Source organism: Zonotrichia leucophrys, chromosome 1 (assembly GCF_028769735.1).
Source record: "Zonotrichia leucophrys gambelii isolate GWCS_2022_RI chromosome 1, RI_Zleu_2.0, whole genome shotgun sequence".
Lineage (NCBI taxonomy): Eukaryota > Metazoa > Chordata > Aves > Passeriformes > Passerellidae > Zonotrichia > Zonotrichia leucophrys.
In genome coordinates this window covers 95,340,559-95,475,554 of record NC_088169.1, presented here as the reverse complement: position 1 = coordinate 95,475,554, position 134,996 = coordinate 95,340,559, and the positions used below count along the sequence as shown (strand labels likewise).

Genomic DNA, 134,996 nt, shown 5'->3' with positions numbered 1-134,996 from the left:
CGCGCGGTGCGGGGGAGCGGCGGGGCTCAGCCACGGAAACGTGAAACATCCCCCCACGGCTGCTCAGAAACGCGGCTGCCTCCCCTCGCTGGCCAAGTTCATGGCGTCCATGGCCATTTTGGAGAAGCTGCTGTCGGAGGAAGGGCTTTGGGAGGGAAGGCGGGAGCCCGTCGGCTCTGTCAGCCGGCCAGCCCGGCGAGGGGCTAATCCAGCTCCAGCCGCTGCCTGCTGCGGGAGCACGGTCCGCGGAGCGCGGGCTGGGGGCCGAGGAGATGCCACAAGTGCTGCTCCTCCTGCCCCTTTAGCTGCAGAAGGCAGGCAATCGTGGGGGCAAACCTGGAGCTGTGTCTCACAGACATGAACACGGCTATGTGTTTAAATAAGGGAGTGTGCAGATGGGCAAGTTTCACTCTGATGGCCCTCAAGCATAATCCCAAAATATTTCCTCGGCAGGACCTCTCAGCGAGCAGGCTGGATGGTGTGCTCTCCATGGGCTTTTATTCAGCAATTCTCATTGTCCCTTACATGGCTCCGAGCACTATTTACTGTACAGCGTCCAAATTCAGCACTGAATACAGATGTGGTCCTCTCCTCGTGGGGCTTTCAGCAGTGCTATTCACCCCAAGGCTTTAAAATCATTACGAGCAATGTCCCTTCTGAGCTGATGGCTCCCAATGCAAGTGTTCGACTCCCACTTCCCAGGGGTACCCTGTCATTTCGGGGCCTTGCTATTTATCCTGGATGCAGAATTGCTCTCGGTGCCTCTCGTTCCCAAGCCAGCCCCACTGGCATGGAGCACCCTGTTGCACAACATCAGCATGCTTCATGTCTCTGGCTCTCATTCATTCTCACATCCACCCTTCTCCCCAGCCTGCCTCTTTGTCCTGCCTCTTTGTCCTGCCCCTTGCAGGGAGCCTCTGCCCTGCCAGCAGTAATCCTAAAGTGCTGTGGTTCCCTAGGACTCTCTGGTTCCCACACCTGGCATGGGAGATTGAAAAAGCCATGGCTAACGTTTGCAAAAATGCTCACTGGCTTTTGTGTGGTCAGCCCAAAAGATTTCACCATCCTGTTGGAGAGGTGCCGCGTGGAAGAGAGGACCCTGTGGATGCCAAGCACAGGGGTAAGCGTTATCTGCTTCACAAAGTGCCTGGCCAAGCTGAGCCCCAGACAAGAAGACAGAACATTATTATTGCTGTTGAGGTGGTGGCGTTTGCAGTTGTCACGGCTGCTTCAAACTGTCGCCTTTAGGAGCTGACAGCCTTGTGTCCCGAGCTCGCAGTGCGTGTGACCCTTAGAGGCCAGTGATGATTCATGAAGGAGGAAGATCGTGTCAAGATCCTTGTTCTCGAGATGCTAAACAAAATACCCAGATCCCCAAGGTTTGTGGTTTGAGGAAAAGTGTCTGTGGCAGCTACAGTGGTTGGTATTGCTGAGATCTGAATGAGTAACGTGTGACACCAAGTTTATGTAACCACAGTGTCAAGCCCCAAATGGTTTTCATGTCATCATCTTCCATAACCAGGTCAGTTGCTTCAGGTCAAAAGCCTGACTTAAATATTAAATTTATTATCAAGATTTTTAGTGTCATTTGTTATTTCAACAAGTGAAGAGGCAGACTTCAATACCTTATGAAAATCATACTAGGCTTTAGTTTATTCCAAGAAGCCAGCCAAAGATGGCCTGCACTCTTAGTTTATGAAGAGACATCAGAGGTGATTCAAAAGAGAAGCAGGACCAGGGCAACCATTCCTTTTCTCCACTTATAAATGCTCACAGCCCAATTGCTGCTAGGTCAGGCCATACTCTGCTCTGTTTCAGGGTGGTAAGCACAGGTGGGAAATAGACAAGAGAACCACGAATGTTTGTGTGTTTTCGTGCAGCAGGACCAAGGTGGGCGGGCTGCAGAACATGGGAAATAAACTAATCTCACCTTTGAAATCAACAGATTGAAGGGCTTGGCAAAGCAAGAGCATTACAGCTGTGTCTCTTCAGGATGGATATATGACCTGAGAGTCTGTGAGCCAGCCAGGAACCAAACTTCCTCGGGTGTAGCTGGCTCTCCCTTGGATTGGGGAGATAGGACACACCACCTCTCCAGCCACACCATCCCACTGCTTTCCAGTTCTACCAGGGGACAAACAGCTGCCTGCAAAAGGAGAGGCCCTGGCTGGAATGTAGCCTTCTTAGGGAAATGCAGCACAAGAGAGGTGCTGATAGTCCTGTGGGGGAGGGAATGAGATAAGGTAGGTTCTGGAGCTCCTGGCATACAAGGGGAGGTTGAAAGAGCTGTTTCTTTCAGCCTGAAGTAAAGAGAAGTTAGGAGGTCACCAATTACTCTTTGACTTTTTTTTTTTTTCCGCTTTGGTGTGGAGGACTACAGAGAAGTGAGAGCCAAATTCTTCTGACAGATACGCAGTGAAACGCCCATGAAATTTGCAAGTGACTAGATAAAGGGAAAACCTCCTCCCTAAAAGTAGTTCAGCACTGACACAGGTTTCAGGAGGGGCTGGGGAATCTCCTCACCTTGAGATGGTTAGAAACTGCCTGGCCAAGGCCCCAAACAGCTTCATCTAGGTCTAGAGCTAGCCCTGCTGTTAGCAGGGGTTTGAAGTCTAGACCTCCAAACATCTCATCTGGATCTTCCTGTGAAACTCCTACTCTAAAAACACATGGAGCTCCACTGCCCTTTTGACACACAGCATATGGTAGTCTCCTTGATGGAAGGAATAAGGAAGCAAGTTATAGCTGCTTCCACACCCAGATACACCATGCTCTAGTATGCTGATTTTTGCCTACAGAGAGAGCTTCATAATGTCCTCCTGCCAGCCTGTCCAAGCTGTCTGTATTTAGTCTTCCAGCAGCAGAGACAAATACTCTTCTTTTGATTAAGCTGCACAGCACCTCATAGGAATTACCCAGCACCCAAATTTTTGGACTTCTTGTCAGATGTTCATCAAAACAATGTCTCTGACAGCCTCCTGTATGAAAGATATTGGTTTCTCAAGGCTGGACAACATCCCACTGTTCTTAACACAGACTAGAGCATACTAGAGAAATTCGGTAGCTCTTCATCATTAAGTCTTTTCTCTGCACCCTGCAACAAGCCTAATTCAGTGACACCTCCCCTTCCAGCTCATTTATGGGTGCACACACGTATTTAGAAAAAAAATAGAAAAATTCTGCAGCCTTTGGGGGGGGCAGGGGGGAAGAGGCAGCAGCTAATGTTAAATTATCCCTTTAAGAGCTGTACATTGCTCTGCAAATGTAATTTAAACAGAGTATGATTTGAGATGTAAAAGAAAGCAAATCCCACAAATGTTTCCATTCACAGATCGCGTCACGTTGCCGGCCCATCCCCGCGCTGTTACTCGTACTCCGGCTGCATTCACGTTACAGCGGAGCAATCTGATGGAGACATCAGCTCGTACAACAGGAGTGCTCAGGATCAGCCGAGGGCTTGGACATTCCTGCCACAAAGAAACTGCAGCCAGCTCTCTGTCGCTGAGCCAAAGGGAAAGCAGCATATGCATCTTCGGATGCACTGGACGAGGACAATTATTTGCAGTGACCCAAACAAACATGCCAGCATCACGTATTCCTTCTGTACATTGTGCCAGCAGCGACGAACTATTTTGATTTAGAAACGGCACCAAGGTGGGGTATTGCTATGGCGGGATGTGCTCCCGTCCCCTCAGGGCTTCCACGCACCTTCCTGACACAGGGACGTGGTGATGCCTCCCTGGCAGAAACTCTCGCCTGACAAATTCTTCATGTACACTACTTCCCTGCCGTTGCAGCCTGGCTGCATTTAAATGGACAACGCCGGCTACCTTGGGCGCTTAATTGCCTTCCTTGCGCAGAAAAGGACGAATGGGAGGGGCGGGGGGGGAAGGGGAGATGCTCTTGGGAATATGGAACGTAACAAAGTTTTGTTTTTTTTTTTTTTCCCCAAAAACCTGCCCTGATTGCTAAGCAGTAGCCATACTGCTCACAAAACCCCAGTATCTAAAACAAAGGAGCAGTGAGGTGTACAGCGGGAAAAGACAGCCCACTGGCTGTACCCAAAATGCACATTCCTGCAGGAAAACGGCGCTGTCACGCACAGAAGCGCTTTTGCGGGGGGCAGGACGGCGGGGAGGGGGCTGGGGGCCCACAGGAGCCGCGGGGCGGGGGAAGATGGAGCGGAGCCTTCCCGGCGGCACCGGACTACAGCTCCCAGCGAGCAGGGGCGGGAGCCGCGCTGCAGCCGGGCACCGGCAGCTATTCCTGCCGCTGGGATGTGTGCCGTGCGCTGGTGATGCCCTGGAAACCAATCCTGGCTCTAGCCTCGCATTCTCCCTCCCACTCTCTTCTCGGTTCTGGGCATGTGTGCCAAAGTCTTTGTCTTCCCTTCTTGGACTTAGTCCTTCATCTATGCTGTTTCGTAAAGGATCAGCCGTGAAATGCCAGTGGTATGAAGTTTTGGTTTTGGGTTTTAAAGTCTGCGTTAGGACACAGTCCAGGGGGAGTGGGACTTGCTGAGCAACCTCAGAAACAAACTCAGACAAGAGTTAAGCAAGGGTCTGAAAACTTTCTGTAGAGAGGTGGGTCGGAGCTGAGTGTGCCCAAGAACATAGTAGGGCTACTGACGTGAATATAATGGTGGGCAAGGTGCTTTTATCATTTATTCTCTAGTTGTATTTCTCACAGTAGCACCCCCAACCCCCCACCTTCCTTTGAGTCAGTGCAGAACAAAGCTGTTTGTTGAGAAAGCACTGGGATTTGCTGGCACCCAGCCTGCTGGGACACTGCCTGGAGCACGGGCAGCTTTCCCCAAGTAATGCTGAGTTGCCCCTGTGAAAAAAGATAGAGCTGAGAGAGACTACCCATCCCACCTACACCTCCAGTCACTACCCTACAAACCCCCGTTGGGGGAGGACAACCAGCGTTTTTTCTCTCAAAGACTTGCCATTTCTGTCCACCATCTGGGTCCTGCAGACGGCTGGGGGCCCACCCTGAGGCCTTTACATCAGTGCACAGCAGATCTTCATGCAACACGGTTTGGTGAAGATGACAGGGGTAAGTCATCACACACGCCTTCCCTTTGGTGCTTCCCAGCTGGTGGCCAACAGAGCAGTCTGGCTGTGGGACAAAGCTGTGAAAGCAGGTGAGAGTAGCTGGGCCTTCTCTTCCCCTTGCCAGCCCCCTCTGCCTTCTTTTTGTTACCTTTCTGTGTGAGCAGCTCCTGCTCTGGTGGCAAAATGTCCCCACTTCCCCAACACTGGCAACTAGAGATAAACATCAGGCCAAGTCAGGCAACTCAGGTGTGAAACACATTTTAATAGAGTTTAGGGATCTGTAGTTTGTCTGTTGCTCAGCTGAGCAGGGGCTGTCCAGAAGGTGAAGCAGACATCATGGGCAGAGGGGAGGGTGAAGGAGTGCAGGAGGGGAAGGGAACAGAAAGAGAGAAGTCACAAGAAGCAGATGAGAGCGTGGCTTTGTTTACGGATGTGCTTTAATCTATTGCCCCGCAGTTCTGTGTGCTGAGCCAGACACTGACAGCACACACACATACACACACACACACACACACACCAGGGTGGGACAGCAGTGCACAGACTGACAGCACACACACACACACACACACACACACACACACACACATACACAGGGTGGGACAGCAGTGCACAGACTGACAGCACACACACACACACACACCAGGGTGGGACAGCAGTGCCACAGACTGACAGCACACACACCCAAGGTGGGACAGCAGTGCACAGACTGACAGCACACACACACACACACACAGGGTGGGACAGCAGTGCACAGACTGACAGCACACACACACACCCACACACACACACACACACACACCCAGGGTGGGACAGCAGTGCACCTCAACACCAAGCTGCTGGCAAGCACAGCCCAACACAGCACAGCCCAACACGACACTGGCAGGGCTCAGTGCAGACACACGCCTGGGGCACAGGGACGCTGTAGGACACAGGCACACACCCACACACAAGCACAACGAGAGCGAGCACTGGCAGCGCCCGGCTGGACGCGGCCGCAGTGTCCGAGCACACGGATGGTCACTGCACATACTTCAGCACCAGGGACACGCTGGGCATCCACTCCCGTAGTCTTGCATGGAGCAGAGCGGCCCAGGTGAGGCCCTGCACAAACAACAGAGACACACAATGCCTAGGTCCAGGAATGCTTATGAGCCCACAGCAAGGGACAGGGTGTGGGCCGCTCTCTCATCCTTCGCCTGGGTACAGCTAGCCAGGGACACCTGAACTCAAGGGGTTTCGAGGTGAGAGGATACCAGGTGACAGAGTGGGGAGAAAGAGCAAAAAAGGGAGCAGTGGAGGGAAAGGGGGGTTCAGAGTCTGTGAGGTGGGAAAGAGCAGCAGGGTGGCTGTGCCCTGGGGACGATGTTCAAAGAACACTTGGGTTGCGGAAGTTGTGTCCGGCGAAGCGTGCTTCATCGCCAAGCTCTTCCTCAATCCTGCAGGAGAGAGACAGCACACTCAGGCCCTTGCAGTGAGGGAGCATTGCAGGCACCAGGGCCCTGGAGAGGCAGCTCATCAGCAGGAAGCTGACATGTGCCCGAGAGCTCAGCTCCTGCCAGCTGCTGTGACTGCAGGGCTGCACCTCATGCCAAGGAGGAGGAAAGGAGTCTGCCCCAGAGGCCTCCCCGGGATCTTACTGTCATCTCTGTGCCTTGTCTTTGTAACGTTTCACCCACAAGCTCCATCCACCCTCGGGCTTTCAGCTTCTCCCACCCAGCTGGTCACTCCCCTGTTCTCTCTTCTGCATTCCCAGCCCTGGAGCCCCTTACCTCATGAGCTGGTTGTACTTAGCCAGGCGTTCAGACCTGCAGGGTGCACCCGTCTTTATCTGTAAAGCATTCCCCAAAGCAAACACTGTAAGACACTGTTATGACTTGCACCAGTTCCTCATGGCAGGGCAGGGGATTCTGTTTTGACACCCCTTTGCTTTCCTCCAGGCCTGTGCACAGCCTGGGTTTCACCTACCTGCCCAGTGCACAGCCCTACAACCAGATCAGCAATGAAGGTGTCTTCGGTCTCCCCAGACCGGTGGCTCACCATCACACCCCATCCATTCTCCTGGGCCAACTTGCAGCTGCAAGGAGTGAGAAATGCAGTCAGCAGCTCCTACTCCTACATTTACCACCTGCACAGGGCAAGATTCAGGCACACTCTGCTCCCACTCTCAGCATCCTACACTTTGGCAGAGACACAAGTCTGTTCACCCAGTGTATGGTGTGACACCACATGGTGAACCACCATGGCTGTGGTTCATCACCAGCCCATTCACAGGACAACAAGGGCAGTGGGCTGGACTCACGCTTGGATGGCCTCTGTGACAGATCCAATCTGGTTGACTTTGAGCAGGAGGCAGTTGCAGGCTTTCTCTTCAACAGCCCGCTCGATGCGCTTAGGGTTTGTCACTGTCAGGTCATCTCCCACTATCTGAATCCCCACATTGGCAGTGAACTTAGACCAGGCCTCCCAGTCATCCTGGTCAAAGGGATCCTCAATGGAGACCACTGAAAGGACAGCCAAAAAGACACGAGTCACAGCTGCCTCCCTTCCCACCCCTGAAACACAGAGGGTTTGTGCCTGGTCGCTGTGCAGAACCAGTGCTGATCCCCTGCGGCCCGCGCAGCAGCTCACCTGGGTAATCCCGCACAAAGCTTTGGTAGAGGTCTCCCAGCTCATCTCCAGAGATATAGCGGCTTGGGTCATCTGGGGACTTGAAGTCCAGGTCGTATTTGCCATCCCGGTAGAACTCGGAGGCTGCCACATCCATGCCGATGACGATCTTGTCAGTGTAGCCCGCCTTGTCAATGGCTTCCTTGAGCAGCTCCAGAGCTGAGGGGAGAACCACAGTCAGGAGAGTCAGCCCATGCAGAGAGCTCTGCCTCTCGGTGGGAGCCTCCCTTGGGAAGGGCCCCAGAGCCACCGAGAGTCAGGTGGTGTGATGGAGAACTAGAAGGGAGCCCAGAACACAACAGAAATGCCAAGGAGCTGTAGGGGCTGTGTCCAAAGGGACAAGGAGGAATTAAAATGTGATTCCACAGCTCAAAGACAAGTTTGTGGAAAGCTTTGTAAAAACATGCACATCATAAAAGGTTTGTATGGAGAGGCTGTGACAGATCAAGGCCACCCCAAGGAGAGGGAGCTCAGAAACATTCCCTAACACAGGAGGTCAATGACATTTAGGCATCAACTTTTGAATCAGTCCAGGGAATGCTGTGAGCTGGGCATAGGGACCCATAGCATTGCAGGCAGGGGTACCCCATCTCTGTAGGGCTCTCACCTTCGCTATTTTCCAGGATGTTGGGAGCAAAGCCTCCCTCATCACCGACATTGGTAGCATCTTTGCCATACTTCTCCTTGATGACGCTCTTGAGGTTGTGATAGACTTCAGCCCCGATGCGCATGGCATCGCGGAAGCTTTCGGCTCCCACGGGCAGGATCATGAACTCCTGCATGGCCAGTTTGTTGCCTGCGTGGGAACCTCCATTGATCACGTTGAAAGCCTGGAAGAGTCCATGAGAGAGTCACAGCTGAAGGAACCGGTCTTGGCACCCCTGAGAGGTGGCTCTCAGATGTGTCACCATGGCCACACATGCCACATCCCACAGGGTAATATAAGCACATCAGCTTGAAACATCAGACCGAAGACACGTAAGCCTGGAGTCTTCCCTCCGGCAGTGGCTCAAACCACATGGTTAGGGAGGATTTTCCCACCTGTTCCCTTTCAGAGATCTCCTGAGTTATATGTGTTTATCTATGCTCTGTTTATCTGTACCTGTTTATCAACAATGCTGTCAATCTCTCTTCCAGGACTTTTCTTCTTGACCCCGAGAAAATTTTAGCATCCACAGCTCACTTTGGGAAAGAGTTTCTCAAGGCAGGTTCCCCTTGGTGTGAAGACCCATATGCCCTTGTTTTGAACTGTGCCCCAGAGGGTTCACATGATGCCCCCCTCTGCTTCTTGTGCTAAGAATGAGATCATCAGTCAGCCCCCCACCACAACCTCTCCTCTATCCTCCTCAAGCTCCTTTTTTCCCATTGAAACTTGACAAATCTCAGGCCTTGGTTTGCTTCCCTGAAAACTGCAGTGCACTCAGCTGATGTTTCAATCCCATATCCCTTCCTTATCTACCTCCCAACACCTCTGACGTTTCTTTTGGGAACAACACACTTTTGGAGGTTCTGAAGGTGGATGTCAAGGAGGGAGGAGTCTTACTGGCACAGGCAGGATGAGGTCGGAGTTGCCGGCCAGGTCAGCGATGTGCCGGTACAGGGGCACATCCTTCTCTGCAGCTCCCGCCTTGCACACGGCCAGAGAAACTCCCAGGATAGCATTGGCACCAAACTTGGCTGTGGGCGAAGGAGGAGATTGACTTTTCAGGCGGCAACATCCTGCCCAGTGGGTGGGTCCCCTTGCCAGCCCAGCCTTGCTTGGGCAGTGCCCCCCACTCCAGCCCAGCAGCCTCCCATGCCCATAATTTCTCGGCCAAAAAGAAGGATGGATTACATTTGTTCTCTGTGCCGTCCATCTCAAGCATCAGATTGTCTATCTTCTCTTGATCCACAACAGAGAGGCCCTGCAAGAAAGAAACAGCTCCTGAGAAGGGGATGACTGGAAGAGCTGCTGGCTCTGGTGTGCGGGAGAGGAGGCATTGATGGAGAAGCTGGAGGTAAAAGGACTTTTTCAGCTTGTGGGGGAACATATACACACAAAGCTCTGGAAACTGGTGCCGTTGTATTTAGTCAGGTTAGGTAACCCTGCTGGTGTTTCTGCAGTGCAGTGTGGATGTACCCGTGGTGGAGAGGGGGTCAGCTGCAGCCCAGGGAAGGCCACGCATTGCTGGGGACACAGGACACCCTGGGGGGTTTCCCAGCCTTTTGGCAGCTTCCAGGGAGCTTTGTGGTGGTGCTGTGGTCACACAGAAGCTAGGCAGAACAACAGAACATGCTCAACCTCAAGCAAGCGAATGTAGACTGGATGGAGCCATCTCCAGGAGTGAGGTGGAAAGCAAGATTAGACCCAACACAGGCAGCTCTCCACCATGCTGGGTATTTTTCAGGGGCAGAGACAACTGTGCTCTCAGCCAGAGCCAGCCATGGACTACATGGTGTGTAATATGTGGCTTTGGCTCAGCTCTCCTCAAAGCAGGCTCCAGGTCTTCAGGTGTAAACAGGCTGCAGATGTGACACCGCTGCTCTGCAAGCTGTGCCAGACCCTGCACGGTGCAACCATTGCTCATCACACCAGGATGAGGCCACAGACGTGTGGATGTGATTCAGTGCTTGAGGGGGAGCACAGCTGAAGGAGGGGGTGAGCTCTACAGGGAGCACCGAGGGGATGAGTTAGGCTGCACAGATGCTGCAGTGGAGCAGGAAGAGTTAAATCCTTTCCTCCCAGAGAAAAGATTGCTGTGGACACACACAGGCATGGAGAGCGGGAAGGGTGTGCCCAGGTTCACAGAGAGCATCGCTGTGTCTGTTAACCCAGTGAGATGAAGAGAGCAGAGACAGAGATCAGGGGACAGAGATGGACCAGAGTAAGCGTTGGACAAGGGAGAAACAAAGAGAAATCCTTACAGAGCCCACGAGAGCTGGGGCGACAGTGCTGTTGATATGATCCACGGCCTGCAGGACCCCTAAAGAAGGGAAGAGGCAGAGAAAGAAAGAGAGAGAGAGAGAGAGAGAGAGAGTGAGGCAGAGAGAAGAGTGGAAAGAGGGAGGGAGAGGACCGATAGAGAGACAGAGAGAGGGAGACAGCAAGGGAAGATTGAGGCCTGATCTTTCACTTTACACTAGCTCTGTGCCTCTGTGGTCTCCCTGAGGGACACATCCATGTCACACCAGTGGGTGGGCAGTGCCCTCCAGCAGGGCCCCACACACAGGCAGCCCAGCCCTGAGGATGAGCTGTGGAGCAGGCATCTCCCCACCTTTTCCAAGGAAACGTGACTTGTCATTGTCTCGCAGCTCCAGCGCTTCGTAGATACCAGTGGACGCTCCACTGGGGACGGCTGCTCGAAACATGCCTGGGAAACAGCAAAACAAGGGTGTGAGACAAACAGAGGGTGAAGAGGAAAAGCCCTCATGCACCTGCTTCTGCCCTGCTTTCACAGGAAAGGATGCAGCAACTGCTTGTGCAAATGGATGGCCTCGCTGGCTGGCTGCTCACGGCTGGTCTCCCTAGAGGTGGAGCACCTCAGGGGCAGAAATAGATGGCACCCAGGGCTTCCAGGCTGAGGAACTTGGATGTCAGGCACCCAGAGATTCACACTGATCCCAAAACTGTGTGTGATGCATGGAAGTTCCTCAGCCCTCCTCCTAGTTCGAGAAGCAGCCTGACTCACAGCCACCCTCAGCTTCCTCCCCCTCAGACTGAGGTTTCTGCCTCACTGAAGAAGGAAGACAATGGTTGCATGCCTGCTCTGGCCTCTCACGGCTCCTCATCCCTCAGCCCAAGCAGTTTTGGGGATCCATGCAAATGCAGCTCCTCCAGCTGAGCCCCATGCATGGACATAGCTGCGCAGAGACCCCAGGAACAAAGCTTTACCCCTGCCAGGAGCATGGCCATGGATGTGCTACCAAACATCTACCGTGCCCCAGGGCTAAAAGCACAGCTGCAGTAGGGGTACCATGAGAAGATGCAGACATTTATGATAAAAAGGCCTTCATAACAGTCCCTGCTATGGGCAGGCACGTGGCTCAGGTCACACGCAGGACAGCCAGCTGTCTTGTCATGGTTAGCCTGGCACGTGTGCAGAGTTGCTGAGCACAGGCAGAGTTTTGGTCTCTGCCTCTTCCCCTGACTTGTTTGCTGGGGTTCACCCATGAGGAGCCTCCATGCTCTTGGCATGCCAGGCTGCTGCACAGCACCAGCTCTGCCTGAGAGGGCAGGGCCTGCCCTCCATCCCTTATCTCACCCTCATACCTTTGTGTGTGTAGAGGTCCACCTCAACGGTGGGGTTCCCACGGGAGTCCAGGATCTCACGGGCATGGATCCTCTCGACCGCCATGGTGAGTCTGTGGAGAGAACAGGATATGTTCAGCTCTGAGAGGCTCCAGGATGTGGTGCTCACCCCTTCTACGTCTAGACTGACAGAGAGAAGGGAATTCAAGGAAAAGTGACCTTAGAAATTTGGGCTAAAACTATTTGCCCCAGGAAATTTAGAAATCCACCCGGACTACAGGAATCTACAAGCATTTTTCCAGGAACTGGCTATCTATTTGAATTTGCTCTGTCCCTCTGCTGCTGCTGACAAACTAGGGGCACTCTGTCTCTCCCTGCGTCACAGCACAGCGCCCGACACAAGCCTGGACGGCAGGGATGGGGAGGGTGCCACGGCAGCAGAGAGGGAGGGATCAGCTGGCACAGCAGGGAGGTGCCCCTGGCTCTGGTGTCAAGGACGGGGCAGCAGCTCCTGGCATCTCCTGTCCCCTTGCCGGGAGGCGAGGACAGCGCCTGCCAGCCAGACAGCAAGCGGCTGCTGTGTCCCTGTGCGGCACCGGGGAGCCAGCCCAGCGTGATGGGCAGGGCAGGGGCAGCCAGCCAGCGGGGCCCAGCCCCTCTCCAGCCCATGCAGGGGAGCCATCCCAGCCTGGCTGTCCCACACCCCAGCCATGTCCCCCCTGCCATGTGCCTCCTCAGTGTCCCCGTGAGCTGCGGGGTCAGGCTGTGCCAAGGCGGCGGGAGCGTGGAGCCTGGCAGCCTGAGGAGCCATCTTGCTGAGGCCATGGTGCCTCAGACATGGCAAAGAGGGCTCTGAAGGGAGAGGGCACCTGGTCCAGCTGCCAACCCTTCGCTCCGTTCCTGAGGCAGGGAAGCAGATGAGACTGGGCTGGATCTCTGTTGGGTGGAGGGGTGAGGAAGCCTAGCATTTTGGGGCACCTGGTTAAACCTGAAGTAGAACCATTTTGGTTAAACCTGAAGTAGAAAACATGCTGGTGGGTAATGATGGCTGTTTGAAAGAGCTTCTCTTGCTGCAGTTTGCTCTCTGGGGGTTCCAAATCAGCTCCTCATGCCACCTTCTCTTTCCCCTGGCTGTGGGGCCATGCTGAAGGGGTACTGCATTGAGGTGTGTAACTTGTCATTGTCCCCCCATGCTCCCAGCGCTGCCAAGTTTTCCTGCCCTGGCTCCCACGGATGATTGCCTCAGTCCTGAGCAGGGCTGGCAGAGGCCAGAATAGCCATGGAGCCCCAGCCAGGACATCCCCATGGCATGTCTGGGCAAGGGTACAGCCAGCCCAGGCCCTCAGCACCAGGGCAGGGAAAATGAGCTTGAACCAGCACATCCCAGCACTGAGGGGAGCTGAGAAGCAGGATGGAGAAGCCGGAGCCAGCGCCCAATGCCACTGCCCGGGGTGGGTGGAAATCACAAGGGTGTGGGGAATCGTGCTGCTGCTCTGAAGCTTCAGCCAGAGCTTCTCCTGTGGGGAGTTGTGGTCAGCGACTCCAGGGTTTCCTGGAGCCTGCACAGGGCCCTCCACCATGTCCATCTGGGCTGGGATCCCCCATCAGCCGCTTTGGCAGCGTTCCTCACTCCATCTGGCACACGCCACAGGAACTTCCTCCAGAGTGGTGCCGGCGCAGCCAGCCGTGAGCTTCCCTGCAGCAGTGTCCTGGCCGTGCCTCCACAGCCTCCACGGGGTACAGAGGGACAGGACCCCTCTTAAAGCCATCTTTGACAGCACGGCCGTGCCAGATGCTGTGGCTCTCTGCTTATCTGGTCACGTTGCCCCTGGTCACATCCCTGAGGCCACATCCACCTACCCCTCTTGGAGCCAGATCTGAGGAAGCCAAATGACAAGCCCAAATCCAGCCTTGCCTGCCCCTCCCCATCACTTACATGACCTCCTCTCCCTTGTAGTCCTTTAAGCCTTTTCTCCACTTGTGTTGCTGCCCCGTGCCCCCTGCGTTTGCTCTCTTTTGAACAGAAGCACCCTGAAATCCCTGCTATCAGCTGCACTGGTCTGAAAGGAGGTCAGAGGCGGATAAGCTGGGATAAGGGATTGGGATGGAGCCATAGCTGGGAAGCCACAGACCACATCCAGGAAGAGAGAGGAGGCTGTGCAGCCCCCGTGAACAGGGGCTGGGCACCGTACTCTGGGAGGCTGGTGCTGCTGCAATGCCTTTCCATGGAGCGGGCGCTGGCAGCAATTCCCTGTCCCTGCCGGGCCGGCACGGTGGAGACCCTTCCCACCAGTCCCGTGTGCCACTGCCATCCCCCGGGCTGGGCACTGCTCCCGGGAAGCCCGCACTGCTGCAGTGTCGTGACTGATGCAGCTCTTGCTTGCCTGACTGTCACTCCTCTCCGTGCTCTCCCCCTCCCCTGTGGTGTGGGGCTGTGCAAACAGGAAAACATCCCCTTTTCTCCCTCCCTCCCCGCTCTCCCTGAGCGCCCGCGTTTATGTCAGCACCTCGGGAGGCTGGGGGGCCGCTCCGAGGCTGGATCCTTTCCCCAGCCGTGCCCAGACGGAGCGCTGCCTTCTCCCCACTGCCACCCCTCCCCCGGGAAAGCTCCATCCCGCAGCACCTCCCGACAGTGCCCTTGGGAGCAGCACCTATCCTCGCTGGTCGCCCCCCACTCCTGCAATTCCCTGGGCTCACGTCTGAAATGATGATTGCCGGGAGGGGAAAGGGGGGGCTTGGGAAGGAGGGAGTACCTGAAATTAAAATATGAAAGAAAAGTCAGAAGGATGGGGGTGAGGAGACAGAGGTGGGAGGAGCAGGGGAAGGAAGCGAGGGGAGTTGAGTTGTTAATGCCGCTCGCAATGCCGTGGTCCTGCTCGGCAGGGACCCCAAAGTGCGTGTGGGGTTTGGAGGGCACAAGGGGGGCAGCAGAAACACGCACGCAGTGAGGGGTGTGCTGGCCGTGGGGAGACACTTACCTTCCTAGGGCAGGGCTGGACGAAAAATTGAGAAAGTGCTGGTAGAAAGGAGAGAGGACGGAGCTGAGGAGGGATGCAGGACCTCAAGGGGAGATGATGTGTCCTCTAAGCCAACGGTGGCGGCAGCAGCAGGATGGAGACGCCCCTGATAGGGCCGGGACAGCAGCATGTGACCCAGAGCTGCGATGAGTCAGGATTTAGCAAAGCTTTGCAAACAGCACGTAGGGGATGGAGAGACAGAGAGAGGCAGGCAGCAAGGGATAGACGTAGACAGATGAGGGTGAGAGAGCCAGGGAATAGGAGTGGGTGTGCAGGATAAACAATCCCAGTCACTCCAGGCTCATTAATTATTTTTATTCAAATCAGAAAATCTTGCAGGGTTTTTGGTAATCACATTGAACCACAGGACCTGTAACTCTCCCCTTTCCCCTCTCAGGCCTACTGAGAATAGAACACAGTGCAGTGACTGCAAAAACACTGCAGTGCCTCAGGGCAGCTTCCAGGACCAGGGTGGGTAGCACTCCTCTTTTCTCCGGAGGTAAAACGAGGTGAAGCTGGTACCTACAGCTCTCACTTTCTCAGCCTCACAAATGAGGAGAGGCATCACTACATCCTGACAGCCTCTGGGAACAGGTGTTAAAAACGGGTCACTCAGGCACTGTATCCTCAAGAGATTCTTGCATTTCCTGAAGAAGGGAGCAAGGAGAAGTTAATGACTTCATGCCCAATGTTTCTTCCCCGTTCACTGCCCTCTTTTGCTAGTGGGGTCAGGAATGGCAGCAGGGTGGCATGCTGGCAACCACAGCCAGGTTGCAAAGCCTGGCCTCTTTTTCAGCCTCTTGTGCTCTTGAGATTGACATCCCTCACCCTTCTCCTCATGTCATATAGTGGAGCAGAGGCTTTATCAGCATGCTTGGTCCTTTTTCTTTCTCTCCACCTCCTTCTAATCCCTGCACTGCGTTGTTCTCACCTTTTGTTTTTCTTTTTCTTTTTCCTTCCTTGTCTGTCGCATTTTCTCGGCCTCTTCCTGCTCCTCCTCCTCGACGGTTTCCTTGTCGAGGCGCTGCAGCCGTGGCAGCCAGGACAGGACCTGCAGCCGGTAGTCGGGTTCTTGGGCACACGGATTGTCCATCAGCACCAGCGCCTGCAGCATGGGCAGCACCTGCAGCTTTCCCACCTCCTCAAAGCTTTTGATCCCATTGTTCCTGAACAAAAGGAAGCACAGAGAGCAGGGCAAGGAGACCCGTGCGAGTAGTGAAATCCCTTTGGAACAAGAAGTGGATGTGACAGAAAAAGCAAAACTTGGCAGCATGAGGTACCATAGGCATTAGACCACAGAAGTGTCACCTAAGATGCAGATCTGTCTGCAGCTCCCCAGACTGAGGCACAAAAAGGACATCTCCTCTGGATTCCTCTGTGCTCAGCCAGCCTTTGAACCGTGTGACATCACCATGGCAAACACGGGGAACTAAAGGGCATTTGCAGGCAGAACACAGAGAACAGGATTTGAGGGACCCAACTGACTTATGGCAAGGAAGGAAAAACCTGAGGTGGGGTATGAGAAGGACTGGAGAGGCTGATATTTTCTAAGAAGCCCGGGAAAGGCCCTGGCTGTTACAGCCTGGACAGCTGCTGAACACAAGTTAAGGTTGGTAAATATCAAATACCCATCTCAACCAGGTCTTCAGCTTCCAAAACACCCCCAGAAAATCTCAAAGAGCTAAATGGCAGTGCAGTCTGATGAAGGGATCTCTGGTCCCAACACAGAGCAGGGAGGACCCACCGTAGGTTGAGGTACTGCAGGCACTTCATGCTAGCAGAGAATCCATCCAGGGCCTCCAGCTTGTTGTCACGCAGGTGCAGAATCTCCAGCTGCTCCAACTCCTCAAGGCCTTCAAGGCTGCAAATGGTGTTCTTGGCCTGAGCACCAGCGAGGCACGAAGGGAGAAGGGAAATGGGGACATACAGGAGAGGGAACAGCAATTATTTCTGACCTTTAAATCTCTTTCTATCCTTCAGATCCCTACCACTCATAACACAGACTTGTCTGAAGCACAATCAGATAGCTCAGAGTATTGGCCAAATGGGTTCTCAGAATTCGGATTAAAGGACCACAAATTTGCTGAAAAAGTGTTTCCTGAAGCATTGCTTGGTGTCTGAGATAAAACCACCCCATGTGAATTTTCCACTGCCAGCACAGCACCCCTTCCCATGGCAGTGCCAAATCTGAGCCTCAGAAAGCAACAGCATGGAGAGGAAAGCACATCTGAGCCTACAATTAATGTGTTTAAAGGATGAGTAACAGCCCCTCTCAGTCACACAGGCCATGTAGTCCAGGCACCTTCCAGTAGCTGCTTCTCTTGTGGGGAAAATCTATGACCAAGAAGTCCCTTCACAGAATTTCCAGAATGACTAGGTTGGAAGAGACCTTAAAGATCACGAATCCAACCCATGCCCCAACACCTCAACTAAACCATGGCACTGAGTGCCACATCCAGTTTTTCTTAAACACATTCAGGGATGGTGACTCCACCACCTCCCTGGGCAGACCATTCCAGAACTTTATCACCCTTTCTGTAAAAAACTTCTTCCTAATATCCAGCCTATATCTCCCTTGGCTCCCCTTAAGCCTGTGTCCTCTCCTTCTGTCAGCTGCTGCCTGGTGAAAGAGACCAACCCCACCTGACTACAGCCACCTTTCAGAAGTTGTAGGGACTGATAAGGTCACCCCTGAGTCTCCTTTTCTTCAGGCTAAACATCTTTCAGTCATTCCTTACAGGATTTGTGTTCCAAGCCCCTCACCAGCTTTGTTTCCCTCCTCTGGATGTACTCAAGGGTCTCAACATCCTTCCCAAACTGAGGGCCCAGAACTGGACACAGCACTTCCACTCCTCTGGACTGTGTCTTACTTCAGGAAAAATTCCCCATTACTGAATTTCATTCACTTCACTGGGCTGTGCATTAACGAAGCAGGGAAATGGAAGCTCTGAATTTCAGGTACTGGTTTCAGAGCAGGATTTCGGCTGGAAAAGGCCACTAGAGGTCTCCTGCCCGAGCGGAGGCTCCCCGCAGTGCCAGCACCCACGCTCTGCTTTGCTCTGCTCTGCTCTGCTCTGCTCTGCTCTGTCGGGCTGCTCAGCGCCTTGTGCGGCCAAGTTTGGAGCATCCCTGGTAATTGTCGGCTCCCCGCCACGTTCTCCAGCCTGGGGCTGAGCAGGGCTTTCCTTGCCGACGTGCCTCGGGGCTGCAGTCGCTAAGGATGCTGAGATCTGAACGGAAAACGGGGTGAGAGGAGCTCTTGCACACTTTCTTCCCCACAGGCACCCAAGCAATGACCTGGGCAATGCCTGAGACGGAAAAAGGGGCACAGGCTGAACTGGTGGGACAGGAGAACACTTCAGGGCTGAGTCATTCAGGATGCAGACATTTTGTAGTAAAGGAGGATTTTCATAGCAACTGGACAAAGAAGAATCTGGACCAGCTGGGCCAAGTAAAAGGAGTAACACCAGGACAAAAAGAGGAAAGCTGGGTATTTAGTGAAGGCCACATGAGCAGATTTATCAGTCAGGAAGGATTAGGACATTGTACCTCAGTGAAAATCGTGAGCTGGTGTGGGTGGGGAGCTCACTGATCACTGGTTCACAAAAGGCATAATAACCTCCCAACACTCTCACTTTCTTCATCACTTCAGTGTGAACTGTTTTACCCGCTCTAGCCTTGCCAGCACTTGCAGGACAATGCAGAATAAATATTTTTCATAGTTGTTGCATTTTTCTCCCCTAAATCAAACAACATTCTGTCTGACACATCACTACTTTCCCATAGATACCAGTTCTTCACCCAGATGTGATGCCACTGTTCCTTATGGAAAGTTACCACACATTGCCCATGATTTCTTCTCCCCATCCTGCACACTCCATCTTTTTCAGGTTAGCCTTTGCCACCACTGCTGCACCATGAGCGGGAGCCAACACAGCCCCACTGTGACCCTCAAAAATTATGCAAGTGCCACATGGCACATACCCAACTTGTAGTCTTCCAAGCACATGCCACTTTTTACATATGAAATTTCATCTGTGGCTATGCCATACATTAACCAAACGTGGCTCAATTCCTTACATTGAGCCCTTTGTCTTCAACCCTGTCTTGGCACGTGATCCTCAAGGAATCAGCTGCACTTACCCAAGGCTGAAATAACACCAAAGTCTTTACACAGAAACCAAAGCATTACTGGGGGAGATTTCCCTGCAAAACAATTTAATGGGCAGGTAGATATGGGAGACAAATTCAAGCCCCACAAATTCTTGTGAGTCGGCTGTTCTAGTTTTAACAATCATCCCTTGCAACCTTCCTGTTTCACATGGGCAGCTCAGAAACCTCCCAGTCATGCCAGGAACCTTCCTTCAGCAGAGGTGCTCTGTTTGCTTCCCTGCAATAACTCACTAAAGTGTTTGAAATTCTGTATTGTATCTAGTGACTGATCCACTTCATCCATCCTTGGAGCACCTCCAGTCATAAAATCCCAGTTTCCCATCAGAAAATTTCAGGCAAATCTCAGCAAGCAATCTCCTCAGAGTTTTCTGCCAGGGAATCTTGATGAAAAGAAGCCACATAGTTTTTCAAAGCCTTTATCATATTTAATTGCTTTTCAAGAGGTAGTGACTCAAGACATCTGTTTAGTCTTTGCAAGCTGTAGCACAGTGTGATCTATGGGACTAAGCCATACATACTTTCTTCATTTGCATCTCTAGGAATAAATGCTTCCTTGAAGTAATTGTTTATGATATTAAGAAACTGCTTCTCCTATCTTAGTTTCACTGCAATATTGAATCAATTTCTTTTTTGGCAGCTGTAGGTGTGAATCACATAATTGTGCTGGCTTTAAACCAGTGTTTGATTAGGCCCATCAGAGAAGAGAAAGAGGCATTGCCTCCCTTTGTCACCCAAAGGGCAAAGCTGTGGCTTTGCCCATGATCTCCAGAGGTCCCAGGGCACACAGAATACAAAGCCTGCCCAACACTGCCTAAAGGGAAAGCTGCCCTCCTGCAGGAGGGAAGAACCTGATGCACTCAACATGGACTCCTCTGAGATTCCTGGTTCATGGCCACTCCCTTGGTGCTATGTGGGCTGCAGGTGCTGGGATCTGCAGCAGCTCTGTCCCACTCCCCGGGCTGGTGATCCCTTACCAGATAGAGCTTCTTGAGCTTGGAAATACCGAGCCCTGCTGTGGTGCTCATCTTGTTCCCTCGCAGCTCCAGGACTTGCAGGCTGAACAAATGGTCGTGACTCAGGCCCAGAACTGTCTCAATTTTATTATCTGAGTGCCAGAGGAAAAAGAAACAAGAAAGTTAATCCCACCTTTCCAAGAGAGTGTCCCACAAGACAGGTAGCCTGTATCACCTTTCAGGCTGAGGTTGGTTAGGAGGGGGTGAGTAATGCCCTCAAAATCCACGATGCGGTTGCGATCAAAGCTGATGACTTGGAGGTAGGGCAGCTCCTGCATGCTGGCACTGGTAAGCAGATTCCTATCCACCTTCAGCCAAAGCAGCTGGGTTAGGCTGCTCAGGGGGGCCAAATCTTTCAGCTTGTTCTTTGACAAATCCACATACCGCAGGTGAATGAAGTGTTCAAGGAGGCTGATGTCTGTCAGGCCCCTGAGGGAGAGTGAATGTGAATAAAATATCTCACATATTTCCCCATGACCATCTTTTTGGTAGGAGGGCAACCACCTCTCCTACTTCCCTGGTGTCCTAGGAAGCCCTGCTGAGAAAAGAAAGAAAAAGGCAGGTGATAGAGATCGGCCTGTCAGTAAAGATGAATGGTAAGATTGAATCTGCTTTCCTGGCAGAGGGAGTACTTATTCCTATTGAATTCTATCTGTCAGGACAGGGCACAACCAGAGCAGAGAAGGGTAAGTTTTGGGGAGGGGTCTGTTGAACAATAGTGTCAGCACAAAGGACTGTGTGGAAGGACTTTTCTAGTGGAAAAAAACAGTGGTTGAGATACCCTATGAGACTGCTGAAAGAAACAGTCTTAATGGGGCCTTGGTTAGGTGGCTCTGCTGGGGAGGCTGAGACTCCAAACTGTCCCAAGGCCATTGTGGCATGGTACTTACAGCTGTGTGCCTGTGTACTTACAGCTGCCTGCCTTAAAGGTTAGCAGCTGGGAGGACAGATGTCAATGGATATTTCTCAAAGTGCCTGTAGGGAGGTCATTCTGTTCAGCCCCCCTAGGAGAGCACAGTCCAGAGCGATGGGCAGGCTGCCCTCAGCCTTGGGGACACTGATGCTCCCAGCAGTGTGTCTGGCCATGCTGGAGGCAGTGCCCAGCCAGGGCTGAGGATGGACAGGCTGTGCTGAGGCACGGCTGGAATCCAGGTGGCCGGAGAGCAGGGCCTGGCTACGCTCCCTTCCCACATGGCCCGTCACCAGCTTGTGGCACAGCGGCTCCATGGCCATGGAGTGAGGGGCTTCTGCCAGGTCAGGCATTGCACACTCACTTGTCTTTGGCTTCAAACTTCACATAGGCGTGGGCCAGCCCGTTGCCGGTCTTACAGAGGAGAGACAGGCCCTCCTTGAAGTGTTCCTCGGTCAGGGGACAGGGCGGCGGCTCCTGGGAGAGAAGGAGAGAGCACAACGCCAACGCTGGCCCAGCCACAGCCGGGCGGTGCTGAGGGCCTCCCCCTCACCTCTTCTTCCTTCTCCTTCTCCTTCTCCTCCTCCTCCTCCTCCTCCTTCTCCTCGCCCTCTTCCTTCTCCTCACCCTCTTCCCTCTCCTCCTCGTCCTCCATGCTGCCCGGGCAGGCCGCGCTTGCCGCCCCCCGCGGCGGCCGCTGCCCGAGGCCCGGCCGCTGCCATGGGAACGGGGGCGGGCCCGCCGCTGTGCCCAGCGCCGCGGCCCCGGGGCTGGGAAAGCTCCAATCGTGTCCCGCCCTCACCACCGGCGCTCTGCGATTCCACTGCGCCTTCCCGGCTGGGTGACATCTGCGGCTGTTAGCGTATGCAGAGAACCGAAGGATTTTTTTCGGTGGGAAGGACCTGTGTGCGCACCCAGCTCAGAACGGGGCGGGTTCAAAGTCGGGCAGAGCTGCACAGGGTGGTGGGCACTGGGGCGGTGAATGCCTAATGAACTCTTAATTTACCCTCTAGTAAATATTTAATTAACATGTTGAGCAGAATTAGCCTTTGGCTCTGCATGAAGCCTCCCCGAATATGAGCATGTGGATGCCGGGAAGGGAGTTTTGGGGTGCACTGCTCCATTCCCGTCCTCCAGGCTGTGGAGCTGGGAAGGGTTGAGGTTTCCTGTGCCCAGCCGATGCCAACAGCACTGGCTGCTTACCAGCCAGGAATGCTAGTCAGAGCTGATGGTCAGCAGTGGTTTGCAGTTAATCCAAAGTCCAAGGCTCTGCTCCCTTTCCCTTCAGTGCCCTTTGCTCCTTTGCAGTGCCTGGATAAGGTTGGTGCTGGCTAAGTTGGTCCAGGCAGAGCTGCTCGCACAACCATCAGCCATGGCCCTTCCTGCTCAGCACCCTGCGCTCAGAGCTGCACAGCGAGCTGGCCCCTGCCTTGTCCTGCTGGGCTCCCCGGTGCCGAGCCCTTCTCCTGTGCTACACAGCTGAATGTCAATCTGAGCTCACCCCCTGCTCATTATCACACAACCACAGGTTGGTTTGGATCGGAAGGAACCTCAAAAATGTGCTCAACTCAATACCCCTGCCACGGGCAGGGATACCACCCATCAGACCAGGTTGCCGAGGGCTCCATCCAACCCGGCCTTGAACACCTCCAAGGATGGGGCAACCTGTTCCAGTGCCTCACCACCCTCAGAGTAAAGAAATAATCTACATATGAACACTTCCTTTCCTGCCTTTGCTTCCTGCCCTAAACATTCCCTAATTACAGAAGGAAACACAAAGCTTTAAACTAGAGAAATTTTATTTAGATTATATATATCCCAAACCTAATTATATTGATAATAAGGGAGGGTATGTGCTTAAAGCTGGCCCGCACACCCTCAGAGGAGCACAGGGTGAGGATGGCAGGAGAGGGAGCCCCAGCAGCACCCACCAGGCTGCTTCCAGGCCCATCCCAGGAGCATCAGCCCAATAAAGGCCCATTTCGAGGGGCACAGGAGCACAGTAGCGGGTGGGAACCCAGATTAAGGACTCAGTGAAAGGAACACCCTGTCCAGCCCCATCCCGGGAGCCTCAGCCCCAGAGCACCTTTAGGATTAGGGGTGCAGCTGTCTGCAGGGGTGTGGGACACAGGATGAGATGCAGGGGAAGAGCATTTGGGGATTGCACAGGACTCATCAGGGAGTGGTTAGGGCAGGAGCCAGGGGTGATCTAGGGCAGGCAGAGAAACAAATATCGCATACAGGAATAAAAAGGGCCGGTCATGTGTCAGTGGTTTGTGATGATTTGTCCACATCCTGCACCTGATCAGTGCAGCCTGTCGGGTCTCCTCTTTAAACTCCTTTTGCACTTTGCCCTGCGTGAGGAACTCGTGGTCAGAGCACCACAGGGAGCTGCTGCTGGGGGCTGGAGAGGCTGGGATTGAGGGGCAGCCCCTGGGCGCTGCCTGAGCCCAGCTGCTGGAAGGAGACACCCTGTACACGTGTGTAAATACTGCTGTAAATAAATACACAGAGGCTCACTAGGGCACCTCTGTCCTGCTCAGCTGGAGCAGAGAGTGGGATGAGGTTGCCAGTGCTGAGAGTGCTCTGTGTGGTCAGCCATGGCCATGTTTAACTGCAATATATTCAAAGTCACAGAATATTCTGAGTTTAAAGAGATACCCAAAAGGATCATTGAGTCCAACATGTGTGTGTGGTGTCTTCTGGGAATACAAGCTCAGCCTGGCTATTGTTTGGGGCTGAGGATGCAGAGCCATCGCAGCCTCTCTCAGGCTGTCACATCTGGCACAGTGCATTTTTCTCCAACAGCAACCTGTTTAACAGCCAACCACTACAATTTGCTGCAAGGATCTGGCAGTATTTCCACTCCAGAAAGCTGCAGTCCTGCCAGGAAGCAGACATAAAGAAGAGAAACAAGATCTGGCACTCCTGCTGATGTAGAAATTATTTTCCATGAGTTTATTCCTCATTAAATGAATGTTTTCATGCCCCTGCATACTCTCAAAGCAGCAAGATCAATGGCCAGCTCCCATCTGTTTTCTTCTATGTAGGTCACTCTCCTGGGCTCTTGTGCTGTGGGCAGGGCAGACAGGAGCTGACAGCAGAGCTGCAGCCGGTGGCCCAGCCCTGAGTGATTGTACCCAGTCCCTGCAGCCTTAGGAGCACTGTGTGCCCCTGCGGCATCACTGCTGCTCTGGTCTGGGTGACCCAAGAGCCCCAGACTACAGCCACAACCCAGCAGCCTCACAAATACGTGCTCTGGTTGAAGAAAACAGTTTTCAGATTTTTTTTTGCCTTTGAATTATCCTCCTTTCTCCATCACTCCACACACATACAGAGCAGAGAGCTGCCACCTCCTTGCTGCTGTCAGGTTCCTCCTTCTCAGAGCACCTGCTATCCTAGGAAGGAGATCCCTCCCCTGCAGCTGGGCAGCAGGAAGCTCCCCCAGCAGCAGTAGGGCAGGAGCCCCCCACAGCATCAGGCTTTTCCCTCCTTGCCCCTCAGCTCCAGGCCCCTTATCCCTCAGGTGATGCTGGCACTAGCAGCTGGAACACTGCCCATAGGCTCCCAAGGATGCACCGCCTCACAAACAAGCTCCTCCTTGTGAGGCACTGCTTTTTCATCATCCTCAGTACTACCAAAAAAAACCCAGCAGCTGGGAAGTGACATCAAGTCCTGCTTCCTCAACCACCAGCACATGGCTGAAAGCAGGCAGCAAGCACTGCCCCAACACAGGGCCTAAGCAAAATCCTTCCCTGCAGAGACTGAGCTGCTCCACTCTACATGTAATGAGCAAAGTCAATTACCAGTCCTTACAGGGAAAGAGCAGGGATGAGTACATTACTGAGTCTGCCAGGGAAGAGTGACTCCCTGGTGGAGCAGCCAGGTGCTCCAGCAGCCACTGGAACAGACACAGATATATCAGAATCACCACAGGCCCAAAGAAGAGCTGGTATATGACAGAAGCAAGATGCAGGTAGAACCTGTGCAGTGCCTATGGGGGTAACAGTGGGCTCTCAGGGAAATGCCCACAAAACCCTCTCTGCAACCAGCCACCTCCACAAGCATTAAGTTCTTTACACTGCCTGTCCCCGAGATGCTTCCAAATAAGATCCAGGACACACCTTTGCTTTTTCTGTTTTCCATTTATTGTTCAGTACGGGACACAGGTGAGGTAAGACATCTCACAAGGATCTAAGCTGACAGGTTCCTTGCTGATGGAGCTGAGGGATGCAAGACTGTGGTTCCTTTTCCTCCCCGCAGCACCAGCGGCCCCCTCTCCCTGCAGGGCTGCAGGGAAAGGGAGAGATACTGGCCAGGTGGGCTGTGGGCTCTGAACAGGTCAGGGGGAAACTGAGGGTTCAGCTCAGCCAGGAGACTGCCAAGACTCTGCTGAGACAGCTCCTGCTAACAGGACTCTGACGTGGTGGGGGTGGTTAGCAGAACATCTATAACAATGACTGTGGAGGGGGAAAGCCTCGGGGAGGCCTCCGTACTGAGACGTGTGCAATAAAAGGTCCCTTCTTGCTTCCATTTCTTAACCACAAGGGACAGCTCCTCATGGGGTGCTTCAGTGTTTGGCATTGATAATATCCACGAACTCTGGCTTGAGAGAAGCTCCACCAACAAGGAAGCCATCCACATCGTGCTGAGAGGCCAGCTCCTTACAGTTGCTGCCAGTGACAGAGCCTAAGGAGGGAGCAGTGGTTTAAGGTCAGAGGTGCCAGCTCTAGGAAAATGGAGCCAGGGCAAAGGCAGGACTGGCAAGGTACCAGCCACCTCCTGCAGACAGCAAGCCTGTCTCCCATTTATCCAAGCAAGCTACCCAGACAAGCTAGAAGGTGATTCTTTATGCTCTCAAAGTCAAGAGTTTCCTTGCCAGGGATAAATGATGTACAACTGCCGCAACAGGTAGAGAAACTAAGCACTTCCTGCCCTGGAAAGTCGCTCCAGACTCACTTACCTCCATAGATAATCCTAGTTGACTGAGCAACAGCATCAGACACGTGGCTTTTCAGCCACCCCCGCAGCTTCTCATGAACTTCCTGAGCCTGCAATACAACACAGGAGTCACACTGAGGCCTGCGCCACTCTGCACACAGTTCCCTTCCAAAGACAAGGGAACAGATATTCTCTAAGTCACTAAGAATTCTCCAGGAGATTCTCACTAAGAATCTTCAGGAAGGTTTCCTGAGGGGAAGGGTCAGTTGCTCATTTAATCAGCCACCTCTCCACTCATACCTGTTGGGGAGTTGCAGTTTTACCAGTTCCAATAGCCCAGACTGGCTCATAGGCAAGCACCACTTTACCCCAGTCCTTCACATTATCTAGGGAAGAGGGAGAAGGTAGAGGTGAGCACAATACCCCCATACTGGGAAGAGCAGGGCTGGAAAGTGGTTAAAAAAACCCAAACCAACCATTTATTTTTCCTCTTACCAGCAATAGCCTTGGTCTGTTCAAAAACCACCTTCTCTGTTATGCCAGCTTCTCTCTCATCCAGCTTCTCTCCAATACAGGCAATGACTCCAAGGCCCTCAGCCAGAGCATGAGCCACCTTCTGCCCAATCAACTGGGAATGGAAAAGAAACAAGGCATCCAGTAAAACAGGTTGGAGGTCTGTTTTAACTGCTCACTTTGACAGTCTTTGCAGACCCATCTAAGCTGGACCATGTCTCCATTCTATGAGGGCACTCACCTCATCAGACTCTCCAAAAACATGCCTTCGCTCTGAGTGGCCTAGGATCACCCATGCAGCTCCAATATCCTTGATCATTGCTGGGCTGGGGAGAAAGGAGATGACTCACTGGAGGAAATTCACATCCCAGAGGCACCCTGACTTGACTCCGTGGCTCACCTGATCTCTCCTGTGAAAGCTCCCTTTGGTACCTTGTAACAGTTCTGGGCTGCCACGCCAATCTTTGCATCGAGCTTCTGACGGGCAAAGTCTAGGTAGATGGAGGGGGCTCCACAAACCACCTCTGTAAGGCAAAGCACCCTGTTACCCTTGTGCCAGAAGAAGAGAAGAAACTGTACCCGGCCACTGATCCCGGCCCCAAGAGGTCATCCCTTTCTCCTGGGAAGACAGCCCGCCCTCCTCACTGACATTTGGGGGCCCCTCTGCCACAGGACAATCCCTGCTATCCGATAACTCAGCAGCAGGGATGAAAGCCCTTTCCAGGGGCTGGACACGCGATACCGGGCCGACGGCCAGGTCACAGGGGTCCCTTGGAAAGTGCCCACATAAAAGATGGGGCGAGAATCCCACCCTGCAGCCCGGGCCTGGCCGAACCGGGAAGAGCCGGGTTGTGCCTGGGTTCTAACCGGGCACGGTGGCGGGGCAGGGGCAGCGCAGCCCGGCTGCAGCGCGGCGCTGCGAGAGCCCCGCTCCCAGGTGCGGGGGCCAGGCCGAGGGAGGCGCGGGGTCCCGGGCCCCCGGGGTCTGCGGGGATCGGCCGGGGGCGCCCCGGGGGTCGGCCGCACGTGGCGGCCGGGCCTGCGGGAATCCGGATCCCGTTTCGCGGGTATATTTAGCGCCGCTGCCGCGGGGTTATATTTAGGCCCCCGCCGCCCTCTGACATTTGCTGCTCCCCCGCGCGGGCCCGGGCCCGGTCCCCGGCTCCGCAGGGCCGTGTGGGACGTGCGCTACGTGCGGGCCGCGCCCTCACCGGTGTCGGCGGAGAGCTTGGCGCTGTTCAGCGTGTGGATGAGGTCGCCCAGGCTCTTCTTGTCGCCGTTCATCTTCCAGTTGCCCCCCACGAAGAACTTCCTGTGCGCCATGGCGGGAACGAGCGGGAACGGGGCCGGCACCGGAGGAGACGCGAAGGTCAGCAGCGGCAGTGCGAACGGCGACCGGCGCCCCTTTTATAGGCCGGCGGCGGCCGAGGCCCCGCCCCCCACGTGCCCCGCCCCAGACCACGCCCCGCGGCGGAGCCCCGCCCCCTGCCCCACCCGCGCTCCCGCGGCCGGCGGGGTCAGAGCGGAGCCAGGGCGGTATTTCGACTTTTATTTTGTCCCTCGTGTATTTTGGCATGGCAAGGGCACACAAGGGGAAGCGCTGCTCGTGGCCCGCCTTGCTGCCCGCCCCACGCCCCCGCCCGACAGGGCGGGCTGGAGGAACCCCCCCATTCACAAGCCACACGTACACACAAGCCCCCTCCTCTCCTTCCGGACAGCAAGGAGGTGGCATCATCCCACCAAGCAGCGAAGCACTAGGGCTGTGTGTCACGGGGGTGAGGACAGTGAGGACACTTCCTATAGAAAGAGATATTCCCAACCCCCCAAACCCCCTTCACTCATGTCCACAGGGGCTCCAGCCCCCAGCTGATTAGTCAGTGAACTCTTGTCTCCCCATGTCTCCACAGAGAGGCCGTGAAGGGACTGGGGAAAGGAGCAGGGACGAGAAGGACCCTGCTCCCACCCTCACTACCCCCACCCCTTTTCCCCCCCACACCTTCAGCCCACTCTCCCCCCACCACACACAGCAAGAGGATGCTCTAGCTGGGAATCCGCTGGTAGAAGTAGATGTAGCCCAGGTCCTTGGGGGGCTTCTCAGAAGCACAGACTTTCTGGTCATTGTAGATCACCCACCTGCAACAGGCACAAGAGGAGCTCAGGAATGCCATTCCATGGCTAAGACACAACTTGATTGTACTCACCTGCTCTCAGCCCCAACCCCCCCGCCGCCCCCAAGACCTCTAAGGAAATGGGGCAGGATGGGGATTTAAACCAGTCCCTCAGTTTCCTTACACTGTGGAAAAGCTTACCTGCCATCTTTCTTGATGTGACAAACATAATGTCCGCACATAGTTGAAGTGCCCATGTGGCTGATGAAGGCAAACAGCTGATATTCTTGAAAGGAGGAGGGAAGAGAGGATTGTCAGGAAAAGAGGAAAGAGGTCTTACTCCCTAACACCCTGTGCAAGGCCCCCTCTAGAGAAGAATCGCTGAAGGAAGGGTAGTAATGTAGAACTTGATCCCCATCAAGTGTGACTGTGAGTGCTCTCAAGGCCAAGCATACAGGGAAATAGGAGATGCTAACTTCCATTTAGCCTTCTTCCAACTTTTTATTTGGGCCATGGGTGCTGGATGGGTAAGGCAGGGATTTCACCTCCCTACAGCATCCAGCAGCACTGGCACAAATCCTGCTTTTTGCAGTGGGAACCAAAAGGGCAAAAAAAGCCTCCTAGCACCACTGGATAAAAGCAGCATAGCCTCTCCTGTCTTTCACTTGATGGCACTTCCCCAGCCTCTTTCTTACTGGTTTCCATGTAATCCTCATCCAGCCTGAAGGGTCTGGAACACTTTGCCATTCCTTCCCTTTTCCTCCCTGCTTCCACCTCTACAACCAGACCAGCTCTGCAATAGCTGCTGCTGCTAAAACCTGCAGTACTGCATGGATCAGGAACAACAAAAAAATGTTGAGTTTGCACCCCAAAATCCACATTCCTCTGGCTTGGAACTCACTTCCAGGCCCATCGCGCACTTTGGGACCCACGGGGACAGATTCAGAGATGGACTCAGCTGCCGAGCGCCCCTCTGAGATATCCATAGCAGCTTCTGCATCGAGGTCATCAATGTGACTGAAGATCCAATCCACAGCACGCTCCAGACTGTTGTTCTGGAAGGAAAAAGAAGACAGTGAACTTGGGAATTGCTGTTCCTGGGAAAATCCTTGCGCTCTGATGTCGCCCGTGCCTCTCACCGTGGCTCTAAGCGCTTTCATTGCCTGGTCCCGGGAGAAGCCCATGGAGACAATGGTGGCCACACTGTCTTCCGAAGGAGGGTCTGGGCAGGCAATAGTTGACCCTGGCCCACTGGATCCAGGGAGAACTAACGGGTTAGCAAAGTCTGCAGCAGGAAACACAACACAGCTCAGAGTAATCAGATCTCTCCAAGAGGGGACAGCCCAAGTCCAAACTACTTCAGTTTTCCACTGTGGTAGTAGGACACAAGAACAGCCCAGAGGCAGTAAGCCTCACCATGGCCATGGCCTCGTACCTGGATCGTCCATGTGTGACATGACCCAGTTCATGGCCGCCTCAACCCCACTGTTCCCTGTGTAATACACGGCTTTGCGGCAGGCATCCATGGGAAAGCCCATTTCCACTAGCTGGATAATCACCGACTCGTCCAGCATGGGTGCTGTGGGGAGACACACGTTAGAGCCACCCACTCCCACCCATCCCTGCTGGCTCCATTTCATCTCGTGTCACACAGCCTCCAAAGCCACCACCTCCTAGCTTTATTTCACACCAAGTTCTATCTCTTGGCTTTTCTCAGCCACCTTTTTTCTTCAGTCTCACACACAGGCAGAAAACAAAATTATTCAACCTGTGAACTCAGGAGCACTGGCTCTTCCGTAGGCTCTGAACCCAACCTCCTGCTGTGGTTTATAAAAATTAAATACCCCTACCAATTAAATCCTGTATAAATCCCAGCTCTGCCTCCTCTAAATGCAGTGAACATGCCACCCCATCTTGCACAGAACAGGAATCAACAAACCCCCTTGCATAACACCCTTGCATAACAGGCATGCAAGGGAGGCAGCTGGCAATCGCTGACAAAAGGACAGGGAAAGTCTGAGCAAGTGGGAAACTGCTAGCATGGGACACAAGGCAAGGAGAGCAAGGAAATGAGTCAGGCATCAGGAAGAGAGGAGGAGAATCACTAACATGTCGGAGAGGAGAAGTGAGGGGAGCAGAAGGAGTCGTCGTCCTCGTTGCCATAGAACCCCAGGCTACCTTTGGGCTCATCTGGTGTCACCAGTGGGGGTGCGATGTCTGGCATTTCCTCTTCTCCTTCCTGCAGCCCCGTTCCCTGCAGTGCAGAGATATCCAGCTCCTCTGGCATTTCAATGGAAACATCTGCAAGATATGGTCTTACTCAGCCTCCATGCAGAGGCAGAAACAAAGGACTTGGCTGGGAGATCTGGAAGGGTAAGTCCCTGGGGATGCCTGCAGCATCTTTTGGGATAGCTACTTTCCTCCTAGCAGTAATGACCACAATATCCATATGTGACTCCCAGTACCTACATGCTCTGTACTTCTCATCCTCCTTACCGAGCTTTTTGGGCACCCAGTCCAGACCGAAAGTGAACTTCTTGATCTGGATGACCAGATAATCTGGGAAAGAGGCGAACCGCGTCGTTCTGGAAGAGACACGGAGCATTTTTAAACACCTTGTCAGCAGAGACTGAGGGCATCTAGCTGATCCAAGAAATCAGTGAGTAGGACAGAGCCATGTCCTGAGCAAGTTGGGGGATATTCCTGTCTGTGCAGCTTGTCTGTGCTGAGCTTAAAGCTCCTCAAATACAGAACCATTTCTAAGGCAGAAGTCCTAACAAGATGAGATGGGAATGCAAATCTTGGAGGTGAGAAAAAATAGTACCTATTCTCTACCTTCCAATCTTGTATTTTACAAGCCTGGTCAGATTTTGTTTAATTCAAGTCTAACCCTTAAGGAATGTAGTGAAAATAACATCTTTTATTAGACCAACAGATACACCTGCAGGAACTGTCAAGAGCACTTTTTTGGATATGAAACAGAAGCAGTGAATTTTAATAAGTTAACTGAATTTGATTAAATATTATTTAGTTAGACAATTTGAGAGAGAAACTGTCTGGAAGCTACGAAACAGAGGGGAACATTTGTGAAGGAAAAAGCACCTGTAAGTAAGACAGATACTCATTACCAGGTGATAACTGCAATGTACTGTAGAACTAAATTAAGTGACAGTAAAGTGTTTCAATACAACTCAGAAAAAATTAAAACAAAATGTTACTTTTCGGTGTGATGTTTGTTTATAGTAGCTATTGCTTAATAATGGAGTATTTGTTTAATAATTAAATTAATTACTCCATTAATAATGGAGTATAGAAAAGCACTTCCAACTCTTTGATGACTTTCATTGCAAAAGAACACTCAGCATCACAGCAGAAAGCTGCTTACATTTGTAGTCTTGTCACTTCAACTTTGCACTGTTGCATGTGCTACAAGCAGTGAGAAAAATTAAAGCTGTTTTTAAAACCTTGCTACTAGCATTTAAACTAGCATTCTTTCAAAGAACTCATGCATCTGTTACACTCAGTGTTCTGCTCAAATCTTCACAGTTAAAAACTTGAAGAAATTTTAGAGATAGTGCAAGATCAGAGTCATCATACAGTCAGTACAGATTTCAAAGCTAAATTTTAAATTTACAGTAAAAGAGACTATTTTCTGAAATATCACTGTGTTTTCATAGCCTCTCAGCAACTGAAATCTGATGGCTAGGACTTCACTAGCAGTGCTGTTCTGCCTACTGAGGGTAACATCCAGCACTGATGGATTGATCCCCTCTCTGTTTCAGTGTTCTATGGACCCAGGGTGTGGAGGACTACAAAGCTTCAGTAATGTTCTTCCCCCAGGCCACTACAAGAGGTCCCCAGAGATGTAGCTATGGCCAGCTCATCACAGCTTAGCTGGGACACACTTACTTGAGAGCCACAGACTTGGCCTGCAAGGCTGTGCTCCAGAAATCATCCACCTGCTCTGGAGCTCCATAGGCCTCTAGGCAGGAGCTGAAAGGCACCTTGGCTCGCACCAGCTCAGGCAGCGGCTGCTTCTCCTCCTCTGCCTGCCTCTTCTTCTCCTCATACTCCAGCAGTTCATCTGAGAATAAAGCAGAGGAGTCAAGGACCACTTCTAGGTACCTACAAAGTGACTGGTGCAAGCTACAGACAGGGGCAGAGCAGGCCATAGATACAGGCCATGGAGAACGGAGCACAGCTTCCAGAGCACAGTTCTGCTACTGCAGTCACTCCTGTTGTGCTGCTGAATCACAGCCCAGCTTGTGGTGGCTAAGGGAAAGGCTCTACAGGGACATCACTGTGTCACATCACCTCTGAAGATATCAGCCTGATCCCACAAAAGCAGGAGAAGGACCTGGCCTCAGAAATAGCAAAGTCCCTCTTTCATTTAAGGAATTCTGGAAGAATAGCACAATATCCAAACCTAGGGCTTGCTACTGTTGCAGTGTTGGCACATTACTGACCTTTGTTGAGTGCAGCATCCATGGGCACAGGCAGCTGCATAATGTAGTCCACACGCTGGGTATATTTCACCTTTTCTGTGGCCAGGCACTTCAGCTTCTCCTCCACCAGAAAACGGAAGACCTCGTTAGGGTTCTCCGAGCTACGGCAGTTCCTCTGGAGAAGGAGAAATCAGAAGGACAGATGTAATAGCAGAATGGCACAAAAAATGATCTGCAGTAACAGTGATGTCACACAGCACATGGCTGAAGAGTAGTCACTTCTGTACCCAGTACCCTGGAAAAGACAGCAAAGAGGAAACTTAAAGCCAGCTTCTGTGCTCCAGGAAATCATGGCATTCCTGCTCCTAGAGAAGAAACTTTACACCTCCAGCTGTGCCACTCCCAAAAAGGATTTCTCCATGGAATCAGCCCTGAAAATATGGCCAAGCACCTCTCCTTCTCACCCTGGCAGGTGCTAGACAGCCCATTTCCCTGTGTTCTCTCCCTCTCTCTGCTTTGACTGCCAGCTTCTCACCTCTTGCTATGGGAAGAAAATCAAGCTGGACTTTTCCATGATTTGCCAGACAGACTCAACCATTACCTCCACCATGTTGATGAAGTGCAGAAAGAATTCCTGGGCATCCTGCTGTCGGTTAGTGGAAAATTCTGGGTGCCCCTTTCCAATGAGGGACTTGAACATGCGTGGAGCAATGCCATTTTGCATACCCTGCAAAGAACAATGTCGAAGAAGGTGGTCATAATTTGCCAAGCATGTGTCCTGGCATGTAGCACTCTACTCTTAGCCATGCTTTTCTTCAGGTGACAGGCCTTGCAAGAAGCCCCAGCACATGTTTTCAGAAAGAAGACATGTGGCATACACAATACCTCATGCAACACACACAGCAAGAGGATACCATGTCCAAGCCTCACCTTCTGATCAGGCTGCTGCTCCCCATCTGCAGAAGCTGGCCTTGAATACTCCCCAGAAAGCAGTCCATGGCCCAGTTTGGCTCTGGAAGGACAAATGTCAGTATCAATGTTTCTTCAATCTCACATGCTCCAGGAGCCACACCAACCCATCCAGCTTTAACACTGCCATGGGCTGTCAGTCTCACAGATAAAAGCTCTCTCTGCTGCACCAGGCAAGATTATCTTATTGTGGTCTGCTCTCTCTGGCCCCTGGAGACATCACTGGGTGCCCATCTCCACCACTGCTTGCACACTGAGCAGAACAAGAAGGAACAGCTGGTGCTGAGCCACAGAGCAGCTGTGCAAGAGCCAAGCTGAGCTGCAGCCTGACGGGGGAACGGAGCAGTGGCTGACCATGCAGGAGACAACAGGGCACAGAGAAATTGTCTGAGCCAGAAATAGCACTGCTCTGAGCAGACTGGTCACGTTTTCCCAGAGGAAAGATTGATTGCATCAGGCACTTAATGGACAACAGTGTGTGTTCAGTGATTTACTCCTATGCCCAGAGCCTCCTGCTATTCCTTTTCACTCCAGTCCTTCCCCATCACTACTGCCATATTGCCATTTGTCTGGAACCAAACATTACCAATTCCTCCCTTTGCCCAAGCAATCACCTTTCTGGCTGTCTCACCTTACTCCCCTCTCAGTGAACACATCACTCCAGGCTGCCCAAATTTAGAATCCTCCTGTACCACTGAACTCCTTGTCCACAAATGCCACCTTCCATTCCTCCACCCCAAACTTCCACATGCTTGTTTGACAGCAGCTGCAGCACAGACTAGATGTACTTGAAATGCAACCCCCTCCCAAATCTTGTTTTCCTCCTTCTGCATACTCCCCTGCACAGTACCTCTTGAGGGAAGCCTTTTTAGGCATACATAAGTTATCTAGTGAGAATAAAGCTGCCAAAACCTATGTATCCCCTTTACAATCTCCCTCCATTGAAGAGAGCAAGCCCCTTTTAACTGTTATGCAGAGAGAAGCTGCCTCCCAGAAATCCCCCCACACATAATACATTTCAGAGCCTCTCATGAACACAGGGTACACTCTGTCCTCTCCATCTAGGGCATTCAGCTGAACTTCCTTGGCTTAGATCCTCATTGATCACTGAGGATCAGTGTCTCTGGTGACAAGCAAGGAAAGAGAGGTGAGGCTTGAGGGAAAACCCTGGAGCAAAGAGGGGATGCATCCAGGCAGTCTCAGCCTTCTTTCTCTCACCAAAATTCTACGTACACTTGTGTGCTGAAGTCCTGTGTGGGGTCCGAAGGTGCACTTTGGAATATCTTCTCCAGCTTGTCCACATACCTGCAGAGCAAAACACAGCAATCTAAGGGATATGCAGCTTCATCTGGTAAAGATGCAGTTCTGAGCACAATTACTGCCACAGAAGCACCCAGCCCGAGGGGACCTTTGTACTGATCCCAGACTAATGGAAAGGAGTGATTAGGCTCACTTACTTTCTCTGGAAGTCGGGGATACTGAACAGCACCTGCATCACAGAATTGAGGTAGCAACTGTTGCCCAGGTTACGGATACCAGTGTACCCAGGCCCATAGAGGGGCTTGAGCTGAACACCAGACTCCTGGATGAGTTCCCACTCGCCAATGCGCTGGTTCATGTCTATTTCCAGTTCTGTCATCGTCTTGTCTGTCTGCAGAGGGAAAGCACAGGAAAATCCTCAAAGAAGGCTCAAGGCAACATTAGAGGTGTGAAAAGGGCAATGCTGTAGAGAAATAGAGTCAATCCATTCTGGTTTATTCTGTAAGTAGAGAAGGAAGAAACAAGAGTTGTTTCCATATATATGAACACCTGAGACAAAAAGAGGAAGGAAAAGCAATATGGGAGAAATCTGAACCATTCCCTAGAAAGAGGCATGGAAACCACACACTAACAAAAAAAGCTCAGCACCTGAGAGCCTCCCAGCCCACTCTGACACATAACCCCAGGGAAATAATCCTGAGGGACATGAAAGAAAAGCAAAACGGACAATCAAAGAAGAGAGGCAGATCTGTGTGTGAGACAACTCTGTGTGTGACAAAAAACCCCAGCGTTTCTTGATCAGGAATGGTTCTGCATTGCCACAGCAAGCTGGGATCTAGCAAAGACACCTCAGAGCTGCTTCTCTCTCCCTCTGGGCCTATGGAGGACTCCACTTCCTCCTCACCTTCTGCATCTTGAGCATGTCAATCCCGAAGTGTGCCAGGTGTTCTGCCAGGTTGGGATCCAACACCATGTCATCCTCATCATAGGAGTAGACATCTATGCAGGAAAACAGAAAAAAAAGGAACTTATAATGGCCTGTGATCTCAAATTCACAGCTGGATAAAGAAAGCGCTCAGAACTGGGAGTTTTGACAAACTGAGCCATTGGACTTTCTGCCCTTTCTCAGCAGAATAACATTAACAGACAGAATGGTGCTCTAAATCCTCCTAAACATGCGACAAGACAACTTTGTCACTGATCAGGGTACAGAGGTACACTTATGCCAGGAGTAATGAAAGTGAGTTACTGTGCCATATACTCTCCGCTCAGGATTTGAACACACCATTCTTTAATGAACACCCCAACACAGAAAATCAAATGGCAACCTGGATAACTATTCTAAAAGCTCCCAATTACAAGGGAGGGGCAGAGGAAGGCGAGGCTTTTTTATCAGCTCGTTCTTTGCCTCACACAAGCAGCAGGTCAGAGAGGCAAAGTTCACAGTGGGATGACACTGCATGCTCCAGGTCACAAGATGGCCAAAACCACCCTGATACCTGCAGGAGATCTGCGTCAGCCTGGGAGGTGCCTGCCCTCCCTAAGCCTGGGAGGAGCCCCGTTCTCACCAGCCCCATCAGGAGTGATTGTTCCCAGTTTCACAGCCAGAGGGTAGCCGGTTTCTCGGTAGTGCTCGACCGCGTGGTTGTTGCCGCCGCTGCCGTCGAAGTAGCGCCGACCGCAGAGGATGGCTCCGTCGGTCATGTTCAGCCACAGGTTCTCCTTCATGTCACACTTGCTGCACTTCCAGCCACTATTGACAAGGAACACAGAAAAAGAGATCAGAGGGAAAACATCTGGGTTCTACCTCCCAAGCCCTCACCATTGCTGGCCACTGCAATATCCGTAAGTGATCTCATTCCTCTCCTACTACAGAACACTGAGAATCCTGACATACCCTAGTGTGCCATCTCCTCAGAATCTACTGTGACAAAGTGTCAGGACCCAGGACATCCCTCTGGCTGTCCAGAGACCCTGGCACAGAGCCCAAAATGCCTCTGGTTTTGATTATAACTCGTGGAGCAAGTTACCAACCTTAGATGAAGATCTGCAAGCCATGACAAATTAAGCAGAATGACAGTAAATTTATCACGAGGTGAAAAGATAGATTTTGGGGTTTTTTTAGAATGGAGGTTCAGGGGGCAAGATGGAGGAATCTGGGTATGTCCTGCCTTTCTCCTTCTTCTTCCTGGCCTCCATCTTCTGCTGTGATGTTTAGACTGGTTTAGAGTAGAAGCTCACTGTCTAACATAGGTGATAGGTACTGGAAAGTAATTGTAAACATTGTATATGAAGTTTTTAGTATAAAGACATAACACCGGCCCGGGGGCAGGCAGAATACCTCGGACTGTCTTGCTGAGCAGACCTTGGCAGGACAGGAGAGAGAATTTTATAGATAAGATACAATAAACAACCTTGAGAGCGAGAAATGAAGAGCCCTGACTCCTTCTTCAAGCACAGGGCTGGGAAAAGAGATTTTCTACTGTATCTCAGGGTCACTCTGACCAGCTAGAGACCCTAACAACAAGGCACACACACAAGGGCACTCCCAAAAGAAGCCTCATCTGCTGCTGCAGCCCAGCACGGGAGAAAGGCCTGGGACAGAGCGACACAGCAAGTTCCAGCACCATGCTCACCACGGTGGGATGCGGACGTCGTTCTGAAGCTGGTGCAGGGAAAAAGCGTGCTTGGAAACACGGCGAACCTCCCCATCCCAGGCCTGCACCTCCTGCTTCCGTGAGGCTGAGTCTGCTGTCAGGATGGCCTCGATCGCACTGGCAATCTGCAACCAGGACAGCAGGAGAAAACGTGAAGGGCTGGCCTACCATGGTAAAGGCACAAGAAGCTTCCAGTGCCACAGCACTCCACATTTAGGGAAGTTGGCTGGGACTTTTGGGAGCCTCAGCCACACACAAGGCAGAACTCTGTAATATACAGCACTGTGTAAGTGCAGAGCAATCCTGGTGACTGCCGGCTGAGACTTCACAGCAGCTCTGCAGGATGCCCTTTACAGGGCAGTTTCCTTCTCTGTAATGGTACATTTCCTCATCAACAGTAACCACAGCCCTCCAGCCAAACATACCCTGTCTTTGACCATGTCTGGTAGTCCTTCCAGCCCATCACGTGGAATATCCAAATGGTCCGGCAAAATCACTATTTTTACATCTTCATCATATTCAAACTTTTCTTCTGTGATATCAAATCCACCTTCTACACCTACAAGAAGAAAAATCATTGTGGTAACAGGTGAAACCAAAGAGCTTGGAAAGCTTCTTTCCCCACAGCTTACATGAAATAAGACACTATGAATAAGACAACGATCTAAACCAGTGATCCGCAATCTTTCTCCCACTTCTGGATCCCAGAGCTTCTGCTGGTGCTGTGGACTTCACAGGAACAATTACAAGCCTAGTGACAATAGATTTTGGTTTTCCCAGCTCTTTTTACAGATGCTTAAAAACAATCTCCAGGCTCTGGCTACAAGCAGGAAGAAAACCAGACCTCCTCTAGAGAGGCATTGGCAAGAAGAGAGCCAAGATAAAGCATGGGTGTTCAACCTCAACCAGAACACTCAAGAGAACGAATGGAGATGTGCATGAAGAGATCATCTTGTAAGCCAGGGCAAAGGTCAGGTCTCTCAGCATATTTAAGAAGTCTGCCTCTCTTTCTTGCCTTTTCTAGAAAGGACAGTCTAGAATCCTGCATTCAAGCAAGAAGAACCAGGAGCTCCTCTGGAACCAGAACATCCAGAATTGCAGAAAAAGTCTGAGCAAAGATACAGTGATAGTGGTTTCTATGTCCACCTAGCTGTGCTCTCCAGAGGTTGCACCAGAAACTGGAGATCCATACATAAAAGTTTATTTGCCAGTTGTACAGAGCCATCATGGACGCCCACCAAAACATCTGCAATTTCTGCAGATTCCCTCACCTACAGTTTTTGGATTATATAGGTACTCAGAGGAAAAGCTTGGCCTTCTCTGTTCTGCAGATATTCACATCCTACATCCCAAAAGGAAACAGGCAGAAGACACATGGCTTATTATCAGCCTAAACCCCCTGTGTTTTTAAACTGAATTTCATTTATTCCCGGAAAAATTGCACGCTGTGACTGCAATAATCTCTGCAACAAATATCTGAACATCTGCAGCTGCAACAAATCTCTGAAGGGAAGAAAAGCTTTTGCTGCTCAGTGTCTCTGCCTCAAGAATCCTGTGTGCAACACAGTTCTAATAATCACTACTGTATTTCCCTAAAACATTCTTGTCAGAAATATCCAGTCCCATGATATCTCCTGCAACTCCCTCCTTAGATACCTACAATTTTTACACTATGCACAAACTGCTATGTATGAACACAATGATTTGAGAAAGCAGTCACCAGCATCATGCAACAACATACCTAGATAATCCTCTTCTGTGCCTCTCCAGCACAGCCTAGAGATTTCCTATCACCACTTCACAGAGTAAGGCAATACACAACCCTCCAGGGCATTACACAATTTCTGAACCCTAAAAAAACTAAACCAGACTGGTGAGGTCCCCTCGTAGTTTTGTGAGCCTTCTGAGTCTCCAGATGAGGAAGAGGGTCTATAGGCACCAGCTTGCCCTGAGGTACACTGCCTCCCTTTCCATGGTGCTACCTAAGCACCACACACCACAAAAGTCCATCCACAAACGTGCAGGCATAGGAGGCAAGCACTGCAGATCTTTCATTGAGAGGGGGAAGTGAGGCACACAGAGATCAAGGGCTACATTTTGTTCACAAATCTTTCTAGCACTTTAAAAAAATCTCCCATGTCAGAATTAGCTATGCCACCACAGTTCAGTTAAAACAAAGATAAAAAAAACCTTCTCCTGAACTTGAGACCACTGTCTCACAGGGCTAATACTTCCTTTTATTCTCTCCTGCTCCAATCACACTACTAAGCTGTTACCACAGGCAGGTATTTGCCAACTCACTGACAACACTTGGTGAAAGACCTTTGAAGAATTCAGTATGTAGAAAAAACTCATAATGATGACCAGGCCTCATCTCTCCCAAAGCAGCATAATCATACTTATACATAAAAGCACTGGTTATCTGAAGAAACAGAGACTTCACCCTCAATTTTGCTAGGAGTGATCTTTGGGGCTCTATTCAGCTCACCAGCAAAACAGGGAGCAGCTGCCAGTCTTAATAGTGATGTTTGTGCTCTGGCAGTAGACGAGTCACTGGGCGTCTACACCAGGGAAAAAGTGAGCCAAAATCAAGACATCCACAGTCCAGATTCTGGATTTCCCTCTAGTGGTCAGCTTCCAGCAAGCCAAGAACCTGTTACTGCTACAAATGTTCCTGTTCCTTCCTTTATGTGTCTCCATAATGGCTGAGAAATTACCAGCTGAGACTGCTCCAAATAAGCAGCGTCTCCACTGATTGCCACGACAGCCCTCTCAGTCGCTGAAAGACAAGTAATGGGAACACCAGCCTTGTTCTTCCAAAAAATGGAATATTTAAAGTATTTTTTATGTTTTAATGGTCATATGCATTTCCTCCAGTATCAGCCTTATAAGACCTAATGAACCAAAACGCAGCATTTCTCAATAATTTCTTCACCATCTGTATCAATAATGCTAGTTCAACATCAGAGGAATTTAAAAAGTATTTTATCTGCCAAGACCTTCAAGCTTACTTTTCTCAGACATAAATTTCCTCAAACTTACTTCAGCCCCATGCTGGGACACTGTCTTTAAGCAATGGTCCCAGTCTGGTGATCCCCACACCAAGCTGAGCCAGGCATGCAGGGTCATGGCAGAGAATAATAAACATATTTATACACGGAAAACAAGATGCAACTTTGGACACAACCACCACCTTAATGACTGTTCTACAGATACTGCTCACCCAAGCCACACTGGAAAACATGAAGTCTGAATTTGGCCAGGGATACTAGCCAAGAAGAGTAAAGCAGAAGAGGCAAACCAGGCAGCCCCTGGCTGAACACAGGGACCACACAGCACACAGCTGCTTCCTTACCAATGGCCAAGCGAGTTGGTTTCTTCCTCGGGGGGTCCCCAGCACTGGAGTTGGTGTCTTCTTCCTTCTGTGGCATTGAGAAGAAACAGGGAAATAAGAGTTAAGGGCACAGGCATGCTGTGCCAAGCCTTAGGGATTGAAATCAAGCTACTCTGAAAACAGAAGGAAACCAGGCAGAAACAACGTGGGCAATCCATACAACAATTCAGCACAAGCAGAACTGAAGCACTGGTGTCCCTCAGCTCACCAGGAAAAACAACAGCTGTATCTCAGGAGAGAAAACTCTGTATCTGATGGAATACACAAACACAGCCCAGCTCTCAATTTCAGAACAAGTTTGAGTGCATGTATTTTTATTTGATACCGGTTTACGTGTTCTTTTGAGGTGCAGGTAGACCCGCTGGCCTGTTTTCTGATAGTGCTTTTCCACATACTGCTTCCCAAAGCCCAGGAACGTGTTCATGCAGATATACAAGCCGCCATCTGACTCCTGGAAAGAAGGACAGACGAAACTGAAGGGAGGTGGTCAGGAATGGCATTCCAGCTGCTAGGATAGGCATGGCAGACTAGTCATTATTCATTAAGTCATGGCAACAGCTCATTCCTACATAACAGCCACAAGTAGCTGGTAAGAAATGGGATGGCAAGCCCCAGCCTGGCTGTCCCAGAAGAATAGGTACTCCTGTCATGATGATGTATTTGAAAAACTATTTGTGTGTTAATTTATGGCAGGATGCTACCCAATCAGGAAAGCCTGAGTTTCCATAAGAGTTTACCTTGTAAAAGGCCCCTAGCACACACAGTTTACAAGTTCAGACCATGGTACAATCATTACCAGCAAAACTGTGGCACCCTGTTCAAACACATGACTCCCAGTGCCATAGGGAATGCTGCCAAGCTACAGTGTGAGGAAGGTTAACAGACCACTGTTTACTTTTGCTGTTGTGTTCAAAAGCCTGTGAGCAGCTCGGAAACAGATACAGAATGTACCCCCACCATCCCATCAGCAGCTAGAAAACACCACACTTATTCAGCAGATACCCTTTTCAAACTGAAGGGGCGGGGGACCCAAATTCAGGGGCTGGAAAGGAGGGAAACCACTCAGAAGCTTTCAGAAGCTGCGGAGACTGACAGAGCGGGCAGAGCAGGGTCAGGCATCCCTGTGGAGCTCGGGGAGGGAAGAGGGCCAGGATGCCAAGTGCCGCTGCCCCGAAGGGCCCGTATCTCAGCCTAGCTCTGCGGGATGGGGCTCAGCCCGGACGGGCGCCCGCCAAGAGGCGCAAGGGGCACCTCGCCCTCCCGCTGCCTTCGCCGCCCCTTAGGTCCCCTTAGGCCGAGCGAGGGAAGCGCAGGAAGCGCAGGGATGCCAGCGGGGTGGAGATGGCTGGAGAAGGGACCACTGCCATCTTAATGACACAGCACCGCCTCGCCCCCCGCCCGCCGGGCCAGGCCGCGCGGTGAGGCCGGGGAGGTGGCTCAGACCCGGGCAGGGCGGGACCCCCGGCCCGCCCCCCGCCGCCGAGGGCGGGCCCGGGACGCGCCCGACCTCCCCGCCCCCCGCTGAACTACAAGTCCAGGCGAGCGCAGCACGGAGGGTTCGGGCCGGGGGCGCTCCTTCTCCAGGGGCTGCCGGCAGGCCGGGCCCCTGCTGATCGGGGTGAGCGCCCTGCCCACGCACGCCCCGGCCCCCGAACTACAGTGCCCAGCGCGCCGCAGGCGGGCGGGGCGCGCCGCGGGGCACGCCGGGCGTAGTAGTCCACGAGGGCCCTGCGCGCCACCCGGGAACGGCCGCCGCGGCCACCGGGGAACCACAAGTCCCGTGAGGCCACGCGCGGGCGGCGCCCCGGCTGGCGGCGGGGTGGGAGCCGGCCGCGGCGGGAGCAGCCCGGGCGAGCGGGCGGGCCGGCGGCGGGGCGCGCTTACCGGCGTGTCGAAGGAGAAGGCGCACTCGTCCTTGTGGACGCGGTCGCCGGCCTTGGGCACCCGGATGGACGGCAACACCGACAGCAGCGCCTCGCTCAGCTCCGCCATGACAGCGGCTCACCGCGGCACCGCCCACAACCCCGCCCCGCCCAATCGCAGACCGGCGCGGTCAGGCGGGTCCTAACCAATCGGCAGCGAGGCTGGAGGCCAGACTCGCCCTGCCGACCCGCCGGCTCGCCCAATCGCAACCGCCCTCCGGCCATGGTGGGAGGCGGTGCCGGGCTCCTCCACCAATAACGGCGTACCGAGGGGTGAGGGGGCGGGACAATCTCCGAAGATTGACAGCGGGGCGAGACGGGACGTGACGGGCGGGGACTGCAGGGTCGACGGGCTGGCGGGGCGGGGAGGTGGGCGTGGTGCAGCGAGCCCCGCCCCCTGCTCAGCGACCAATGAGCAGCTGCCCCGCCCAGCGCGCGGGAGATTCGAAAGGCGCGTCCGGCGGGGCCGGGGCGCAGTGCGGCCGCTGCCGCCATGGGCGCCTCCGGCAGCGCCCCCGCTACCCCGGCCGCTCCCCGCAACAAGCACCTGGCTCACGTCACCGACCCCCGCTCCCCCACCGCCGGCATCCTGCGCACCCCCATCGAGGTAGGCGCCCCTCCGCCGCCGCTTCCCCCTGGGTGGCTCCGGCCCGCCGCCCCCACGGCTGCCCTCTCCGCAGGTGGTGAGCTCCCCGGCTGGCAGCCCGCAGCCCAGCCCCGCCGAGACGCCGGCGGGCACCGGTCAGGAGCGGGACCCACGGTCGCCCACGCCCGGCATCTCCCGCACGCCCATGAGAGCCGTGTCGAGTGGTGAGTGAAGCGGCCGTGGGCGGGCTGGTTGGGGGCTGCCTGACTGGGAGGCTCACCCCGGCCCCCTCCGTCCCCGGCAGACAGCGTGGACCGCCTGGTGAAGCAGCTCAGCGAGGCCTTCGGGGCCGAGGCCGCGGCCCCCGAGCCGGCGCCTCCCGCAGCGGCGGGCCCCGCCGAGGAGCCGGCCCAGCGGAGCTCCCCGCCCGCGGGCCAAGGGGCGGAGAGGCCGCCCTCGCCCAGCACAGCCCGGCCCGCCCGCCCGACCGGACACGGCCTCTCCTCGGGTAAGTGCTCGGTGCGGGGGTGGCGGCGCTCCGTGTGCCCGGAGAGCTGCCGGGATGGGCCCTGAGCAATCGGGGCTCTCGGCACCGCCTGGCTGGGGTGCCTTGTCCTGGCGTGCTCCCTGCCAGCGCCTGTACCACCCCCAGTTCGGCTGCGTCCCACCGCCTGCAGCCTCTGCGGCCCGGACACCCTCTGGGAAATGCTATCGAACAGATTTCTGTCCAGGCATGAGAAATTGGTTTTTAAACGGTATTCAAAATCTAGAGGTATACACCAACTTTTCCCCACTCTCAGATGGGTGTGTGACTGTGGAGACCTGTCCAGAGGGACCTTACAGGTTTTCATTGGGAAGAGCTTGTGGAGCAAGGGTGGGCAGCGCATCTCTGTGCTAAGGCTGAGCAGTGCTAAGAGACTTTGATACAGACTGTGTTTAAGACAGCTCTGTGCTGAGCACTGTTCCTCGGAGAAGTGGCTAAGAACTGTTCAGCCTGGAGAGGAAAACACTCAGGGGATATCTTGTTAATAGATACGAGTACCTGAAGGAAGGGAGAGCCAGGCTCTTTTCAGAGGTGCCCAATGATGGGACTAGAGCCCAAGGGAATGGAATGGTACACAGGAAACTCCTGAATATCAAGAAACACTTTTTTTTTTCACCATGAGGGTGACCAAGGAGTGGAGCAGGTTGCTCAGAGAGGTTGCAGAATCTCTCTGTTGAGATATTCAAGAGACACCTGGACATGGTCCTGGACAATGGGCTCTAGGTGACCCTGCTGGAGTAGGTCCTCTAGAGTTCACTTCCAACATCAGCCTTTCTGTGATCCTTTTGCCTCAAAGCCCTTGGGTAAGTTTTTAATAAAGGCCATGAGGTATTTAAGATCCAGGCCTTTTGAGCCTTGTTGTGATGTGCTGGTGTGTTTCCTTTTGTCAACTAGTGAGCAAGCCCTTGAGACACAAGCCCAGCAACAAATTCATGGCAACATCTGGAGGAACTGGCCGCTCTCCCCTCAGCATTCTACGAGATGATAATTCCCCCAGTGCTCCTGCCCCTCGCCAGGTAAAGCTTAATGGGCTGTGCTGAGGGAGGGAGATTGAGCTGAAAAAAAAAAAAGCCAAATCCTTCAATTTCTGTATTTGTTAGGGTCCCAGTTGAGAATTGTGGCCTCCTAGACCTGTAGAGACTAGAAACTTCACAAATGTTTTTCTGTGGGTCAGTCTTGTCATTAAATGCCTCTGAGTCTTGTTCAGTGTCTGTCTTTGGCCTTACCGTGAAATTGTCAGTTTCAGTTCATTCTTTCTCTCTGGGCTGTAGAAAAAAGTAACTCTTGTACATTGTCACAAGAGAGTCCAAGCTGAATGGCCTGAAAATAGGCTACATATTCTGCTGAGAATTAACTAACCTTTGATCAACTTGTGTTTTATACTCTGTGTTTCGGTTTTTTATTTCTCTAGGGCAAGAGGCACGTGCTAGGAGAGAACCTTGGGGAGAAGAAGGAAGTGGACCTGAGCAGAGGCCTTAAATCTGGGAACTGTACTTGGAGTGACTTGAACAAGGAGAACCAGCAGTGCCCTTTTGTGGAGAACTAGCATTTCTTTTTTTCAGGATGTTGCTAAAATTTGCTCCTATGTTTTGAAAATTTTCTAGAGGGAAGAAATCCTACAATAGACTGAAACCCCAAAGCAGTGGTCACATTTCTCACCTATCCCTGCTGGGGAAAGATTTCTCCCTCCTCTTCCCAGTTTGTCATGTGTAATGTACAGCACAGTCTTTGTCTCTTACTGTATATCAGCTGTGTTGGTTTTTCCATAGAGTTTTTATCTCTAGTAAATAAATTTGTGTTCAACCTTTGCTGACTGTATGTCCTGATGTTGTGCTTGCTCAGCACAATATTTTCTCTGGGACAAGGGCTCTGGAGCAAATAGTTCAGCCTCCCATAGCCTTAAAACTGCCTTGTCCCCTGCCTGGGGCATGCTGAAGGGTATGGCCTTGAATCCATGTACAACAGCGTGAGCTGGCAAGCTGCAGCTCCCTGCAGGAAGCTGATGTGTATCCAGTGTCACCTCTGGAGCTGTACTGCTCCTACACTGGCCTGAAACTGAGTTAGGCAAGGGTCTGTGTGAGGGTGAGATCTAAAATAATGTGAGACAATATTGTGCATTGATATTGACCTTCTATTGGTAAGTTACTGAACCTTGTTGAACTCCAGCTCTCCCAGCAGAGCCTGGGGCCCCCCAGGATGTTGCTCTGAGCCAGCAAGTGGAATAGGGGCTGAAAAAACTGGTTGTGTAACTGAGCTAAAATACCCAAGCTTTGAAAGGATGCACTTGCATCTCACAATCCCAACTCCAGCCTCTTCTCACATACAGCATGTGAGGAACACCCTCCCCTGGGGATGTGAGCTGAAGCAAGGGCTGTGGATGAGGTGTTGACTGGTTGAGACCAGCAGGCAATAGTCACAGGAAAGGAGTTCTGTTTGCAGTAGCTCATTGCAATGCTGGAAAGAACACAGCCTGCAGTGCTTCTGTGAGCTTTCTTTATTTGCCTGGGCTATGAAGATCTAAACAGACTTGAAAACATGGGCTGATGGCTACTGGTTAGACAGGGTCACCACACAATGCAGGAGTGAGGCAAAGAGGGAAGGAACAGCAAGAAGCAGACAACAAATAAGAATAATCCCTGATATTCTGGCAGGTCTTGAGGACTACCTTTCTGCCATTTATGCATAGATAAGACTTGAACTAGGAAAAGAATAAATATATTCCCTGCTATTCTGGCAGGTCTGAAGGCTGCCTTTCCCCCTTTATGCATAGATAGGACTTGAGCTAAGTGTTCCCTTGTGAAAATGAGCCAAATTTACTCTAGCTTTATGTTTGAGGTGGTGCCATAGAAATCTCAAATCCAGTGTGTCTTGGGCTGTCTGCATGGATACAGGACAGCTGCACAGAGAAGTTAGGTAGAGTTAAAGCAGGGAGAGAGCTTAGTTTGGGGTGGGTGTTACATGAGGGGTCCTCAGGAGGAGGAGGAGGGGTACCAGTGTGGGCAGAGGTGTTTGAAGGAAGGTGCAGGGTGTCTGAATTGTACTGCAAAGTCCTGAGATGTAAAGAACAGGTCTTCAAGCCTGCACAAGGATGGAAACTGCTGGGGTTGTTTAGAGATGGAGAGAAGGGCCAGTGCCTGTGCTCCTGCTCCCCAGCTCCCCCTGCTTCTCCTCCCTGATCTCCTTTCACTCTGAGAGACTCCTACAAGTGACCTGTGTCTAGAGACAAGTGGGAGTGGTAGGTAGGCATTTCTGTTGTGCTCAGCTGCTGATGCTGTGTTGCATGGGCTCGGGCTGTGGGCCGTGCTTCCGCTGCTCCTCCCCTCCCTGCTGCCGTCCTCAGTTCCAGATCTTGAGGAAACTGTCCCAGGAGCCAGTGGCAACAGCCATGCCATCCGCCGTCACCCCCAGGCAGCTCACTCTGTTGTCGTGGCCAGAAAGGATTCCTGTGGAGGGAAGGAAGAGGTCAGGCAGTGAAGGGGGGCTCTGTGAGAGGTGACAAGATGGCCTTGCTGAGGGGACACGTGGCACAGGCTGTGCCCACGTGTTGTGTGCAGCCCTGTCTGCTCCTGCACAACCTCTTGCAGTCAGTATGTGGAGAATAGGAGCAAATGTGCCAAAGAACTTTTGTGTGTGGTGTACAACCAGCACCCAAGGGGTTCTTGGGAAGGTAAAGCCAGCTGAACCTCATAGAACTGCTTTCACCCTGGCCAGCTGAACCTCATACAACTGCTTTCACCTGGCCAGCTGAAGCCTCATGCAACTGCTTTCACCTGGCCAGCTGAAGCCTCAGAACTGCTTTCACCCTGGAGTGACAGTAAGACTAAGATAGGATGGGGTCCTTGGTAAGGCTGAGAAACCGCAATGCTGTTGGTGGGCTGCGTTTCATGACTTTTCAGAAGGTAAGGGCCACATCTGAAAGAAAATTGCTGTGGTCTGTGTATGAGCATCACAGAGTACTCAAAGATGTTGGATGGAAGCCCAGGTGCACGCTTGGCTTGGTGCCTGGCCACCAAGTGGCACTGCGAGTACCTGCAACTGGCAGACTAGGAGGAAGTAGGATATTCTATAGCAGTTTTAGCTAATGGGAACCTTCTTGTCCCCCTTGATCAACGTTGTTTAAAGGCTTGACTTCCTTAACAATTAAAACTAATATCTCTTCTAGGCCAGTGAGAGTTGTTGGCCTAGTTCTGGTGTGCTCCCTAAGCACGAGGGAACTTTGCTGGGTTTCAGTCACTATAGGATGTCTTCCTATGTTCAGGAAAAATAAATGCCTCATTATCCCTGAGGCAGGGAGGGGAGGAGGGACCTCGAGGAGGCACTGACCCACACGCTCTGCTTTCAGGGAGTCCCAGATGTTGCAGTTGAAGTCGTCGTAGCCGGCGAAGAGGAGGCGGCCGCTGCGGGAGAGCGCGATGGAGGTGATGCCGCAGATGATGGTCTCGTGGGAGTACATGATCAGCTCCTGGTCCGCCCGCAGGTCGAACAGGCGGCACGTGGCGTCGTCGGAGCCCGTGCAGATGGCCTCGCCGTTGGGGAAGAACTGGGGAGGGCACACACCGTGTTTGAGTGAGGCTCTCCTCAGATCCCAGTGGAATTCCTCAGCTCATCACCCCCCCTGCTAAGCACGGGGAGGCCATGGAGGCAGGAAAACCTGGTGGGACCAGACACTGGATCATGAAATTTGAGTCTGCTGAAGGGGGAGACTGATACTTCTCTTAAGGCCTAATAAACCCCTTCCACTCCAAGAAAACAAATGGCCTAACCTGTTGCAAGATATCTCAGTGCTTGAGGAAGGATTATTTTAACTGCAGCTGTTAGGTTGGGCCTTGACAAGTGTCCACCCATTATCCCCCAGCTGAGGTCTGACATAATTCTGGCTACCAGAGCCTTCCTCTGTCTGATCCTCATACCGCAGCTTTCTCATAAATGCTCATTTTCTGTGGTCTTGCTCTGAGGAGTAAATAAAGGGCTCCTCAGGAGCAGGTATGGCAGAAAACCATGTGGCTGGCAAGGTAGCCATGGAAAAGGTTTCACTAACTGAGGTCAGTGGGAGGGTGGTTTGAGCAGCAGACTGCAGGAAGCTGGCATTTGCTTAGCTACAAGGAATAGTCTGCCACGTGTCTTGTCCTGCCATCTCTGCAGCTCTGAGGGAGGTGCTTCCTCCCAAATGTCTGCGCTGCCTCCCATCAAAATTCGATCTTCAGAAGATCTCCCTGTGATCCCACCTCTTCTGTCTGGAGCTGACCTCAGCTGAGTTGGGTATTCCTGCTGCCTCACTTGCATCCTGTGCCAGGGCTGCTGGAGTGTGCTTGAAGCACAGCTGCCAACAGCTGTTGAAGCAAAGCTGGACCAGCCCCTGTGTCAGGGTGCTCAGCTCCACAGACCACAGTGTGCTGCCTGTCCAAGACTTGGATGCTTTGCTGCCTGGAGAGAACCTCCCTCCAAACTTCAGTGAACTTGGGCACTCCCTGCCTCAGGCTGGATCACGGGGCCAAGGTCTAAGACCCTTGTTACCCTGCTGACTGTGACAGCTTCTTTCAACCTTGTCCCAAGGCTGTTTGGGAGCTGTTCCACCCCTATTCTCCTCCCCAGCCCTGTGCAGAGGGTACGTACCGAGATGGCGTTGATGTCGGACTCGTGCCCGGAGAAGGTCTGGCGGCAGGAGCCCTCCCGCACGTCCCACAGTTTGGCAGTAGCATCACAAGCCCCCGAGATGAAGAGTTTGAAGTCAGGGGAGACAGCCAAGCTCATGCAGTCTCCAGTGTGACCAATGAACACAGTCTTCTGCTGCCCCGTCTCAATGTCCCAGAGCGCGCTGCAGGAGGGGACAGGAGAGGAGAAGGGCTCTCAGAGCCAGCCCAGGCAGAGCAGACCCACAGCCAGGCTGAGGAGTGTCCCACTCACAAACAGAAGGGGGGAAGCCGTGGCTACTGCACAGGAAAATGGGTGAGAGCATCCCTGGATCCGCTGTACACAACAGGAGATATCTTCACAGCTGTTGTTGGCAGTACCTTTGCCAAAACAGAGTTAGACTAAGGCTGGGGATGTGTGAAGTTTGGCACATAAGTGTGACAGCTGAAGGGAATACTGAGAGACGGTAAGAGGGACACAAACAACAAAAAATAGCAAACAGCTGAGAAAAGTCTTCTGTGTCCATGCTCATAAGGTGCAAAGCTCTTGTTCAGTGGGATCCCACAGCACAGCCAGGCAATCAAACCCCATGTAACCCTGATCTCTGATGGAAATGCCACATTTCCTTGGCCAAAAGGTTCATCCAAAGCAGGTATTGGGATGGGTGGGGTAAATAAAGAGTCAGGACTGTTCAGAGTCGCAGCACAGTGAGCCCTGAGAACTAGGAACCAAAGGATCAAGGCAGTGCCTCTGCAGTGTCCCTTGCACAGAGGGCAGGACTTGACAAGTGAGAACGTGTGCGTGCTCCACAAAAAATTTAAAACTCTTTCTGTCCTGGATTAAATGACACTGTTCTTTGTGAGAACTTTTGACATGGTCCCTACTGCTTGACCTGGCCTCAGCTGAGGAAAGAAGCACCTGCTCTGCCAAGGGAGGAAGAATGGATGGGACTTCCTAAGGTGCTCCATGTGGCCTCCCCATTGTAGGAGCAGTTCCTCCTTAGATAGTGGAGGGCTGAAGACCACAAGGACTGCACTTGCTGCTGTGCTAAGAGCCGAGAACATGGCACCAGGATGCAGGAGGGAGCACTCACCATGTGGTATCTCCAGAGCTAGTCACAATGTTGTTGTCATCAAGAAATCGGCAGCAGGAGAGGTATCCTGGGAAGGGGAGTAAGCAAACATGAGAAAAGGGGCAGGGACAGAAGGGTGAAGTTTGGAAGCAGGGGGCACCCAGTGGCAGGCAGGGAGTGCGCACACCTGTGTGGGCTGAGAGCTCCCTGCTCACTTTGACGCTGCCTTCACGGGACTTGAGGCTGTAGATGGAGCACATGTTGTCAAGGCCTCCACAGGCCACAAAGTTGCCAGAGGGGGCATAGGCACAGGTCATGACCCAGGAGGAGCGCAAAGGGATGGCATGGACCTGGGGGACCAGAAACCATGTCAGGGCTCTTGGCAGCAGAGACAGCAGGTCAAGGACACCATCTCCAAGAGGAACCACTCCAGCATCCCAGTTTGCAGCCACCTAGCTCCTACCTTGTTAGTTGTGTATGTGTCCCACACAATCAGTTTCCCATCTTGTGAGGCACTGACCATAAGTCTGTGAGAAAGGAACAAGGTCAGGTTAGTGGCCTTCTTCCCATCAGAGCCTTCCTGCCCCTCACACCCATGTGCTGTCCTGCAGGCAGCAGGCCAGCAGCAGCTCTCACTTGGAGTCTGTGGACCAGTGCAAGGCGTAGATCTTGGCCAGGTGTCCCCGCAGAGTCCTTCGGGTCCGCATCTGGATGCGTCCAACGACCTCCATTCCAGACACAATCTAGATAAAGAGTGGTGGGAGAGAAAGAATTTATCTTGGACTACCAGAACTGCTTTCCGCACCTCTGCCTCCTAACTCCTTCCTGACTGGGCACCAGCCCCTCAGAGCGGCGCTAGCTTGCCCCAGACCACCTTGTCCCTTACCTGAGCAAGCGTTGTGTCTGCACAGGCTTTCCGGGCATCCTGGAGAAGAGACAACAGCAGATGAGACATATTGAAAACATGCAGGAAAGGTGATGACAAGTGAAATTTGGGGTCATTTTCTGAGGGCTACTAGAAGTAGGAACTGTGGCTTTGCTGTGTTTGGATTGTGGCCAGCAATCTTTGTCTGCGATTAAGACACCTTGACACCAGTCAGTTGTCAGGGACGTGAGCCAAAATTTGCTCAGCATCCTGTTTGCTGTGCTACACCCTTTCCATAGACCCTCCCACCTGACAGGTCTGAGAGACAGAGGAGATCCTGGGGATTCATGACACTTGTGGGACCCCTGTCCCTGTTCCTCTCCCTTTCCCCCACCATGGTGGGAAGATCTCCATTAGCATTTAAAGCGCTGTGGAGAGCTGCAGAGGGCTTCAAGAATGTAGATGGAGAAAGTCCAGCTGCAGCTTGTGGCTGAGGAGGAAAGTTTGGGCATGCATTGTGGGGTAGGCGCGCTCTCAGCAGCTCCATGGCTGTTGCCAGCATTACCGCAATCTGCTTCTTCAGCTGCTCAGCCTCCTGCTTCATCTGCTCCATTTCCCCCATCTTTCTGACCTAGGGGTGGCTCCTCCACGTGGGGCAGCCTGGACTCTGGGGAGACAGATCAAAGGAGAGAGGTGTGAGTTAGATAGGACACCAGTGTGACTGTTCAGTTACAGAAATGTAGGTATTCTGACAAAGGATTGGTGACCATTTCTTGGCTGAATACTCGGTAATGTTGTGCTGTATCTGGCCACAACCCTTAGCGCTTGGGAAGATTGTACTGGGCCTGGCCAAAGGTCCACTTTGTCTTGGATCCTGCTTACACATACACACACAGAAGCTAAAGAACTCCAGAGCCTCTTGCTGATGTTCTGGCCACACTTGTCCATTAATTTTTAGCCTTCCATTCCAAGCCCTGGGTCCTCTTTATCAGCTTCTCCTGTTCATTGCCAAGCTGTCCATCTCAGGTCCAGGAGGAAGAAACATGATGGGGGAGCCCATGGGCTATTTCCCGCTGTTTGTCCTAAGCAAAGCCTCACCAGGCAGGACCAACCAACTCTCTGACCACCAAGGAAATCTACAGGGCTGTTGAAGTTCTCTCTCAGAGTTCCCTTCTAGTTTCACATCAAAAACCAAACCAAAACAAACAAAGAACCAAACCAAAATAAAACAAAAAGAAAGGCTGATGCCTGGGAAAGGATCTAAGAATAGCATAAGCCGATAGGGGTACATCTCCTACTTGCCCAGCCCCAGCTTTTCACTGACGTCCAAAGCTAGAGCAGCATTACTGTATGCAAGTCCTTGATGTTCTTTTCTTCTGTGCATTTGTCCACACCATTTTTGTGCCCATGCCAAGTTCAGCCTCCTCAGTGCCCCACAGTGATGACTTCCACAGCTGGGTGGCAGGCTCTGCAAAGAAGTTCCTGCTTCCATCACTTCCCGGTGGCACTGGTTCCACTTGATAGTAGCTGTAGTTTGAGTTGGAAGAATCAGCAAATAACTGGTTTCTATTCACCTCTGCATCACTCGGTATTTCATACATCTTTGTCATACCCGTCCCTTTTCCAGACTGCAGAGCAAACTTAGTCATTCCTCTCCTGTAAGCTGTTACATCCTATTACCTCTGCTGTTCTGTGAGCTTTGTTTCAGTTGTTTACGGAGCAGAGATGATACGTTTTTGCAGGGAGAGCAGGGAGCCAGAATTGTAATCCATATTCAAGATGCAGGTGCACTGTATCAATATACAACCTCTCTGTTTTGTTCTCTTTCTTGTTATGTGCATTCAAATCTTCACCAATGATTCTAGCATCTCCCACTTTTGTAGACAAACTTGATCTTTAATTGCTCCAACATTTCACCTGGATAGATGTGAGTGTCCAGATGTGCTCCAGGTGTTGCCCAAGAAATGTTCCAGCAGCATCTGCAAATTTCTCCCAGTTCCTGTGGGTCACATCACTTCCATCCCTGTTGCCTGAAGGCTTAATTTCCTTTGGTCAGTGAGGCTTTGGGTCCTTCCATGCCACACTTTCTCTCTTGCTGTGGGCAAGCACATCAGACAGCTTCCAAGTCCCACCTTTGCTGGCTGCTTGGTACAGCACTTTGAGTTTTCTTGAAGAATTCCTTCCCTTGAGTGTCTCCACAGCTTTCCTTTGATCCCCCAGGCGCAGTGAGTATTTGCTTGTTCAATGATTCCTGAGGCATGGCTTTGAGTGCAGGAAAGAGAACGAGGCACAGGTTTCCCCTGGCTCCTGGGAGGCTATCCCAGCAGGAAGCTATTTCAGGATATACTTTGCAGAGAGAGACTTGTGCCTGCTGCCTGCAAGGCTGGATAGAGGCACAGCACTGCTCCCTGCTCACTGCTCGCTGCCCATGCCCAGGATGGGGCTGCCAGCCCCAGGAAACGGGGAGGAAGCAGGAGGGCAGCACTGCCAGGGCCCAGAGGAATGTGCCACAGCCCCACTGGCCTGGGGCTGCCAGCCTCAGCTCCTTCAGCTACCCTGAAGGACAGGGACAGACCAGCACCTCAGCTGGGCCCATTCCACTGGTTTTTCTTCTCTCATTCCAACAGAGCAGCAATGAGGGCACTTCCCCTCCTTTGGGAAAGGGCTGGCATTCCACTCCACCTCCCAGCTGTCTGACAGAGCAGGGAGATGCTGGGGAAGGCCTTGCAGCTTTCAGTCAGAGGCTGCACATCCTCCTTTTCCTGGGTGTTTGCCCCTCATTTTCAGCGTACAGTCAGGCTGCAAGGCTTCATCCTGCTCTGGTCACAGCCTATGGCACACCAAGTGGAACATCTGAACTTCCAGCCACCCTGTGCAGCCAGCCCTACCATTGTGGCCCACACTTTGCCCTTCCCCAGTGTTCCTTAGGACTGATCCATTGATCCTAAGCACTGGATTGTCGTTTCCTGCTAGGTAACCTCCTCCCTCTGACTCTCTCCTTCCAGCCTCCTTTGCTTGGTTCCCAAGTTCTTCAGACTGTTATTTCATACACCTTTGGCTCTCTGAGATTACTCTCCATCCACCTGCCCTAATTTTTATTTGTAGACTTCTGATTTTGCCCACCCAGACCTACATAGAGATGGGAACCTTGTTCTCCCTTCCCTCCAATTTATGCTCCCGGTGAAGCTGGCTGTACACATCCTCATTACCTGTCGGATCCCTGTCTTCCTTTCACTGCTCCTGCTTTTTCACTACTCTCTTCCCTTCTCTGGTTGTTTCTCAACTCTGGCACTAGCAAGGGAATGCCAGTTCACTGCTCTGTAAAGCTGCATGACCAGCTGAGGGGCTTTCGGAGCCATAGGCAGATCAAACAGCAGGGGCAGGATGTTGAGGACGGATAAAAAGGGCTAAATATAGAGAAGGTGCAGCTCAGGACTGTGTCCGAACCTTTAAATCCCTCTGAGGGAACACTCTAAATGAAGTTGGGAATTGTTCTCAGCCTCAGAAGGACAAGGAGCCACAGATGAGTGATAATAATAGCTCCATCTTTGCCTGTCGCCTCCATCCATCACGTCCCAGTGCAATTTGTAGAGAGTGAGGTGTCCCCAGCGTAGTGCAGCTGCCTCCCAGGAGGAGCAGGGCAGGTGTGCAAAAGAGCAGCTCGTTATGGTCATGTAAATTTAGGGCAGGAAATGGGAGGAACAAAATGGGAGAAGAACAGAGGAAAGGGAAATGGAGTTTGGCCAAGGCATGTTCCTGCCTTGACCAGCAGGACCTTAGGGATACACATTCCTAGCGGATCTAAGGATCAGCTCACAGTTGCTCATGGTGGTTGCCCAGGCTAGTTTTAATGGGAAAGGCTTTTAAATGGTGCACACTTGGTGCTTTCTGGAAGTAAGGGCTCTTTCAGGGGAATGCTAAGCAGAAGAGGAAACCAAGTCCTTAGGTACCTTTGAACGAAAAAATTCACCACTCTCAGCACAGCTACTGACAGGAAGACCTTGGCACCAGCACTGTTCCAGAGTTTTGCCTCCTGCAAGGACCACCAGGAGCAAGCAGGGCACGGCCAAACAGAGCTTGGGCTTGGCTGGTTCATGACAGCCCTGTTCTGAGCTCTGAGCTGTGCTTAGCCAGTTCACAGCTCTTGGCTTTGGAAACCACGTTTCATTTCTTCTGCTCTCCAACATGGCAGTTCTTCCCCCTCCTGCCTTTTCTAACAAATTTCTTGCTGCAGCACTCCTGTCTGTGGGCAACCAAACCCATCCTGAGTCCTTTGGGGCTCATAGCAGATCAAATGCCTCTGCTGTGGTGCAAGATGGAGGGGAACCTGGAATCATCCATCTTCTGCCTTTTGCTGCCACACCCTGACTTTTCAGAGCAGTGGCCACATCTCTTGCACGATGCCATGGAGGTGGCCCAGCTTGCTCCCTGGGGGCTGTCCCTCCAAGTCACCTGCATCACTCCCTGGTGGGGATAAGGGTGCAAGGAATGGGTGGGAAAAAGAGGCAAGGTGAACCCTCTTATTGTCTGCTCCTGGGTAGCCCCCCCACGCCTGAGGAAGGAGTGGTCACTTTGTGAAATGTTGGGAGAGGGCTGTGGATAATGGAACAGGGAAAGGGGCAAGAAGAAGGACTCAGTGGGAACAGGCAGTGTCCCTGGGTCTCCGTGTAATCCCTGACCAGCTTCACAGGCTCGCCCTGGTGACCCCGGGCTCCTTGCAGAGCCGGATACAGAGATGATCCCTCTCTCCTGTGATGGAGATCAAAGGTCAGGGTAAAATTACCCTGCTCTGCTCCTTGCTTTCTGAGGCTCCTTCTCCAGCCAGAACAGCAGCCAGCTGCAAATAGGGGTGCACTGGGAGCGCAGGGCTGTGTTCAGGCAGTGAGTGCCAGGTCGATCAGGGGAGGTGTCACCCTCCCACTCCAGCCTGGAAACTGGTGAGATTTACCTGCCAAGAGGAGAACAAGCAACCCCATCCCAGTGCAAAACCCCTCCAGCACTGTAAAGACATCTCAGTGCTAACCCAACTCCTTTCCATGATCTTACCCTCCCTCATTCTCTGATGGGATGAGCCTTTGTTCAAAGACTCCCCACATCATCGCTCCAAGAAACTCAGGGTCCCAATGCCAGTTTCACCAAGGTGACCTCAGGCATTGCAAGGCAGCAAACTTACCAGGGTCTGTAGAGCAAGGTGGGTTGCAGTCCCCTCTGAATGGGACCCTCACAGCCTGCCTCCCTTGCTGAGAATGGCTCCTCACTGCCCAAAAGTCCCTCGTTCCTCTGCAGTCTCCAGGCAGTCCCGTTTGTCCACCCAGCGAGTCCCTCGCTCCCTCTCTGCTCCTCAGCCTCTCCCAGGACTGATCTCCCCATGGGGAGCTGGAAGGCTGTGCACGGGAGGGGTTGGGGGAGGGCTGATTCCAGGAGCAGCGTCAGGCAAATTAAATCAGACACCAGAGACTTGGGGAAATCGGATTGGGACGTAATGCAAAGCAGGTGGATGGGGAGGGGTGAAAAGAGAGAGTAGCACACTGCTCCTGAAGGGAAAGAAACAATCCCAGGCGGATTTGACTCCCTCTGTTTATATCAGCAACAAACTAATAAAGTGAAGATTAGCCAGAACAGGCTAGGATTATCAGCCACCAGGGCAGGGCTTGCTGTACCTCACAGTCACAGGAATTCCTGTTTTCCCAGGGACAGCATGCCACTCATGTCCTGGGCAGGGCGGAAAGAGGGATGATGCCACCAGAGAGGGCCTGCAAAGGGAAAACCAATGGCAGGGCCACCACACCCTCTCTCGGCTGCAAATGGGGCTCTGGATGGGGAGAACAGAACTGGGCACAGGGGCCAGGGGTGGCAAAAGATTTGGTGGCATGCCTTTTGGCAGCCACTTTAGTGGGATGCTGCGAGGGGATTATCTTGGCCTCAATCTCTTTTAATCTCTCCCGCGGCTTTGGCCCAAGCCTGAGATAAATACCTTTTAACGGATCTCATCTGACGTCAGGAGGCCATCAGTCTAATCACCCAGGCCACCTTTGGGCAAAGCAAGCCAGAGATGTGGACACTGGCCCCTCACCCCCAACATGTCCTCATCAACCAGGAACCAGCCAGCATCCCCAACGAATCATCAGGATGGACATGTGGGCGCTGGGATGTGACAGTCCCCTCGCCAGGGAGAGGGAATTTGAAATGCACAATCAAACGTTTTCCTGGGACCCTGGGGAGGGGATGGGAAGTAAAAAGGGTTGCCAGCACAGGTTTCCCAGGCCTGCATGTTAAGAAGCGTCAGGACTCAGATTAAGGAAGGACTTCCCTTCCCATGGAGCAGCGGCCCTCTGCCAACAGTGACAAGGGGATCACTCACCCATCTCTCACACCACAGGCCCTGGCTCTACAGATTTCTTCCACTTGAGCTGCACTGGGGGTCTCCATGCACAACTCATCAAGGCTTGAGTATGTCATGACCACAGATTGATCTCTTGCTCTAATGCTTCCCAGGAAAAGGGTCACTGCTCTTTTAGATACTCTGTATCCACCCCATTCAATTCCTATTTGGCTACAATATAATCCCATCTCGGGACACTAATCCCCTGGGCAGTGACAGCAGATTGTCTTTCTATCAGGGTGGAAAATGATAAACAAAATCTCTCTTCTGCTTTCAGGGACAATTTAGTGCATGGAGACAGGGAAAAAATGAAAACAAAAAAAAGAGAGGTCTTGCTACAGGGAAACGTGAGTGTACAGTGCTTTTTCTTAAAAGCACTCCTCACCCTTTCCACATTAGCCACGTCACAGCTGACTTTCTCTCTTGTTCTCCCTTATTGGAAGTAGTTGACATCTGGGTAAATACTCTGTTATCTTTCACTGAGGGCTCAATCTCCTCCCATCATTTGTTAATTAAATTTCAATCAGAAACAAGTGTGCATGTCTCCCTGGTAATACAGACTCAAGCTCCCATCAATATCTGTGTCCAGCATTTGGCTTTTATTCCATCTATTCACAGTCCTTCACCTCTCCTGTCTCAGGTCACTTTGCAAGGTTCTGGAGTTTGCAGGTGCTTAGGAAATTCAAAGGCTTTAGAGTTCCTGAATGAGACAGCCCACACTGAAAGACTCCAGGCTCCTCCTCCCCCTGTCAGATTTAGCCTGGATAACCAAGAAGTTGGCACTGAGAGGAGTGGGGTGAGAAAACCTTGTCTTCTTACTTCTCAGTGAGACAAACATGGTGAGGCAGTGAAGAAAGTTCCTGGTGTCACTGACTTCCGCACTGTGTCCTTCTCCCATTTTTCAGCTGCTGGGACACCACAGAGAAGAAAGCTGCACCCCTCCCCATCACTACAGCTCTACCACACTACGACACTGCCCCAGGCCTCCATGGTCCCGGTCCTCCCGTGACCTGCCAGGCCAGGCTGTGTGACAGTCCACAGGGCTCCATGCACTCAGAACTCATCTCTGGCCCGTAGCACCTTGGGCTGCTGCTTCCTGTCCAAGCCAGGCTTCTGTCTCTGATCTGCAGGCTTGGCTGCACGGCTGGGAGCACGAGGCTCTGAGGAGGATCTGCTGCTGCCATCAGTTCCCTGATGTTTATCTCCATCAGGCTGCTCCTGCTCCATGGCCCTCTGCTCCATCAGCTCCTCTGCCTTCACCCGTTCCTGCAGCCATGGAGACAGAAATGATGTGAATCCTCCCTGCTGGGGTCTCGATGAAACACATCCACCCGACTGCTCCAGAACCCCATTCCCCTCTGCAGGACCCATCCCAGGCTGGCCCCTCCACCACACACCCTGTCCAAGGGCAACCCCCAGGTGCTGCACGGTGCCCTGCCCCAAGGGAAAGCCCAGAAGCTGTTCCTCAGTGGGATTTGATCTCACTTGGAGGTACTTTGTCCCTTCAGCATGCCCTTCACCTGCTCAGCGTGCTCTGGGGAGTGCGTGTACCAGAGGGCAATGGCGCAGCGCCTGCCGCGCCTCACGGCCCACACGCCGTGAGGGTTCTCCTTGCCAGAGCTGAAGGCCACCAGCCTCCCACACTTGGGACGCACCTCGGCCTGCCAGGAGAGAGACAAGAGACTGTGAAGCCAGCAGACCCCTGCTCTAGATGACACAGTCCTTCTACAGAGGTCACACGCCCTGTGGGAACGTGGAAGTGCAGAGAGCTGGTAGGCACCTACAGCCAGTCTGTGAGCAAGGCAGGCCTTGGAGAGGGACAGAGAGAATCAATGGGGCAACAAAGGTCACAGACACCCACAGACTGGAAGAGCCTGGAAAATCTCAGCTAGGAAAGAGTCAAACTCTCCCCTGCCTGAGATTTGCCTCAATTTCCCTTTAGCTGTCCCTATTTGAATCTGACACTGCACCAGCACTGGATTGTTTTTTGGAGTGGTGGGATCCGATAACCAACCGGTTTCCTCCTGCACAGACTAAGTCTCGCCCTCAGTTCTCTCTTCCTCTTTGGGCCAGTCCCAGACTTACTGTGACAGTCACAGTGTCCATTTCAGTGAAGAAAAGGCCTCCACCTTGGAAGTCATCATTGAGGTAGAGAATGCCACTGTGGACAAAAAGAAAGAGTACATATGTAGGGTGAAGCTTATTCCTCCCAGGTGCTTCCCCACACTCCTTGTCACAGGTTGAAAAGCAAGTAGACCAGTTAGCAGGAAAATCCATCTGAGGGTGTTAAATACAGCAGTGCCTAGCTCAGGGGAGTCCCTGAGCTGCAAGCCACAGGAGGCTGGGAGAGTATGCCAGGGAATTAGCTCTACACACTTGTCCCGTTTTATTTTGGCTTGTTCTTAATCCCCTGCAGCCTGCATCTGTGGCACTGCTGTGACAATGCCCTGGGCTTGACAGACTTTGTTTCTAACCTGTTGTTTATGTTTCAAGGCTGGGAATAATCCAACTCCCGAAAGAGGAGACTGATCAGCAAAGGAAGCCATTCTCAACAGACAAGGAATTTCAGGTTAACATCAGAATTGGAATGATCAAAAAGAGGCCTGGTGCATGTAGAAAAGAAAATTAAACCAAGAAACTTCTTTACTAAAGTTATACAAAAAGAGAAGTAGTGAGGCCACTGTACAGCACAGGTGAGTCCACAGTCAAGCAGGTGAAAGAATGGACCACAAACTGCCCAGGTTCTTCTTGGTATTCAATGAAGCTGATTGAAAACAACAGAGGAACAACAGAGGCTCTTAGTTAATGGGACAGAGAGGAAGACATACAAATGAACACAGTGGTTGCTGAAGCAACGTTAAGGACATAAGTGCAGTGAGAGGATTACCAGCCCCGGAACCCAGGAAGTTGTAGCTCTTCTGCCACAGGGCTTTAGTAAGGCTGTGAAGCCAGAGGGGTGACATGAGTGGAGAAAAGCAAGGACAGCTCTTTCACGTCCAAAGGGACAGGAAGGCAGGGATAATGGTGGAAGCATAAACAGTGTTATCCTGACCTCAATAGTCTGCAGGGCTTTAGACTCCATTTCTGAGAAGGGTAATTGGAGGACAAGAAGCAAATGGAAAATGGTCTTAAAATGTAACACTGGGGTACTAAAAGCAGATTGGGCTACCCACATAATGTTTGAAAAAATAGTGCATTTTCCAAGGAAACACTACATGCTCAATCTCAGCAGTTTGGACTGTGGTAAAAGGACTCAGAATGGTGCCAGAGGGGAAATTTCTAATGAAAAGAGAAGGTGAAGGTGAGTATGACCAGCACACAGGGACCAGTGCACTGCTGGCATCCAAAGGAGCACTGTGCACCCAGAGCAGCATCACTGGAACTCATGGGCCCCTAGGTCCAATCCTGCTCAATATCATCATTAATGCCCATAGCAGAGATTCACAGGAAAGATCCAGGAAGTTTGGAACACAGGCACTTCATTCAAAAGGACACTGTAAGAGCTCAGCCCTTAAGCTGGTTGGGCAGTCACAGCTCGAGCTGCAAGAGGACAGGGATGCTCCCAAAAATAGCTCAGTGGCATAGATCCCCAGAAGGTATTTTACATCCATTCAAGTGGAAGTCAGAGAACCCAGGGAGCAGTGAAGGGACAGGACAGCTTTCTCACAGGAGGGACGGAGATCTAACTGGTTAAACAACAAAGTCTGGTAACTTTACAATCTGGTTACACCAAGTAAACACTGGTATGTGAAGGGAAACAACTCAGTGATAATGGAATTCCCTCTAAGTCCCATATCTTCATTGTATCTGCATAGAGATTTCTGCTCTGGATACAGCTACCATTCAAAGAAAAGACAAATAAAATTTCTGGATGCTCAGGGATGAGATAGCAAGTTGGAGGAATCAGCTGTAGTGAACTGACCTCATCTGGCTGCAGTGTGCAACAACTGGCATCACCATTAAACTATATTTCAGGTTCTTTCACAGAGGAGTAACAAAACCTGCCACAGGCTGGAAAAAACATAAACTCTAACGTGGAATGGAAAAACCCAACATAAAGTATTTGCAGTGAATCTTGAGAGAATAGGCACTGAAGTACACTGCTCAAACAAAAGGGATCCAAGGAGCCTGACTATCCCTTTCCTGTAATTCACAGAATTCTGTAAAAGATGGAACTCGACTACGAGAAACAGCCTGTCAAAAGGGCTGGCAGCTGACTGTAGTACTGTGGCAGACCCACAAGATAGCAGCTTGATATCATGGTTCTAATCTGTGCAGCCTCCCAGCCTCATTCTGCTCTCTGTTAAAGCTGGCTGTGTCAAGCAAGGAGGGGAAAAAGGGCAGGTCTTCCCAGCCCAGGGAAGGTGTTTCACTCCTATTCAGCTCCTTCTGAAGCTGCTGATGCAGCCTTCTGCCTGATGCTACAGTCCTGGATGGCTTTGAGCCAACCATCAGCAGGTTTCTATAAGCTAAGCTCATCCTCTGATGGGGCCAGGGATATCTTCACATGATCTAATGCAGGTGCTCCTACCTGTAGTCCCTGTACACATAGGCAGGAGGTTCTTTCCAGCACTCTTGCCCCTCAGGATCCAAGAGACAATTGTCAGCATGGACAGGATGACTAAGATCCATGCGACCTTCCTGCTCCCCTGAAAATACACAAAAACGAATATGGACATTTTCAGCTTCAGAAAGGATAAAGCAGAGAGAAAGGGGTACAGTGAGAATAAAAGGAGGATATTTTCCTGAGAGCACATGGTTGGAAGTGAGGAGACTCTCTGGGAGACAGGGACTAACAGGATGAAAGGCTCTTTACCGTCTACAGCTCTGCGGCACACAAGGTGTGTGAATGAAAAATGGAGTTTCTTTCCAGGAGTGAAATAGGACTCTATGATTCTCCGAGATTTCTCACTAGCCTGCAGAAGCAATTTGGCGTCTCTCCATTCCACGTCCCCATTTTGGGCCAGCTACAAGTGAAAAACAAGTCTGTTACAATACTTACAAAGACACTCTAAGAACTGATACACGTATACAGCACAGAAGAAGAGAGCTTTGTCTCCTGTGGTCACTCAGGCAAGAAAAGAAGACATTTTCTCATTTAATTATAACTCAGGAGTACAACTTTACAGCACAGCAATTATTTCCTTCTCCTTGGCCCATGAAGCCACATCTGGAAAGCTGCATCATTTTGGATCTCCCACTACACAAGAGATACTCAGAGACTGAAGTGAGTCTTGAATGAAGAGTCCTAAGATGGCAGGAATGTTGGAACACATGACTTAGAAAAAGAGGCTGAAAGATTTGGCTTTCTTCAGTCTAGAGAAGAGAAGGCCAAAGGAACATCTAAGTACAGCCTCCTGTCACCTAAAAGAGGGTTACAGAGGAAATGGAGACAGTGTCTCCTCAAAGAGACTCACTGAAAAGAGGCAGCCGACAAAAGCTGCACCAAGGGAAATTTTGGCTAGATATGAAGAAAAATTTCACCCTCACAAGACTGGTACAGCTCCAAAAAAGGTGTCCAGAGAGGCTGTAGAATCCCCACCCTTGGAAATGTTCAGAACTTGCCTAGGCAAAGAATCGAGGGAATTCATCTAGCTTTGGAATTAGACATGCTGCAAGCTGGAGGTCAGATTGGAGATCTCAAGAGGCTCCTTCTACCTTAATTTATTCTCCAGCTCTAAACTAAGCATGTCTGTAAGGCTACCTCACAGGGACAAACCCTGCCTCACAGAAGAGAAAGCACTTGTCAAGCCTTCCACGTACAACATCCCTGAATGTGACTGAGGAGGAAGCAGGCCAGAGGAACCCACGAGTGTTGTGAGGGAGACAGCACACCCATGACACCACCCAGAGTGCAATCCACAGAAGAAAACACTCAGGTGGCAAACTCTCTTTCTGCACAATTAAGAAGACAGCAGACTCACAGATGCATTTTACCTGCGCGGCCTTCAAAACAGTTAACCCTTCAAATCTCTCATGTGGGGTGTGAGGCGACCGCCTTGCCCGGTACCCATCTCCTGCTTCCCCTGCTGCCTGGAACACAAGGATACAGATGACATGCATTAGGCTGCCAGATCTCCTCCATGCAAACCCTACTGCCCTGCTTGCTGAGGAGAAAAGTACACAGACAGGAGTTCTTACAGGGTCCGGGCCTCACCTTTGTCAGTCGGAGAAGGTCCTTACACTCAGACTCCGTCAGCACTCTGTCGAACACAACCCGCTGGGTTCCATTCATCTGCTGGGAATCCATCGTGACAGCAATGCCCTCAAAAGGCAAAGCACCTGTTGAGAAGCAAGCACAGACAGGCATGATGAGGCTTTGGACAAGAATCCCTCAGACACCAACCCCCCGCCTGGACAAGGAAGTGGAGAGACACTCTACATTCTCGGAGAAGACAGGACAGTTCCCCAGAAGAGCCCGCTCCTCGCAGACCCCTCACATGCTTCAGGGGAACCAGAGCACCAGCTGGGGAAGCTGGCCTACAGCACGTGCTTCAGGAGCCAGCAGAGACTTGGGACTTGCTGGGAGAGCAGCAGGGAGCTGGGGGAAGTTGAGTGCACTGTGGATTGCAGCAGCAGAGAAGGTCCAGCCTACTGGAGTGAGGCTCTGGAGAAAAGAAGCAGGTAAACACCTCCATCAACCCTCCTTTCAATCATCTTTCATCAACATCTTATCTAAGAATTATCTCTGGTGAATCTTTCTGCTTTCTTCACCCCAAAGAGAAGCACTGGATATTAGCTGATGATTTAGCTTTTTGATCTTTGGCCTTTTTCCCTACCCTCTCTGACCTCTGGATGATGAGGAATGCCCTCATCAGGCCCTGAGAAGGCTCTGCTCTCACAAGTGCCACAGCAGAGAACCACTCAGGGTCATTTCAAGCAAAGACTCCATGACTGAGCCCTTCCAGAGGCTCTGCATCCACACATAAGAATAGGGGACCACAAGAACACGAGACTCTGCACTGCAACCTGCATCATTCAGCCACAAACCCCTTGAACTTCTGCTTTTCAGGGAAAGACTTGCCCAAGCTACATTGTCTGCTTCCAGTTTCCATTTCTTGGCCCCTCCCTTCGTGTCCCTTTCAGAAAAGTGTTGATTGAAGTTGGGCTGGTGGAGCTGAACCAGGTTTGGTGTAGACACTGCTGGCACACTGAACAGGAATCTGCATGTCCACAGGCTTGTCACACATTCAGGCTGTCCTCAGCTTCTCCAGCCACAGTGCCCTTTGAGTTTGCATGCCAGAGATGTACGCAGTGAGATTTTGCAAGATTACACATGCACCAAAGAGGAAGAAAAGAACAGTGAGAAGACTTGCTGAGCCATTCAAGTCAGTCTGCATCTATGCTAGCATTCAAATGTCTGAGGGTGGAAGACAGCATTTAGCCTGAGTAAGTCTGGCTGACTGCATCCAAGACCTCCTTCAAGCTCTTTTTTACTCACCCCTCTTCTCCCTCTCTTCCACATCCAGAGTTTCCTGCTTTTGCTTCTCCTGATCCTCTCTCGGGAACGAGGGAAAAAGCAGAGACCAGGGCTGTCAGTACACAGAGCTGTGCCCAACCCTCCTCTGTAGCAGCATTTCACATCCTTCCCATTCCTTTTGTGCCCATTTCTCGAGGTATTACTGTTCTTTGTACCACCCCTACTTATACTGCAGTCCTAGCTGACCTGCCCAATCTTACCTGTGTTTCTCCCTTAGGTTTTCAGGAATCAGCTCATCTGGAGTCCAGAGATCCTGTAGGAAAAAAACACAGGTGGTTCAGTAGACAACAAACCTTGCACTGCTTCTTCAGTGAGTATCAGACCAACCACTGTGGCCCACTTCTCAGGACAGACAAATTGAGCCAATGCTTATGGTTACAGCAGCAATTTCAAATTAACTTCAGTCCTGGAGCAGAAGAAAGGCCTTAAAGATCCATCTCATAAGGACTTGGGGGTCCTCCTCATCAGCATCTGGTCATGGCCCACTAAAGTGAATTCTGACAACTGAGATTGTGAACAATTGGTGAAACCATGGCAGGAAGATTAAAATGATATTGTTACTTACAGGGTCATGAAAAGTTTCTCCCAGATGCTCCACTGCATAATAAATCAACTTCTTCTCCATCAAAGATCTCTGCACATAATGCTGAATACTCTAAGGAAGAAAAGAGACTGTCAAACAACCACCTCACAAAAGACAACCCAATCCCTATCTAGGGCAGAAGCCTGTCCCATCCCACTGCTGTGCACAATTAATGCCTGTTTTTGGCCTCAAGGGACACTGACTGTGACAGACTAAACTCCAGTTTCCTCAGTCCTGGCCTTGGCACATGTCTGCAGTGAAACACCTTCCCCTTTTTGTCTCATGGACTGTGATCCTGTCCTGTGGGACAGGGGAGGAGCAGCAGGGACAGACCTGGAGCTGTACCTACCTGTCTGGCTGTGACAGCTGCATCCCCTCCCAGCTCAGTGCGATACTGCTTCATCTTCTCCAACATGGGCTCGTCCGTGGGATAGAACAGCAAGTAGGAAGCAGCACATTCAGCAGCCAGTGTCTGGTTCCCAACTTGTGCAGGGACAGAGGAGAATAACACAGATGTCTCTGAGAGACTTGAGCAGGGATGTGTACAGGCCAGCAGCACCCAGTGTCCCTGGCAGGACCTGGCAGCTGGCCTTACACCAACACACACCAGCCCCTGCCTAGCAGGGCCTCCATCCAGCGATGGGAATGACCCTGGTACAGAACAGGCACGCCTTTAATACTGACTGGGAGATGGTTTAGAAAAAACAGAATAAAAGTAAGTGTATTTTGAAAGAGAGATGGTCCCACTTCTCTCATGCAACAGACAAAATGAGGGGTCTAGCAGCATCTTTGAGATACAAGTTTTCCCAGTGGTCTGACAGAGGAAATAAGGAACAGTTGGGTCAGCGTGGGGAGGAGCAGGGGTATGCAAAAGAAGGGCTGAGGGATGTGTGAAGTGACAGAGTGACAGGATGACCAGTGTCATGCCAGGCCATCAGTTCAGCAGGTTGGGCTGCCTCAGAAGGAACACCATTGCTGAGGTGATATGCATGTGCAGCCTCTAGGCAGGAAGTGGGAGCCTGCCTGGAGCCAGGTACTGAAAAGGAGGGTATAAAACATTCAGCAAATAGCTGGAACAAGATCCTGAAAAAGCGTGCTGGAGGAAAGATGTGGAAACAGCCTCACAACACAGAACCTGGGCAATGAGACTGAATGAGACCACAAGGGACATCTCCCAAGGTGGCCACAGTCCTGAACAGAGGTTCTGGGAAGAGTTAGGGGGCAAACAGAAGTAGAGCTCAGGTCAGTGTGCTGTTTTTCCCCATGACAAGCTGCCCTCCAGGATCAGAGGCAAAGGACAAGTGTAGGGGTGCCACAGCACAACCTGCTGGTTTGTGGCTCTGCTCACCCTGGCTGTAGGCAAACTGCAGCAAATCAAGATGAGAGGGTATGAAATCTTCTGTGGCAGAAATTCTCCCTGGCTTTGTGGCAATTTCCAGGACGCACTGCTGCCTGCACTTCAAAACCTGAATATAATGGGCTGCAAGAGAGAACAGCAAGAAAGGCAGTAACCCACACTTATTCCAGACAGGAGTGCTGGGTGATGGGATGTGCTCAGTGTGGGGAGCACAGCCTTCCTACCCAACCCTCCCTGCCTCTAACACTACCTGCAATGGCTTCATACAGGCCAGGCTGCATTTCCTCCTCCTCATCCTCATCCTCCTGAGGCCCTTCACACAGGGCACGACACTCTTCCAGTGCTGACAGGGCCTCTGAGAGTGACTCCTCCAGCCTGGCCACAGCCTGCAGGTACTCATCTGCATCATAGTGCTGCACACCAGTCTCATATGCTTCCTGTGAAGGACAGATCCAGGTCCCCTCATCAGTGTGGGTGACACCAAAGGATGCCCTAAGACTTCTGAATCGCTCATATCATGGTGCTGACATAAAGGGGCCCGCCTGCTCATGCACAGTCAACCACACAGTGACAGCAAATCCCACACTAAAGCCAAATAACTGTCATCAAAAAGTCTCTCTGTCACACTTGCAGTAGTTTGTCCTCACCTGGAAGAGAAGGCTGCAGGGAGATCTTCATGCAGCCTTTCAGACACAAAGGGGTCTGAGCAAGACTTCAGACCAAGGCCTGTAGTGACAGTATTAAACTGAAAAAGTGTTTTGATGGAAGATATTTTTTGGACTGGAGATAAGATACTTTGATGATGACCGTTAGGAAACACTGAAGCAAGTTTCCCAGAGAAGCTGTGGATGTCTCATCCCTCAAAGTGTTCCAAGACCAGGTTGGATGGAGCATTGAGCAACCTGATCTAGTGGAAGGTGTCCCTGCCTATGGCAGGGGACTTGGATTAGGTGATCATTAAAGGTTCCTTCCGGGCTAAATCTCTCTATGATTGTGTGTTGGGGGCCTGTCTCAAGCCATGGCCTTTGTGTGGGAACAGATCAGGGCCCCAGACCGGTCCCTAGGGTGGAGTAAGAGCTGCTCATGCGTGGCTCTGCACTGAGCCCTCACCCAGTGTGGCGTGGCCTCCAGGTCCTGGAAGCTGTCTGACTTCACCCCTGACATACGCCGGTACTTCTCGATGTCCTCCCGCATTTGGAGGTGCTGGGGATTAGCCACGAAGAAGGTGTGAGCGGCAGACACGGCCTGATCCAGCTTCTTCAGCTGAGGAGAAAAAGCAGCAGAGCCTGTCATGCTCCTGCAGCTCTGCTGTTCACGCCCACCCTTCAGCCCAGCTGCTTCCCGGCTTCACAGAATGGGTCAGATTGGAGGAGGCCACAGTGGGTCATCTGCTCCAACCTCCCTGCACAAGCAGGGTCGTCCTACAGCACATGGCACCAGATTGCATCCAGATGGTTTTGGAATGTCTCTGGTGAGGGAGATTCCACAACTGCTCTGAGCAATCTGTTCCAGTGCATGGTCAGCCGCATAGTAAAGTTCTTCCTAATATTCCACCTAAAGGTGGAACTTCATGTGCACCAGTTTCTGCCTGTTGCCTCTTGTAGTGGCTGGCACCAGTGAGAAAAACCTGGCTCCATTCCCCTGGCAACCCCCCTGCAGATATTTATGCGCATCAGTAAGGTTCCCTCGAGGCTGAGGGAAAGGCGTTCACCCCCCGGCTGCGCGGCGACCCTCCAGGAGAGCCGTGCCACGCCCGCCCCTGCCGGGACAGCACCGCGGGAGGCGCACACTCCCACCCGCGCCCGGGCCGGTGCCCACCTGGAAGAAGGCCACCTGCAGGTAGTTGTAGGGCTCCCTGCGCTCGAAGTCGCGGCGCACGGCGCGGCTGGCGCGGTGCGCGGAGGGCGCGGGGCGCAGCCGCCGGCCCAGGCACTGCTGCAGGCACCGGGCGCGCTGCAGCACCGGCCCGAGCAGCGCGGCCTCCCAGCGCCCGGGCCCGCCGCCCAAGGGCTCCTGGCGGGCGCAGGCGGCGCGGCAGGCGCGGCGGGCGGCCCGCAGCCCCGCGTAGCTGTGCAGGGCGCGCTGCAGCAGCTCGGCCGCCCGCGCCCAGTCCCGCGCCAGGTACGCCCTCACGCCGTCCGCGTACAGCAGGTCGAACGGCACCAGCCGGCCCGGCGACGTGGCGGCCGCGGCGGCGGCCAGCAGGCTGAGGCACAGCAGCGAGGCCATGGCTCCGCGAGGAGAAGGCGGAGGAGGAGGAGAAGGGGTCCTGGCGGGCCCCGGGCTCGGCCCACCCCGGGGGCGGCGCCGGTCCGGGGCCGCGGTGGGCGGGAAGGCTCGGCCCAAGTCCCGCTGTGCCGGCCGAGAGCCGCCGCTGCCTCGGGGGCTCCGGTGCTGCCGCCGCCGCTGTGTCTGACGGGCCCCTGGTCCGGGCGGCCTCCCCAGCGCGAACCCTCCCTTTGGGGTGGGTCACTCAAAGGCCTCCAAGGACGCCTCTCCTTGGAGTCACGCTTGGACACTTCATACTGCCATCACACGGAGAACTGCCTTGGGCATGACAGGGTACCTATCTCCCTCTGACACTGCCTCCTCTGGGACAATGCCAAACCTTTGCCCTTGGCTGGAATGACAACCAATACCAGCCAGAAGGTCCATCTCCCACACAGTACTCTCGCACCTCCCTGCCAAGAATTGTGTCTGGGGCAGGAGCCTGCTCCAGACCTCACCACTCCTAGCTTTGCTGATGGGGGCAATTGAGGGGGGACTTCCCTCAGAAGCTTCTGTCAGCTTTCCTGTTTGGCTGAGAAGTTTGGGCCATCTGAAGTTTCACACAAAGTTTGCACTGGAATCAACAGCTTGCACTGGTGAAATAAGATGTTAAGGGTCAGGATCTTCTTGGAGAGAATTTAATTCTTTCCAAGCCTGGAGTTGCTTCAAAGCAAAACCTTTTGCTGAGCAGTGTTAAAAACTTGAGGCCTCTCCTGCTTAGCACCACATCTGAAATGGACAAAAGACCTTTCACCCAGTCTCCCATGACAACTCCTCTAAGGGCATCATTCACTTTCCTCGGCTGCTAAGCATCTGCTGCCTTTCAGAGAAACTGACAAGGAAGGATGAAGAGGGAGGAAAGGAGCCTCGCACATTTTGCATTTCCCTTCCAGAAGCCTGTGAAGCTTCATTAAACACCGGGCCAATAATTTTGTTTCTATGGAAACAAAATTATTACTAATATAGTATTTTAAAAACAGACACACGATTGACACTCCAAATATAGAATTTTAATACCATTCTGTGCCTGCCTTGTCTCTTAGGGCAGAGCGGATGCGAGGGTGGAGTTCACAAAGGGACGGGACTGGCAAGGGTGCCAAGTGGCGGTGGCAGCGGTGGATGTGTTTGTAACCTGAGAGCAGGCACAGGCTGTCTGTCCGTCTGTTGTGCTCCCTTCTGCAGATCTGTCCCACTTCTCTTTCCCCCACCAGCATGGGGTGCCGTGTTTTCTGCCTGCCGGCGAGAAAGATGAGAATGCAAATTAGTGATTGGGTCCCGGGACAAAGGGAACGCTTGAAGTTTTATTTAAAAACTGTGATGGCACTGAATGTTTTTGATGCTGTCCCTCATAGTTTGGGGTCCTGGAAGGTCTGTGGCTCGCAGGCCTCTGGGGTCCTTTCACATGGCGCCTGCTCTCCATCCTGCAGATGCCAGACTTCGTTGCCAAGCACGGAGCAGCGCCGTGGCCGGTCGGAATTCTCCTCCTCCCTGCTGCCGAGGGAGAGGCGGCGGTCGCGGCGCGATGCGAGCAGGAGACGGGAGTGCCGTGGGCTGCAGGCTGGGCTGGGCTGCGGTGTCTCGTCGATGAACGTGGTGATCTCATCTCGGAAGAAGCAGGCGCTGGAGCTGGAGCCCCGGGGCAACAGCCCCCCCTCCAGAAACTGCCGTAGGGTCGTCAGCTCATCTTCCGGGGGCCGCCGGCGGTGCTGGTAGTCATGCAGCTGGGGAGGCAAGAAACCGGGGCCCCCGGGCTTGCGGGGGGTGGGAATGCGGATGTCGTCAGATGAAGACCACTTGTGTAGGAAGGATGGAGCAGAGCGGTGGGCGGAGAAGATGTTAGTCTCATCATGTGACATTCTCCGTGAGATAGGGACCTGGAAAACAGAGAAGGGGGCAGGTGATGGAAGACTTGAAGAGTCGGAACAGGAAGGGAGTAGCTGAGGTTCGCAGAGAAGAGAGTCAAGAGGACACAAAGGCGTGGGAACCTGACAGAGAAGGAAGTGGGTTGTGGGGCTGCCCCTCTTGCTCTTGGCTCACCTGCAGGTAATGCACCTTGTCCTGGGGCAACAACATGTGGTGCATGGGCAGCAGCTTGATGTCCCGGGAGTCCCGCTTCGCAGCTGCGGCGCCGTTCGCATCGAATCTCACTTTGCAGATCCTGCCATCTCCATAATCATCACACACACCATCTGTTGGCAAAGACGAGAACGGCAGTCAACACTTTTCAGTCAGAAGAGGAGCATTATCAGGGCACCTGGACGCCATCCTAATGCTTATCTGACTTGAGCTGCCCTACTTGCAGCCCTCAGGGCTCACCTCTGAACAAGGACCTTGTCTTTCTGCTTGCAGCAGCACTAAAGCACCCACTCAGTGCCCTATTTCTTCTGTCTTGCCTTTGAATTGCTCACTGCCAGGTCTTGGACCCTTGAATGAGCGAGTTGGGCTGAGGCCCAGCATGTCACTTCGGTTGTGGTTTGGCAGCCACACACAATGTATCTATGCTTGCAACTAGTGAGGAGGATGTTGCACTAATGCTTCCTGGATGCTAGTCCTAAGGCTGCAAGCGGCAGAGCCCTCCATGGAATAAATTTTCTTGTGGTTGCTGACTTCAAGCTGTAACATGAATGTCACTGTGCCACCCGCAACACCACAAGATCCTTTTCCCAATGACCCCCTCTCCCTTTCCTCTGTAGTCTTTTGGGGAGGTTGGTTAGTGAAGAGAGGTGACTGTGGGTTGGTGAGCAGCTTACCATCCTCTGTGTCTTCCTCAGACATGATGGCCACACACTGCTCCCACACGGTGCGGAGATCTGCTCGGTAGCGCTCGCAGGACCAGATGAAAGAGGGGAGCAGCAAGGTCTGCACCATGGAACACCAGAGCACAGCCAGAACCATCCAGGTGGGGGCCGTATCATAGCGCAGGCTGAAAAAGCTCACGACCTTTAAGGCAAGAAAAAGCAACAATGCCAAGGAGACAGAAGTAGGGATCAAGGCAGAAAGGTAATGCAAATCAATTCTGTAGCAGAACATAATCTGTCTCTAAAGGATTCATCCAGTAATTACCCTGTGTCCCCTTGAAAACCTGCTCCTGGGGTCTTGCCCCAGGTTTGCTGGACCATATTCCAAGCTGTCATATCTCTAACATGAGACCTGGTGCTAGCATCCCTTCTTCCTGTGCTCGTTACCAGCTGGAGCTAAATAGGTGCTAACAAAGGACACAGCCACTGGGGAAAGAAATAATCTGTGACTCAGCCTCTCCCCTTTTAAGGGTTCTTTTTGAGAACTTCTCCAGCTCTCCAATTTTGCACAGAATCGACCGGCTAGCCAAAACATGAATGCTGCCTACAGCCACACAAGCAGAAGGAAAAAGACAACTGGATGCATCAGCTGTTAAAGCTGATGTATCAAAAGCAAAATGGAGAAATAGAAATCTCATTGTTTTTACAAGTAAGTTTGCAGAATAATTTCCTCTCCTCTTAGCCACTTAAAACTTGCACAGTGGTTTTAGCTGTGTGGTGTGTATTCCCCAGGCTTAGATTTAAGAAAATGCTGCTGCGGAAGGATGAGAGAATTACTGCAATCTTTTTAAAACCACCGCTCAGAATAACACAGATTCAGATGCGGCAGTTCTGCGGCTGGTGGGACAGGAGAGATCCTTCTCTAAAACTTGAGAGAAAAGCAAATCTGCTTTAACTGCAGACTCTGAAGGCAAAACGGAGAAGTGGATGCTTACCAAGATAGGCACCCCAGTGAGCGTGTCATACAGGAAGACAATGGCGCTTATGAGGTTGGTCATCTGCAAGGAGGTCTTGGCTGACTCGGAGCCGTCCAGTGAAGATCTCCTTTTGCCTCGTACGTCCTCCACCACAATGGCTGGCACATTGAAAGTGGTGTGTGCTGATGAAGAGCAGGATGACGCTTCTTCTGCCCTCTGATGGTGGCACCGCCGGCGTCTCCTGTGCGCCCACAGGGTTTGGTAGAAGGTGATACCCACGCACACCAAGCCCATGACGATTCCTCCGAGCAGCAGGAGGCTAAAGCAGACGCCGAAGCCCAGCCCTATTTTGCTGACAATGAACTGGCAGCCACGGGCGTAGTAGCGCTCGCCGTTGTTGTGCCAGCCGATGGAGGGCAGGGTGGAGAGGATGAACGACACCATCCAGATCCCCATGACTGCGTGCAGAGCCTGCTTCTTGGCATTGCTCAGGCGGTAGTTGACCGGCCACCTCACCATCCACATGCGGTGGTAGGAGAGGGAGGCCACTGTGAAGCAGGTGGCCAGCGCCAGGGTGTAGTAGGTGGAGACAAAGACCTTGCAGATGCTTTCGTTCCAGTCGTAGTCGGAGGACTCGCGCCGCAGCTGCACCACGGCATAGGTGGTGAGGGGTACTGCTGCCATAAGGATGTGTGTGCCAGCAAGGAAGCACAGCAGCAGCTCCAGAGGCTTGTGTTTCTGTTGTTTGGCCGTGATGCTGAGGATAATCCAAGAGTTGGCCAACAGAGCTAACATCCCACATGCCAGCCACCACAGCGAGTTGTTGTGCAAGGTGGACTCTGATTCAGAGTCCCCCATGCTGCCAACCCTGCTAGACTGCACCCTGCCTCTGCTGCTGGGATATTGTAAGAGGGTGAGTGGGACTCAGCACTGGGGGAGCCACGTCTCTCCTCATCTGCTGCTGCAATGTGAGTTGTTTGCACGCTGGAAGGGTTTCTCAAGGCATTGCCACCAGGTGCCAGGCAGAACAGCCGTCAACTCTGTCTCGCTTCCAGTCTTCCCTTTCCCTTCTATTTGATTATATTTCTTCCCCTTGTTCTAACTTTTTCATCTGGTTTTTTTCCCTCGTTCTCTTTCTTTTTCTTTCTTCCACCTTTTTTCTCTCTCATGAACACTTGCCAGTGCTTCTTCCCTCACTTGCTTGGGCTCACTTTTTTTTTTTTCCTCCCCATCTATTACATCACTCTCCTCCACTCTTCTCCCAGACAAAAAGATTTCCTTACTTCATGTACCCACCAGACACCTTCTGACTCAGAGGCCACCTTCTGCTGGGACTGGTGAAGGCCACACACAAACAGGGACTTCTAGGGACTCCAAACACTTCGTCAGAAGCAAGTGCCTGCTTCCCAGTGTCCTAGGGAATGAGGAGCTAGGCAAGAGTTTCAGAGATGACAGGAAAAAGAGCAGAGGTCTCGATGAAAAAGTGAGGGTGATGCATACACTGAGTGTAATTCCCCTCTCACCAAATGCCACTGCGCTGGTGGCCAGGTAGAGGTTCCTGCCAAGGCTGTCAGAGAGCTATCAACGAAGAGGGAAGGGTGAGAAACAAGATTCAAAGGGCTCCCTACCCAAGACCTCACTGCTCTCTCACTACATTGTCCTTTTCGCTGTTCTCTTTTTGCTGGTCTTTAAAGCTTTCCTGCGTAGGGCACAGCTGGCAAACAATAAGGAGATGGCAGGGAGGGGAAGATCTTTTTCAAAGGTTCCCTTGGAGATTCAGGGCATGAGTTTCACTGTAGAAGAGAGAAAAGAGAAAAAGTAATTTAAGATCATTCTATCTTCCCAGATCTCTCTCTCTCTCTCTCTCTCCTTGCCCACACTAACACCTTGTCATGATTTAGACAGTGTGGAGCATTTCCTATGTCTTTCAGGAAACAGAAGAGCCAAATTTGCACCAGTCCCTGCACAGCTCAGGCTGGACTCTGGTCCCCACCAACTCAAGCCAGTGCTGCTGAGACACACCATGCTCCCTGTCCTTCCAGTCCTAGGCTCCCTACCCAAAGTGTTGCTAATGCCATTTCTGGCATGGAAGGTTTGATCTGCATCACCCCTTGCAATTCCAGCCCTGCCATCCCCATGCATGTGCTGCTACACCCCTTGTTTCCGCTGTACAGCTCTCACAGCTCCAACAGTCTTTGGACCACAGCTTCTCTCTGCCAATGATCTGGTTTTTAACCTGCTGCTCCCATCCATGGGTGCATTCCACCATTCCAATGGTACCCTGCCATTCCACCTTCTTGACACACAAGTCTTTCATCCACCTGTTTCTGCTGGAGCAGTTCTGGTCTCCAGGGACCCCCACAGTCACAAACCCAGGGAACAAGACTACTAATTCCTGAGACTCCTTACCTTTGCCTTCCCTGGTCCTACCCATCAGACCCCCTTCTCTGTCTTCATCCATAGGGGATACCCAAGCAGTATATTCCAGGAAGATACAGGCCTGTTCTGTGTCTTGACCAGCGGAGATGTAAACTTAATCTCTATGTTGACAGCTCAGTACCCCAGCCTGAGCTAGTGGCTCAGTTGCCACCCCCCCTTCCTTCTGCCTCTCCGTATTTTCTCACCCTCTCTGTGACCACCTGAGGCTTTGCCTCCTTTCCTCCCTGCTTGGAGCAGTTTGCCATGACTGGACTGGCGATGCCCCTATTCTACTCTGTTTCATCTTTTTCCCCCCAGTATCACCACTCCTGCAGTTAGGCCTGTGGCCTCTGGAGACAGTTACCGAACTACCCGTCTCTGATAATCCCAGGGGAATGAATTTCCTCGCAGCTTCTCCTTCTGCCGCCCTTCCCACCCCAGCTTGCTCTGCTGGCCCACACCGGTCGCTCGATGAGGCTGGAATCCTCCTGCTTCTGGCTCTGGGGCCCAATTCTGCTTCAAGCTGTGGTTCTCCCGCTGGCAGAGACCGGAGTGCCCCCGAGCTAAGGCAGGATGCCCAGGTCGGGGAAACCCGTCCTCACCTGGCCGCGCTCCCTGGTGCGCCCCACCGCTCATCCCACAGCGGGGGAGAGCCCGGGAGCCGCTCGCGGGGCCGCCGATGCAGGGGAGGCGCGGGAGGGGGCTCGCAGGGGAAGGTGACCCAGAATGGTTGCAAAGGAGCGCGCACAGAGCCGGGGTGCCGAGAGACGCGGCCGGCCGGGCCGAGCCGCGCCGCTGCCCCGCCGCCCCCTCGCCTCGCCTCCCGCTCGGTGGCCCGGCCACGGCGGGGCTCCGGCCGCCCCGAGCCTCGCCTCGCCCGGCGGCCGCGGCGGAGCGCAGCGGCTCGGCCGGGGCTGGGCTGGGCTGGGCTGGGCGGGAGCCGCGGAGCTCGCGGGGCGCCCCGGGGCGCGGCCGTGCCCGGCGGCGGCGGCGCCGCCCTGCGCCCGGCGGAGCGGGGGCCGGCGGCGGAGCGGGGGCCGATCGCGGCGGCGGCGGCGGGGGCCGGGGGACCCATCTTACCTCTCGCCGGAGCAAGCGCTGCCATGGCGACGGGCGCCCCGCGCGGCTGTGCGCGCCTCTGCCCGGCTGTGCCGGCCCCCGGCCCGGCCGCCGCCGCAGCTCCGGCCGCCGCAGGCTGCCGCCCCGGCCCCGCGCTCCGGCCACCGCCGGGCGGGGCTCGGCGAGGGGCGAGGGGCGGGGAGCGCCGGCGGGGGACGGCGGCGGGAGCACCGCCGGGCCGAGCAGCCAGGGGGCGGGACGGGCGGACGGGCGCGGGAGCCGCCGCCCCGGCACCGGCCCCCGCCCCGGCAGCACCGGCCCCTCCGCCGCTCCCGACGGGGCGGGCTGCGGCCGGCCGCGCTCCCGGAGCCCGGCTCGGACACGGCCCACCCTCGGCGGCTCCCCGTCGTGTGCAGCCCTCCTGCCCCACGGGCCGGGGCCGCCCCAGAGGGCCACTTGCAGGACAAGAAGCACCGGCTCCCTTTCCCAAAGAGGGATGTGAGGGGGCACCCGGGCCGTGCGAGATGCGGGGGAGATGGCTGCGAAGTGAGGGGAAAGGCAAAGAGCTGGTGCTGCAAAGGATGCTTGGAGGGCAAGGTGCCCAGGGCATCGGATGTCCAGGGTGCATTTGCACAGCTGCTGTGGTGGCCTCTTCCATCACCAACCAACAGTGTGGTCCTACAGACAGGGAAAAGGCAGAAGAGAGGACAGGAGATAGAGTGGAAGTAGTGCTCAGAGCAATGGTTTGGTCGTGTCAGAGGGGTAAAGCTCCCCATCCGGCTGCGTCACCTCAGCCAGGGCAATCCTGGCTAGCAAGTCTTCACAAGACAAAAGACATCTCATTTTCCTGTTACCCATCTTGCTGGTGGAGTGAAGGCACCAATACCTTCCTTATCTTCATGCATTTTAGGGCCTGTTATCTGCCAATATCTGTATCCTCCTTTCCTCCATCAGAACTGGGATAGGAATCCATGTTGGTGGTCAGCTGCATTAACACCTCAGTTTGGATTAGGAGAACATGAACAATTTAGGTGAAAGGACCTGCAAGATGTGCAGCAAATGTGCTCTGACCACTATGAGAATTCAGCTTTGCTTTGGGCTAGGGCTAGTCTGAAGTATGTTCCCAGACATTTACAGTGTGGCCAAAAAGTCTTCATCATCAGCTGCTTCCCTCTGCAGATCTGCTCCTGCTTCACCATCCTGTCTGCTAAAGTGGATCTACTCATCCAGGATCTGCTCTATCACCCTGCTGACAGGACAGATTTCATTTATCATTCTCAGTATAGGCTGATGTGACCCGAAGTGTCTTAGATGGCAAGAAATTTCATCTAAGATTGGTAGGATCAGCAGAGGGAGAGGCTCCTGAGGAAGAAAGCTGGAGGTACTGCTGGTTCTCGTGCCCAGGGGCAGCAGCCAAGGCAATTCCAGAGGTAAAAAAGAGAATTGCACTGCAATGGCTGTCATGAGTAGGTTCGCTTTTGGAGACAGTGAGTAGAATGAGGAACCACTAGAATAGATCCAGCTTAGTATCAGGAAGGTGGTAAGAGATATTTTTGAGGAAGATAGGTGGTGACAATGCTGCCATGATCTGGCTTTTCCCACAGAGGACCAGTCTTGATGGGTTCAGCTCAGTTGCCAGTCCAGCAACAGCAGGAGCCAAAGAAGAGAGAAGGGACAGTAGTGTCCCCCCTCTGTCGTTTTTCAACCTCTATCATTTGCAGGAGGTTTATGCCTTGAAGTGAGAAGGTCTATATCCACAAATGTAAACATTTGTGCAGCTTCAATTGTGTCATTTGGATGAATTGCTTAATGTGATAACTTCCACATCACTGTCCTCTTCTGATTCAGGAGTTGAGTCTCCTTAGTATGAGTTGTTAGCCTGCTTGTGTGGGTGAATAAATCCTCGTGTTCTCTCAGGGAAACAGCAAACCAAGCTTCCAGCACTTTCTGTACTGCCTGCCTGCCTCCTTTCCACACAGGAAGGGACCAGCTGCAGCCCAGCATCTCTTCATGTCTTAGGCTACACCTGACAGAAATTGGTGAGCAGAGCTGGGTGGGAACAGTCCTCCAGTCTCAAGGAAGCTTCTTGTGTTTGCAAATTAGTCTGGGTTATTACTTTGAATTAAAGAAAAAATATTTGAAGATTTACTGTGAACAGAACAAACTCTGTTGGAGGAAGAGCTCTTACCCTAGGGCTGTCACACTCCCAAGCAGATGCTTGTCCATCCATCTCATCTAAATGCATTTTAAAGATTGCCAGACATCTGGTTTCACTGGTTTTTATAAGAGGGGCGTTGTGATTGTGTATATGCTGTATATTGACAATGCACATGCAAAGGAGCACCAATAGTCAGACCTGGAAATCCTGAAGCCTCACAGTGCAGAGCTCCCTGTGTCTCTAAGAAGTCCAGGCTAGAAATGTGAGCCTCCCCTCCCCAAGACTGATCTCTTAAGAGGACTGACACAGCTGGGAGCAATTTTTAATTCCTACAGAGTCAGGCTGTAGTCCGACCAGTAACCTGCTGTCTAAAGTCTCAGCTCACTAAAATAGTCCAAGGCATCCAGGCCTGAAGAAACAGTGTTGTTACAATGTCGGGGTATGAAATGGTTTCTGGAAAAGTTCACTGCATAAAGATCAGTTATTTCTGGACAGCAGCTCTGCAGGTCCAGGGAAATGCACTTCCCAGAGGTACCTTGGATCCTTAAAGGAACAGAGCTCATTAACCAAGGAACAAACAGCAGAATCCTAAAAGCAGAAGCATTTACACGACAGCCAAATGCGCTTCACAGGGTTTTGATGGCTTGCAGCTCTTACTCAGGACTTTGATAGGGACCATGGGAGGTTTCATATGTTTCTCACAGATCATGGATGCAATTAAATCCACCCTCAGAGCCCCAACATGACTTATACAGCCTCCTGTGAGGCTACGTTGGTGTGCTTGCAAGCAGGTTTCCTGGCATCCTTCCTGGCTCTCTGAGCAGGGTGTGGTTAATGGCTAACAAGAACCCAGCCAAGCATCTCCCTCCAGTGACAGCGACTGCAATGTAGATTTGTCATATCCAAACCTTGGGTTCTATTTCTAGCACCATACAGCAAGATTTAGTGAGATTTCTCGGATATTTCATCTGCAGAATGGGCAATTGATAATAGCTCTCATGAGGAGACAGATGACTAGGGCTGGTTATGAACTTCACAAAAATACTTAGGGCTCACAATGTATAAACTAGGATTTGGACTTGGGGATGCCTATTTGCCACTGAATGTTTTTACTTACACAGCCAACCACCCTCAAAATATTTTCTTTTCTCTGTCATGTGCATAAATATTTGTATATGATATTTACTATGAGAAAAGAAATTGCCAGGGTAGCCTTGTCAAATATATGCTGTTGTGATGTTGCATGCTGTTTTGCAGAGCTGTGTATGTCCTCCTTCTTCCCCCCATCCCCCTTCCCATCCAGTGTAATGCTTTGTGTCTCTTCTCTCCTGAGTGTTAGGGACCCCTTTTTCATCCCTCTTGCTCTTGTGGCATCACTGGTATCCCAGCTCAGTGAATTCCAGTCTGTAAGAGATGTAAAACTGTCATTTCAGAATTTAATTATGCTGCTTTCCAAAATTACCGAACACTTACTTGTTTGTTCTCATACACAGAAAAGATAATTAGGAGCTCTTGAATCATTAGTCTGGGAACCCACAATATCTGGAAGGAGCTAAAATTACTTCTTTGCTTTAAATTTGTAGCACTGGATTGCAATTTTCATTTTACCTCTAGCTTCTCTAGGTATGTTTGAAGTTTCCCAAGGCCAGAACAATCATTTAATTCAAACATAGCCTGGGCTTTCAGGAGCAGTGCTGACATACTGGCTGCAGCTGGCCCGTGCCAGGGAAGCTCTCTGGCTCCCCTCGATGTTTCAGGTGGCGTGCTGGCCCCTCGGGAGCCACGGTCCCCACGCAGCCAGCACTGCTGTTCCTGCTGTCCATGCCCAGTCCTCATCTCCACACAGCACACGGACAAGCTCAGAGGAGGGACTTCCCAGCACTGGAGCCTGCAACAGGCACCTTGACACGAGCCAGCTGGTGCTGAAACATTGAGGAGCTGGGATTTCTCCTTTCTTCCTTTTTGGTGCCTTGCCAGTGAGGCAATTTCTGCCACCACCTCTTATTCTGCTGTCCTTTCATTCTCCAAATCTGGAAGTACCTCTAAGACTTGGCCGAGCTGGCTGGAAAATGAACTGAAGGAGAGCCAAAGGCTTCTTCAGGGGGGATGCCAAGGAAGGATGCTGACATGCATGAGGCAAAGGCTGTGGTTTGGGTGTGTTTCTCAGAGGTGAGTGCACTTACAGACCCTGGGCTTCCTCCTAGGAAACACACTTGGGAATACTCTCAGAAAGGAGCCAGTCCAAAGCTGAACATCTTGGAAGAGTCTGGTACTCCAGCTCTGCCCTCACCTTTGAGAAGGGTGGATGGAAGCTACTCTTTCTCTGCAGCAGTGTTAGGCTAATGAGCCATTCAAATGGGCACTGAATACTGCCCTTCCTCTCCCATCCCCCCCCCCTTCCCATCCCCAAGATAAAAAGGAATTAGAAGAGGCTGAAGTGCACAGCTTTTTCCCTTCTAGACCTTGGGAACATGGAAAGAAACACGCAGGGTCATTTGGCTCTGAAGGCTGAGGGATGCGAGTGCTCTGCTGCAGAGCCTGCGGGGAGCATGAGTCACATGGATCGGCTCGGCAGATCCGGGCTGACAGCATCCACCAAATCACCGCCTCACGCTGCACTCACAGGGCAGAGACAAACTGGCAGGCAGGAGGGGCTGGGGGAGGCAGCGCTGTGGGACGGGGTTATTTCAGCCCGGGTGTTTCTGGCTCAGCAGAACTGGACAGGGCAGCGTATCCTCAGCTGTGCCCAAGCCTTCTCCCTCCACTGGAGCAAGGAGGTCTGTGGATCCTGACTGAGGACCATGCGTTGGGTCCAAAGGACTGGAGCCTGTGCTTCTCCCTTCTGCAGCCCAGAAACATGGGGAACTGTAGTACCAGAAAGACTGATGTAATAGGAAAATTCAGCACTTCACATATTTTTCCAAACTCATGCTTTCTGCGGTGTTTCCACATCACTACACAGGGCTCTTGCTGATGTTGTCATTTTGTAAGTATTGCCATGTATGCCATCATCTCAGGGCTACTCTGATGAGCTGTCACCACATGATAAAATAAGTCTGTCGTTGTGTTTGCTGCTTTGCAGAGTTGTTTATTGCTGTGGTTTGTGCTATTGCATAATGTAGATACACCCTTGTCGCACCTAGCAAAGGGAGAAGCCCCCAACACTTCCTGAGAAGGAGAGCCAGGATATGTGGAAGACAGCCTGTAAAGTCCTGGCTTGGGCAAGATGTATCTGCACTCCATTCCAGCTGGGAACTCATCTGCTTTGACATGTTTTGTGCAAATTTGTTCTTATCTGGTTTGAATCTCTACCTCTGTGCTGCCTTGAAGCCCACAATGAAGCTTTCAGTGTTGCACTCACATGGAAAGCAAACCCCAGCCAGGACCTACTCTGAGGATGACTTTTCTCTCAATCAGGGCAGTCTGTGCATCTAGGGAACAAAGGAGGAAAATGAAAAGACACAGACAGGAGAGCTGCCAAAAAAGAGAGATTTATAAGACTAGAGCTTACAGTGGTTTATGCTTGCAGGTGAGCTTCAAGTAGAGTAGGGCAGGGTCACAGCTTTTGAGATCAGGAGAGCCACTGAGGAATTGTGCAGTGTTGAGGAAGGTCGATCATTTTTGTTGCACTCGTGCCGATGGGAGAACTGGAAGCTGTGCATCTGTGGATGCAGCTGAGCACTTAGGGACATCCCAGTGGCACCACCACATCTGCTGCCACGCCAGCCAGGCCACCTGGGACCTTCTGCATCGATGGCAGGGCTGTGAGCCTGAGTGCTCTTTGCAGGTGGGTCCCAGCTGCCCAGCTGTGCTTGGGGACAGAACCTTTGGTCACTTGTGAGCACTCAGTATGCCCCTGCCAGCCTGTGCAAGAGAGGAGAGCTGCATCCTGGCTTTGACAGCTGTCAAGCAGCTCAGGCACCTCCAAGTTCTCCCAGCACTGCTGCTGGCATTGTCTGCTGCCCATGCATTTTATCCTGGACAGGCCAGCTTTGATGGACCCTGTGCTGAGAAGAAATTAACTCTGCGCTGGCTGAAACTGGGACACAAGGTTTTTAATAAGCCCTGTTAGCTCAGTCTTTTATTGTCAGGCTGATTCTCTTGCTGAAGAAGTCAAGGCTGGTGGTTTGGGGTGAAGAAGCGTTTGGTTCATCTGTCAGAGCCTCAGGTGAGCATCTGAACTGCTGGAGATGGCTGCAGTGCTAAAGGAGCTCCCAACAGATGTTCACCCAGCCTGATTTTTTTGTCCCATCCAGGTATCAGGTGGTACAGGACAATCCCTGTGCTCCAGATACCCATGTGAGTTTGGGAACTCAAGCAGTTCTTTAAGGTGAAGGGTCTGGAGTGCAGAAACAGGGGTAGTTTTTTGTTGAGGGGATTGTGCCAAGCAGTTTGGCATGACCATTACACAGACCACCCCTGACTTTGCTCTCATTTTCCCACATAGAGCTCCTAAAATGGACGTGTCCTTAAGCCATGATGATGCCTTGTTTAGCAGATTGATGGCCCCCAAGGTATCCTGGCAGTTCAGGAGCAGGAGGAGCAGCTGCACGCACCAGGACATGCAGGTTTTTCCCAATTAATGTAGTCATGTGCATGCAAGCACGAGCTCTGGGAAGGAAAGTGATGTTGGTGTAGGCCTTTGTCACTCCTGTTTGAGTGAGGATGATGGTGGAGGAGCAGGCCTGATACCAGTGGGGCCCACACCTGCTGCCACAGCTGCCTGGGGCTGTGTGCCCACCCCAGGGCTTGTGGGCTGGAGGATTCCCTGGGCTCACAGGTGCTGCCTGGGCCTGTCTGTTGTCTGTCAGTAACAGTGTGGTGCTGGCGTGACAGACACACAGAAAACCCCTCCTCCAGCAGCAGCAGACATCCCTCCCAGGGTCTTCACCACAGGGAGCCCTTCCCACAGCCAGTGCCCCTCTGTGCCTGTCCCCAGCAAGGCCAGCACAGACAAACAAACCAGGACTGCAGCCAGTGACAGCTGTAGGACCTCAAGGCCTTTTCGACCTGCCACTAGCAGACAGACAGCGGAGTAACTTCTATAAACACAAGACTGCTGTGTACATATTTTAACAGCATTTTTCTTTCAGGACATTCTGTCATCTCTGCAACATGCTTTTAGTTCCATCTGAAATTTCCTGGGCTTTTCAGTTCCTCTTCTCATCTCCTTGAGCCAAAAAAAAGGGGGTCATTTGGTGAGAAACAATTCCAGTGGCTTTCTCAGAAGCATCTGCTTTCTGCACTCTGTGGGACTAGGCAGTTCAAGGCTGGTTTGTTCTCCTAGGCAATTATTTTCTCATACCATTCCCAAACTTACCTTCTAGATCAACATTCAGAACTTCTTCAGGCTCTGACTTCCAGAATCTATTGGTATCCTGGGCTACCCTCCTGATAAAATTAGTGCTGAATTATCCCACTGATTGTGCTGTTTTTACTTGTTTGTTAGCTTGTTGTGGGAGAGGTGACAGCTACAGGCAGACACATAGATATGGGGGAGCAGGTATGTAGGTCTAGGGGTAGATATGTAGGGCACAGAGTGCCCAGGAAAGGCAAAGGAGCATGGACACAGAGGTTTCACAGAGAGCAAAGACCTGGTGCATTAAGGAAGGCTCATGGCAGCCAGGGAGGTTGGAGACAGTGAAAATCAGCATTTCACATCCTAGCAGGAAAGAGAGAAATGTGAATTTGAACCAGACAAGAGTGGCTCAGAAAAAAATGTAGTCCAGCTTGCAAAAAATAACTCCCAACCCCAAAGTAATTTATTGTCGCTCAGGCAGATAAAAGAAGCTCATAAAATTGGTTCCACAAGAAGGTCAAATTAAGTACATGAACAAAATGCAAGCATATTATATATATGTGTGTGTATGTGTATATACACATATCTTCTGTTCAGCATCTCTCATTATAGAACTGAGGATCAATCATAACCCCTCGGGGTTTCTTGTCTGGTCCATTGGCTCCTAGCCAGACAACCTCCCTCCATGGCTTTAGACTGGGGGAATGATGAAGGAATAAAGAATTTCATTAGAACAGAGAATGGGAGATGGATTCACAGAGCTCTGTGGGCTGCCAGGTGGTTATGTACAGGCAGAGACTTCATTAGTCCTTGTGATGTCAGTGCTGCAGTATCACTTTCTCAGCCGGCTGCAAGAGAAAAGTACTACGTGAGTACCACCCCCCACTTGCTTTTTGCATAGAGAATGACTGCCTGCCTCTGTAGCTGGGGATGCAAACAGTTACTTGAGCATCCACACGGCTGCAGTTTGGGTTTCAGTTACTCTGAGCTGCTTACTTGGCAAAGAGAGTTAGAGAACAGCTGTATCAGCACTTGTACTGCACAGATTTATCTAGATTTTGATGTATCTGTACAGACCTTGTCCTCTCTTTATGGGGATTATTTTTTAACCTTGATAAAATGTAGGTGAAAACAAGGTGAATTCTTTGACATGTTATGCTCTTCATCACATATACATCCCAGCTGTGATGCAGTATTTGCCAATAAACATTCTCACTGAATTCTTGGTGACAGTGAAAAAAAATTAGGTGAAACTATCACAGTTTGCCAATGTCACTGGTGAAAATGAAGCAGAAGTCTGGTTCTGTACCCAAATATTCATTGAGCTTGTTCATGCAGCCATTTGTACTTCCCTTCATGCTCCCCTTCCAATGACAGAATGGCTGTCAGTGTTTCCAACAGCTGCTTCTGATGCCTGATACCATATAAGCTGAAAGACATGGAAGAGGGCAGCTTCTCTGCTGAGAAATCCTTGCTCCCATGAAAAGGGTCATGACATGATGGTGTATTTTATTTCACATCACCCAAGGCCTTGAGGAAAGGGTACAAATCAGACTGTTCTGTGATTTTTTTTTTCCCTCCTCTTTTGTTACTCCTGGGAGGTTATTGGCAATTTTCACCAAACGCAGTCCAGCAATGCTCTAGCAGAGCTGGAATTAAATTATGGACATCATGGATTTTTAAAATTTATGTTTCATCTTTGTGCTTGGTTTTGTGCCTTCCACCTCCACAACCTTGATATCCAGATCTCAGATTCACTGTGGACCCTACTGAAGGACTTTAGAATTCCTGCTTGGGTTTGGCTAACATCTCTCAACACCAAGATAATTTGAGTGAAACAACTCTGCTCAAAAGTTTTCCAGCTACAGTGCTACCATGGGTGTGGGATTTAGCACAGCTCATAACTCTTAAGCAGGATTTAACATGAGTAAGAGCTGAAAATGCTGAAATGCAGCTGTACCGTTTCACCAAAGAGGCTCAAGCTCAATTTTGCCCCGCTCAGTCATCCCGCTCCTCTCTCTTGAAAACAGTCTTTGCCCATTTTGGGTGCCCTCATCGCCACTTACTGTTGACACTGACATGTCTTGTTTTCCAGCAAGTGTTGTCTTGCTTGTGCCATCCTTTTTGCTCGTTGCTGCCAGGAGAGAAGGGACAAAGAACAATTGGATATTTTTATGCTTCAAATGCTTTCTCTGAAGTTGGTAGTAAAGTGCTGTCTGACATCTGCAGACTGCCCATCTCTAAAATTTGCCTTGAGTCTAAGGATTGACCCACTGTCTGTCCTGTCCTGCACCCAGACAGGAAATCTGACTCCTCCTGTGGTTTGGAGAGGCAGTAATCTCTGCACCTTTCACAGGGACCGTGGCTCACCCTTCTCCGCTGCCAGCGTACACCACTGATGATGCACAGGCACCCAAGGGCAAACGCCAATAAACTGCCTCCAATGCTTGCTCCAATTATCACATTGATAATCCAAACAGAAGCTTCCTCTGTGGGAGGATACAAATATTTAGACACAGAAACAAATAGAATTTTATAGCTTTAGGGTCGGGGCAGGGATGTGATGCTAATTTCCATACCCACGTGGTAGCGAAAGCTGATCTTTTTGTCACTGCCTTCTATGAGGTCACAGCTCCACAGCCCTGCAGTGCTGATGGTCACCTCCAGCTTTACTTCACGCTGCTTTGATTTCTTAATGTCCATCTTGGAGCCATTCACAGGTTCCCAGCTCAAGTAGGCATCGGGTGCAAGCGGTCCGGAGACCTGGCAGGTCAGGGTCACACTGGCCCCTCTGGAGAGTGGCCCAGCAGGGTTAGCTGAGACTGTAAAGGCAAGACAAGGACATGTGAGTGAGGGGATGGGAAGATGGGGCCATCCCCGTGCTTTTGGTGCTTGCAGGTTTCTGTAGCTCTTCCTCTTCATGACCCACTTCTCTTCCTTCCTCTCACCTTTCATCACTACCAGCTCTATCTTGCTCTGTGCATGTCTTCTTTCGTACTCCAGCTGGCACTGGTACTGGCCAGAGTGATTGAAATGGACTTTGGGGAGCTTCACTTCTATGTGACTTTCAGGTTTGCTTTCAGGTATCTCAAACAACAAGTTGTTGCTTTTTTTAGTCTCATGCAGCTGTTCTTCTGCTGTGATGTCAAAATCAAGCAGCTCATGAGATTCTGCACCTTCCTGTTGTTTCCAATTTATCTGTCCTGTGAAACCTTTTTTCCATTTTATCTTCTGGGAGTTCAGACGCCAGGACAAGATGACAGCACTATCAACAGTTGCATACTTTCTTTCCAAATCTGGATTCTGAAAACCTGAATTTAGTAGAGACAAGAAATACAGAGGCAGGAAAAGCCATGGTTATGCTTCCCCATGTCTGTCCTTGATCCGGAGTGAGGCACGCTGCACTCAGTTTAAAAAGGACTTGGAGAAAAGCCATGACATCTTCCAGGAAGGTTAAACAGAGAAAGAATAAGACAGCAGAAAGATCCAAAGCTTCCAAGCACAGCAGAGCTGAGAAGAACAGACCCCGAGGAAAGGAGAATCTTCTCCTCACCAAGCCTGGAGAGAAAAATGAGTGCAAAAGTAGAACAGAGCTCAGGCAGCAGAACAAGCCCCAAGCTGCATTGCTGGAAGCCCTGGGAAGTCAACCCTGGAGCACCAGTGCTTGGAATGTGGAGATTAAAAGTTAAACTCATGAGCTGAAGGGAGCAGTGGTTCCCAAGCCTGTGTGTGAGTTCCATTTCTGTTGTCACATACCTAATACCTTCACAGGAAAGGAGATGTTCTGATTAATCAATGGAGAGTCTGAATGAATCTGACACACCCAGGTCCCACTGTCCATAGTCTCCAGTTTCTTTAAATTCACTATGTATTCTTGAAGGTTCTTCTTTTGTATTTCTGGTGTCACTCTGTTATTGTTATTGTCAAACAATGTGATGCTGAGATCAGGTAGAGGACTGGGTGAATTTTGAGTTAAAATCAGCTTAGGCTCTTCATTTTGCAGAAAATGCCCATCCAAAGAGATTTCCACTGTAAAAAGAAAATGCACAGGCAGTAAGTAAATTCCTGGAAGAGAGACACAAGTGTTACAGCAAAGAGAACATGGAGACACTGTGCTCTGGAGATGGAGGAGAAATGAACCGTGATAGCCCAAGACAGAAGAAAGGCAGCTGGATAAAGAATCCCAGCAGAGAGGTCTCCCCAAGCTCTAGGGTCCCCATCTCTCCTGATGACCAAGAGGCCTGCACTCACTCACAGTTAACGATGTGCAGTGAGGTGTGGACTTTGTGAGTGCCGTATTCACAGGTGTAGATGCCGGCGTCGGAGAGCTTCAAATCCCTCACGCTCAGTTGTTTGTATTGCATCTTGATGTCAGACCGGCCAGCAATGAAAGATGGTTCTTTTGAAAAAATAGGCTTGGTTAGGAGGGAAGAGGTTTCTCAGCTGTGTGAAGGGAGAAGGGGTAATGTATGGGAAGCCTTACTTCTCCAATATCTCAGATTATTTTCCATACGCCATAGAAGAGTATCAGAGTACTTCCATCTTACAACTGAGTCCCGAGGTAATTGTGATTCAGGAAGTATGCCTGTGCAGTTCAGGGTCACCTCCCCTCCTACAAGCCCAGTCTGGAATTCGTTTTTCTGAGTCATACTGGAGGTCAGGCCTGAAAGTCAATGCCCACCCAAAAAAAGGCGTAAGTTCTCTTTCTGAAGGGTGGCTCTGTAAAAAATTCCCAGCTCTTCAAAAATACGTTGATATTTTTCCTCCCTTTCCCAGACAATGAAATTATCCTCAATTTCTGAATTTGTCACTCCTTTATATCATCAATCAATCAATCAATCAATCAGTCGAGCTCTTTTATTACCTGATTATTCTCTTTCACATACACTCAGAAAAAAGGGAAAATACCAGTAGTTATGGTGGACTGACCATCATTCATAATTTTGAAATGTCGACAATTTTACTGAGACAACCCTTTTCCACTGGATAAGACTTAGTTATTCTACTGGTAGCAAATGAAGGACAGCATATGTCAGCTGTCCTTCACTCCCCAGTCAACACTTGATGCAGCACTGACAAATTTGCTCACACCTTCTTCCAGTTTTTGCATGGATGAAGACTGAAAATACAAAAAAATGAAGAAATAAAGTAAAAAAAGAAAAAAAGAAGGCTGTCCTAATGTCAGGTTCCTGTTCTTGGGAGGATTATGTGACAGTAAAAGAAATAGGTTCTATAATGTTGAAGAAACATTAGGAGTTGTTTCTTGGGAGAATAATTTCCTTTCCTTCACTGTGAAGAAGGTTTCTGCAGGAGACATTAAGAAAGAGATGGAGTTGCCAGAGGAAAGATTGGGAATAACAGGATTGTGATCTCCTGCCTCACTGCTGGTAAGCTCTCAGAGATGCTTAACCTGCAAATCCCTGAGGTGACGTGAGTACTGAAGAGCTACAGAAGTGTAAAATTAAAAGTTTACATGAGTTTAACTTAGGGTTTGCCAGAAGTTACATCCCCCTAAGAGGTCACCTGCAACAGTACCCAAACAAGTTTTCGGTAATTGCACATTGGACTACAGAAGTTTATGATTTTGTCTTTAATTGTGAAATTAGAAATGTTACTAAGAAGTTGGTATCTTTCGCTTTTCACTTGGTTCTAGGATGCACAAAAGATTTCCAATGTTTTCTCTGTGACCAGAAGAATCAAAGCTGAGTATCTGAAAAATGCAGGCTTGGCCTTATTCACTGTTTTTCTTTTCTTGGAAAATGAGCACTAAAAAATCCACCAAAGCTTATAACATTAGCAGTCAAGCTAAGCAAGCCAGTAGTATTCCATTTGCAAGGGCAAATCTGTGATGAGATTCTGAAGATCACATCACAGATGTGGTTACGCATCACAGATATGTTTTTTCCCCAGACAGCTGGAGGCAATGTGGAGGGCATATTTTCCACTCTGCTTGGTGTGTATCCTGGTTCTCACAGGACCCCACTCCTGCACCTCTGTGGGGCAGCTCCCCAAACCCTGGGTTTGGCTGGCAGGCTCAGCAGGCGGGCTGGGAACAACCTCAGTCCCAAAGCTAAACCGTGTGAGGAAACTTACAGAACACATCAGAAAGAGCCTGGAAATACACCGAGGGTTGTGAGGCTTGTGAAAAGGCTGTGAGAACCACGAGGGTTTGCAGGGCCCAGGACTCACCCAGATGCAGAAGCAGGAGGGCAGCACGCGTGCAGCTCAGGGCTGTGCCACTCGACTTCATCGCTGGGAATGCTCCTCCCCGGAGAGCAGGGCTGGAAATGGTGCCACTGCCAAGGGATCTTATCCTGGAAGACCCAAATGCTCTGTTAGTAATGTTTGATTATTCAGACCTCGATGGATGGGACTTGTGTTCCCAGTCAGCTCCCACCATCCCTCAGCACAGGAAAATGGAAGCTTTTTGGGAAAGTCACCAGAGCCTTTTGTTTCAGCAAAGAATCCATCTGCAGCATGCCCCTGGAGTTTGGTAATAAACATTTCATTTTACTCATCCCTAGGTTTCTGGCATTCATCAGGCAGCAGCTGTTTATACTGCCAAGAGTTCTGTGCTTTTTTACTTCTCTATGGTGGGTTATCATCACTCTTGCAGAGATTAAAGCTAAACACATACAGGGCTGCATTAGCGAGAGCACAGCCAGCTCTGCTGGAAGTAGAGTGAAGTAATTATTTCTCTCTATTTGGCACACCTGAGGTCTCATCTAGGATACAGGGTACAGTTTTGGGCCCCCAGTACAAGAAGAGTGCCAACAAACTTTGGAGTTCAGTGGAGAGCTGGTGACATGGTGAGGAAGTTGGAGCACCTGACCTACAGGGAGAGGCACAAAATTGGGCTTGACAGGGAGAAGGGAGCCAAAGTAGGATCTAATTTCAGTTTCCCATTATCTAATGGATATTACCTAGAAGAGTAAGCCACATTCTTCTCAGATGTGCCCAGGGGAGGAGCAGGAGGCAGCAGCCATATGTTGAGCAGGGAAATGTTGACTAGATAGAAGGAAAACTTTCTTCCCACTGAAGGTGGTTCAGCAGTGGAATAGATGCCAAGAGATGCCAGGCAGTCTCCATCATCAGAGACGCTCAGAAGTTGCTTTGTCAAGCCCTGAGCAACATGTTGTAGTTTTATAGTCAACTCAACTCTGAGTAGGAGAACTAACTGGAGACCTCCCAATGTCCCTTGCTATCTAAATATTTCTGTGTAATTTTGTGATGCTATGATTAAAGCCATCTTTAGGCTGTTATTATTTTTCTTCAGGTTTGGGCTTTTTTTTAAAACTTCTTACCTTAAAAATCTCAATAACCAGCAAGTCGGATGTTGGAAAGAACAGAATTCAATTCTGCTTGAATTCTTAGGACTATTAAATGAAAAGTATGGGGAGAAGGGAGGAATGAGGTCCACAAGAAGAAGCTGCATTAATGGTAGCAAAACCTTAAGTGGGAACTGGAAGCTAATGGTCATGCTAAAGTGAGTTATCAATTTAGATGCAGCTTCTGACTGTAGCAAAGGCCAAGTGCTGGTAAGAGCTGCAGCCGGGTGGGTGACAAGGTGAGGGGGACCATGGCTGCTGGCACAAGGACACGACTGAGCTCTCCATCCCTAAACCAAGGCATAAACCACAGAAGGGAAGCCAAGCAGCTTAAATGCCCTGGGGAGTGAGCAAGCCAGTGAGGTGACCTCACTTCTCTGGAAGCAGGCAGTCCCCATGTCAGGCGTGTGACAGACTGAAGGCTGGAGTCTTAATGGGATTAAACTCAAAAGAAATGCATGAATAATTTTCCACAGTATTTATATGTACGATGTGCAATATTAAGTGTAATATATTCTATTAGAGGATAATTTAATACCGAAATTAATTTAATGATCAGAGCATGTGGAGCTATCAAAGAGTAGATGAAAACATCAGCACTACATTTAAATGGAGATCAGGTCAGCACAACATCTGACATCCAGACCCATGTACAGACATGCACAGATGAAAAATATGTGTGCAAGAACAAGACAGCAGCCATATGCACCATCAGAAGAGAAACAGGTGGCAAAGACACAGTCAGAGGAGACTTGTGGCTTGCCTCGTGCAAAACAAAAATCCCACCCCAGTCCAGGAAATATTTGCATGAGCTGTTTTCTGCAAAAATTGTAAAACAAAGGAGCGAGTGCGGATGATTGGAGATCACTCCTAACAAGATGCAGAGGCAGTGAGGAAGCAGTTTGCTGGGTTAAGCTACAGAATAAAGAAAGGGGCACTAACAAGGCATCTGTATGCATCTCACTGTGAAGGAACATCGATAACTGAGAACTGGCACGGGGCCCTGAGTAAGATCCATTCCTGAGGTGACAGGAGGAACCTCATCCCTGCTGTGAAATCTCACATCACCTGTTCCTGTGGGATGAAAAAGTCAGCCCCCACTCTAAAGTAATATCTGTGAATTAACACTTCAGTGATGGGTTTCAAATTTTTTAAGTCATTAAACTTTATATAAAACCTGAAGGTAATGGAACAAGTAAAAATTAATGAAATCGCTGAGTCACACCTCATAATTTTGTTTTGACTGGGAATCTCTATTCTCCTGTCATATGGCTTCAGTTTACTCTTTGTCTTCTTGCTTCCTGGTTATTGAGCAAAACCACACAACCAGAGCACTGTGGGACTGGTGAACTGCTGACCTTGTGCATCTTGGTAGATGCAGATTGATGCATCTTTGTTCTTCTGTTTCTTCTCTTGGTTTCACATCTCCTGCATCCCCACTTTGTTCACAATAATCTTTGTATTTCTGTGGCAGATCTCCACAGTGTGATGTTACCACCTACATGCTACAAATCAGTGGGGAAAATGGGTTGCCTTCAGCTAGGATTTCTTTTACACACTTTCCCTCTCTCCCTGCTTATTTCTGCTTCTCATGCGTGCCACTTCCTATTCCCCCCTGCCTTTCTATCTCCTTCTGCATCCCTCCAGGCCAGATCCCAGGCAAGGCTGCTCCGAAGTTTACAGATCTCAGAGAGCAAGGCTCCGCTGTGTTAAGCGAGCAAGCTGCTCTCATTAGCGGATGCTCCTAGCAGACCCACAGCCTCCTTACAGGCAGCCCAGCTGCATCTTACGGTGGTACTCATAAATTAAGCGGTGTCACAGAATGTCCCCAGGCACTGGAACATACTCATCAGTCCTGTTAAATTGCTAGTACATTTCCTGACACATTTTTGGCCGGGGACAACTCTCCCTCTCCCGAGCAACTCTTGGGATGCATTTAGGTGTTAGCATGGGCCAGGGACCTCTCCCATTAGGTGGCTGGCATGTGGCCAGTTCATTTTAGAGGTTAAGTGAGTTTAATAGCCCAGACCATCTCATGCCAGCTGGCCTCTGTGCCAGAAACAGTCCAGGCATACTTGATTTATTAGCACATCTAGCAACGGAGGAGCAGGGCTCCCTCCCAAGTGAACATTGATTTCCTTTTCATTTTAACTTCCCCCTCTTATTAAACTGGTTTAATTTCCTTCTTGACTTATTTTAATGATCCTTGCTTCTCTGAGGGATAGGAAAAGGAGAGCTGAGGTAGTGAGTGAGCTTGCCTCAGAGAATGATGCCTGCAGGACCAAGTCATGCCTGGAGAACATCTGCTTGAGAGCAGGGCTGGCAGCCCCTCAGTACTGAACCCCAGTGGGTGATGGCAACAGAGACCTCTCCACAGGCTGGCACTGGCATGACACAGGAGGAAACTTAAATTAAAAAAACCCCAACAAATAAAAATTCAGCAACCGCTCCTGATGCAGAGCAGGCCATCTCCTTTTCTCTGTGTTTTCCTGCGCCTCTTTCTCGCAGTGTGGTTTTGGTTTCTCCTCTCTCGCTGTTGTTTGTGGCTGTGCTTTTGATCTGGCAGCAGCTTGTTCTTTCAGGGTGGGGGGCCCCCAGCCCTCCCTCCCTCCCCACAGGGCTCCACACCTCGGCTTCCGCTGCTGCGGCATTTCGGCATTTCCCCTGCGCTGCCCGCCGGGCCAGGGCCCTGGGATGCAGCTGCGCCATGCCCTGCTCGAGAGCTGGCCTCAGCTGTGGGGCTCTGGGCTAAAGGGCTTCACCTCTCTTCCTCTCAGTTTAAAACTCTGAAACAAAGCTGACTTGGCTCTTTTACCAAAGAGTGGTTTCTTTGAATTTACTCCTTGACGTTAAAGCAAACGTCAGGCGAGCAGTGGGCAGGGTAAGAGACAAAGTGCAATGAAAATAGCCAGCAGAGAGCAATGTTATGACAGCAGTGAGGATCATTTCATGGTCCTACTGCCTCCCTGGACTGTTTGACCCTCCCTGCATTTCCTCCTGAGCATCTCTGCTCATCCAAGAGCAGATGCCATCCCCCCACTGGAGCCCCTGGGAGAGGAAGGCGCTGGAGCAGGATCCATGGGGTCACATGGAAAGCCTAGTACTTAGAAAAGCAGGAATCGAACCTACACAAGAGGAATAAAAACCCTCCATACTTCCTTTATATTACTTTCTAGTAGGGTCAGCTAAACAAGCTATCCCGAAAATGATAGTTCAACTCCTTCCCCTGCTAATGAGCCCCCAGGAAAAACTAATCTTTATCACTAACTTACTCCTAGGAACAACCATTACTATCTCAAGTAACCACTGAATTATGGCCTGGACTGGCCTTGAAATCAACACACTCGCCATCCTGCCATTAATCTCAAAATCCCACCACCCACGAGCCATTGGAGCCGCCACTAAATCCTCCCCAGGAGAGGTCCCACCATCAGGACAAGGAGGGTGGGGATGTCGCTCTGTCAGCACCAGCTGAGCTCCCCTCAGCCATGAGGTACCCCATGCCCAGTGACATGCCTGGAACCACGTGGAGGCTGCAAGAAGTGGCTCCATCTCTGCAGCCCAGGCTGCTCCCTTCTGGCCAGAGGGGAAGCCAAGACCTGCCAAAGCCACCAGAGGCTGTGACTAATCAAGGAACTGTGAGGCACTCTGAAATCAGCTCCTTCATCAGCCTTCCCAGCCCTGTATGTGTTTGGGATGACATTTGGGTATCACCCCTCCTTAATTTTGCTCTGGTGAATACAGGGTCCCCACGAGAGGCTGTGACAGATCAGGTGGGCACCGTCCCTGGGTGCTCAAGAACCTCTAGTGGGGGTGAGGTGGATGCTCAGTTTGGATGAGCCAAGCCCTGCTGTGCTGCAGGCAGACATGTTTGTGAGACACTGGGGAGGACAAAGGAAAAGCCAGGGAGACCTCATCACAGCCTTTCAGTACTTAAAGGGATCTTATAAAAAAGAGGAAGAGCGACTTTTTAGATGATCAGATAGTGATAAGAGAAAGAAGAACAGTTTTAAACTAAAAGAGGGCTGGTTTAAATCAAATGATCAAATGTGTTAGGAAGAAATATTTTACTCAGAGACCGCTGAGGCACAGGTTGCCCAGAGAAGCTGTGGCTGCTCCATCCCTGGAGGTGTTCAAGGCCAGGCTGGAAGGGGCTTTGAGTGACCTGGTCTAGTGGAGGGTGTCCCTGCTTGTGCAGAGGTGTTGAAATTAGATGTTTTCTAAAGGTCCCTTCCAACCCAAGCCATCCTGTGATCCTATGATTCCAACCTGCACCAGGGGCTGTTGAGTTCATAGTGGAGAGCACTGAGCAGTAACCTGAGCTCAGCCCTCATGTGGAGGAATATCTGAGGTGGCTGATGGAGACTGAGCAGGATATACCACCTGAAAGTTGAAAAATTCAACCAGAAATGAAACTCCTGCTTTCAACAGCACAGCAGCCCGTGTAAGGGGAAAGCAGATCCTTTTTCTGTTGTCCTGAAATTGCAAGGATCCCTCTTTTTCCAAGAAATCCTGCTCACTCAGCCCTGAGCTAATGGATCAGGCTGCATTGGCAGCTAGTGTCAGGCAGTGAGCCAGTCAGCCTGGATTAGCAGAACAGACCCCTCCAGTCTCAACACGTACAGATGTAAGTAGACATCCTTACTTAGCTAGAGACTGGCATCTTCTTATTTTTGCAGGCTTTTTTTAGAATAAAGTTCCCCTTCCTGCAGGGTACGTGGAGAAGGTGATAGCAAGTGGCAGCTGGTAGAGGGCTGCTTCCCAATGCATTTGCAGCCCTTGGGGATATGCAGTCACCAGTGACAGGCCCTCATATAGGACGTATTTCCCTATATATGGGTTTAAAAGATCCATGAGATCCGCAGGCTGTGAGCTTTTCATAACTCCCTTTTTTTATGCCTCTTTCAGCGAAAATTCCAGGGAGTCAAACAGTTTTTAGCTAAAATTAAAAGGCCTTGGAGAATTGCACGGCCAGAAGTATTATCAAGTCAAAGGTTTAAGATGGTTTTACAACAGACCTTTAAGCGGGGCAAAACCAATCCATCCGTGCAGAAACAGCAACTTGAGCGGAGTAATAAAGTTCATAGCATTAAAAAACCCGAAAACAGGCTGGCCTCTTAGCAGAAGAAAGAGTTTCCTTACCTCTTTTCTCTCAGCCTCTGTGTTTCTGGCTCCTTGTGTTTGTCACCTGCCGTAGTTGATCTCACCCAACTACAGCTGAAACAAAAGAGGAACGAAGTTGATGTTCACGAGCAGATGTAGGGCTGGCCTTGATGTCTCCTCCTCTCCAGCCAGAACGACAGCAGCAAGATCTTGCCGCCCGTCCAGGCTCTGCCGACACCCGTGACTCCTCTGGGCAGAGGGTGTTTTTCCAAAGGCACGTGATTTCCACTCGGGGTGTGGGCAGAAATGGACCTGGGCGGAAGGCGAGCCATGGCAGCGGTGGGGAGGATGAGTGTGCGGAACAGAGAGAGCCTATTGGCCACGGGGCAGCTGATGGAAGCCCTGACAGGGCTGGAACCTCGACATGGACGGCTGGGAGATGGTTCTGCTCCTCTGGGGAGGAAAGCTGACAAACAACAGGTTAGCTGATCAGATCCACACCCAGCGCACGCCTCCCGCACTCTGTAAGAGCCACCTGAGCTCCATTTCCCAGCCTGTCTCCTGCACCACCACGAAGGGGAGGCACTTCTGAGGGCTGACCCCAGCCCCACCTGTCTGTGCAGTTTGTCTGAGATTTAGGGTGACATGAGGGAATATTTTCTTTATAGCAGTGGTGGCTTTTCCTTGGCTGTCGGCCAGCACCCACCCAGCTGCTCTCTCATTCCCCCTCAGCAAGCCAGAGGGAGAAGATGTGAAAAACCTTCTCAGGTCAGGATAAGGACAAGGACATATCCCCCAGCTACTGTCACGGGAAAAACTGACTTAACCTGGGGAAAGGTTAATTTAATTTTTGGCAAATTAAAAACAAACAAATAGATTTATGGCTAATTAAAAACAAACATAGTGATAAATTTTAAAAAACTCAACAACTTTAAAAAACTTCTCCCACCCCTCTTTTCTCCTCAGATTGAACTTCACAACTTCACACCTGACTCTTCTACCCCTCCTTCCTCCCCCAAAGTGTCACAGGAGACAGGTCATAGGAGTCGTGGTCGGTTCATAGCACTTCATCTCTGCTGCTTCTTCCTGCTTATGCTGTTCCTCTGCTGCACTGTGGGGTCTTTCAAGAAATGCTCTGATGTGGATTCCTCCCATGGACTGCAGTTCTTCATGTTCATCTTGACATTAGAAAGACCTTTTTGACAGTGAAAACAATCAGTCACCAGAACAACCTCCCCAGGGACTTGACAGAGTTGCCATTGCTGGAGGCTTTCAAGGTGTGATTGGGCAGGGTGCTAGACAATCTCATCCAGGAACCCAGTGTGGGCCCTCCATAGGCCACAGCTCCTGCCAGAAAACCTACTCCAGTGCAGACTCTCCATGGACTGCCGGGGAATCTTGGCTCTGGCACCTGGAGACCTCTTGCCCCTCCTTCTCCCCTGATCTTGGTGTCTGCTGGACTGCTTCTCCCACATATTGTCCTTCCTGTCTCCCACAGCTGCTGTGCACAACTTTTTACCCTTTGTTAAACACGCTGTCACAAAGGTGCCACCAGCACCACTGATGAGCTCAGCCTTGGTCTGCAGTGGGTCTGCTCTGGGGCTGTCTGGAGGGGGCTCTGACTGACCTGGGGCAGCTCCTCACGTCCCACAAAAGCCACTGATGCAGCCCCTCCAGTACCAAAACCTCGCCCTGTAAAGCCAGTGTAAGGTTACTCTTAAGTAACCTGAACCAACCTGCACCACGACCGAATCTCAGCTGTTTCCCTTCTCTGTAGGGTGGAGGAGGGGGCTTTTGTGGTTTCCCACCCACATTTGGTCTCTCTCTCTGAATCCCAGCCTCAGCCAAGGTGGCGGAAACCCACTGAGCCCCAGACATGGCTGAGATTTCATCTCTGCGCCACCCACTCTCCTCCTTTTGGCAGTGACTTGCCCCTGTGTGTGAGGATGGGGCTGCGAGGTGCAACCAGGCTCTGGGGGCAGCAGGGACAGACAGCCACAGCAGAGAGACTCACTGTGTGCCACCAGCTGTGACAGGAACCGCTGTGATCGGGCCTCCAGCGCAAGGGCTTCTCCATTGATTGGGACTTTGGAGAAAGATGATGTCCTGCTTCAGAGAGGAAGCCACCTGCATAAGACAGGATCTTCCCAGTGTGGAAGGAAGTCCTATCCCTATGTGGGATACAAACTGGGATGGGATGGGATGGGATGGGATGGGATGGGATGGACACTCTGCTAGTGTCCAGAACTTGGGAATGCCCTTTTCTGAGACACTCTGAGCTCTCTGGCAAGAACCTGACATAGCCCATCAGCATCTTCAAAACTCTTTCACATGTGTCAAATAGAAATGTCCTTTCTGGTCCCCAGCTGCCAGAGAGGGGATGTCCTGTGGGAAAAAACAGTGCTAAGAAAACTCAGGTTGGGATTGTAGAGCTTTGGCATCTCAGTGCTTGGGGATCTGAGGCATTGAGCTGATGCTTCAGTTTGTACAGAGTCTGGCTGGCGTTTTGTCTCTCCAGCATGCTATAATGCAGAAACACTGGCTTGTTTTTAAACAGTTGGTTTATGTCACTGCAAATATCTACCAGAAATAGCATTCCCTGAAGGGGTAAGGCTTGCAAAATGCACTTGAACTTGCTGCAGAGTTGCAAGGAGAGGCAGGGCTGTGGTCTGAGGTGACAAAGCCTCAGGCTTGTCACGTTGTGAGAATGCCTGTTCTGGATCCACTGTCACCCTAGGGTGGGGATCCACCTCTTGGAGCTGCTGCAGCTGTGCGGGGAACAGGTGCCTCTGGGACCAAGGGTCACAGCATGCAGTGACGTGTTTGTATCTCTTTCATCCAAGCATCTCAAAGCACTTTGCAAGCATTAATTAAACATCAGAATCCAGAAGGGATGAATAATATTAGCCAGTCAGTCTCTCTTCTGAATGTAATATTCCTCATAAATATTTAACTGGTTTTTAGGATCTTGGCAAGTCTGGTTCTCACCTCGCTGGGGCAGTTGCTGTACTGCACCCCTGGGGAAAGGGGGCTCATCCAGCATCACACAGTGACCCCCCAGCACAGTGAGAACAGCCTGAGCACTGCACACAGCTCTGCCCCCACCAAGCAGGGGCTGTCATGTTTCCCTGCTTTATCCCCTGCAGACACACTCTGCGCTGTCTCTCTTTGCTCTAATCCCATCACCAGCAATATTTTTGCAAGCTCGTGTCAGAGAGAAACAGATCCTCTCAGCGGAGAGGAGCAGCTTCCAGGCTGTGCTGGGTGATGGTCACAGCCTGCAGAGACACTGAGGGTCTCCAAGGAAGTGAGAGATAAAGAGAGAAAGGGGCCTCAGAAACCAGATGTTGAGAAAGACCTTTTAACTGGCTGCACTGGAAAGCCAAGATGCCTCCAGAGATCATCTCCTTAAAGCCAAGTTCCCTGCACATCAGTGGGGGCTCTCTGTAGACTGAAAGATGAAAGATACCCAGATGTGTTGGAAAATTAGTGATTGCCAAGTGGCATTGGAGAGAAGGAAGGACAAGTGTTTGATGCAGCATAAAAACCAGATCTTGAGGCACCTGACTATCAGCAGCTTCAAAGGCCAGGAGCGTACTCTTTGCAGCAGAATAGCTGACACCTGGTGAGCCTCTCGAGGGGCATTTCTGGTGCCTGATGTGGGAGCTAGAAACAACAAACTGGCTGCTGAGGGGCCCAGTGATTCACCCCAGCACAGCTGTGTTCCTCAAAAATGGGGAAATCTGGGGGGAGACACTTGTCTGCAGGAACTTGGAGGCCTGAACTGGCAAGAAAGGGCTCTCTAAGCAGATATCATAAAGGTTCTTGTGCTGATCACAGTGGAAAATCAGGAACCCCCCAGAAAGGTCCTTCATGAGCAAGGGAGTCCCCTGTATTTAGTCAGGAGGGGTGGAGCCTGATGGAGCCAGGTGTGCTGGGAAATCAGGGACTGCTTGGAGGGCACTGACAGAGGAATCAAGAATGGAACCTGCAGAAGTGTGTCACCAAAAGTGACAGAGGGTAAAGCAAGCCTAACCAAGCCCAAGCCCATGTTAAGGACATGTGAGAAATGCGACAGGCAAGACGGAGGTGCCTGGGGGAGTTTCTAGGAACCTATACAGGATGCAATATTGTTTTACTGTCTCACTATCGCTGGCCTTGGCAAAAGCGAGGGGCAGAGGCTGGTGGAGGGGCTGTCCTGGCGCGCAGCTGGCGGTGTGTCAGCGCCGCAGAATCCCGCGCACGGTGCGCTAGGTGGCGGCATCGGCTCGGAACAAGGAGCCGGGAGGGACCGGGAGCTATCCCCGCACAGCTCTGCCCGCCCTTAGAGCCCGTGGTTTGGGAGGGAACCCGAGAGATCATCCACTCCGACATCCTGCCCTGGGCAGCAACGCCTTCCAGTAGACCGGGATCCTTGAGCGCTGCCAGGGATGGGGCATCCACAGCTTCTCTGGGAAACGTGTGCCAGTGCCTCTCCACCCTCACAGCACAGAATTTCTTCCTAATGTCTCATTTTGAAGGGCTGGGGAGTGCCTGAGCACAGGGTCCTAACTGAGCTCCTGACAGCCCCAAAAGCTCGTTAGGGAGTTTGCTGGTGTGTCCCCCTTGGTGCAAATCCTGTGTCGTTTTACGTACAAAAGTGGGGAATACTGAGCTGGTGACAAGAAAGAAGACACACAGCACTTGTAAAAGAAGACGAACCTCAGTAAGAATGAGAATGACCAAATCCTTGCAAAATGTGCCCTTGTGTGTGATTTCCCGTGTTTCTGGGCTCCAGGAGTGTCCTATGTCCTCCTGCCACGTGACCGTCTGAGACCCCTGCATTCAGGTGGCAGTGACACCCTTTGCAGAGCACACCATATGGCAGCTCTTGGAGGGAGAGGCATTGAACTGGCAGGCCAGAGGGATGGAAACCTAGGAGAGAAACACTTGGGCATGATGGAATCCACAAGTATGAAAAGACTGTCCCAGATGCTTTGGAACTTAGTGGGAGGCACAAGATGCACTACCCACAACAACAGCATTCCCGTAAGGAGCTTGGTTTGACAGTTTTGCCTTTAGAAGGCAAAAGTAAAACCTTACATATTTTGGGTTTATGCATCAAAGTGTTGAAACAACAGAAGCAGAGTACTAAATAATGGGATTTTTTTGCAGGATTGGTGCTGATATTGTTCCCATAAATTTGCCAAGCAAATATAAAACTCAGTATGCCTTAGTAGCCTACATAATTTGATATCTGGTTTTAACATTTTATTGTTTTTAAAAGGCTGTGCAGAATGCACAAAGACCACAATAGATCTATTTTTCTTGTTGCTCTTTTGTCAGATTATGCTATTTGCTAGAATTTAGCCTCTCACTGTAAATCCCTCAGAAGTCTGGGTTGCAGAACATCTGGACCTAGTTATGATTTTTTCTAATGATGCTGATCTTTCTTACTGAAAAAAGATTAGTTTGGGATTAAAGGTTGTCTTCCAATTCCTTTTGGAGGAGTCCTACGCAAAGGAATTTGCATGTGTAACACTTTCTTTACATTCCTTAAGCTCTCCTCTCTGCTAAAAGGGATTCCACTGGATTTCCTATATTTTTTAAAGTTTCCATCCACTGTGCAATGAGTTTTCGTGGCAAGGTCTAGATAGCTGGGGAGCTACAGAGTTGGCTTCTGTGAGAAGCTGCCAGAATATTCCCCCACGTCTGACACAGCCAAAGCCAGCTGGCTCAAGACGCTGATGGCCAAGGCTGAGCCTCCAGTGATGGTGGTAGAGCCTCTGGGACAACATGGTCAAGTGGGATGAAAAGAACATGAACAACTGCAGCCAGAGAGAGGAGTGAGGATATGTGAGAGAATCAGCCCTGCAGACACCAAGGTCGGTGCAGGAGGAAGGGCAGGAGTGCTCCAGGTGCCAGAGCACAGATTCCCTGCAGACACCAAGGTCAGTGCAGGAGGAAGGGCAGGAGTGCTCCAGGTGCCAGAGCACAGATTCCCTGCAGCCTGTGGCACAGACCATGTGAGGCAGGACACTCTCCTGCAGCCCATGCAGGTCCATGGGGGAGCACAGATGCACCTGCAGCCCATGGAGAACCTCACACTGAAGCAGGTGGATGCCTGATGTGACCCCATGGGAAGCCCACGTTGGAGCAGAGCCCTAGTTGGACTTGTGGCCCTGTGGAGAGAGAAGCCCACCCTGGAGCAGGTGTGCAGGTGGGACTGGTGACCCCAGAGGGAACCCATGCTGGAGCAGTTTGTGAAAAACTGCAGCCTATGGGATGGACTCAAATTTGAGAAGTTAAGGGAGGGCTCTCTCCTGCAGGAGGAACCCCACACTGGAGCAGGGGAGAGTGTGAGGAGTCCTTCCTCTGAGGAGGAAGGAGTGCCAGAGGTAAGACCTGATGAACTGATTGCAACCCCCATTCTCTGTCTCCCTGTGCTGCTGTGGGGAAGAAAGTATAGAAAATTGGGAGTGAAGTTAAGCCTCGGAAGAATGGAGTGGTGGGATGGAGGTCTTTTAAGATTTGAGTTTATTTTCTCAATATCCTGCTTGGATTTGATTTGATTTAATTGATAATAAATTCAGATAATTTGCCCATGGCGAGTCTGTTTTGATGTGATGATAATCAGTGAGAGATCTCTCCCTGCCCTTATCTGGACCAATGAGCCTCTTCTTATACTTTCTGTCTCCTATCCAGTTAGAGAAAGGAGTGATGAACCCAGCCAGGGTCAAATGACCACATTCTGATATGTTGAAAATATTTATTTGAGTTTTGCACCTGTAACTGTATCCTTATGGAAAGGCATCAGGTCTCTTTCTGTCATATGTCATTTGCTTAATTTCCTGTTTCTATTTATTGACTCCACTTGAAACAGGTTTCTAGATTTGTTTGCTTTATTGTGCAGACTCTTGGTCCTTCCACCTCAACTCCACCGACTTGCCTTGTGCCATCTTGATTTGGCAATATTTTCCTACATATAGAAATAGTTTCTAGGAAGGAAAATCTAAACAGCATAAACACTTCCAGGCTTTTGCTCACTGTAACTGCACCATGTCAGACATCTGCCTATCATGACAGGCACAGTGAACAGCTGGCTACAAGCTCAGTGTTGTTCAACTTCTTTCAGAGAGGCAGACAAAACACGGGAGGGCTGGATGGAAGTGAAACAGAGAAAGGCTCTGTGTCTCATGTAAGCCAGCACTGCTCCCCTGCTGGGCTGCTGCCGCCTCTTCCAAAGGCCCTGAGCAGAGCTGACCATACACAGAGCTGGGCCTGCCCAAACTGTCTGAGAGAATGTCCCAAAATCTGGGATTTGTACCTGGAAGGCAGTGAGTCACGAGGGGATGGGGAAATAACAAAAAAGGGGCTGTGATAAAACGTGGTAAAATAACGGCCATCCAAGGTAGGTTAGATTTGGGAGTCCCTCTTTTCCCAGCCTTTGTGATGGGAGAAAAGAAAATGGTGAAAGTGGAAAGCTTTTAGTTCAAAACTAAGGGAGGAACCATTTTCACACAGTGAATAAGCAGATCCGAGGACGGATTGCCAGAGGAAGTCAGAGAGTACAAGGAACCAGGGAGGTTTAGAGACAGACCAGGCACACATCTGAGCAATGAGAACATCCAGGCTGTCACAGACAGTGCTGAAAGTGGTACCCACAGGAGGAGAGAGCATCCCATTGTGTGTGAGAAGAGAGAGCAAACCACTCTCAGGCACTGAGAGAATATGATGTGATCCTGGTGGATATTGGATTGCCCCTCAGCCCACAGGGGTTAACCAGCCTTTTCTCTACCTCCAAAGCATCTGGCAGAGAGAGGGGATTGAGCTAGACAGATCACTCCCACCTGAAAAAAAAGGCAGCATTATCATTTGCCTAGGAAGATGCTGGTACCACGCTGGACTGTCTTGCCTTTTGTTGGTTCTGCTCCAGGGTTTGCCTGAAATTGCATGGGATGGTTGAAGCAGACAAGTGTACCTCGCAGCTCTGGTGCACTTCTCTAGCATTCAGTGGAGAAAAATATGTCATTTTCAGTAAAACACATGGATAGCTGAGTAGCTAAAGAGCTGAGGAGTCCAGATGTTCTCCCTGGAGTGGACTACTTGTGACTTTTGGGTTACTGCAGTCTAAGGACACCTGAGTGCATTCACTACCTGAGTGCCTGAACCTTTTGGGGAGGGAAGGGGGGAGCCACACAGTAAGAGGGTCTGTTCATGTGCCTGCTGCTGAAATAATGAAAAGCTGTTCTGGCTGTGGTGACCTTCTCTCAAGTCAAGAGAATCTTCCATCCTGCACAGGGAGCAGCCTCAGCGTGGGCCCCATATGGGAGAAATCCCACGTGTGACTCTCATTACCAAGTGTTTCTTCTGGGGCTGCATTCAGTACCACAGTCCTCCATGGCTGCTCAGAGGGGACCTGAAGAGCATTCTCTGACTGCATGAAATTTAAACACATTGAAGGTCTGGAGAGGTGGGGCCTGGCAGACTCATGCTGACATTGCTACGTGCATCCTTAAAAGAGCCATAATGCCACTTGTCGATCTCTCAGGAAAATGTGAGGACTAAAGGAATGAATGAATGAATGAACAAGGACAGTCAGATGGGAGGAAAAAAAGAAAAGAAGGCTCTGAAATGCAGCAAAAAGGAAAGACTGAACCTGTGATTCTTCCTTCTCTAGTGGCATTTAATTTCCCCTTCCTCACTGTGAAAATGTCAGAAACGAACAGGAACTTCAGTAAAACAGAACTGAAAGAGAAAGAGAAGGCAGCAAAAGCCTTAGAAATGGCTTCACACAGGCAGAGGTACACCCAGCTCTGTCAAATAGGCACATTCCTCCACAAGCACACACAGGGGTCAGTGGGCTTTTTCATCACATGAATTTATTTTAAGTTCTAAAATGAATTTCTAATAAGTTAAAATGCTCAAAATGTGCAACAGGGCAGTGAGCAGGGCAGTGCAGGGAGAGGGAGAGGAGAAGAGAGTCAGCATGGGGGGAAAAACATTGTCAGACTGCAGGGGAGATGGATTCCAGCCATGTCCTGCATCCAAGTGTTCCACCAGAGAAATCCTGAGAGGGAGGCCATGAAGGAGGGGCAGAGAGTGGGACAGACCTGTGGCACTGAAGCAGGCAGTAGCTGCTGGCTCAAATACTGCCAGCAGCTCCAAAGCATCTCTGCTGCTGGCCGCCTGACTGCAGCGGTGAGTGTGCCTCGCCCTGGCTGCAGCCCGCAGCCCCTCTGCAGGCACAGAGCTCCAGGGCCCCCAGCCCTGCCCCTGCCACCCCCAGTCCTCCTGCACACAGGGGTCTGCACGGTGCCCATCCCTCTCTCTCTGTGTGGCACACAGAGTTCCACCTGCCATGCATGCCCTGCTCCCGTCAGCACTGCGTTTGCTGCATCTTCCCTTTCTGCTTCTCCTCCATGGGCTTCCAAGGCACACTGGCTGCAAACATCCCCTCCAGGGCTGGGAAGGCAGGAGCCTGTGCCTGAAAGGGAAGCAAGAGGCTACATCAGACATGGGAGAGAGACTGAATGGCACAGGTCTGGGCTTCTCCCTGCCGTGGAGGACAGTCCTACTGCTTGCAAGCAGAAGGCTCCCATTCCCTGCCAGAGCCAGGGAAGGAGACAGTCTCTGAGACATGCAATCCCTTCTGGGGAAGGCTGGCTCAGCACAATCCTCTGTGGTGTGATGGGCATAAGGAATAACAAAGACAGGACCTGGCTAAGGGAGAGCAATCACTGATCTGGGCAATGGTCAGGCCACTGTCAGGTTTGATGTATGTCAGATTGTACAACGCCTTTTTGGAGAGGTAATAAAGGCATGAAGGCTTGTGCAAAACGAGATAAGAACAAATTAGAGACAGAACCACACAAGTGACTTTCTAGGCAGTGAAAAAGAGGTCGATCTCAGGGCTCCTGATAGCAGTATAGGGTTACACACAGACAGTACAGCAAGAAGGATGAGATTAGCTAGAGAATGGCATGGTAGGTGTGATCTCAGCTAAGAGAAAGGGACTGGAGTTTGCTGACAGGTTTCTGCCAGGCTGAAAGGAAATGAAAAGCACAAGTCTTCAAAGACCAGTCATTATTGGCACAGAGAGTGTGAAAGTGCTAATGAGTTAGGCAGCTGATAAAGTTGAGGATCCTCATTTGGAAGAAAGAGGACGAGAATATCATGCAAGACAGAGATATTTTAGGAGAAGGCAGCACTAACCTGAGTGACAGGATCAATGAAATGCAACAGTACTGATCAGACATCGATAGGATCAGGGGATTGGAATGGGAATTCCTAATGTGTGGGCAACAGCCCATCGGGTGAGCACGATACACCACGGGGAGCAGGACCAGCAAATGCAGTCTCAGAGGATGCCAGCAGAGAGAGAGAGAGAACCAGAGAAGAGCTGATATCTCTGCTCCAGGCACCACCTCAGCTGCACTCTGAGGGAGGGAGAGCCCACAGGGAGCCTGTGCAGGGAAGGGTGTGGATCACAGAACCAGAGGGTGGCTGGGGTCGGAAGGACCTTTGGAGATGATCCAGTCCTGCTAAAGCAGGGCCATCCAGAGCTGGATGAGGAACTCCCATGGACAGAGGAGCTCTGCTGCCACCTGGGAGCCTGGCTTGCTCAGCACACCAGGGCCTTGGGGTCAAATGCAAATGCTTTGGGACGATGAATATCCTGAATATCCTGGTGGGATGGGAGCTGTTTAAGCAAACAGCTGGACATCCATTTCCTGCTAGCTGAGACTTTACAGGTGCGCTGTCAAGGGGTTCCAGTCCCAGGTTTTGGGCCAGAAAGGTTGGTTCTGATCACCTTGCCCTGGCCTTGCAGACTTTAGAGAGTCTCACAGAAAGTGTAAATTTCTGCCTCATATTATCCTTTACCATCAGTGCTGATTAAGGACGGATGACGAAGAACCTGTCACGAGCTGCTCTTGCACTACCCACAGTGGTTTCTTTAAAATTTCCACCTTGCTTCTTTTGTGATGCTGCCTGCCTTCAGCCTCCAGCCACTGGGGCTTGCTGAGACTTCTCATCAATTTTGTCACATCCCTCATGCTCAGCTCGAGGCAGTTTCAAGGCTCCCAGCTCTTTCACCAGGGTAAGCTCTTCCAAACTTATCTCGCTCTCATCGCCCAGCCCCTTCCCCACCAGAATTGTCATCATGGGCCCTTTCCATGAGACTAAGTAGGAGGCAGCTGCATCACAGCTACTCCCTTGTCTGCAAAAAGAAACCCTGAAGGATGATTTTGCCACATTATTAATTTGCAGAGCAATATATGAAAACTTCAGGGAAACAGTCTCACTTGTTTGCACAGTTTTTTCCATTGACGTGCTGGGGAGGGATTAGTCCTGGCCTGGTCTTGGGGGATCATAGAGGCAAGGTACAAGGCTGAGTTTTCGGAGGACAAGATACTGGAACAAGCTGAGCAAATGAAGGGCATTAAGTTGCAGGAAGCTGAGAGCTGAGGTGTGAGGGCTGAGCCAGAAACAGCAGCCCTGCATCAATATCCATGTCTGGGCACCAGCAGGCATTGGTACAGACCAGGAGATGGTCACATTAAAGCATCCAGCTAAGGAATGAGAGAACGTCTACAAAAGCCTGGCAACTGACCCTCCTCTACTACAGCATGGCTTGATCTCTGGGGCAATAAACATGAAGCTTTTCAAAGCTTAGTAGGTTTTCTTCCTTCTCTGAGGTGTCTGAGCTGCCCCTGAGGAATGCTGTGGTTAGCCAGACCTGCCAATGCCCAGGTACAATGTGCCAGTGCCACAGCTTTCCCTGCGTGTCCATGGCACCATCAGCAGGCTGCTCCAGCCCCACATCTCCTCCGGCCACTGTGTCCCCAGCACCTTTCACTGCTGTCTCTGGAGTCATCTGGGAAAGGTCAAATAAGGGTGGAGAAATAACAGGAGTGGGGTGATGGACACTTACCCTTTTTTGTAGGGCCAGAGCCACGACACAAACGGCAAGCAGGAGGAAGAGGATGAGTGTGAGTCCAAAGGTAATCTGCCCACTAAAGATGGAGGGAGCGCTGGAGACCTGGGCACCTGTGAGGAGGAACCACAGTGAGGAAGGAAGGGAGGGCTGATTCTGCACAAGGAAAGGGTGGGACAGCACAGCAACAGGCAAAATAGGAAAGAGGTAGGCAGGGAACTGGAAGGAGCAGCATGAGGAACTGGTGACAAGTAAGAAGAGGGGATCCAAGTGGTGCAAGGGGAGAAGGACAGGATGAGGCTGAGAGAGGAAAGTGCACCAGAGAGCTAAGCAGGGCGAGGAGAAGAAGAGGTTGTTTGCAGAGCCATGGGGGACAGTACCTGTGATCTGCAGGTCATACTGCAGTGCTCCCAGTCTGCCTTCTGGGCCGTGCACGCTGCATTCCCAGGTGCCCATGTCCTTTTGTGACACTTGGGGTATTTCCAAGGTAGGTCCCACCCGGGAGCTGTGGCCCTCCAAGCTATGGGGAGTAGCCAGAGCCAGCTTGCTCTTAGTGGGGGCTGAGTCAAGGTGAGTCCACTGGAAACGCTCATGTCCCTGGCCGTGTGTGAGGCTGCAGATGAGCAGCAAACGAGTCCCCTCAGAAACTGGTCCTTGGATGCTCGGAGTCACTGTGGCAAAGGGGAAAAAGCAACCTTAGGAAAACCTGCAGGCATGTCCACATCTCTTCCTCGTCCATTCTTCTGCTATTGCATCTTTTCTTTATTTCTTTATTTCCCTCTACATTATTTTTTGTCTTTCTCATTCTTAAGAGGAATAATCACATCACCCAGGAAAGCCCCTGATTCTAGCAGAGTCCAATGCAGTGCAATGCCCTGAACAGAGATCTTGTTTCCCGTCCCCCAGGGTGGGAACCCATGACCAGGAGCTCATTGCACAGACAGGTGGGGATGTTTGTCTGCAGTGAGGGACCCCAGTCTCTCCTCTCACCTGTAAGCACGGCCAGGGTCACGTCCCTGCTGATTGTCCTGTGTCCCACGGAGACAGCGCAGCGGTACTGCCCTGCATCACCCGGCCCCACCACGGGGACATGCAGGGGGAAGCTTCTGCTGCTCAGGTTCTGGGAGGTGTTCTTCTCTTCCAAATGTCCTCCTGCAAGATGGCTCCAGTGGGCTGCCACCACCCTCATCCCAAGGGCTCTGGGAAGGTAGCTCAGAGTGCAGGGTAGATCGGCTGCAGAGCCAGCTGCTGCATAGACCACAGGGCTGCTTGGGCCATCAAAACCTGAGCCAAGGAAAGAAGGCAATGTGGGGTGGTGCCTGGAAAGAGCTCCTCAGGGATGTGACTGACCTGGGAAGTGAGGAAAGGTGGGAGCTGGGGCCATGGGGGTTAGTCAGTCACATCAAAGGGATCAGCCTGGGGATGCTGGGGTATCAACACAGAGGCTGAGCTCACCCAGAATTTGCAGGTTGAAGGTGGCAGAAATGATCTCCTTATCAGAGTAGCGAAGCTGGCAGCGCCAGGAGCCCGCGTCGCTCATGGCTGGATGGAGGATGGAGAGAGTCCCGGACAAGGAGCAGAAGGTCCTGGAGGTGGGGCCCAGGTGCTCCTTGTGGAACCAGCACATCTCCACAAGGCTGGCCCGGTGGCTGGAGTTGCAGCTCATCGAGAGCATCTCACTTTCTATCACAGGACTGGGTGGACTGAGGGTCACTGGAAAAAGAAGGGTTTGGGTTGGGGGTGAGCTGAGGTCATAGGGGAGCCCTTTGTGTCTGTGCTGCCCCAACTTTTTCCCTCAGGCAGCTCCCCCTGCAGAGCTGAGGGCAGACAGCAGCAAACTGCACTTTCCAGAGGGTGCTGCCTGCGCCAAACACGGCCCTGCCAAACATGGCATCCCCACCCCATCCCACCTTTACAACCTCCCTGGTCCCAAAATCACCCTTTGCCAGGTTTTCCATCCTGTCCTACCTGTGATCACCCCCAGTTCCACGAGGCAGCTGTGCACCTCTGTCCTGTATTTCACCTGTGCCTCGTAGAGCCCGGCATCCTCGCCACGCACGGGCACGATGCGCAGGGAGAAGTTGCCATTGCGCAGGGCAGAGTCCTGGAGCGACACCCGGGGCTTCATGAGCTGGGCTGTCTTCTGCAGGCCCGAGTAGCCCACCTCCAGCACCACGTGGGGCTCCTGGTGCATGCTGCAAGCAGGACAGGGAGCAGCTCATGCCAGAGGCAAACACGAGATCAAGGGAGGGGGCAGGAAGGAGGGAATACGGGCAAGGAAGGAATATGGGCAAGGAGGGAACATGGGGAAGGAGAAATGGGGCTCAAAGGACCTCCAACCCCCCCCCATTCCCCCAGAAGGTCTCGTGCGTCTTGTGGCCCTGGCATACCTTCCCCCATGCCTCTTCCACAGCACGGATATCTTGTCAGGCAGCTGCTTTGAGCTCTCCCTTGTCTTTTTGGGGCCCAAGTGGCAGGGCAGCACGGCTGAACTCCCCTCTCTGACCCACACTTTCTGCTCCCTGCTTCTCCCCTCCAATAGTCCTGGTAGGATGTGGCCAGCTGTAACAAGATGGAGAGTTGAGCAGAGAGCAGGATTCGGTATTATCCCACTCTGGGCTGGGGATGCCATCTTTGCCAGGCTGGGTTAGGATACAGCATGATACCTGGCCACCTTCTGTGGAGTTGGAAGGGCAGAAATTCTCCCTTCCAGCCTTTCCAGGGATCAAGTAACACCCAGACTCAGATTTCTGAGCTACTCTCCCCTCCCCAGTATGTTCAGCCCCTCTTACCAGTGAAAGGCAGCAGAGTGAAGATGAGGAACAGCAGCAGGGACACCAGCCTCATGGTGGCATCCAGGAGAGGGGCTGCTTCTCACTCAGCTCTGTGCTTAAGGAGGTCCAAAGCTCGAAGAGATCAGCAAAAGTGAGGCATGGGCAAAGAAGGTTGTCAGAAAGGGTGGGTGAGCACAGAGGGGTCAGTGGGATGAGCTTGCTCTCCTGCTCTCTCTCTGCCTCTGATCAAAGCATTTCCCTCAATGCCTTTATAGTGCAGGTGGGCAGCGAGTTTCCTCGTATCACTGCGAGGATGCGTCACGACCAAGAAAGCAGCAGAGCCCGAGGCACGTGAGGGCAGAGAGGGAGGGACCAGAGACACTGCTCTAAGCATCTTTTAGTGGAAATTCTCTGGGTCGCTGTTGTTTTTCTTACATGTTTCGCTTCTATATAGCCAGTGGAAAAAGTGTAGAAGACACTTCCCAGCAAGTACCCTTCATGTTTTTCTTTCATCTCTTGCCTTTTTTGGTTTGATCTTCCCGTCTCTTACAGGATCTCTCTAATTCTTTCAGGGCTTTTGAGAACATGTTGGTATTTTTTTTTTCTGCTGTTCTTTCTTTTGTTGGTTACCTTATTATTATAAATTTTTTTCCCCTTCTTTAATCTTTCCAATGTGCTGACTTGGCTTTTTCTCATTGGTCAGTTCACAGGCAGCATGAGGAAAGGCTAATGCTCCATGCTAAGCTCCAACCAGGACACATGTAACTCATCAATCTAGAGTCCAGGCATAGTATGGACATGCCTGAGGTGGTCCAAGGAGACAGAGGGGAGCATCCAAAGGGGAAAAATAAGCACTGAAAAGATGAGCTGTGTGCTGTGGCACTGTGAGGAGTGTGAGGAAGGAAGCCTCCTGTTCCCGCAGCTCTGGGGGAAACCCACTCGAGCTCATGTGCTGAGGGGGCTCATCCTGGCCCCCATGCAGCTGCTGACCTTTGCACAGGACAATACATTTCCATCCACGTGCCTCATCCTGGGCCCCTTTTTGTCTCAGAGAACCCCCACTGTTGTGGTTCACAGTTTCCAGCTACCCACTGGCTCTGACTCTTTCAGGTTATCAGCCCTTTGTGATGAGTATCAGACAGCCAAGCCCCTCGGTGGCTCATCCACCAAGGGCTTGGGCTTTTTCTGAGGCTGAGGGAAGGGAGGTGACTCATAGTGGCTGCTCTTGACTGTAGAAGGAATTCTTATTTGCTCTCTGGCTTTCCTCAGCTGTGTGGTGGAGGTGGAAGATAAAAGCGAGCCAGTGCTTTGCAGAGCTCTGTTGTAGGGACAGCTCTCAGCTCTTTCATCCCACGTGGCTCCTCAGCCTCCTGAGCAGTGGGGCTGGTGTTCAGGTGTGGCCTTGTGTGCCTCCATGTCCTTGAGGGCTGCTCTGCAGTGACCCTTCATGCCCTCTTGCGTGACACTGCCCAGGGGATGGCATGAGAGAAGAGGAGACAAGTGAAGATGGGGAACTTGTAACAGTTGTCAGGAGGTGTTTTTTCCTCCTGTTCAAGAAAAACAGTTTGTGGTGACCAGTTCAGGCAGAAAACATCAAGTTCTCTTTCCCTTGAATCAGCAGCGCAAGAATGGTGTGAGTGTGTGGGTGCAGACGAGAGAGAGAAATTGAGAGAGAGAGAGAGGAGGGAGCTGAACTGTGGTGGGGAGACACGTAGGGCTCCACAGTCCAGCACCCTCTGCTCCTCTCTCCTGGCTTTTTCCAGGGGACACACCAAGCTCACTGCTCTCCCCTTCATTTCAGCCCTCCCTGCACTGGTAGCCTTGGCACCCTGGCACTGTCCCCCTCTCGCCCCCCAGACCATCCTTAGTGGAATGGGAAAAGCTTGTCCCTTGAAAGGACCAGCAAAGGAGAAGATGTGCTTCCATCCCCAGAGGAGGTCCTGAGGAACTGATGGACAGCCCTGGAAAATGCTGGGCATTGCCTGGCACTGGGGGGACATCTGAAGCTCATTGTGCTGAGTGAGCACGTTGTGAAATGAAGGTTTTGGAGGCACTTTTTTACTCAGCACCAGGCTATCTTTAGCAGAGCCACGGTGACGTTTCTGCCTAACGACCCACTTTAACTGCTGACTCCTCGAGTGGCATTTTCGTCATCTCCCAGAACAGGACATCGGTGCAGAGACAGCAGTGACCGGAGCAACATCGGCATGGGAACCTCTTCCCAGAAGTGCCCATGTGAGTCCCTGGGCTGGGAGGCTGCCAGACACCTGTGGGACTCTGCAGAGCCATGGGAAATGCCAGGCACGCTACACGGGAGTGCCAGGGGCAGGGGGACGGAGCCCAGCTCACCAAACGCTCCTTTAGAAGCAGTGCCAGGTGTTAGGAGCTCCAGCCAGGCGCACCCAGGGCAGATCTCGGAATCTCTGCTGGTCAGAGTGACCTCAAGATGGGTTAGAAAATCTCTTTTCCCAGCCTGGCAGTCGAAGAAGGAGTCAGAGCTCTTCATTTCTCGGTCTCAAGGTTGTTTATTGTATCTTAGCTATAAAATTGTTTCTCCTGACCTGCCGAGGTCCGCTCAGCAGGACAGTCAGAGGCACTCTGCCTGCCCCGGGGCAGTGTTATCTTTTTATACTAAAAACTACGTGTACAATATTTACAATAACTTTCCAATACCTATCACCTATGTTAGACAGCGAGCTTCTACTCTAAACCAATCTAAAAGTGCCAACATCACAGCAGAAGATGGAGGCCAAGAAGAAGAAGGAGAAAGGCTGGACACGCCCAGATCCCTCCATCTTGCCCCCTGAACCCCCATTCTAAAAACCCCCAAAAAATCTATTTTCACCCCATGACAAACTAATTATTATTCTACTTAGACTTTCATGGCTTGCAGATCTTCATATAAGGTTGGTAATTTGCTCCATGGGTCACAATCAAACTCACAGGCATCTTGGACTCTGTGCCAGGGTCTCTGAGCCCCCTGGCAGGGGTCTGGCAATCCAGGACAGCCAGAGGGATGTCCTGAATTCCGACGAGCAGACACCTTGTGCATGACCTTAATACATGGCTTTTCTTGTCTGTCTTGGCATGTCTTACAGATGCAAACCACCCTGACCAAGAAAAATTGGAGTAGAAAACTCTGTTCTGCATTGAGTTAGTGTCACTGAAGGAATTTTTCACCATGTTTTCAGATTGCTGTGGTACCATATTTTCCTCTGAGACATTCCACTTTCTCATTTTAGTCCTTGCAGCATCAAGTCTGAAGCTGGTCACAATCTTCTGCTTCATGCTGACTTTGTGAGGTGCTGCAGAATTTATTTGCAGGCTATAGCTGGTGTAAGGAACCACGCTGTGGCTCGTAGCCTGGGTTATCAGCTGGCCTGGGTGTTCCTGAGATAGAGCACCCCGCAGAAGGAGCTCCTGTAAAGCCTCCTGACTGCTGTTTGCCCAGCGCAAAAGCAAACACAGCAAGCAAAAACAAGTCACTTACCAATAAGAGATAACTAATAACTCCATGGCAAGGGACTGTAAACAGAAAGCAGCCACACCTGGGGAAACAGAAGGGAAAGTCTGGCAAGGACGTGGTGTGAGCAAGAGCTGCTGGGCAGGTTGGTACTCAACAGGCGCCTGCACGGGCAGCAGGGATCCAGGGATCAGGCTGGGATTAACTGCAAGACTTCTGGCACTGCCTGGGGAGCTTAGGGAGCTAAAAGACATCTGAGGTCAGCTGCAGAGGGGAAGGAGTGGAGCTGCCCCTCTCTGGGCACTGGGGACCGACACAGAGGTCCCCAGGCCACCTGCATGTTGCTGCAGCCGAGCACTGAAACAGAAAGAGGCAGGGCCCACGTCTTTGCAGGCTTTGTGTGAAATGCAGAGTGGGGAAACACATCAAAACAGCACCCCTGGGGCAGAGGGGCATTGAAATAGCACCCCTGGGGCAGAGGGATGCCAGCCACTCCACCCATACAGAGAGCCACGGTGGTTTCCGCCAAGGCACCAACCCGAGATGCGTTCTGTGTGTGAGATTAAGCTGAGGGTGGGCACAAACTTCCTTTTTTGAGGGAGGAAGGGGCTGCTCCAGTCTTTCTTCTGTCCCTCTGTGATGCCTGGAAGCGGCAAATTATCCTCCTAGGGCGGGATATACCACATGTCAGAGGGATCCATTCATCCGGGGTGAGGGTGCCAAAAAGGAGTGAGGAGAAGAGGATTGGAAAGGAGAAAGGTCACAGCACTCAGCAGGTCTGGGTGAAACCAAAATGTGCCCCTGCAGAAGTTCTTGGAGTAGGAAGAGTGACTGGATGCCTGACTTGGAGGCTTTTCTGAAAAGGGGTTTTTTCCAGGTTTTTAGAGGGTGTGCTGGATGGGCAGTGCCTGAGTCAACACAGGTCCCTGCTATGCTGCTGAAGAGAGTCTTGGTGGCCTGCTTCCCAGAATCCCACAGGAACACCTTTAGGAATGTGTAGCTTTATAGGATTTTTGGACAAATCTGCAGCCTCTGTCTACAGTGCTACAAGCAAGCACCCTTTGTATGACAATCCTCAGCAGACAGCTGAATATCCCAGAGAAACCTGAATTAGAAAGTAGGGAACAGCACTGGGAGGTGCTGGCTGAAGCCGTGGGCTGCATTTCTGCTAAAAAAAAAAATCCTGGTAATTTAATTACTGAAGAGGATCTGCAGCACTCATGGGCATGTTTGGCAGCTGGCAACTTGTATCTGGCCAGCATTCGCTGTGGAGAAGTGTGAAACTATTCTCTTCCAAAAGACCCTTCCTGCAGGAAAGATGGGATGCTGCAGGATCCCCTTCAGTTGTCCAAAATTACCTGTGGAGTTGGTGATAGCTCATCAGTACCTTGGCCAGTATCTAGTTAAATGATGTCTTTGATGCCACAGCCCCTGTGTTTTGCAACACAGAGGGTGAGGTGGATTAACTACAAAAATCCATGCAGCAGGCTGGGTTACATTTTGACTCATCTGTCATTGCAGCATTCATGCTTTTAATGCAATGGAAAAACATGCAACAGCCTCCCAAACAAACAAAACAAATGCCAGGGCTCCAGTGGGTTCTCTCAAGGGCAAAGGGGTACCCAGGAGCCCAACACGTGGTGGCAAGGTGGTGTCAGGACAGGCTCTGGGGCTGATGTTGGACATGCAGTGAAACCAGGGCACCCACATTCCCCCAAGAGACTGCAAAACATCCCCTTCTCAGGTGTGGCTGCTTTGGCTTTCAGTCTCTTCACAGTTTTCCAGGGAGACTGTACAACTGCTTTTCCTGGAGATGTTTTGGCCTGTGGGACCTCCAGAACAGATGTGGGTTGTGTCTGCTGGTCTAAAGACCCAGCAGCAGATCTGGGGGATATTTTTACCGATGCCAAGAGAGAAAGTTTGATCCACATATTCCAGGCTCATATCCCCATTGCTGCTGTTTCTCTCATGTGAGAGTATGGAATCCCCTCAGAGAAAAATCACCACAAAAGGATGTGCCTTCTGCTCCTGGGGCTCAGACCCTTTCTGTGCCCTGCTCTGGGCAGCACCATGGCTCTCTCCAACACAGAAGAGGCACCTTGGTCATGTCTCAGATGCTGCTGCTCAGGGCACAGAGGGGTCTGGTGCTGGTCTTAGCTCCATGTGTGTCCTGAGGAGCTGTGAAAAGTAGATGTGATCCATGTGCTGTGTTTTCATGGTGCATGGTGGCAGGAGAACAGGAGTCCACGGTGCACTGCATCTCTGGAAGCTGCAGGCAAACATTTCATAAATAGTGAATATGCTGTTCGTTTCTTAGTGGGAAAGCTAGATATGGAAAGTGTAGGGTAACTAAAGGAGCATGTGATGCTATGAGAAATCATTTGCAGAAGAGTACAGCCACAGGGAAGGTTGCTGTGGGTGATGGCACAGCAAGGAAGAGCACAGCAGTGCTCCAGAATAGTCCTGAAGAGAACAAAGTCTCTGATTTGGTGATCCCCAGCCACTTGGCTCTGAACAAAAAATGTCTAGGGAAGGAGATGGTGCATTTTTAAACTCAAAGGGCTCATTGTAAATCAAAATGGATTTATTCCTTTATAGCTGAGTTTTCAGCTGGATCAATTCTCTGCTGCTCATCAGTGTTGACAAAAGAGAGGCAGCAGGAGAGATGGAAGGGAGGACGGGAATGCCCCTCTCTGCAGCACCACCTATTTGTGCTGGGTTAACAGGATGGTGTGCCAGACTGCAGTTCAGAGGGTGCTGGCAGCTGAGCTGTTCTTTCAATTTCCTCTCCACCTGGCTCCTCAGGGCAGGTGGCACCCTGTGTACTTCTGTGGGATATCTCCTACTGCCCCACAGGCAAAAGGCCCACAAACCCAAACAAACCCTCCTGTTTGTCAGCCACGGCCTCACAGGGAGATTCAGGTGGGAAGGCACCTCTGGGTCCCCACTCCACCCCTGTGCCCCCAGCAGGTGATTCTCACTAGACTGGGCTGCTCAGGGCCTGGCCCAGGTGCATCCTGAGCACCCCAATTGTGGATAATCACTGCTGGCTGAGCTCCTGCCTTCAGCACTGCCAAGAGTCCTGGCTGGCTCTGAGTGCCCCCATTCTTACCATGCTGGGAGAGGGCTGGCACATAGAACAGGCTTTCCTGGTGTAAGGGCTGGCCCTTACTCACTCTCAGAGAGGCTGGGACCAAAGAGTTGGAACTATGAATGGACTTGAAAATTCCCAGGGAGGGGTGGGGTCTCCTGTGTCACTATGAGAGATCTGGGTTCCCAAAATGGAGAGCAAACTGAATATTAGAAAGTTGGTCACTGGGGTGCAATTGAGGTGACAGGGAGTAAACATGGGTTTAAGCTTGATTTTTTTTGGTGCTATTCATAATTGTTCCTGGTTCTAAGAAGTTTCAGACATCAGATCCCATTCTCCAGGAGGAGCACACTCTGAGCAGCAATTCTCTCTCCTGTGACAGGTTTCTCTGCCAGGTTTTCCTCTGAAAGCCACAAAAGACCCAAGGACTCTCTTTAGCTGCACAGCGTGTGAGAGAGCAGAAGATAAAACAGCTAATGCTTTTGTAGCCTGTGTAAATACTTCAGACCCTTTGCTGAGGAGATGAAAGTCTCCTGGAAATTCAGACTATGTCAGCTTCCAGGGCTAGGCTGCACAGGATTTGTTCAACATCCCATGGATGTCTTATACTGCCAAGACATGGTAAGGAGGCTTCAGAGCCCTGCAGGTGAGACTGTCCCTGCTGGCAGGGTGCATCTGTTTGGCAAGGTTCAGGGGAAGCCACTGCCTCCTAAGAGCCCTGGTAAAGTCACACTTGGAATTCAAACATAAGGCTCTGTGTTGAGGAACCAAGCATGTGGATCACACTTCCAGAAGAGAATACAGTATCCTGGGAAGACAAGACTCCAGGGAGGGAGATGGATGGATGATAACATGCTGTATAAAATGGGATCTCAAAGAGTGAACAGATTGTGTTACCTCTGTTTACAGCACAAGTTACTGGAATGTGTCCATATTTCGAAAAAGGATGTGGAGAAATGGAAAAGGATTTAGAAGATTGGTACAAAAAAAATCTCACTTGAGAGCCTGGGGATCTTGCTTTGAAATGAATGAACTTGAGGTGTTTGATTTCTTCTACCTAATCTGAAGAAAACAGTGGTGAGCTCAGGCAGCAACTTTACTGCAAACAAACCAAAATCAATGTTATGTGTCACAAAGACTGTATAATTCTTGTTAGAGGATGATGTGGAGGCCAGGAGTACAAATGAGTTCAAACACAGATGGGGTTATTTGTGGAGGATCAGTTCCTCTCTGGCTTTTAAATACGCTGACCTGGTGTGAGTGGCAGCTGAGGATGCCCCTGACTCTTGCACAATCCATCTTTCACATTTTTTCCCATGAGCAGAAGATGTGAGCAGGAGGCAGGCTCTCCACTCCAGCAGAGGAACACACAGATGACCAGAGGCTCTAAATCAAACCCCAAAATCTGCCTGGAAAGGAGGTGCATACTTCTCTTGTCGTGGCCTCTTCACCACCTGCAGATGGTGAGCCACCATGTTAACATGAAACATGGTCAGTGGCATCCCTTGCTCATCCCCAGGATATGGGACTCTGCAGGATTACGGAAACTGAGCCAGGCAATCACCACCATAAGAATAAAGCAGTATCTGCTCAGATTTATTCAGGATTTTCCCTTACTCACAGCCCTGACTGGAAGGGCTCCCAGAGAGTTGGTGCGTGCCCTTTTCAAGACTCAGAAGTAAAAGCCAGCTTGTCTTGCTCTGCAGGAAAACTCCACTGGAGGGAAACCATGGATGAGCATGGCTGCTGAGCTGAGGCACACGAGGCACTGGGAAAAGCAAGGAAAAAGCTCCTGGACTCAGATGAAGTGAGGTGGTGGTGGTGGCATGTGGGTGTGGGGACTTTCCTCTGAGTTTGGCAGGGACTGCCTGTTTTTTCCCTAGCTACAGGTGCTCAGAGGGCTCATTTGTTCCAGCCCTGAAGCAGATACAGGGGTTTCTATGTTTTCTTTTATTTTTTTTCAATTGCTATAATTTTCTTCTGTGTGTTGCTTATTAAGTCAAAATAAAAGTCACTCTGAAGGGCTGCTAACCCCAAGGGCTCTGTGTGGCCCCTGTCTGAACTGTAAAACCAGATCAGCTTGTGCAGAGGAGGAAATACAGGCAAAATGCTCCAGCCATGAGCCAAGATAAAGTTCAGAAGCCTTAATAATGGAAAAGGAGGCTACAGTCATACTGGCACAAGTGTAGTTATTCAAAAGGGGAAAAAAATTATACCAAGCCAAGAGCAACAGCATTTCCTGGTCTGTGAAAAACAAATGTTTGGGGTCAATATGAAAAACCAGGAGTCCTCAAAGTGAAGTGGCATACTCATTCAAGGGTCAGAAGATGATCTGGAAACCTTCCCAGGTTCTTGAGGGTGGGATTCCACCTTACAGCTGTTCTCATGAGGAAACAGATCCAAGAGATGCTCTTCCAAGCTTGCCTTCCTTTCTCAGTGCCACAGGGAATGACAGCCCCTGGCTACACACTCACTGCCCCTGGCACAATTTCTGATAGTATGGTCCTTCGTGGGGTTCTAGGACAGATTAATGTAAAATTTTGGTTTAAAAGGAGGAGGAAAAAAAAATGTGAGTGTGTAACTAGAACAGGGGATAACTAAAATGACTTCCATGGCATGTTCCTATAGACTGGGCACAGCTGAGTGGATGATAAACTGTGCTGAGGGTGGAAAGGACAGAAAACTTTTCAAATGCTACTGCTGCCATGTAGAACTGAAGCTGTGGACAGTGAGGAAACCAGGCCCTACCTCCTAAGGGTGGGACAGTCAAATCCAATGCTCTACCCAGGGGATCCAATGAGGGAAGGAACACTTCTGGGAAAGGGTCCAAAATCCATATGTGCCTTTCTAGTGGAGGCCCCTTGGGCTTGTCTTGAGCTGTCTAGGCAAAGGAAAGGACTGTGTCTCCTGAAGCCAGAGAGACACCTGTGTGCATTCAAACCATCCTGGGGACAGCACCAGTCTGACCTGAGTGACCACAGGCACCTCTCAGCTCTCCATGTTCACCGGGTGGGTGAGCAGAGCCATTCCCAGTTGCAGCCCGCCCTGTGCCGGCACTTTGGGCGCAGGGACGCGGGGGTGAAGCCGGCTCCAGGCTGCGCTCAGGGACACGCCGGGCCGGGCGCCACCAGGGGGCCCTTGGAGCGCTGCGAGGGCTCCAGCCGAGCCTGTCCCGGGATAAACCTGTCCCAGGGAGCAAGAAAGGCAACGTGGGGTGCGCCCTGCACGCTGAGAGGTCCCGGTCTGAGCCACGTTTGGGTGCGCTGCCTGCTCTCCCGGGTGCTGCTCTGCTTCAGTGTGAAAAACGCCAGTCACTTGTTTTTAAAATTTTAAAATTTTAATAGTAATAAAATGGTTATAAAAATACTAATACAATTAGAGTAATAACAATTTGGGCAATTTGAATTAGGACAATATGAGACAATAAAAACAAAGAGTTACAGACGTCCAGGTACCTTTTTCGGGGCAGCATGAGCCCCCAAAAGGACACTCGTAAACAGAGGATTAACCCTTAAAAACAACAGCCTGTTGCATATTCATACACTTCATACATGATGCATAAATTCCATTCAAACACAGGGTTCTGTCTGATCAGTGTCAACTTCTTCTTCTGAATCCTAACAGCACCTTCAAGGTGGGAAGAAGTTCGTTTCTTCTGATCAGAGGGCAATAAATTCTTAAATTCTTTTTCTCTGAAAGATTTAGGCGTCCTGTGGCTGCTGTCTCACTGCAAGTCCTTTCTGTTAAACAAAGGATCTTACATAGCATAGTTTCTATTTTAACAATTTTTATAACCTAAAACTATATTTAACACAGTACTTAAGAGAATTAATACAGCATTACTTTCTAACACAACACATATAATATTAATTTTAATATTTGCGAAAAGCCAATCATAAAATACATGCGTTTTTCACATTCAGCTTGGGAAAAGAGATTGGGCTCAGCCTTTGTGCCCCAAGTTCAGGCAGGAGGACTTGGTCCTGGTGGGGGTCACTCCGGAGCCCTCAGGGATAAGAACATGTGCAGCACTAAGTGTCCTGCTGTGCAGCAGCTGGGACACCGCAGGTGTCACCTCTCTGTCCCAGCCCCGTGTCACCCCGTCCTCCTTCCTGTCTGCAGCCTGGAATCCCATCTGTGGGCTTGGAAGGAAAAGCCTAACCAGCCCTGGGGGATACTGGGAATATCTAGAGGGATCCTGCCACAGATGGGAGATTTGATCTGGAGTCAGGGTTTGATCTGCAAACCCTTTAAAGCACAGAGAAACTGAGGCAGAAGAGGATCCTCTCCCAGTGAGGAGCTACAGTCAGCATGGCACACCATCAGCAATGCCATAGCAGAATGCTTATTGCCACAGCTATGGAAAGGGATTCACAGACCCTGAAGCAGTCTGTATTTTCTTTAGTTATGAGCAAAACCTCCTGACTCATTTGAATTACAAGGCTGGCTTTTCCAAACATCCCCACTGAATCTTCTGTGAAATTTACCTTGTGAAGAAACATCAAATTCCCAGCTCAAATCTGGATCCATATTTACCGTGCTGCTGTCCTGGAAGCTCAGGAGGTTTGTTGGAGCCATATTCAACAGCTTCAGCTCTTTTCAAAACTGGATCTGACACAGGAAAATATTTATAAGTACTAAGAAACTTCCCAAAAGAAAACAGCAACCAGATATAAGTTTTCTGGTGTGCTGATGGACAAGCCTACCTGGGGTCGTGCTGGGCTTATGCTGGGAAGTGCTGTCCAGCAAAGACCTCTTTGTGCTGCCCAAGGATGCTTCAGCCAAGGGGCTTTGAAAGTTTGCATTGCAAATTGTGCAGCCTAGTAAATGCATCCTAAAACGATGCATGGATTGTTTGTTGTAAGACCTGGGAAAGTCTAAGCCATGACTCCACCTGAGCTGCCAGCGAGGTACTGGCAGACACAGGTAATCACAGGGCTCTGGAAACTGGCTATTTTTGCTACATCTTACACCTTTTACTGGTTGCAGGATCTTCTGTCTTGGATGCAGGGAGCCCTGGTAACATTTTGTACTTAGGGACGAGATTCTTCACTGCAGGACATGTAGCAAACACCCCGCTGACTGAAGGGACTGAACTGAGAATAAAGCACCTTGAACCCAGAGAGGACACTGGAGAGGCTGACCTGGAAGCTTTGAGATGCAGAGTTTAAGATACTTGGTAGAGAATGGGAGCAATAAATGCCATGTCAAAAAGCACCAGAGGCGTATAGAATGTGAGCTCCCACAGCCCCCTGGTGACAAGCAGCACCAGTCAGATGTCACCCAGAGCACACACAGGAGCTGTGTGCTCTTCTGAGACAGGAAAGCACCTTCTTCTGTGTCTAATAAGAAATTATTAGACACAGAAGAAAACAGAAACCTTCTTCTGTGTCTGATAAGAAATGCCTTCCTCAAGAGCAAAGCTGTGCTTGGTGGCACCACGCTGGGCCTATGCTCTGTGGCTGAGATCCTTGAACACTTGGAGGCCTTGGGTCTGTCCTCACTCCTGTGGCTGTCCAGGCTTTGCTGAAACCATAAAAGCTCACCAGGAAATAGTACTGGGTTTGCATGGCAAGGTTTTAGTCATGGAGGGGCTCCATGGGGTGGTTTCTGTGAGAAATTGTGTGTGATGAACTCGCTGCAAATCCCTGCACTGCTGGAGGGGAGGAAATGGAGAAAATTGGGAGTGAAAGTGAGCCCAGGAAGAAAGGAGGGGTGAGAGGAAGATGTTTTAAGATTTGGCTTTATTTTCTCATCATCCTGTCCTGATCTGGTTATTAATAAATTAAACTAAATTTTCCCCAAGTCAGGCCTGGTTTGCCTGTGACAGTAATTGGTGAATGATCTCTCCCTGGCCTTATCTTGACCTGTGAACCTTCCTTGGCATGAGCCTTTACTGTATCTTCTATCCCCCATCCTGTTGAGGAGGGGAGTATTAGAGCAGCTTTGATGGATTTCTGGGGTCCAGCTGGGGTCAGCTCAGCACAGAAGGAAACCCCAAATTCACCCACTGAGGAGACATCTGCAATCTGTCCTGAGCCTGAGCCCACACATGCAAGCACAGACTCCTTCCCTGAGACAGCAGACTGGAGCAGCCACGAGCACGGCTGTCTTTGACTCTGTGTCTGAAATAAGAGAGAGAGGTGGGAGGGAAAAGTACATGGGCTTCCCAAGGATCTGGGAAGGAGAGTGCTTTCAGCTTCCCATATGGCATTTGGGACCTGGCAGAGCAATGTGTCCCCTAACCAGAGGGACTAAAGAGCCCCTGATCCCAGGGGGAAAGGAGGAATAATTGGTCTTCACTGGATTTTTAAAGCTAGTGCAACAAGGTGATGATGGACTTTCCTGAAGCAAGAAGGGTTTTCCTCCCAGACCAGCAGTGCTGGAGGGCTCACTTTTTCCAGGTCTGAAGGAGGGTTCACAGCTCTGCCCGTGTGATGGTTTTGATTATTTATTCCAGTCTTGTATCATCTGTTGAGTTAAAACTGGTGTGAAAGACACAGAAACTGGGCAGAGGGGATCATTTGCCTAAGGGGAAATGAGAAGGTGATAGCTGTAAGATACAAAGAGCATTCATCTCTGGGCTCAGCACTTCAGAATATCTTCAGACTCAGCTCACATTTTCAATGGCAGGCCTCTATTTCTTCACATATCACAGAAATTGGTAGGTGGAAAAGGACATCTCAAGATCCCCAGCTCTCTTGGTCACATCAGAGCTGATCCCAGAGCTACATCTGGTTTTATTCAGCCAACAAGGCAGCATTGTTGGTCACCTGCAGCAGCCAGAGCTGTCCCCAAAGGTTTGGCACCCCTTTCCCAACCACAGCCGCCCTCAGGAGGTTCACTCATCACTCTGGTGGGCCCAGGTCCCACCTGTCCAGTGATCCCTGCCAGGGAGCAAGGGTTCACTCGCTCATCCAGGGACAGGGACCCGGCTAAGACCTCCTCACAGGTGGCTCTACCTGCTCTCTGCATGGTGCCAGCGTTTGCTTTTCCAGACCACACCAAGGGGCCATCAGAAGCAGAAATTGTCACTCTAGAGGGAAGTTTAGCAGAGCCTGCAAGAGCACGACTGCGACTCCTCCACAATTCCCTCAAAGCAAGCAGACCTGGAGGAGGAGGAGGAGGAGGAAGAAGAAGGAAATCTCTGGCGCTGCTTGGCTGGCAGGAGCAGCTCTGCTGTGAGCTCGCAGCAGGCTCCATGGGAAGCAAGGAGGGGACAGCTGAGGGAGATCTGCCCCAGCTGATGAGGTTAACAGATGGCCACAGGAATTAAATGAAACGAGTGGAGAATTAGCACAGGGACGAGGAAGGCGAATAAGGCCCCGAAAAGGCTTCATCATTTCTGGGGAATCACTGGTGAACACAGGCTTTGTTCTTACCCTGCTGACACCAGCACCACTCGACTGATCTCATTGTGGGAGAAGAATCAGGCTGAAAGATGGATAAACCTGCAGGCTCGGACACAAACCAAGCACACAGGCAGGCTGGAAATGAGGCACAGTGCAAAGCCCTGCATCCTCAACTGCTTCTGGAAACCTGTGCCACTGCTTGCTGGGCTCACTCTGTCAGCCAAAATACCATTGAATTCAGTGTGGACCTTCGCAGATCTACAGGAGGGGAAGAAACTGTGTGATTTTCTATTGTGTTATCTGTAGCCCTCGCCTCAAGTCAGAGATGATGCCCTGCAGGTCATCAACATGAAATAAAACCCCAAAGCAGATTTTTTTTTTTTTATTTCTGTATCTTTTAACTATGCACAGACAATGACAAAGGTGTTCAATAAAAATGCGTTAGGTGCAAGAAATAGTAGAAACTGGGGAGCCAAGGGGCCTATAGAGACATGGAGAAGCTGTCTGGAAGCCCTTTGTCACTTCCCCCTGTCCTGCAGTATTTCCCTCAGAGGAAAGGAAGGCTCGCATTGCTAGTGCTGGCCTAACAATCAGCTGCTGCCCCACTTCCTTCTGGATGACTGCCTGGATAGAGCCAGTGGTACTGCTGCTGCATCCACATAGGAAGCAGAGATGGAATTATGCCTCCATAACTTCTCATTAGCAAGCACATTTTTCACTACCCCCAGCCAGGCGCTGCACGGGTGGTGGAGAGGAAGTTTGAAAACCCTCATCTGCCTGTGCAGAGATGCTATCACCCGCTGATAATTCGGCTTCAGCGCCGAGCAGTAAAAGCTGGCTGCCAAGCAGAAAGTTTGGGGAAGTCCTGAGGACTTGCCCAAATCTGGAGCAGAGACTAGAATCTGTAATTTTTTTTTTTTTTTTTTAATGGTGGAACGCCGCGGCACCTGCGCGGCTCCGAAGTACGCGCGGGCTGGAGCAGCCCATGGATCCCGGCGGGAGCAGGCAGGGGCGGAGCGGGTCCCTGGCAGGCAGCAGGAGCTGCTCTCGCACCGCGGCTCCCGGGACAAGGAGCCCCCGCTGGCTGCGGCTCCACCGGGAACGGGCTGCGGGATGCAGGGTGACCCCACGGGCAGCGGGGCTTGGCAGCAGCCCTGTCCCTGTGCCCAGCCCCGCTCCGGGAGAGAACGCCGGCGGATGCTCTGCCCCTCTGGAGACGAGCGAGCGCTGTCGCTCCCAGAGGCCGATCCGCAGCCGGAGCAGCACAAAGCCGCTGACGCCGACACAAAAGTTGGGATTATTTACAGCTCCCGGTGGCTCCTTGCGCGGCTGCCAAAGCGCGGGTTCAAAGAGGAGAAACACGAGCGGCAGCTTTAAAGGTCTGCTCCGATAAAAAGACAAACGCTTGACAGCTCTCCCCAAGGCAGCCAAAGGCGGGACAAAAGCGGAGCTGCCGCCGCTCGGAGCGCTCCCCTCGCCGCGGCCGGAGCCGGGTGAGTCACGCCGGGAGGCGGCAGGGCCACAGCAGCCACAGCTCGCTTCCCTTCCCTTCCCAAACCCTGCTGCCCAGCAGCGCTTCCAGACACTCAGGACAGCCCTGGAGCTTCATCCTGCGTTTGTGCCGTGCCCTCGCAGGATCCCCCAAACACCCAACACACGCCCCTTGATCACCTCCATCTCCCCTCCACACCCGCTGCCGGGCTGGCCACCCTCTCTGCCCACAACTCCCACCGAGCCCCGCAGGATGAGAACGCACAGTCACGCACAACCAGCGGTTTGAAACATTTTTAAACGCTTTTATTTACAGTGCTTGTTGAAAACAATATATATATTTATATCTATCATCCTCGTGATGTCTGTGCCATAGAAAACGCTGTGGCTATATTGCCGTTAATTTACAAAAAATGGTCACAAGAAAAATCTGAAAGGGAAAAAATGGAAATCAAAGTTTGGTCCCCAATTGTGTCTCTCTTGATTTGTTTTAAAAAAGCCTCCAAATTAAAAAAATACACAGCTCAGATGAAATTCATATATAAAAGCAACGCTTATCTTCCGAAAAATTCACGAGGGCCAGCTTGCTGTCATGTAAACTTGGAAAAAAAAAAAGCTTAAAATAAATCCTGTCTCCGTGTGTCACTTAATAGAACCATTATTTGCTTGTAATATTCTTTGTCTCTCAGGGTTCAGCGGGAAAGCTGCAGGATGAGAAGAGGCCTGGGGCCGGGGAACGCACCATGAGAGAGATCTGTGCCCGCACCTCCTGGCTCAGGGAGGAGCTCGGGCAGCAGGGCTGGGGGGCGGGAGCGCTCAAGAATCTCACACCAGTGACAAAAACAGGCGGGCAGGTGACAAGGGGACAGGAGGGGCTTTGCCACGTGAAGCGCCTGGCGAGGTTGTGTGCCCAGGAAACCATGAGATTCTTGAGGGAAGAGGAGCACTGGGAAGTGGGGTGCAGTGAAGGGATGCAGGGACAGGGATAATTCAGCTGGGGAATGATGTCATGGACAGGCCAGGTCTTTGGGTGAGAAGGGAACTGCTATCTTCCCCGTCTGAGAGCGTTTCTAATCTTTCCTCATCTGAGATTGTGTGAAGCCAGAGGCTAACGGGCAGTGCAAGCACAGGCTGGAATGGAGGAGGAGAGATGGACGGAACAGGGGAGATGGGAGGGGAGGACTCAAGCTTTAGAGCCATTTTCTGTCTTCTGTCTCTTTGGATCCACTTCATCCTGCATCAGCCACAGAGAGGAAGAAGAAGGAGTTACCATCAGTCACCACCCCAAGGTACATTATTTCTCCACAGAATTGTTAACTGCTGCTCCTTCCTCCATATGGAAATCTCTGTTAGGCCCACCCCAAATCCACTCCCCTCTAAAGCAGCCTGAGCGCCTGACACAGCTGGTTAAGATATGGACAGTTCCATCCAGAGGGACAGCACGCCCATGCTGTTACTTCCAGGAGGTGTAAAAAGCCGAGGCTCATGCCACTCCAGACAGACCTCAGGCTCTGCCCTTATGTGGAAGATCAGACCCTTCAGTCACTGCACCCTTACACGTCCACCTCCTGGCCTGAAGCCCAGAGGATACAGGTAATCCAGAGGTCACTGCCAAGCACAACCTCCAGCACCTCGACCCTCTCACTTTCTCAGCACCGCTGGTGCTGGTGGAAGGACCTGGATCCTACAAGGAACACCCAGTGATTTACAATCCCCTTCCCAGATCAGATTTGTTTACCCATCTGCTCCTAAAGCAGTGAGGCCCGAGGCCTATTTGAGATTCTCAGCAGCAGCATCCACATGGATTTGATCAACAAGCAGCAAGCAGCCCCATTCCCTCTCCCCTCCATTATTCTCACACTACTGCTCACCTTCTCCTCCTCTGCAGATCGCTTCTCTGCGTGGCCATCCTGCTCCTGCCCATTCTCATCTGCTTCTAAGCACAAGCAAGAAAGGAAAATCACAGGTTAAACTGAAGCAGCATTTAAGGAAATGTAATCACACAGTCAAGAGGGATCAGAGAGAGAATTTCCCTCCACAATCCTTTATTCCTCCATGGCCTCCTATTCCTTTAATTTTCCCTACCTTCCTCGTCATCACCACCTTCTTCTTCATCCACATCATCGGGATTCTCTTCATCATCCTCGTCAGCTCCGTTCTCCTCATCCTGAATGAAACAAACCAGTCAGAGCAGAAATTGGTGCCAGGATGACATTTGCACGTGCTCTTTGCTACAAGCACAACAAATTCCAGAGCTCCAGCCACTCCAGGTATGCATTTGAGTGCATTGTTACTCCGACACCATTATTCCCACCAGCCCTGCCGTACACTCCTCCCAACCAGCCCTCCTTCCAGTCCATGCCCAACAACACGAAGCTCCTTGCCTTACATCCTGATGAGCTGCTGCCATCCCTCCCAACAAGCACAGCATCTCTCTGATTACAGGCTAATGACTTAGCCGAGGCTCACGGTACATCTGCTCCCAGATCCCTGCCGACCTCCATCAATCTGTGCCTTTCCTCACTGCTCCTCCCCCACCTTCTCCAACACACGCTCCCTGTGGTCCTGCGCCCACTGGGGTATCCCGGGGTGCGCATCTCCCGTGCCACATTCTCCCACTTGTTCTCGGCTCCGTTCCCTTCTCTGACCTTTCTTCTCTCCGATGGGCTGTGCTGACTACATCAAGTCCTTCAAGGCTTATTCTTCACAATTATCCAGGAGCTCACTACTCTCCCTTTACCTCTATGTGGATCTCCCTTGGCCTGCCCTCTTTCTTCATCTCCCACATTCCCTTCCTATTTGCTGCCCACGGCGAGCACAAAGCACAAAAACCTCCCCGACGTCACCAAATCCGTCCCTCAGAAGAGCCTCACCTCTACTACCTCCTTCTTCTTTTCTTTGTGGACTGCTTTCTCTTCGAGTTTTTCCTTCTTTTCTTTCCTTTCCTAGATATGAAACGAGGTGCGGGGGGAAGGGGGGAGGAAAACCAACAACATTCCGGCGGTCAGCGGCAATAAAAGAATAAAGGACGGGGATGCCTAGACAAAGAAGGCTGGGAGGAGAGGCGGCATAGCGGGCGAGGAGGAGACATATTAGGCGTTAAATCCGCCCGCCTGACAAAGGAAAACAGCGCAGCGAACGCGCGTCACAGCTACTTTTAGCCCGCACACGCGTGTGGAAACCAGAAGCGGCACGGAAGAGTTTTAACGATTTATTACCAAAAAAAAAAAAAAAAAAAAAAAAGCAACCTTGCCCGTAGGATCGAGGCGTTTCCGGACCTCTCTCTCTCTCTCTCTCCATTCCACCCCTCCCTCCTCCTTCCCCCGCCACCCGAGGGCCCGCGCTTTGCTTTTGTGTCCACACAACTTTCGCCTTGCTCCGCCGTGACACCGCTTCCCGCCCCCCCCCTCCCGCCGACCCCGCTCCGAGCGGAGCCGAACCCAGCGCGCGCTCGCGCCGCCCGGCCAATGGGGGGCGGGGGCGGGGCGGGGGGCGCGAGGGCCCTCGGGGCCCCCCCCCCCCGCCCCCGCCCCCCCATTGGCCGGGCGGCGCGCGAAGGGGCCGCGCGCGCCCCCCGCCGCCCGGGCACCTCACGGAGCCCTCGCCCCCCCCGCCCCCTTCCCCCGCCGAGCCCGCTCCCTCCCCTCCCCTCCCGCCGGGAGCGCCGCCGGTTGCGAGGGTGGGCAGAGGGGAGCGGGAGGGGAGGGAGGTGTCTCACCTTAGCGCTCAGCTCCGCCGGTGCCTCCTCAACGCGTTTTTCCGACATCCTGGCCCCCCGGTTGCGAAGGGAAGAGGCCGGTGGGAAGCGTGCGAGGGAGGGAGGGCGAGAGCGAGAAGGGGTCAGCGGCGGGAGCGCAAAGTCCCAGCGGTCGGCGGGCGGCGACAGGATCCCGCCCCGGGGGCCAAAGTACCAGGGTCTCCCGCGGTGGGGGGATCCGCCGGGGCAGGGGATTTATACAGCGCCGGTGACGAGGGAAGGAGGGACCTGGGGAGGGAGGAGAGAGGGACGGGAGGCGGAGGAGGGAGGGGAGAGGGACGGGCCGCTAGAACAATGTGCGCTCAGCCGCGGCCGCCCGGCAGCGGGGGCGCACCGCGGGTCCCCGCAAGGCGCCGCACGGCCCCGTCGAGGCCAACCGAAAGCCCCGCTCCGCGCCGAGGTGCTACGGCTCCGAGGGGAAGCGTCCCGGGAGGGGAGGGGAGCCGAGCCCTCTACCCGCAGCACGCCCGGGGAGCCGCCCGTACAGGCTGCTTGGCTCTCCAGGAGGAATCCGGGGGAGGCGAGAAGCGGCGCTGCGGGGCCGTGTGGGAGGGCAGCGCTGGCGACACGCGGCCTCCTGCCTGGAATTTTCCACTCCAGCTGCCCGCCCTTCCTCCGCTGGAAGCGCTCCCGGCGGCGGGGCTCCTCCCACCCCTCCCCTTCTCCCCCCGCCTGCCCGCCCAGCGCCGGGCGCTTTTCCCGCGCTCTGCGCGCGGCGGAGGGAGTGGGCGGGGCCTCGGACAGGGGGTGGGCGGTGCTTCGCGGAGGGAGTGGGCGGGGCAGCCGCCGGCGGCGGGGGGGCGGATTAGCGATCGCATCCCCCGGTCCCCATATTAGGAGGGGCTGGGGCAGGGACGCCTGATTGGGCCATTCAAATGAGCTGTCTGCCTGGCAACAGGTTTCTCATTGGCTGGCGGCGGGTAGCGCTCCGGCGGGGCGGGGGTGCGGGGCCCTTTGGCGCAGTGCGAGGCGGGAGGGGCCGCTGGCACGTGGGGCGGCGGGAAGGCGCGCGAGGGCGCGGGAATTGTGCGGCCCGGCTCGGCTCGGCTCGGCTCGGCCCGGCTCGGCCGACACCGACCTCCCGCTCCCGGGCACCGGCCGGGCATTGCACGGCGGGCTACACTGACCCTGCCGCCCGCCCGCCTCGGGCCCGGAGTCCGGCAGACACTCTGCCGGTGCCTCTCTCCGCCTGGAAAGGATCATTGCCCAACTCCGGGTCTCCCTTTAGCCAAAGGCCCTTCCTGCAGAACCGCAGGTGGTGACTTGTAACTGCAGGGATTTGTTGCTAATGAAACAGATGTTTCTGTAGCCCTGTAGCCGCTCCTCAGCCCTTTGGTTACCAGCTTGAGCAGACTGGGATGACTAAATTCCCTTCACCTTTCCCAGAGGGTTTATATTGTCCCGCTCTTAGTCACAGGCTCATACAAAACAATAAAAGAAAATAAATCTGCACAAATTTGCAGGCCTACCTACATATAGAACTGAGCGCGTACAGGTGTACATGTGAAAAATGCCAATCACTTGTTTTTAAAATTTTAAAAGTTTAATAGTAATAAAATGGTTATAAAAATACTAATACAATTAGAGTAACAATAATTTGGACTATTTTAATTAGGGCAATATGAGACAACAGAGACAAAGAGTTACAGATGTCCAGGTACCATTTTCTGGGCAGCGCGCGCTCGAAAAAGGACACCTGTTAACAGAGGATTAACCCTTAAAAACAACAGCCTGTTGCATATTCATACACTTCATACATGATGCATAAATTCCTTTCAAACACAGGATTCTGTCTGGTCATCGTCAACTTCCCCCGAATCCTAACAGCGCCTTTGAGGCGGGAAGAAGTTCATTTCTTCTGATAAGAGGGCAAAAAATTATTTTTCTCTGAAAGCTTTAGGTGTCCTGTGGCTGCTATCTCGCTGCAAGTCCTTTCTTTACAAAAAAAAGTATCTTACATAGCACAGTTTCTATTTTAACATTTTTTATGGCCTAAAACTATATTTAACACACTACTTAAGAGAATTAATACGACATTACTTTCTAACACAACACATATTTAATATTTGCGAAAAGCCAATCATACAATATGCATTTTTCCCATACACGTGTACGCAGTGATTCTCGCAGGTGCAAGGCAAGGTTATTAACCCATCTAGTTGGAAAACGTATTGAGGTGCACAAGCCCTTCTTATCCTCCAGACACAAACTCAGCCTCTGTGCAAAGTCAGGATTTAGAGCTGGTGCTCTTGAGTTTAATCAAATGTGTCTCAGTTTGAGCATTTAACAGCAAAAGCCATTGGTATTCGTGGAACATAGGGCACTGAGTACGTATCTCCTGAAGGAAGGTATGAAAGGGATTGGATAAATTGTGATCTGTGTGACAGGGAGGTAGAAGGTCCCCACCTTGCCATCTTGTCTCCTCCGCAGCTACAGCTGCTTCTCTCATGATCTGACTAATTGACGTTCTTCCCAGCTACACACAGTGCGGAGTGCCTGCCCCAAAAACAGCCCTGTAACTCCAGACACGCACATCTAGACTAGTACCAAAATAAACCAAATTATGAAAATGCATGCGCTAATTTTTCTTTCCCCTACTGTTTCACAAAACCCATCTGGCCAATTTCTCAGGTCTAGCTGCTCTCAGCATTCCAGCCCTGGTTTGGCTCAAGTACCCCTCTTTCATCCTTCTCTTTTGCATGAAGAAAATCTTAATTTCTAGATATACATCTAAAAATAGGACCCAAAATAATCCATATAGTGGCCAGATGTTGTTCCTCTCTGCTTCTGTTTGTCACAAGGTGCGTGGCTCATTGCTCTGCTGTTCTCCTCATCGATCCAGGATTTTTTTTCCAGGATCCTTTTCCTTTACACACTCAACCACTGAAAACACAAAATTACATTGACACATATCCCTTGGCAAAGACATCTTCACATTAATGCACAAACAGGCCGTGACACAACATCCTAGAGGGGAGAAAGCAAAGGATTATGTTCAGAGACGTTCCCGTGTGCCCCAAGCTCCATGTTGACACAGACTGCGCACCCACGGATGCAAACAGACAAACACCTGTTTGTGCAAGGGAAGCTTGTTTCCAGCAACCTGTGGGATGGAGCTGTGGGGTCAGCACTGCAAGCTGGCATGGCAGCAGCGAGCTCTCCTTTCCTCCCCAGCACCTGCAGCCTGCAACCTCATGTTGTCCCTTCCATGCTCCCCACCCTGTCCCCTTTGCAATTTTTCCCTCCATTGCTTCTTGGCATTTGTCTCCTACCTGTGTTCTTGGCAGCACTTTTCCCATGGCCCTCTCCCTGGCTTCTCTTTGTAACATCCTGTATCTTACATACAAAATTCATCTCACATCCCCTCCTTTGTTTTTCACATGTCCCATTTTGCCCTGCATGGTTGTATCAACTATGCTTTCCCCCTTAAATCCAACGTGAAATTCTTCTTTGTGAAATTCTTGCCTGTTTCTGCATTCTGACACTTCCTGCCCTTTGGATCCCGGTGGTGAGACTCCCTGGGCTTCTAGTGTGCAGCTGCTTCCCTCAAGCCCTGAGGGTATCCACTGACTGTCTCACCTAGCTCTTCCCTGTGGCTCCTGCTCCTCCACCTGATCCGTGCCACTCTGCATTTCGCCTGCCAGATCGATCTGCAGCTTTCCTCTGCTCCTCTCTCCCATCTGTGCTCTCCCCTTTGTTGCAAATGCAAGTACACTCATTGTGCGCTCTGCAGATGCCCGTCCCTGCTCTCTCTGTGTGTTCTCTGGGCTTTGTCTGCAGTTGCTTTGCCAGCTCAGCAGAATATATCCCATCCTTTTCGGGGACTTGCATCCTCAGACAAAATGAGGGAGGTGCAGAAGTTACATGACGGATCATTGTGTGGAACAGACACTGTCCGTGTCTGCCTGCAGCCCAGACAACAATGGGAATGGGAATGGGAATGTCATTTTCTCCATCCAGTGTCCCAATTTTGGTGCTGCACCCTGTTCGTGCTTGGTGTTTATGTGGGTGTGTGCGTGTGTTTAGGTG

The 134,996-nt window shown here is 51.6% G+C and overlaps 11 protein-coding genes across 12 annotated transcripts; 1 reads left to right on the top strand and 10 right to left on the bottom strand.

Moving 5' to 3' along the window:
• Window positions 1-5,299: 5,299 nt before the first annotated feature.
• On the bottom strand, window positions 5,300-15,097 carry ENO2 (enolase 2). The gene is made up of 12 exons (XM_064723631.1): window positions 14,931-15,097; window positions 11,974-12,065; window positions 10,979-11,074; window positions 10,629-10,687; window positions 9,559-9,628; window positions 9,268-9,401; window positions 8,332-8,554; window positions 7,686-7,883; window positions 7,357-7,558; window positions 7,023-7,131; window positions 6,827-6,885; window positions 5,300-6,493 (listed from the first exon to the last, which is right to left on the bottom strand). The coding sequence occupies exons 2-12, from the start codon at window positions 12,056-12,058 to the stop codon at window positions 6,424-6,426; spliced, it is 1,305 nt and encodes a 434-aa protein (XP_064579701.1). The 5' UTR covers window positions 12,059-12,065; window positions 14,931-15,097; the 3' UTR covers window positions 5,300-6,423.
• Window positions 15,098-15,269: 172 nt separating this feature from the next.
• Window positions 15,270-21,740, bottom strand: LRRC23 (leucine rich repeat containing 23). Its single transcript, XM_064723642.1, has 7 exons — window positions 21,619-21,740; window positions 21,430-21,542; window positions 20,331-20,584; window positions 20,117-20,247; window positions 16,714-16,850; window positions 15,901-16,135; window positions 15,270-15,616 (listed from the first exon to the last, which is right to left on the bottom strand). The coding sequence occupies exons 1-7, from the start codon at window positions 21,718-21,720 to the stop codon at window positions 15,578-15,580; spliced, it is 1,011 nt and encodes a 336-aa protein (XP_064579712.1). The 5' UTR covers window positions 21,721-21,740; the 3' UTR covers window positions 15,270-15,577.
• Window positions 21,741-25,190: 3,450 nt separating this feature from the next.
• TPI1 (triosephosphate isomerase 1) lies at window positions 25,191-27,945 on the bottom strand. Its single transcript, XM_064723617.1, has 7 exons — window positions 27,731-27,945; window positions 26,920-27,043; window positions 26,761-26,845; window positions 26,502-26,634; window positions 26,307-26,392; window positions 26,029-26,116; window positions 25,191-25,754 (listed from the first exon to the last, which is right to left on the bottom strand). Exons 1-7 carry the CDS (start codon window positions 27,840-27,842, stop codon window positions 25,636-25,638), a joined length of 747 nt encoding a protein of 248 aa, XP_064579687.1. The 5' UTR covers window positions 27,843-27,945; the 3' UTR covers window positions 25,191-25,635.
• A 109-nt stretch (window positions 27,946-28,054) lies between these two features.
• Window positions 28,055-43,397, bottom strand: USP5 (ubiquitin specific peptidase 5). 2 transcript variants are annotated; one of them, XM_064723614.1, is made up of 20 exons: window positions 43,237-43,397; window positions 41,678-41,803; window positions 41,314-41,380; window positions 38,384-38,517; window positions 37,938-38,083; window positions 36,870-37,054; window positions 36,206-36,300; window positions 35,499-35,692; window positions 35,275-35,346; window positions 34,003-34,084; window positions 33,674-33,799; window positions 33,094-33,247; window positions 32,537-32,711; window positions 31,124-31,212; window positions 30,806-30,928; window positions 30,063-30,206; window positions 29,767-29,912; window positions 29,529-29,682; window positions 28,829-28,913; window positions 28,055-28,652 (listed from the first exon to the last, which is right to left on the bottom strand). In XM_064723614.1, exons 1-20 carry the CDS (start codon window positions 43,342-43,344, stop codon window positions 28,559-28,561), a joined length of 2,499 nt encoding a protein of 832 aa, XP_064579684.1. In that variant the 5' UTR covers window positions 43,345-43,397; the 3' UTR covers window positions 28,055-28,558. The 2 variants fall into 2 exon arrangements, with proteins under 2 accessions (XP_064579684.1, XP_064579682.1); XM_064723612.1 differs by having other exon boundaries at window positions 30,737-30,928; window positions 43,237-43,396.
• Window positions 43,398-43,756: 359 nt separating this feature from the next.
• CDCA3 (cell division cycle associated 3) lies at window positions 43,757-46,212 on the top strand. Its single transcript, XM_064702908.1, has 5 exons — window positions 43,757-43,881; window positions 43,955-44,084; window positions 44,165-44,368; window positions 45,299-45,420; window positions 45,816-46,212. Exons 1-5 carry the CDS (start codon window positions 43,768-43,770, stop codon window positions 45,948-45,950), a joined length of 705 nt encoding a protein of 234 aa, XP_064558978.1. The 5' UTR covers window positions 43,757-43,767; the 3' UTR covers window positions 45,951-46,212.
• A 1,394-nt stretch (window positions 46,213-47,606) lies between these two features.
• Window positions 47,607-57,293, bottom strand: GNB3 (G protein subunit beta 3). The gene is made up of 10 exons (XM_064702895.1): window positions 57,146-57,293; window positions 52,538-52,639; window positions 51,994-52,032; window positions 51,744-51,850; window positions 51,571-51,634; window positions 51,295-51,457; window positions 51,129-51,195; window positions 50,018-50,219; window positions 48,728-48,944; window positions 47,607-47,847 (listed from the first exon to the last, which is right to left on the bottom strand). The coding sequence occupies exons 2-10, from the start codon at window positions 52,592-52,594 to the stop codon at window positions 47,741-47,743; spliced, it is 1,023 nt and encodes a 340-aa protein (XP_064558965.1). The 5' UTR covers window positions 52,595-52,639; window positions 57,146-57,293; the 3' UTR covers window positions 47,607-47,740.
• Window positions 57,294-58,938: 1,645 nt separating this feature from the next.
• P3H3 (prolyl 3-hydroxylase 3) lies at window positions 58,939-70,032 on the bottom strand. The gene is made up of 15 exons (XM_064723600.1): window positions 69,593-70,032; window positions 68,885-69,037; window positions 68,025-68,211; window positions 67,766-67,897; window positions 66,767-66,900; window positions 66,400-66,489; window positions 66,035-66,087; window positions 65,796-65,854; window positions 64,512-64,636; window positions 64,292-64,387; window positions 63,171-63,321; window positions 62,886-63,003; window positions 60,440-60,515; window positions 59,875-60,015; window positions 58,939-59,620 (listed from the first exon to the last, which is right to left on the bottom strand). Exons 1-15 carry the CDS (start codon window positions 70,001-70,003, stop codon window positions 59,408-59,410), a joined length of 2,139 nt encoding a protein of 712 aa, XP_064579670.1. The 5' UTR covers window positions 70,004-70,032; the 3' UTR covers window positions 58,939-59,407.
• A 998-nt stretch (window positions 70,033-71,030) lies between these two features.
• GPR162 (G protein-coupled receptor 162) lies at window positions 71,031-77,394 on the bottom strand. Its single transcript, XM_064723585.1, has 5 exons — window positions 77,256-77,394; window positions 73,776-75,550; window positions 72,793-72,982; window positions 72,080-72,231; window positions 71,031-71,916 (listed from the first exon to the last, which is right to left on the bottom strand). Exons 2-5 carry the CDS (start codon window positions 74,613-74,615, stop codon window positions 71,389-71,391), a joined length of 1,710 nt encoding a protein of 569 aa, XP_064579655.1. The 5' UTR covers window positions 74,616-75,550; window positions 77,256-77,394; the 3' UTR covers window positions 71,031-71,388.
• Window positions 77,395-85,468: 8,074 nt separating this feature from the next.
• CD4 (CD4 molecule) lies at window positions 85,469-97,209 on the bottom strand. Its single transcript, XM_064702882.1, has 10 exons — window positions 97,162-97,209; window positions 90,881-91,005; window positions 89,175-89,354; window positions 88,947-89,090; window positions 88,448-88,720; window positions 87,640-88,002; window positions 87,271-87,513; window positions 87,062-87,180; window positions 86,758-86,825; window positions 85,469-85,539 (listed from the first exon to the last, which is right to left on the bottom strand). Exons 2-10 carry the CDS (start codon window positions 90,939-90,941, stop codon window positions 85,524-85,526), a joined length of 1,467 nt encoding a protein of 488 aa, XP_064558952.1. The 5' UTR covers window positions 90,942-91,005; window positions 97,162-97,209; the 3' UTR covers window positions 85,469-85,523.
• Window positions 97,210-106,480: 9,271 nt separating this feature from the next.
• On the bottom strand, window positions 106,481-111,901 carry LAG3 (lymphocyte activating 3). Its single transcript, XM_064702868.1, has 8 exons — window positions 111,832-111,901; window positions 111,430-111,601; window positions 111,008-111,234; window positions 110,495-110,752; window positions 110,030-110,323; window positions 109,420-109,710; window positions 109,037-109,152; window positions 106,481-106,588 (listed from the first exon to the last, which is right to left on the bottom strand). Exons 1-8 carry the CDS (start codon window positions 111,884-111,886, stop codon window positions 106,481-106,483), a joined length of 1,521 nt encoding a protein of 506 aa, XP_064558938.1. The 5' UTR covers window positions 111,887-111,901.
• A 15,600-nt stretch (window positions 111,902-127,501) lies between these two features.
• Window positions 127,502-131,468, bottom strand: PTMS (parathymosin). The gene is made up of 5 exons (XM_064723574.1): window positions 130,929-131,468; window positions 130,084-130,155; window positions 129,296-129,377; window positions 129,082-129,146; window positions 127,502-128,444 (listed from the first exon to the last, which is right to left on the bottom strand). Exons 1-5 carry the CDS (start codon window positions 130,974-130,976, stop codon window positions 128,394-128,396), a joined length of 318 nt encoding a protein of 105 aa, XP_064579644.1. The 5' UTR covers window positions 130,977-131,468; the 3' UTR covers window positions 127,502-128,393.
• Window positions 131,469-134,996: the final 3,528 nt, after the last annotated feature.

Bases quoted from the DNA above. Each gene is read 5' to 3' on its own strand.
- ENO2 (XM_064723631.1), bottom strand. From the start codon at position 12,058: ATGGCGGTCGAGAGGATCCATGCCCGTGAGATCCTGGACTCCCGTGGG. The intron at 6,886-7,022 runs GTAGGTGAAACC...AATGCTTTACAG, and splicing joins TAGGGCTGTGCACTGGGCAG to ATAAAGACGGGTGCACCCTG. The intron at 6,494-6,826 runs GTAAGGGGCTCC...TCTCTCCTGCAG, and splicing joins AAGTACAACCAGCTCATGAG to GATTGAGGAAGAGCTTGGCG.
- LRRC23 (XM_064723642.1), bottom strand. From the start codon at position 21,720: ATGGAGGACGAGGAGGAGAGGGAAGAGGGTGAGGAGAAGGAAGAGGGC. The intron at 21,543-21,618 runs GTGAGGGGGAGG...CTTCTCTCCCAG, and splicing joins AGAAGGAGAAGGAAGAAGAG to GAGCCGCCGCCCTGTCCCCT. The intron at 20,248-20,330 runs GTGATACAGGCT...TCTGGCACTCAG, and splicing joins AACCAACCTCAGCCTGAAAG to ATAATAAAATTGAGACAGTT.
- TPI1 (XM_064723617.1), bottom strand. From the start codon at position 27,842: ATGGCGCACAGGAAGTTCTTCGTGGGGGGCAACTGGAAGATGAACGGC. The intron at 26,635-26,760 runs GTGAGTGCCCTC...TTCCATTCCCAG, and splicing joins TTTTTGGAGAGTCTGATGAG to TTGATTGGGCAGAAGGTGGC. The intron at 25,755-26,028 runs GTAAGTGAGTCT...CTCCCTCCTTAG, and splicing joins AACTAGGATTATCTATGGAG to GCTCTGTCACTGGCAGCAAC.
- USP5 (XM_064723612.1), bottom strand. From the start codon at position 43,344: ATGGCGGAGCTGAGCGAGGCGCTGCTGTCGGTGTTGCCGTCCATCCGG. The intron at 38,084-38,383 runs GTATGTTTGGCT...TCCTGGTTGCAG, and splicing joins CAGACATGGTCAAAGACAGG to ATTGCCAGTGCGATCGAGGC. The intron at 35,693-36,205 runs GTGAGGAGGAAG...TTCCCTCTGCAG, and splicing joins ACATGCTCAAGATGCAGAAG to ACAGACAAGACGATGACAGA.
- CDCA3 (XM_064702908.1), top strand. From the start codon at position 43,768: ATGGGCGCCTCCGGCAGCGCCCCCGCTACCCCGGCCGCTCCCCGCAAC. The intron at 43,882-43,954 runs GTAGGCGCCCCT...CCCTCTCCGCAG, and splicing joins TCCTGCGCACCCCCATCGAG to GTGGTGAGCTCCCCGGCTGG. The intron at 44,085-44,164 runs GTGAGTGAAGCG...CGTCCCCGGCAG, and splicing joins CATGAGAGCCGTGTCGAGTG to ACAGCGTGGACCGCCTGGTG.
- GNB3 (XM_064702895.1), bottom strand. From the start codon at position 52,594: ATGGGGGAAATGGAGCAGATGAAGCAGGAGGCTGAGCAGCTGAAGAAG. The intron at 52,033-52,537 runs GTAATGCTGGCA...TCTCTTCTCCAG, and splicing joins AGCTGAAGAAGCAGATTGCG to GATGCCCGGAAAGCCTGTGC. The intron at 47,848-48,727 runs GTCAGTGCCTCC...TTCCCTCCACAG, and splicing joins CCTGAAAGCAGAGCGTGTGG to GAATCCTTTCTGGCCACGAC.
- P3H3 (XM_064723600.1), bottom strand. From the start codon at position 70,003: ATGGCCTCGCTGCTGTGCCTCAGCCTGCTGGCCGCCGCCGCGGCCGCC. The intron at 67,898-68,024 runs GTAGTGTTAGAG...TCTCTCTTGCAG, and splicing joins CCTGTATGAAGCCATTGCAG to CCCATTATATTCAGGTTTTG. The intron at 65,855-66,034 runs GTAAGATTGGGC...CTCGTTCCCGAG, and splicing joins AACCTAAGGGAGAAACACAG to AGAGGATCAGGAGAAGCAAA.
- GPR162 (XM_064723585.1), bottom strand. From the start codon at position 74,615: ATGGGGGACTCTGAATCAGAGTCCACCTTGCACAACAACTCGCTGTGG. The intron at 72,983-73,775 runs GTAAGCATCCAC...CTTGCCTTAAAG, and splicing joins TCACTGGGGTGCCTATCTTG to GTCGTGAGCTTTTTCAGCCT. The intron at 71,917-72,079 runs GTGAGCCAAGAG...TCTGTTTTCCAG, and splicing joins ACAAGGTGCATTACCTGCAG to GTCCCTATCTCACGGAGAAT.
- CD4 (XM_064702882.1), bottom strand. From the start codon at position 90,941: ATGAAGTCGAGTGGCACAGCCCTGAGCTGCACGCGTGCTGCCCTCCTG. The intron at 89,355-90,880 runs GTGAGTCCTGGG...ATTGACTTTCAG, and splicing joins CCTCCTGCTTCTGCATCTGG to GCCTGACCTCCAGTATGACT. The intron at 87,514-87,639 runs GTGAGAGGAAGG...TTGCCTTTACAG, and splicing joins AGAGCTGGTAGTGATGAAAG to TCTCAGCTAACCCTGCTGGG.
- LAG3 (XM_064702868.1), bottom strand. From the start codon at position 111,886: ATGAGGCTGGTGTCCCTGCTGCTGTTCCTCATCTTCACTCTGCTGCCT. The intron at 110,324-110,494 runs GTGAGCTCAGCC...TCCTTGGCTCAG, and splicing joins CTTCAACCTGCAAATTCTGG to GTTTTGATGGCCCAAGCAGC. The intron at 109,711-110,029 runs GTGAGAGGAGAG...CCTTTGCCACAG, and splicing joins GACCCTGGCCGTGCTTACAG to TGACTCCGAGCATCCAAGGA.
- PTMS (XM_064723574.1), bottom strand. From the start codon at position 130,976: ATGTCGGAAAAACGCGTTGAGGAGGCACCGGCGGAGCTGAGCGCTAAG. The intron at 130,156-130,928 runs GTGAGACACCTC...TTTCATATCTAG, and splicing joins CGGCGGAGCTGAGCGCTAAG to GAAAGGAAAGAAAAGAAGGA. The intron at 128,445-129,081 runs GTGAGCAGTAGT...TGGCTGATGCAG, and splicing joins GATCTGCAGAGGAGGAGAAG to GATGAAGTGGATCCAAAGAG.